The sequence below is a fragment of the Cajanus cajan genome, chromosome 2 (genome assembly GCF_000230855.2).
Source record: "Cajanus cajan strain Asha chromosome 2, NIPB_CcT2T_4, whole genome shotgun sequence".
Taxonomy (NCBI): Eukaryota; Viridiplantae; Streptophyta; class Magnoliopsida; order Fabales; family Fabaceae; genus Cajanus; species Cajanus cajan.
The window spans coordinates 78244298-78388476 of NC_138518.1; the positions used below are offsets into that span (position 1 = coordinate 78244298).

At 32.6% G+C, this 144179-nt stretch overlaps 13 protein-coding genes across 22 annotated transcripts in view; 3 read left to right on the top strand and 10 right to left on the bottom strand.

The window, feature by feature from the left end:
* LOC109789418 (uncharacterized) overlaps positions 1-3560 on the bottom strand; it is a 5601-nt gene extending 2041 nt beyond the window's left edge. The window contains exons 1-6 of one of the 2 annotated variants that reach the window (XM_020348364.3): positions 3157-3560; positions 2850-2947; positions 2709-2754; positions 1893-1975; positions 1741-1805; positions 738-799 (exon numbers count right to left, since the gene is read on the bottom strand). In XM_020348364.3, the coding sequence (XP_020203953.1) occupies positions 738-799; positions 1741-1805; positions 1893-1975; positions 2709-2754; positions 2850-2947; positions 3157-3501 (699 nt within the window). In that variant the 5' untranslated portion in view covers positions 3502-3560. The remainder of the gene's footprint in view (positions 1-737; positions 800-1740; positions 1806-1892; positions 1976-2708; positions 2755-2849; positions 2948-3156) is intronic. The other variant, XM_020348363.3, reaches the window with a different exon arrangement.
* A 9912-nt stretch (positions 3561-13472) lies between these two features.
* LOC109789432 (amino acid permease 4) lies at positions 13473-17377 on the top strand. Its single transcript, XM_020348388.3, has 6 exons — positions 13473-13709; positions 14941-15174; positions 15496-15589; positions 15910-16124; positions 16231-16370; positions 16641-17377. The coding sequence occupies exons 1-6, from the start codon at positions 13577-13579 to the stop codon at positions 17283-17285; spliced, it is 1461 nt and encodes a 486-aa protein (XP_020203977.1). The 5' UTR covers positions 13473-13576; the 3' UTR covers positions 17286-17377.
* A 1577-nt stretch (positions 17378-18954) lies between these two features.
* Positions 18955-27711, bottom strand: LOC109789419 (auxilin-related protein 2). 2 transcript variants are annotated; one of them, XM_020348366.3, is made up of 9 exons: positions 26938-27711; positions 23530-25177; positions 23072-23195; positions 22873-22970; positions 22602-22667; positions 22307-22396; positions 21528-21704; positions 19604-19673; positions 18955-19529 (listed from the first exon to the last, which is right to left on the bottom strand). In XM_020348366.3, the coding sequence occupies exons 1-8, from the start codon at positions 27468-27470 to the stop codon at positions 19635-19637; spliced, it is 2775 nt and encodes a 924-aa protein (XP_020203955.2). In that variant the 5' UTR covers positions 27471-27711; the 3' UTR covers positions 18955-19529; positions 19604-19634. The 2 variants fall into 2 exon arrangements, with proteins under 2 accessions (XP_020203955.2, XP_020203954.2); XM_020348365.3 differs by having other exon boundaries at positions 18955-19673; positions 26938-27710.
* A 13827-nt stretch (positions 27712-41538) lies between these two features.
* LOC109806929 (transposon Tf1-107 polyprotein) lies at positions 41539-46193 on the bottom strand. The gene is made up of 3 exons (XM_083069919.1): positions 44735-46193; positions 43571-44686; positions 41539-42725 (listed from the first exon to the last, which is right to left on the bottom strand). Exons 1-3 carry the CDS (start codon positions 46191-46193, stop codon positions 41539-41541), a joined length of 3762 nt encoding a protein of 1253 aa, XP_082926045.1.
* Positions 46194-48334: 2141 nt separating this feature from the next.
* LOC109790027 (ultraviolet-B receptor UVR8) lies at positions 48335-58922 on the bottom strand. Of its 2 annotated transcripts, XM_020349113.3 has the most exons (12): positions 58714-58915; positions 57962-58148; positions 57394-57540; positions 51482-51563; positions 50923-51075; positions 50500-50673; positions 50150-50221; positions 49779-49850; positions 49553-49671; positions 49196-49281; positions 48997-49049; positions 48335-48611 (listed from the first exon to the last, which is right to left on the bottom strand). In XM_020349113.3, exons 1-12 carry the CDS (start codon positions 58805-58807, stop codon positions 48522-48524), a joined length of 1329 nt encoding a protein of 442 aa, XP_020204702.1. In that variant the 5' UTR covers positions 58808-58915; the 3' UTR covers positions 48335-48521. The 2 variants fall into 2 exon arrangements, with proteins under 2 accessions (XP_020204702.1, XP_020204703.1); XM_020349114.3 differs by lacking the exon at positions 48997-49049 and having other exon boundaries at positions 58714-58922.
* An 8415-nt stretch (positions 58923-67337) lies between these two features.
* Positions 67338-72921, top strand: LOC109790021 (lipase-like PAD4). The gene is made up of 4 exons (XM_020349106.3): positions 67338-67494; positions 67570-67894; positions 70549-71271; positions 72005-72921. The coding sequence occupies exons 1-4, from the start codon at positions 67472-67474 to the stop codon at positions 72806-72808; spliced, it is 1875 nt and encodes a 624-aa protein (XP_020204695.1). The 5' UTR covers positions 67338-67471; the 3' UTR covers positions 72809-72921.
* Positions 72922-76136: 3215 nt separating this feature from the next.
* On the bottom strand, positions 76137-79730 carry LOC109790029 (F-box protein At5g39450). Of its 3 annotated transcripts, none has more exons than XM_020349118.3 (3): positions 79437-79730; positions 77444-79315; positions 76137-76485 (listed from the first exon to the last, which is right to left on the bottom strand). In XM_020349118.3, exons 2-3 carry the CDS (start codon positions 79294-79296, stop codon positions 76482-76484), a joined length of 1857 nt encoding a protein of 618 aa, XP_020204707.2. In that variant the 5' UTR covers positions 79297-79315; positions 79437-79730; the 3' UTR covers positions 76137-76481. The 3 variants fall into 3 exon arrangements, with proteins under 3 accessions (XP_020204707.2, XP_020204706.2, XP_082925319.1); XM_020349117.3 differs by having other exon boundaries at positions 79433-79730; XM_083069193.1 differs by having other exon boundaries at positions 77444-79730.
* Positions 79731-82130: 2400 nt separating this feature from the next.
* On the bottom strand, positions 82131-90328 carry CHR24 (chromatin remodeling 24). 3 transcript variants are annotated; one of them, XM_020349107.3, is made up of 24 exons: positions 90152-90328; positions 89996-90073; positions 89834-89923; positions 89673-89756; positions 88986-89596; positions 88773-88903; positions 88617-88671; positions 88200-88328; positions 87498-87605; positions 87297-87352; positions 87131-87221; positions 86737-86874; positions 86566-86643; positions 86245-86451; positions 86096-86167; positions 85855-85935; positions 85650-85768; positions 84801-84912; positions 84496-84564; positions 84304-84398; positions 83719-83847; positions 82873-82935; positions 82645-82777; positions 82131-82430 (listed from the first exon to the last, which is right to left on the bottom strand). In XM_020349107.3, exons 1-24 carry the CDS (start codon positions 90240-90242, stop codon positions 82278-82280), a joined length of 2973 nt encoding a protein of 990 aa, XP_020204696.2. In that variant the 5' UTR covers positions 90243-90328; the 3' UTR covers positions 82131-82277. The 3 variants fall into 3 exon arrangements, with proteins under 3 accessions (XP_020204696.2, XP_020204697.2, XP_082925320.1); XM_020349108.3 differs by lacking the exon at positions 89996-90073; XM_083069194.1 differs by lacking the exons at positions 89673-89756; positions 89834-89923; positions 89996-90073.
* A 5746-nt stretch (positions 90329-96074) lies between these two features.
* LOC109799465 (glucose-inhibited division family A protein) lies at positions 96075-105366 on the bottom strand. Its single transcript, XM_020360036.3, has 13 exons — positions 105016-105366; positions 104781-104932; positions 102806-102897; positions 101869-101982; positions 101117-101447; positions 100200-100379; positions 99922-100002; positions 98947-99165; positions 98648-98790; positions 98394-98560; positions 97484-97701; positions 97256-97348; positions 96075-96542 (listed from the first exon to the last, which is right to left on the bottom strand). The coding sequence occupies exons 1-13, from the start codon at positions 105197-105199 to the stop codon at positions 96342-96344; spliced, it is 2175 nt and encodes a 724-aa protein (XP_020215625.1). The 5' UTR covers positions 105200-105366; the 3' UTR covers positions 96075-96341.
* A 12383-nt stretch (positions 105367-117749) lies between these two features.
* Positions 117750-126705, bottom strand: LOC109799703 (E3 ubiquitin-protein ligase RGLG3). The gene is made up of 12 exons (XM_020360314.3): positions 126550-126705; positions 125637-125854; positions 124296-124380; positions 124074-124214; positions 123878-123991; positions 120418-120512; positions 120240-120319; positions 120057-120162; positions 118893-119020; positions 118667-118808; positions 118511-118567; positions 117750-118042 (listed from the first exon to the last, which is right to left on the bottom strand). The coding sequence occupies exons 2-12, from the start codon at positions 125829-125831 to the stop codon at positions 117959-117961; spliced, it is 1227 nt and encodes a 408-aa protein (XP_020215903.1). The 5' UTR covers positions 125832-125854; positions 126550-126705; the 3' UTR covers positions 117750-117958.
* Positions 126706-127725: 1020 nt separating this feature from the next.
* Positions 127726-130921, bottom strand: LOC109799692 (gibberellin 20 oxidase 2). The gene is made up of 3 exons (XM_020360302.3): positions 130076-130921; positions 128733-129063; positions 127726-128595 (listed from the first exon to the last, which is right to left on the bottom strand). The coding sequence occupies exons 1-3, from the start codon at positions 130585-130587 to the stop codon at positions 128320-128322; spliced, it is 1119 nt and encodes a 372-aa protein (XP_020215891.2). The 5' UTR covers positions 130588-130921; the 3' UTR covers positions 127726-128319.
* Positions 130922-136553: 5632 nt separating this feature from the next.
* Positions 136554-143100, top strand: LOC109799547 (callose synthase 5). 3 transcript variants are annotated; one of them, XM_083069196.1, is made up of 14 exons: positions 136554-136811; positions 136913-137109; positions 137209-137309; positions 138237-138358; positions 138462-138558; positions 138638-138748; positions 138835-138963; positions 139061-139153; positions 139364-139455; positions 139535-139661; positions 139802-139939; positions 140040-140116; positions 140206-140284; positions 142686-143100. In XM_083069196.1, the coding sequence occupies exons 2-14, from the start codon at positions 136929-136931 to the stop codon at positions 142800-142802; spliced, it is 1464 nt and encodes a 487-aa protein (XP_082925322.1). In that variant the 5' UTR covers positions 136554-136811; positions 136913-136928; the 3' UTR covers positions 142803-143100. The 3 variants fall into 3 exon arrangements, with proteins under 3 accessions (XP_082925322.1, XP_082925323.1, XP_082925321.1); XM_083069197.1 differs by having other exon boundaries at positions 136555-136811; positions 142670-143100; XM_083069195.1 differs by having other exon boundaries at positions 136555-136811; positions 142677-143100.
* A 4-nt stretch (positions 143101-143104) lies between these two features.
* LOC109799656 (gibberellin 20 oxidase 3) lies at positions 143105-143620 on the bottom strand. The gene has a single exon (XM_020360258.3). It carries the CDS (start codon positions 143618-143620, stop codon positions 143105-143107), a length of 516 nt encoding a protein of 171 aa, XP_020215847.2.
* Between the last annotated feature and the right edge of the window lie 559 nt (positions 143621-144179).

A 144179-nucleotide genomic window follows, 5' to 3' on the forward strand; every position in this document is an offset into this window, starting at 1 on the left:
ATCTCAGAAAATTGATCATTACCACATAAAGACAATCACAAAGCGTTATCCAATATACCCATTACACACAACAATTATAATACATCCAGATTCTAGAGAGGAGAATGATTGCAAGATAATTTTGATTCTTTGCTAACATAGAAATCGCTTAGTTAAAAATTTTCATGTTGAAAATAAATCCTGTTAGGACATGCTAGAGTAAAGGAAAATATCTTATCATATTTTAGATTATCCTTAGGGATTAGTCTCTATTTCTCATTATCTCTTGGCATTGGTTACATATTTCCCTATCCCATGATTTGTTTACCTTATTAATTAGGACTTTGATAAATATGAATAACGATTAGTACTCTAGGTTTTATAATTTATACACAAATCCATACATTTCATCACATAATAGAAAATTATACAAAGTCTCTTGATTCTCTCCTTCAATGCCAAACTCCTGGTCATAAAATTTCAATGGGACAATAGCAGAGTTGCTGATGAAGATAAATTAATAGGAGGGAGTAAGAGTAGAGGGATCATTAAAGAAATCGTTTTCCGAGACAATTAAGTGAATGAGTTGTGAAATGGGAAACCCTTTGTGAAGAGGAAACTATTGGAGGAGAGATCTTTCTCCTTGTTCGGATCATTTTCAGTCAAACAATAAAATCATTATTTACTGTTTTCAATTTACATTTTGGGAAACAAAAAATAAGACAACAAATTTGCATAATTGAAGGAAAAAAAATTACCAGGTTGAAAGATGTAATTTCTACACCTTCAGTTGGCAAGCCATCTACTCCTTTGCCGTCATCTACAAAATGGTAAAAGCATCCTATGTTATTTTCAGGGTGTAAAATTTCAAATAGTTGTGCAGTAGATTACCATTTAAGCAGTGAGTGCCTAATTAGAATGAGTTTATCACCAATCCCAATACTACAGTGTAGAGACACAATTGGGTAATAATTCCTTAATTGAACCTTACAAATTACCCTGTTCTTTTTGTTGGGATACAAACAAAGATAGGACAAGAAGAGAAACAAGAGTTTATAAAACACTCATACTTCATTGATTAAGAGGTTTTTTGAGTGATGACCAAATGCAAAATTGTGAATTTAATCTTAAAGCAGATAATATCTTATCATTGTGGTTGAATGAATATATAATTATATATGACGAGATTAATTCTTTATGACGAAAAGACATGGAAGACATCTTTCTTACAAAGCATGGTAATTGCACATGAAAATAGAATAGGAAAGAAAAATAAGTTCATATCATAATTATCCACTTGGATAGTGGTGCAGAGAGGCCAGCCCCAAAACCATTATAGCGGATAGTGAGGTGGCTACTACACTGAAGACCATAGATACAAAATAAATAATTTATACCACATATTATAGAGGGGATAAGGGGAATACAACAAAGAACAGAGAGAAAGTTATATCTTCACCAAAAAGTTGGCTTTCAAAGAAGAAAATATTAAGTAGCAGTAGTTCACATTTAGCAAATTCAGGCCCTAGCCAGCTAGTATCAAAAACATGACAAGCTTTTAGCAAATATAAATAATGTCCAAACAGCATGATGCAACAAACCACTCCTGGACTATAGAATCTAAAAATGCATAACAGCCACATTTTGAACTAGAAATTATTCTGTAATAAATTGAATACAAACTCTATTTTGTCTATATTCTGATGACAGAAACATTAAACAAAAATACTTTAGCGAAAAGGCAAGCAAAAAAATCCTTGCCTGTGTGAAAGTCAAATATGTCTTCTTCTGTGTAGCAAAAGCCACCACGTGCTGTATAACAATACCTGATTAGGAGATACAGAAATATTGTGATGATCAAACACAAAAGTTAATTTCAGATTTTTTTGGGTAACTAGAAACTGTTAACATACCCACTATAAACAAGATGCATGTGTATCTTTGCAAGTGCATAAGCTGCAGCAGGCAGAATAGATTCAACTTCCTCATCACTGATCTAAAACACAACAAAAATATGAAATTGAGTAATAAGATTCACCAAAGGGTAAAAAGAGAAAAGGAAATATGCACGGTCCATTTGGTTGGAGAAAATGTTCCTATTATATATTTTTTTTTTTCCATTTGCACTAATAATTACGAAAACATCACATCATTTTCACTTTATTTCCTCTTGCCAATGTCTTGTATTGTACTGGAATCTGTACAAATCTTTCAAAAAAGGAAATAGGTGATATATAGTGTTCAATACATTGAAGCATGGTTATCAAATCAAGATTAAATTTGAGAATCATCAAACTATTTTTTGAATCATGATCCTAATTTGCATCGTGAGATTCAAAGGCAATGAAAAACAACTTCAAATATATCATATAGGTGATATATAGTGTTCAATAGAATAATTTATAACTAGAAACAAATAAAAACAACTTAACCGTGAAACAAAATTATGTTATTTTTGAGTTTGTGAAGCCTCAACTTTTGAAAGATGTTATCAGCGTAAATGGTTGGATACCTGAAAATTCATTTAGGGATACAAATAGAGTTGCCTTATATAAAATGTTGTCTTCATCAAAACAAACTGTGAATCCTAATTTTTAAATCATTAATTACTGAATGCATAGATAAATATTACTCCTGCGTCGGGATTCGATGTAGCAACTAGCAATAGCATCATGACTAATGATTATACACACACAAATGAAGGATTAGAATGTGAGACAGAAACTTACAGCAGACCATCCATCAACTTTCGTGCTCTTCAATATTTGGACAGGCCTGCAGTAAAAATAAATAAACCCTAATATATCAGGCTTACAGAGAGAGAGAGAGAGAGAGACACCATTGCAGATTGTGCTTTTCCCTTTACTTACGTGTCAACAGGGCAAAGCAACATACATTCATCTCTCTCGGAACTTTTGAATTCTCTCCTTATCACACACTCCAACGGAAGGTCATTCGTAGTATCAACCTGTTAAAATCTAATTCAAAACTCGCCACAGAATACAAATCACACACACGCAAAACAACACAGGTGACACAGAACATTATTCACCATTACTAAAACTATAAACATCGAATCGAATCCTAAATCGTAATTAATCATCATCCTTCAGCTAATATATTCGTGAAAGTTGAAAAATAAAATTAGGAGAAAAAAAAAAAAAAAAAAACACTGACGACAGTGACGAGTCGATTAGTGGAAGCGTGGATAACGTTTCCGCCGTCGTCCAAAACGAATCCGGCGGGAGGTTCGGGCAACGGCACGGAAGGATAACGGAGGGAAGAATCGGAAGAATCGGAGGTTGGGAGGGGAAATTCGTCGGCGTTGTTTTTGCGCTTCTTCTTCTTGGTCTTGCTTTTGACGGGGCCGGTGCGGGAATTGGCGGCACGGCAGAAAATGGCGGAATTAGGGATTGGAAATGAAGCTGAGATTGATGATGAAGAGAATCTGAGTAAGGCGTGAGAGTTGAAGTTGAAGCTGTGCGGTGATGAGGACTGAAACACTGCTGCTACTACCGCCATTTCTCTCTTCGCTTCTATAATACTATCTCTTCACTGTGTTCCCGTAATCATTTTATTATTATTATTTTCGGCTGCTATCTTTTAAATAAACTTAACACGCTAAATTTCTAATTTAATTCTGGATTGTTACATATAATAAAATTGTTGATTTTTCACATAATTATTTTTAATCTTATGATATATGCGATTGAAAATTTAAAAAATTATTTCAGGATAAAAAAATCTTATAAATTTTAATGTATATTCATGGTCACTTTTAATATATAAACGGTGTAAGAAAATTCACATTAAAAACGCATGAGATAAAACTCCAACTAGATGGGCCAAATCCTATTGGCACTTAAGATTCATGATATATACACCTCCTTTTTTCTATAAGTACACCTCCTTTTAAAAAAAATTAATTTTTTTAAATATTTTTAATTTTTTTAAATTTTTTTTTAATTTTACATTCATAATATTTAATTTTAGTACTTTTTTTTCACACATCATTCTTCTCTTTTTTAATTTTTGCATGCACCCCCTTTACCTTTTTTTCACCCTCCTATTTTGATAGCATGTGAAAACTAAAAAAGAAAAAAAAAAGTGTGTGAATAAAAGAAGAAAGTAGAAAATTAAAAGTTGAAGGTGTAAAATTTAAAAAATTAAAAAATATATATATAATATTTTATAAATTTTTTTTTTAAATAAAAGAGATGTGCTTATAAAAAAAAGGAGGTGTATATATCATGAGCATAGAGTTAATGGTTAGTAAAAATGAAGTTCACTTCATTTCTTAACCTACATTTGCTCCATATTAAAGTTTCAATTACTTGTAGCCCAAGCCCAATATACAACTGGGCATCTACAAATTTTTATGTACGAATTGGATGTGTTTAAGAGTTATGGGACAATTCTTTAGGTCCAGAGAATTTCATTGCCCAACTGATTTCTTTTTCTCAGTTTCACACATTTCTAACGATCCAATAAGGGAGGTACTATTCACACTCTCAAAAGTGCTATTTAAACCTTCAATCTTTTTCATATGTATATTTCTTTTAATAAAAAAAAAAATGCCCTTGATGTTGGACACCACTCACAAACAAAAATATTTTTTTCATAGTGTGAAGAGATACACAATGGAAACCTATCACCATTATGCATCAAAACACTACATAGAAACGTATTTTTGTAGAATTGCAAAATTAGACCAAATAAAAAATCTCATTTGAAATCTCCCAACCCAAGTTGCAAGAATTTGCGAGGAACCAAAAAATAGAATTAAAAACAAAACACGTAAACAAAGATTTTTAATATAAAAAATTTCTTTATATAAAAGTAAAAATTGTGACTCAGAAATAATTTTACTATTATTTCTATGGGGTACAATGAGTCTTCTACAAGTGTATCAATAGTGCTAACAATTAGTTAAGTAAATCAAAATATTAATATTTTATTGATGAGAAATAAGAAGATGAAAAATTCTCAAAATATAATTACTAGTCTAAACAATTTTTTTTTTTGTACTTTATATTTCATTTCACCAATCTAATAGTTAAAATCCAAGAAATCAAGTCTAATAATTAATTTGATCTAATAATGAATAATACATGTTTAATCATGACTGAAAGGGATAAAAATGAGAGATGATTTATTTCTTCTTCTTCTTCTTCTTCTTCTTCTCTCTCTCTCTCTCTCTCTCTCTCTCTCTCTATATATATATATATATATATATATATATATATATATATATATATATATATTTCTTACTCTAAATAAAAGAGTTTATTTTAACTCAACTATTTGACCCCTTTCTACTTAGTTAAGTAAAAGATAACGAACTCACACATTTGAATCCAATATCTACATAACAAGATGGATTGTTAAATTTACCTGTTATCACTTAAGTAGCATATCATTTAAAAATGAAAAAATATATAATTTTTCTCATTTATATTTATTTTAATAGATAATTAATATTTATTTAAATATTAAACTTAATTTTATGTCTTTTTTCTTTAACTTTTCTTATTTCTAATACCATGTCTCGAAATGTCACTAAAGTAGTAAGGGATCATATAAATAACATTAAAATTTATAGTCAATAAATATCAAATCAATAATAAAATTAAATTTTATATTTTTAAATTATATATATTTACTTAAAAATAGATATAAAAAATAAAATTCAGTCAATAAAATATTTAATTTCAAAACATTAATAAATGAAATTGTAACTAGAAAAGCTAAAAATTAATATAAATATTGATAACTAGTTTTATATTAAATATCTTTAAAAAAAAATCCTTGCCTGAATTCTTAGACACGACCTAACTAGAGAGGATGCATTGATCTCTTAAATGAGAATATTGTTGATAATGCTAACTTTGTGTGACACTCCAGTCTAGGAGATGAATTGACATGATGAGGTCGGTGGTTAGATATGAACTAGAATCTTGAAGTGATGGCCACAACTGAAAGACATGCAAATATAAGTGCCACCATTGTGGTGTACTTAGATAATATATATGATGACCACTTTCTTTCATGCTACTTGTAGTTGAAAGATCTCGAAGAAGAGGGTGTGGGGAAAACAATCATTTCACATCCATGTGGTTTAGGAAATTATCTTTGTGATAATGGGAAAGAACAATTAATTAATTGAATATATCCCATTCACTCATTATATGGCTATATTAATTAAATGCCTTTTGTAATCATCTAGAGGCTTCTAACTTGGAATTTAGTTAAAAGTTAATAATGATAAGTTGATTGTTGAGAACATATAGTTATCCGAAAAGACAGTGGGGGAAAAATAATCAATTGAACCAATAATACTATTTGATTACGAAATCAATGAAAACCAATGCCTATGGGACTTTTCTTAATTACAAGCACGACCTTTACAACTTGTTACCTCAACTATTATCATATTAATCTTATGTTAATAAAAAATTCATATTAATCTTATTAATGCTCTACTTGAAGGAGAAAAACAACTAAGAATCACTTAAAAAGCGATACACGCCGAAAAGAAACTAAAGATAAGCATTGCATGGATGACCATATATGAATATGATGTGCATATCTTGTAAAGTTGTTCTTTGCAAACATCTTAGGCTGCTTAGCATTATAATTTGAAATCTCAATTGAGCAATACATAGTATCGAATACAATCTATAGCATTAGAAAATCTTTCATAATCTTGATGTATTCTATTAATTAAATAGCCAGTTAATATCCAGCATGATCTGTATTAATTAATTTTTATATACGTCCATTTGTATAGGTTGAATTCTTTTATATTTGTGTACATACAACATATATTCTCCAACGTATAACAGTCTCATAATAATTGAACATACTTTAGTGCTTGGAGGAACTTAATTATAACATGTATGTGACCAACAAGAGAGATGAAAAATGATTGAAAACCCTACATGTGACCTTTTGAGTTGTGTGGCTGGCTATTTATAGTGCTCATATATGATAGTTTATAAAGTAGAACATGATAAACTTCCATGTCCATACCCTAGTGTTATGTATACGTTTTATCTTCTAATACGAGACGTATATTTATTGATTATTGATAAAATGATATAGAGAAGTATATGAGTAAGAGTATTGTAATATTTTTTGCAGTTAATTATTAGTATGAATTATTTAAATATTTTATTGATGACTAGTTTTTTTTTTCTTTTTTATTGACTACTTTAGTAGGAGTTTTATACTTCTACAATAGAATTTAATACAATAAATTTATAATATTTTTATATGAAATTTTGATTGAATACATCGATTAGTTTGTGATAAGTCTTCAAATCTTACAAGGGATAATTTTAATACATTTAAAATTTTGAGAAAGATTAGTTTTCAATAAAGTCAGTATATATTCATATAAGTACTATAGTACCAAAAAAATAATAAGAAAAAATTAATTGACTAATATAATAATTATATTATATGTATTTTTATATTTTGTTTCACTGACTCTTTCAATATTAATTATTTTATTGTGTTGAACTTGAATTGATTTGAGTCTAATTTGTTATATTTTATAATTAATGTTTGAAATAACTTTATCTTTAAATTGGTTAAAATATATATTAAAAATCATTTAAGGAAATAATGTTTTTTTTAATTTAGTAGTAAAGTTTACTAAAAATTGTAATTTTTAACAAATAATTAAAAATCTATTAAGAAGAAAAAGTTAAGAGAAAATTTCAGTAAGATTACTTATAGTTATATATAGTATGGTCCAAAAGCTTACTACACTTAGTTTTGAGAGTTGAGAGTTGAATGATGCAATGCAATAGACAGAGTGGACGTTGTACGTGTTAATATGGCCCACCACTGTCAAATCGTCCTCTCCACTTTCACTGGTTCTTCCTTCCTATCACATATTTCATTTTCATCAACATCTTCACCATTGCACTCTCCAACAAATCAAGTGCTACTTCTGCCTCCATCTTAGTTTAAGATTCTCCAACAAATCGCTTTTTCTTCGAGGAGTTTTGTTCACCCGAAACCAATTAACACGATAATCAATTACTATAACTTTTTCACCTTAATTAATAATTTTAAATTTAAATTCTAAATATTTAGAAAATCAACTTACTGTTTATAATAATTTTCCATCACTCGAACATAGAACATAATTACGTCCGATGGAAAATTCATGCGTTGTAAAGCGTAAACTAAAGGGAATAAAAAAAAAACACTGTATATATATATACACGATTAGAAAGAGAGTGATAAATAATAAGAGAAGACGAAACCAAGTTATCTACAGATGTATCTTAGATAGAGCAGAAGATATAATTAATGTAGTTTCTTTATCTTTGATGATCTTGTTCTTGTCATGATTAAGGAGTGGAATATATCCTTAGGTACTGCTAGTGCTAACCTTGTTTTTGCTTTTGCCTTTAAGTAACACTTATATATTATTAATGTAAAAACTTTTTTACATTGTCAATTAATTATATTTTTTAATAATATTCTTTTATTTTAATTTAATTAAATAAACAAATAACATGACACTAATAAAATATATGATTGGTTGGCAATATAAAAAAACTTTACATTGACAATGTAAAGATAATTAACTCTTAAATAATTATATCATGTTAACTTCTTATTTTGATAAATCTTTTATAATTATTTATAAAATAAAATAGTTTTTATACATTAAAATTAATTTATTTATAAATTTAAATTATTTTTTAATTTTATTTAAATTTACTTATAAAATAAACACATTTTAGTCTTTTCCAAAAAAAAAGTTGATTTAACTTAGATTAATTTTAATTTTAATATATAAAACACTATAAAAAAATATTACATATAGTTATGTATAAAAAATATTGCTATAAATATAATAGATGTAAGTATAAATTTATTTATTATATAATTACACATAATTATTATATTAATTTTAAATAAAATTTAATAATATATTTTATATATATTATATAGTTTATATCTATACTTTTTAATAATATATTAATATATATTATATCTATAATGTAAATAAAATTAATTATTAATGTATGATAATTTTTCTTAATGTAAGTTCCTCTCTTATAAAGATTTATATATCATAAAAAATTATTATTTGATGTCATTTATTGATTGGAGGGACAATTTTAATGAAAGCCAAAAAAATGGACAATGTGGAGAATAATAATAATAATAATAATAATAATAATAATAATAATGATAATAATAATAATAATAATAATAATTATTATTATTATTGTTATTATTATTATTATTATTATTTTTATTATTATTATTATTATTATTATTATTATAAGAAATACAAAGTATATAAAAACTCAGTTGCAAAACTAAATAAATTATAAATAAAAAAAGTCACTATATTTATGTATTTACGTTTGTTACATAAAATTTTTTAAGTTTTTAAAATTTTCAAAAAAATCTTTCTTATTCTAGGTACAGATACAATGAAGTTAATTAAGTTTAATTTTAATTTATTTAATTAACAGCCTACAGCTATCTGTTACACATGTTTATGTATAGTTGATAATAATTGGAAGATTTAATTCGTAGCATAAATTAAATTTCTTCTACATTTTAAGCCTTACACGAATTTTCATATTTGTAAATGTTTTTTAATTAAATTTTCCGCGCATATTAAAATTTAAAATTATTAAAAACCAATCTCCATATATATATATATATATATATATATATATATATATATATAAAGATGCAATTCTCTATTTTTATTTTATTTTATACGCAATGGTTGCACTATACTTGAATTTAAAAAGTATACATTTTCAATCCTTCATCACTAGGGTGCAATTATTAAATTTTGTTTCATTTTTTCAAGGTTAAATATTATATTTAAAATTATTAAAGAAGTAAACCCTACTATTTTGCATAACATATATTTTATAATCCTTACAATATTTTTATCTGAATTCATCATATCCTTAGAAATTTAAACTTTCTTTATTCTTTTTACAATTAATTCCTGAGAAATTGATCTTCTTGAATTAATTTTTATTTATCGTATTAGTACGTGACTATAGTTATACGATTATGAATTCTTATTGAATTTTTATTGCCGCAATTTAATTGTTTGTCTTTATTTTCGAGACACGAAGAATATGCAACCATGCAAGCATTACATGACTACATCCAATTATTGAACACATAAAATTTAAGTTAAATATAAATGTATGTCAATTGTTTTAATTTTTTTTTAGAAAAATATAATTATAACTCAGAAATAATTTTTAACTTTTTATTTAATTCAAATTTTTATCATATTTATTTATAAATTAATTTATAATAATTTTAAAATGTTATTAATGATTTAAAATAAATTTGTACTACAATATAAAATATTAATTATAAATCTAAAATGTATTTTACGTGTCTAAAAGTATTTATTTACATATAAAGTAAGGTAAAAACTGTTAAAATAAAGTAGCAGAATTAAATATTTCAATTAAATAAACTTATAAAGTGGTGTATGATACTTTGAAATGTGGGCATAATATTGAAACGAGGGCAATGTTGGGAGAAGAGAATTGAAAGGAAAGAAAATGAGCAATTAATTACTTTTCTGAGTTGAAAAGCAGGAAAAGAAAAGGAATAGGATGTGGTGTTTTATTCCTGCCATTTATGATATGTTTAACATGGAAGATACAGATGTCCCAACTGGAACAGATTCCTATGTAGTATATAAATTGGTGGCAGACGAATACAGATCTCCACTTTTTCTTTCTTATAAAAATTACAACCTTATATACAACAAATAAATAGTTGATTCGTCAAATCCAATAAAAATAATTAAATTAATTATCTTTAATTAATAATATTATAATTTAAAATTCTGGAGTTAACTTTTATTCTTTTTGTATATGGCAGTATAACCCGTATTCATTCAATCATGTTGAATATGAATACCAACAACGAGAAAGAGAGGAATAGGCCTTCAACGCGCCAAAAAAAAATGAAAAACATGTAAAACAAACATGCCTTTAGACTGTCATTGAGTTTCTTTATAATGGGTATTGTACTAATACAGTTGATAATGTAAATTTTTGGTTGATTAGGTTATATATGTTATCGATATTAACCAAGTCAATAACATAAACCCAGAGATAATGCTAGTCTATCGAGTTGAATATACTAATTTTCAATTCGGACAGTTGTCTCATATCATAATTATAACGGTTGTGAAATCAAAGAAAGTGGATAGACACAGTAAAATCAATGACAAAGAGGTATATATAAGTGTTTGGAATATAAATAAAATCTCGTATCAATAAATTTGTGAAATGATATATAAAAATAGATTTCACTGAATAAGAGTTTAAGTTTCTTATTTGAAATAAGTTTCTTATTTGAAGTACACATATTATAATGATGATACCAATGAATTATAACAAAAAGTGATAAATTATGAAATGATATATAAAGATAAATTTTGTTGAATAAGAGATTATATCCTTTATTTGAGGTACACATATTACATTAGTTTAAAAAAACCTTTTGGATGATAATCATGAGAACTTAGGTTCAAAATCTTATTAGTGTGAAGTTGTATTAAATAATTCAATTAAAAAGAATAACAATAAAGTTATAATTTTTTTCCTGATATAAATATTTACTCAAATAAATAATAAAATAATTCTAACAATAAGATAATATATAAGAAATATGACAATTATATTAATTTGATTATCGAAGTCTTTTTTGTAAGTACTTTCAACATGGTCTGGACAAAGATTAAAGGACAATCTGATCCAACATCCAAAGATGAGTAAAGAATGAAATCTTACATAATAACCATTTCATCCAAGTTTATTTCGGTAAATAAGTACTTGTCTAAATTTTTTCTTTAAAATAAGTATTTTTATATTTTATAATAAGCAACTCTTATTCTTTAAAAATATTATTTTTCTAAACACTTGTTTAGAGGCAATTTTTTTAAAAAATTTAAAAAAATAATTTCAATATTATGTGTTTGTTTGACCTATTTCTTTTTTAACAGAAAAAAAAAGCTTAAATATAATTTTTTTATGAAATTTAAAATAACTTTACTTTTTGTCTTATAAATTTAAAATTGATCTATTTTAGTCTCCATAATTTCATAAATAAAAAATTTTATAGTCTTTGAGAATCACATCAGTAATATAGTTAATAGTTAACTGTGAGAAATTGAGACGGAGATATGCACAATTAGATTTAATATGGTATTTAAAGATTAGAATTTAGAATTTTATTTAATTAATTTACTAAAGGCAGTTGAGTAAGTGAATAAAAAAAAAAACAAGAATAAAACAGAAACATTTTATTTTTTCTAAATCTTGGTCCACCCTAAAAAGTTAAGCACTTTTCCATTTTACTGCAACTGGGGCTGTGATTGATATTCTCACTCCCTCTCATTTTCATATTTAATACTTTGTATGTATGGTACACATTACCCATTAAAATATAATAAAAAATAAAAATAAAAAAAAGCACGTGCTTACAGATATGTATGCATTTGCGTAATGTTCTTGGTTTTTGAAATTGATTATTTATATAAGCCAATTCTGAGTGTCTCCAATTCGTTCGTTTATATGCTTTCATGAGATATGATTGACAAACAGAATATGTGCCCTGTGGACCACATTAATTTCTTTGATTCGCACATATATAGCATTCAAACGCCAAAAGAAAAAAATTAAAATAATCGCATTTAAAAAATAAATATGATAATTAAAGATATCTTATCTTAATATATATAATTTATCTTTTCTTGTACTAACAGGATATAAAGTGTTTTATCTTGATGTAATTATCTGTTTATTGCGCTAACTTAATATCATACTGTTAATATATACATCTCTTTATATATATAATTTTAAGAAATGTAATTATATATAATTTTATATAATTTAGCTAAAATTATGTATAGTTTAATATCATAATCCTATCTCCTTTTAACTATAAAACGAGTCTTAAGCTTTTTATAAAATTATAATCAACATATAAACTCAATTTCAGATATAAAATTATTGACTGGCAGAAGAATGTGACTAGTGACTACCATTGACGACTTGTATGCATGCTTGAAACATGTTTGAGTTGTCTTCTCCAAGTAAGCATGCATGTGTCTGAAAGCTTGAATATATTGGTGAAGTTTTGAACATGAGAATGGAGAGATTTTTGAATGTTGAAAGGGAAGTTCACTCGTAAATAATAAGTAGAATGGATACCTGAATGCACAAATATTGACAACACCTAAATACAAAGGTATATATCATTACTATTAGTGACGATTTCTTCATTCATTTTGTCATCTAGCAAAAACGTCTCAGGTGTTTGTAGTATCTCTTTCAGCCATGCCATAATGTTTAAAATAATTTATTTTGATAAATAATTTTAAAAAAATTATTTAATTTTAAAAATTATTATTATTTTATTTAATCCAGCGAAAAAGCCTATAAATAGCCACACTTCTTCTCCCAATAACACAACAACGGGTATCTGATATTTCTTCTTCAAACAAAGGGCATTATTATTATCAACAACGTTAACACTACTTTTTCATTCTCTTTGTTTCATTAAGATGGCTGAAAAGGCAGGCACAAGTAGGAATGTTCAGCTTCAAGCTTTTGACATGGAATGTGATATCGATGTGCCTTCGAACTCACGCAGTAACTCCGAATGCTACGACGAAGATGGCCGTCTCAAAAGAACTGGTACGCATCTCATTATTCATTTAAACCTGCTTTCACTTTTACTAACAACTGTTTCATGTCAACACATAATATCCAATTTAACTAAAATGTTCTTGCACGCTTTCATTAATCATTCTAAATATATTGAATGAGAGTGGTTTTTAGAAAGTTTTCTTTAATCAGAACGTCACTTTTCTTAATTTTTTTTTTCAATTCATTATTATTAGTTTTAAATTAAATTTTAATATATGTTTTTTAAATATACATTTTTAGTCCATACATTTATTCAAAAAATACACAATTTTTAGTCCTTAATGGAAAACCAAAACCACATCACTTTTGATAAATATAGGAACTAAAAACCTATTTTATTTTTATAAAGACTAAAATCAACATTTAAAAATATTTTGAGAGAAAAAAAAACATATTTTACCAAAACAAAAAAGTTGACAGTTAGTTATGATGGTGATGAGAATAGTTACTTAAAAAGTGATTGATTTCAAGAACAAATTTTATGGTGAAAAAAGAAAAGAGAATGATTAAAAGGTGGTTTATAAGGATAAAATAATATTAAAATATGTATACAAGAAGGGATATCCTTTTTATTAATAATATATAAATTTAAAATGTAATTTATATGTTAAAAAAATATTTATTATAAATTTTAATTACAATATAATCTTTATATTAAAAAATATTTATTTATTATAAATTTTAGTTATATAAAATAAATATTTATCCTGTACATTATACAGTTGGTAGGTATGCTAAGATCATTAACTTATATAATAATTATTTTAAAAATAACGTTGTATCAATATATATAATAAATTAATTATATTGAATGAATGTGTTTTTAAGAAGTTTTTTTTTAATTAAAGTGTTTTTAGGGAGATTTATTTGAGGATAGCATTTTTAAGAATTTTCTTAACCTCTTACCTCTTAATTTATCATTCAATTATATTTTTAAATTTAAATTTAATATATATATATATATATATATATATTTAAAAATCAATAATGTTTTTTATTGCAATATAAATTATTTGTTATGAATCAAAAATATAATTTATATATATTATTACAAAATTTAAATATAACATAATTTATATATTAAAAATATTAATTTATTATAAATTTTAATTACATAAAATAAATATTTACGTAGTGGATGAGTAGTTGTAACTTGTTGACAGTGTGGAAGTATTTTTATTTATGAAAATGGAAAATATGTAATATGTATTTGATGCAGGAAACGTTTGGACTGCAAGCTCGCACATAATAACTGCTGTGATAGGATCTGGGGTGCTGTCATTAGCTTGGGCCATAGCTCAGCTAGGTTGGATTGCTGGTCCTGCTGTTATGTTCTTATTCTCTTTGGTCACTTTCTACACTTCTTCCTTGTTGGCTCAATGTTATCGTACTGGTGAAACCAATTCTGGCAAGAGAAACTACACTTACATGGATGCAGTTCGCTCCATTCTTGGTATGTAACAATTAATTAGTTAATATGCTTTCACACACAACTAGTACGTGCATGATGTTCACCTTAAATGGTATCACATATATGTGTGTGTTACTGAGATACTAATGATAAGGTTATTATTGTAATCTCAGAATACAAGATGACTGCTAAATTAAAAAGGGTTCATCTCATGCACATGCTCTTGTCATTCAGAATACATGTACTTTTATATTCATGTTTTACAGAGAGGGAATTTTTCCTGGAAAATACGGTTTCATTTTTATTTTATTCGCCAACTTTGTATTCTGTATCTGTACTATAATTATATAATATATTTTGCAGGTGGAGCCAATGTTACATTTTGTGGGATATTTCAGTACCTGAATCTATTGGGAATTGTAATAGGATACACAATTGCGGCTTCTATTAGCATGATGTGAGTTCAGATTTACATTTATAATTCAATGCTGATACTTATAGTATACACACACCATTTTATGTCAATATTATTGTTAATCATTTAATAATAATTGAGCTTGTCTGTTGTCTCATTTTCTGCACGCTTATATATATTTTGATTTTGAGCAATACTTGTTACATAATCACTTAAAAAAGCCATGTTCCATTATCAACTGTTCGTACGTATATATACCATCTAATTGTTATGATTGTATTATACACTAAGAAAAATTGAAATGTAACATGCATGATGATCATTGATGGGTTTGATACAATTTCATTGAATTTGATTGACAGGGCAATCAAAAGATCTAACTGTTTCCATCAATCTGGGGGCAAAAACCCATGTCACATGTCAAGCAACAAATACATGATCATTTTCGGTATATGCGAAATTTTCCTTTCTCAAATTCCCGATTTTGATCAAATATGGTGGCTCTCAACGGTTGCTGCAATCATGTCTTTCACTTATTCCACGATTGGTCTCTCTCTTGGAATTGCCAAAGTTGCAGGTGATATTCAAAATGCTCCCCTATACTTGCACCATTGTTTAATATATATGACACTTTTCTTAAGTTTACATCACATAGGCTGAAATTTTGGTTGGATCATGAACAGAAACGGGTACATTCAAAGGTAGCCTCACTGGAATCAGAATTGGGCCTGTGTCACAGACCCAAAAGATTTGGAGGACTTCCCAAGCTCTTGGTGACATAGCCTTTGCCTATTCATATGCTGTGGTTCTCATAGAAATTCAGGTACACCCTTCAAAAACTAAGAATTAACTAGGGTCATGTTTCCATAAACTTATTCATAAACACTTATAAGAAAGAAACAAGAAAATGAATTGAACTTCTCTGATGGAAAAACTTCTATAGAAATTAAATTGCTCTAGTTGTATTTACTTTACATTATTATTTTCTTTTCCTATAAGTGAAGTTCATTCAAAGAGAGTATAATTAAAAATATAGTATGTATGATTTATCATATAATAAGCAAGCCAAAATATAATATTTTGGTGAGTACAGGACACAATAAAATCTCCACCATCTGAAGCAAGAACAATGAGGAAGGCGACACTGATAAGCATTGCAGTGACGACAACATTTTACATGCTTTGTGGGTGCATGGGGTATGCTGCTTTTGGAGATGCTGCACCTGGGAATTTGCTCACTGGCTTTGGCTTCTACAACCCATATTGGCTCATAGACATTGCAAATGCTGCCATAGTGATTCACCTTGTGGGAGCATACCAAGTGTTTTCCCAACCCATCTTTGCCTTTGTGGAGAAAGGGGTGACAGAAAGATGGCCCCACACTGTGAAGGAGTTGAAGATTCAAATTCCTGGCCTCCCCCCTTACAAGCTAAACATGTTTAGGTTGGTTTGGAGGACAGTGTTTGTTGTCCTAACAAGTGTCATATCAATGCTGCTTCCATTCTTCAATGACATTGTGGGAGTCATTGGGGCATTGGGATTTTGGCCCCTAACAGTTCACTTTCCTGTGGAGATGTATATTGCACAGAAGAAGATTCCAAAATGGAGTAGCAGATGGATTTGCCTCAAAATATTTACCATGGCCTGCCTCATAGTATCAGTTGTTGCTGCTGTTGGCTCAGTGGCAGGTGTCTTACTTGACCTTAAGAAATATAAGCCATTCCACTCAAACTATTGAGCTTCAGCCACTTGGTTTTAGTTTCTGTGTACCACTGTATGTCACATTCTCCTTAGTTATACTTGTTTATTGAGCTTATTTTCATGTTTCAACTTTCAACTGCAACTTATTTCTAATAGGAATTTACCTCACTTCACACTCCAAAAATGGATGCCCTACGTCTAGAATCCGCAGTCTCTTCATTGTTTCTCTTTAATTTTGAAGTTACATTTTTTATTAAAAACTATTTATTTACAAATGTCTAAATTATGTTAAATTTATATACATAATTGATGGATCATTAAATAATATTGAATACGGGATTCAAATTTCAATTAATAAAATTTATTATATATAAAATATTGTTCGATATACAAATTTGTTAAACTTGTAAGTTGTAACTGTAAAGTACCTTATTATTTTTTTTTTAAAAGAACTGTAAAGTAACTACTAAAATACAAAAGTAATATGTTATCATACTATGAAGAAGAGGGGAAGGCCAATAAAGCCAATAGAGGAAGTAATAAAGAGAAATCTCATCTTAAATAAAATTACTGACACTTTGTTCTTTAATCAAGCAAAATGGCGTCATGTGCTTAGTAAAATAAAACTTAAATTGCCGTAGTAAACAATAAAGAGTTTGGATGTCTCCATTTCTTTTTCTTTATTTCTTATCCATTTTTATAATTTTGGATGTATAAATGATATTAAATCTTAATCACAAAAAAGTAATTAACATTTAACATCATTTATACACTCAAAATTATAGAAATAAATAAAAAATGAAAAGGATGTCAATTCAACAATAAAGGGTCAAAACAACTCCAAAATCAAATAAGAAACTCACAACTAAAGGTTATAAATGTGCAAGTTATTCATAAATTATCTAAATATGCTTTATTTAATATTTAATAAATTTCATTTATTTAACTAAATAAAATTGAAAAACTGAGTTTAAATTCAATTATTTAATCGAGTGAAGATTAGCTTCTTTTTTTTAACCAAGCGAAGAACAAAATTTAAAAATAATAATTGTAGCTTATAAAAGTTAAAATCTATTTTTTTTATCAACTTATAAAACCTATTTCTTATTAACTTATATATAAGTTAATATATAAAAACTATTTTTTTTTTACTTTTCTAAAATCTTATTTTTATTTTAGACAAGTTAATTTTAGCTCATGTAAATGTTACTTTATTTTTTTATAATGTTTTTTCTACAGTTACTTCTGAAAAAATTTATCTAAACAAATTCATGTTTACATCTGTGCATACAATGAATATATTTTATTATCGATTCAGCCGATATACATTAAATGAAAATAAATTTTTAGAAAGGAAAGGATATACATAACAATATTTACACACTATAAATATTTAATAAAGTATATTCCTACTTGTTATAGTCTGCCGTTTATGTAATTATAATGTTTAAGGATTTTTAACATTCTATTTTCACTCCCTTTTTTGTTATCCAGCTATTCATTAAATACCAAATAAATTCAAAAAATACTTCCAAGATGAATTTGAAAAGAGGAAGACGCTATTCAAATTTCAATTGTTTTTAAATTAAATCCGACTCAAGTTTTATATTTGACTTGTTTAACGAAATAAATCAAACTCTAATAACACTAAACAAATCACGTAGAAGCTTTAGTGCCCTTAATTTGACTCATTTAACTAAGCCACCTTCATACAAACTAAATCGAAACTTTAATAGCTTAATTTGACAGCCTTATTTACACCACTCGCAATATGTACATAGAAATAAAGTTGAATATACAGAGTTTATCCAGAACAAATGAAAAACGTACAGAAATTTTTCATGAGTTGACTAAAGACTTTGTTGTCACAGCATCAAACAAAATAGTTGAACAAGCTCAACCGAACTCCGCTGATGACAAACAATTTAAAATGTATAAAATGCAGAAGCTTGTGCGAAGATCCATGTATAAATTGCAGCTTTTGGTGTCAATCCATGGTATATGTATTCAAGACATCATCGTACTATAGCACAAGTATAAAAAGGAGGGCTTCCCGGGACCCACTTTGGGGTGGATCCTCTCTTGAACCCTAAAAAAAAGGATCACTCATGGGCCCTCACTAGGCAGGGATAATGAATAATGAAATTGATAGCTCAAAAAGATATTTTACATGAACAAAACATGCTACATTAATAAAACATTTGTAGAAACCCAACGACCGGACCCAAGACTTGAGAGACGCCAAACAAGGAAGTGGTATTTCACCATCGATGCATTATAACTTCAATCAAAACAAATATGCAATTAGGGAGGTTGAGCGTGGTCCCCTCTGAACAGAATCGTTGAACAAATTACCTTGAAGTGGGTCAATTATCAAAAGACTAGACTAGAAAAGCTCCTCCGAATTGAATTTATTCCAGGCTTCCTGTAATAAAAATGATTAAACTTTCAGGCAAAATAAAGGCTATTCCGGAATCAGCAATAATAATATATACGAGTCTTGTTCAAAAGAAAAGGGCGAAAATTTATTAAAGTAATGATGAAACTGCAAATAACTGACCACTAACTGCAGCTACCAATTTTTGGGGTAACGAAATAATGTATACATTGGGAACACCACCAAACAATAAAAAACAACACTTATTCTTTTTAACTAAAATTAACATATTAGAGACATCATGAGATCAAACCCTGCTTGATAAATTCAAGCTGTCACAGACCATAATAAATATCAACTAGTCGTCTAGCTTCTTCAAAGCTATCTACGTAGGGGTAAAATAATCTGAGAGCACATGATGAAACACTTTGTACATTGAACCAACAAGAATATGCAGTAGCTCGATAAATTCTGCAAGGTGGCACTCAAGTTCTTTTATAAATCACAATTGTAAGTTTTGTTGGTTTAGTGCACAAACAGAACGGCATTCGGTTTACACAATTTCACCAAAATCCTAAATTCTTGTTAAACTGATTTAATGCAGCAAACCATATAAAGCTTCTAAGGTGACATTATACGTTGTGGACTAGAACACAAAGCTCAATGAGTTGATAGTAGCTCAGGTAAATAAATATTTATATCATTTTGTCTGTTAGTAGTTGTACTATGCGTCACAAAACTCAAGCAAAAGAAAATGAAAGGGAAATGTGGGAAAGCTTGTAAACATTTCCAAGAAAATGATAACACATAATAACTCAAGATACAATATCAAGTGACTCAGTTTATCTTAATAACAAATACTTTGGGAAAAACTCACCATCTTATTAACATATGTTACCTTATTCAACAATATCGTACAAAATAAGATCCTAAGCTGGAACAAAGGATGGATGATAAAATTAATGAAATGATAGATATCGACCTCCTATTAAGAGGGTGTACAGTGTACAGTAGGAGAAATGGGCAGGGAAAAGGGGATTAGACTAACAGAATAATTGAATTCATTAGTTAGTTAGAGAGTTACGTGATGTATAAAAGGGGAAATAATGGTCTGTAGAGGGGATCTTTGATCATTCATTGGAGGACAGTTCAAATTTCTCAAAAACTTGAACATTTAGCTGCAATAAAATTATTTTTCGTTTTTTTCTCAATATCTGAACCAGTTCTATCAGCTGGTATTAGAGCCTTCCACCATATCTCCCAGCTACAAATGAGCGATGTGGGAGGTGATGCCAGCATTGTGGTGTTCACCCAGGACTAATCAAAGGGGCTAGAGTGCACAGCCAGCCTGCATGAGCACCAGCATTGTGGGATCACTGGGATGTGGTGGGATGTTAGGATCCAATTGCAAGGTATGGGACTTGAGTCCCACATTGGAAGTATGTGGCTCTAATGTGGGGTTTATAAGGCCTTGGGCTCTCCAACTACAATAGCTAGGTTTTGTGGTGTGGTAGGTTCTCCCAAGCTTCTTGTTATGAACCCTAGCTAACAGTGTGAACACTCATTTCAAGAATTTAAGGTGAGGGACCAGGAAAAAAGAAACTGATGCTCTACAAAGGCACAGCAGAGAGCAGATCATTGAAGACCCCACACAGCTCTTACTAGTTTGTGATACAACTGGAAAATAAACAACATTGCTATCGGAAATCCTGTCTTGGCATGGACAGAATTTGACTGAAAAATGCTACATAGGAATCACTTCTAAAATCTTCTCAGAATAAAAAGGGTAGCTTAATCTACATCAAGATACCCAATGATTGCCATCGGCTACTATAAATAAATTCTCTATAAAGCATTTTGATCAAAAAGCATATACAAGTTACATTAAATGACCAGAAATACCTTGAGTAGATCAAACACCTTCTCTGCAACATATTTCTGCTGTAGATTGGCACCCTTCTGCTGCACTTTATCAGGATGGATACACAGCGTAGCTTTCCTGTAGGCTTTTTTAACAGACGCAGCTGTGATCAAATCAGTCAAAGAAACTGGCTGCCAACCACATTCAGGCCACAACACCTGATCATCATTCATGAAGGAAGCAAGTTAACAAAATTGATACAAATTCTGTAACAAAAGAAAATAACGCCATAAATTAAGGGACTGCTTTCACTGCTTCAGAATTCAAATGCCCGGACTTTTCAGAGTGTATAAATAATTACAGAAACAAGTTCTTCTGACTCTCCTTTCATTTGGATTCACTGCAATTGAACTATGGTATATTCTAACATTCTTTCCAAAATCAAACTAGTTTCCCAAGGAGGTGTTTTTTCTAGCAAAAATCTGATCAGAAATTGCTACTCTGGACAATGTCAATTGCATGAAATAGAAATAGTGGTTGCACCCAATGAGGAGCACTTCAAACCCATACAAGTGGTTTTACAGTGTCAGAATCAGAAAACCTATTTACATCTAGCCCTAGGGTAAAAGACTGATGATCTGAGAATATATATGCAAAAACATAAATATCACATCATGCAATATATTAAAATTTGAACCTAAGAATTCAAAAAGAAGACAAAAAGATATAATTTATGCCTACTATTTCCAGGCACCATTGGGATATGGACAGAAAAATTCAGAGAGATTTATCAAAAGTCGTGTACACACTAAGTACATACATATTGCAAGGTGGAAAGCAAAGCTCGTAAATTCCCCTCTTTTCCTGCAGCCCAGCGCTTAATTTCAAAATCCAGTGTTTCACCAATCCTCTGTAATCAGCGCACAGAAAATAAATTAGATAATAAAGATAAAGGATATTAAAAAAATTCACGCTTATATTAATGGCTTTTACAAAACAGGTTTTTTGGCCAGAACAAGGATGAAGGGGAATTAATGGTGTAGATGCAGATTTAACAAGTATATGAACAGAAACCCACTCACCTACAAATTAAAAAGAATAAAAAAACTACTTACATTTCTCTCAGCTTGTTCTCTTTGAGTTTGCAAGTCCCGTTGATTCTTCTCAGCCAATGCTTTTTGCTAGAATAAAATGGCAATGGTCATTAACATAGACAAACAAGTTGAAACAATTTTGTATGAAAAGATACATTTGAGACCTCCACATAAATCTAATGTCAAGGTGGTTCAAAAAGAAAGTATTCTTCGTATATTCTTTTAACAACTACCAATAAACAATGAAGAAATCAAATTAAGGAGACAAATACAGTAATGCAATAACACATACAGCACGCTCCTGAGCCCTCTGGTGGCGCTCCAATCTAGCTCGTCGCCTTTCTTCACTTTCCCCTTCAACTTCCTGAAACTCTCCAGATGATGGAGCAGCTTCAAACCATAAAAGAAAAAGGAGAAAAAGAACCAAGTAAGCATTGAAACAAACACGCAAATCACTACCAAATAAATATATTGAAAATACAAAAACCTACCTCCAAAAATTGAGGAAAGATCATCAACAATATTAGTGGATGATGATGCTTTCTTCATATTTGTAGATGCACTTGTAGATTTCCTTGTTACATCTGACTGAAATTGGGACTCAAATACAGAGTCCTGAAAACATCCAGGTTCAGAAAATTAGCAACAAATTTTCAAACAGAATTGTTCTAGTGTTAATATGCATGTCAATCTTACCTTTTCAATTTAATTTAATAATAAATAGTTTTAAAATTTTAAAAAACTGCATAAATATCCACTCATCATTTTAAAAAAAACACATTTGTTGTTTAGAATAAAAAAGGAAAGAATAAAATAACTACCCTCTATCTATAACTTCCTACTTTACAAGGTTTAAATTTTGCAATGCGTTAATATATCAACACACGGAATCCAAGTTTTCGGCATTATATGTTGGTATAGAACTATAGATTAAAAAAAAGTTCCTCACAGTAGAGTTAGCCCTAGGAGGCCTTGGAACACTGTTAGCTCGTGGGCCCATGCCAAAGAAGGATTCCAGATCATTTTCATTCTTTTGTTGGTTCATCCTTGAAGCAGCTGCAGCCCGTTCTCGGGCCTCAGCTGCAGCCCTTTCTCGGGCCTCAGCTGCAGCCCTTTCTACAGCAGCACGTTCAGCTTTAACTCGTGCTTCTGCTTCTGCCCTTGCAGATGTAGCTCTTTCCCTTGCTTCCCTTTCCTTTGCCTCAGCAGCAGCCTTTTCAGCTCTTTCTTTCGCCTCTGCAGCAGCCCTTTCTCGGGCTTCAGCTTGTGCCCTTTGCACTGCAGCCCTTTCAGCACGTCCTCGAGCTTCAGCATTAGCTTTATCGACAGCAGCCCTCTCAGCTCTTTGGCGTGCATCAGCAGCTGCTCTTTCGCGTGCTTCTCTAGTAGCTCTTTCAACAGCCTGCCTTGCCTTTTCCCTCTCCATTCTCTGTTGTTCTCTTTCTTTCTCCTCTCTTTCTTTCATAAGTCTTCTTTGCTCCTTTTCATCCCTCTCCTTTTGCTGCCGTTCACGGTCTAACCTTTCCTGTTTTTCTCTCTCCTCTAGCACAGTTCTCTCATCTTTTTCCATATGCACAGCTTCTTTGCTTCTAGCAGCCTTTGAATACTCTCTCTCCCTAACTTCTTTTGCATGTCTGAACTTAGCTTCAGCTCTATCCATTGCCTCTTTCATAGCTGCAGCAGCAGAGTTCATCTCTAATTCTTCATCGGGAAGACCATCTCCGCTTTCATTATCATTATCACGACTTCTGCCCATGGCAAAATCATCTAGTTCATCAAACTGAGATGAAGGGGATACCCTTCCAGCAGCTGGAGCAGACTTGGGAGCATGAGAGAATCGGGTGGAACCAGGAAATGGAGAAAAATCATTAGCCTTCTTTCTAGCATTGGTAGAAGCTGATGAACTTGTTTCTGACTTGGGAATATGCACAGGCCGTGGAGGAGGGGGTCGAGAGGGTGGTGGAGCAGTAGTTGGTTGTGTAAAAAGAGGAATCTCTGATACTGTCAGCCATATATCCTCGCTTGATTCCAAGTTATCTTCATATTTTGGAGACATATCTGCTTGAATATTAGCTTGTCTAAAATCATTGTTATATGGAGGGGACATAGACCTTTGATTAACTGGTTTATCAGAATCGGATGAATAGGTAGGCATGTGAAATGGAGCCTGTGGAAATTCCTGATCATTGTCAACAGGAATCTTGTTTTGAGTGTGCCTCTCAGGACTCCTCCCAGATACTTTATCAACTGGTTCTTTATCTCCAGTCGAACTTGGGCCTCTATTCAACCTTGGGGAACTGCTACCCTTCCTGCTATTTCCCTCTGATGAGAAAGCTGGTACAGATTTTCCAAGACCATCAAAAGGATCGATATCTTCATATACTTTGCCATTTGAAGTTGAAGAACTATCATTTTTTGTGCTTCTAGAACTACCAAATTTACTAATTTCATCCAACGGGTCCATAAAGTGGCCTGCAGGTGAATCCACTGGAGCTGAAGCTGATTCAAATACTTTGAAAGGGTCTTCTGCCACAGTGGAGGTTGTTTTAGATGCACTGGCAGTTGGTTCTGAGGACAACCCAATATCAGGAGTGTGCCTGATAGTAACAATATATAAAGAGATTATGATACATCAACCATTAACAAAAAAAACCAATATCTATGAATCAGTCATCAAAGATAACTAGATAAGTATAGACAAGTATCAAGCTGTTCATTCCACTTATCAAATAAAAACAAATCTATAGACATTGACTGAAGATTCACAGAAAATATAAGAGAAAATGTTCATAGAAAACATTTTGAATTTGATATAGGTTTATTTCACAAATGGAACAAATAACTTTTTAATATGTTCCCCTCTAAAAAGATTACAAATGTATCTTTGACATTTGATTACTTCTTATTCTCATTTTTACCACTCTTAGAGCATTGTTTGCCGGGCTATCGATGTTACTTGCATTCATATTCACTGCAGCTTTTAAAAACATATTTATCATTCATAAAATAAAATAGAAAAGAGAGAAAGACATGATAAGTTTTTGTCCCAAGTTGCACACACCATTTAATTTAAGATTTTAACTATCACATATGTTCATTGAATGATGTATGGTAAGTATGTAAACTACAAATCAGAAATTAAAACAGATAGAAATTTATCTTCAACACAAACAAAAAGATGCATATGTACTAGCATACAAAGCAATAGAGTTTGTCTAGACAATTATAAGGAAAGGGAACAACAATGATCAAGTAGTGACCACGAAATAATAGAAAAGAATGAAAAGAACAAAAGAAATCATTTAGTTGATATGCCTTTCTATTCCATAAATAAATAAAATAAATGGATAAAAATGTTGGTTATAAATGGATTTTTCCTTTTATTATGATTAATTTTATGGACATACTTGCATGTTCGCAGATTCAAACTATAACTAATCCCTTTCCCCCTCATTCTGTTAAATTATTACGTAAAACTGGTTCCCTGGAAAGGACAATCTCCTCTACTTTCCTTCTACCACATCAAATCTAAATCTAAATAATAATAATAATAGTGGGAAAAGGCTTTTAGTTGTAGTAGAAAGAAACAGTAATGTAATAGTAAACATGAGCATTAGATTTGGATTCCTCCTGCCGCTAATCAAATTCTCTTCAGTTCTGTCTAGCCAAATGAGATGCTTAGCAACAACAAAATTTCAAGATTTTCAACTCCTAGCTCCTACTAGACAAAGCATCCAAAAATAACTTAACTTTCTTTCGTCAAGGTAGACCTGCTGCACATCAGCAACCAGATAAAACGAAGAATTAAATTCATAGAAACACACTAGATTAATAGCTTAATCTTTACAGGGTGCATGACATTCTCAAACTATCAAAACACACTAGATGAGCTTGTATAGACACGTAGACAATTCAAATGTAAATCGTTGCCAACGACTTGCTTTCTCCATGCAAATTTAACCCAATTATTAGGCCATTGACTCCTCTAAAATCACTCGATTCTTTAATGAAGCTCATTCCTAATTAATATATTAGAATCTAGACAGTAGAGAGTTTCTCCGCATTAGATGTAGAATGTGCAACTCGCCGCAGCCTTTCCGCTAATTTTCAATTCGACGTAGTCAATTTTGACATTTCTCACTGATGTTTCCAGATTTCAAACCAGAACAGGTTTTCCCACAGAACACAAAATTGCAGCTCTCTCTGACACTAAATTCCAGATTTAAATCACTAAATTGCGAATTAAGTAGAACTTCAAAACCATGAACACCACTACTGAACAATGTCAATTCCAAAAGAACATTATTTACCAAACACAAACACACACACACACACACACAAGCACATATATATATACCTGCCACTACTGTTTCCGAATCCAGCAAGCAAATCATCAAAGTCAGAAACACCCTTCCCATCCTTCTCCGATCTCTTCCCACCCGAACTCTTCGGTTCGTTCCCAAACCCGCCGAGAAGATCGTCAAACGCGGCGGCACCGCCTCCACCTTCGGACGTGGCAGCGAAAACATCGTCGAATTTAACCTTGGACGACGTGGTCTTCAGCCCCGGCACGCCGTCAAAAATGTCGTCGTCGTACACCGGCTTGTCGTAGACTGGCGGCGGCGGCGAATTGGCGGACCTGGCGGGCGGTCCGCCGTACATGGAGTCCAAATCGAAGGCGGAACCAACGCGGCGGTTGTCGGATCCGGCACCGGCGAGGAGATCGTCGAAGGGCTTGGCGTCGCGGCGAGAAGCGGAGGATCGCGATCCGAAATCGAAGTTGAGAGGCACCGAGGCGGCGTTGGAGGATTGCTTGGGAGCCATTGGCGCGGACTTGCCCTGTGGCTTGAGGCCGAAATCGGAGGTGAAGAGGCCATCGAAGTCGTTCATGGTTGGGAGGAGGGATGATCCGGTGCGGGAGGGTGCAGGGGGATGGTGTTAAAGAGCATGCGGTGACCTACCTGCCTCTGCTTTCTGCTTCGGTTGCGGGGTTACGCCTTTGATTCCTCTTCCTCCCTCCTTTTGCCTTCTTCCATCATTTCCCAAGCAAGATCCATCCACCTTGTTTAAATTCCTTTTTTTACCCTCTTCAATCATGTAACTTGTTAATAAAAATAATTCTGTATTCAAGACATCAATTCCCCCTTTCACCCACCTTATTCTTTTTCTTACTTTTGCTTTTTCTTCCCTTTAATTTATTCTTAATTTTCCCATATATAAATTTCTTTTTTAATGCATCACATGTATTTTTCTGTTAGACATGAAGACAATGTTGTTCCAATGGACTAGTATCGCTATAAAGACAATTTTTTTATGTTTTATTTATTCATTATGTTGTCACGTTTAAGATTTAGTAGGGTTAAGTTCAAAATATAAATACTCGGCTTGTTCTATGGTTCCTAAATTTTAGGTTTTGTATATAGTAATTGATAATTGATTATTATATATATAATTTAAAAAATGAAAGCAACAATCATTCCTTTACTTTTAATTGAATTGAGATTATTAATTTTTGTTTTTAATATAGATGAGGACAAATTTTGCATAATTTAAATATGTAAATGATGAGACTTGCTTAATTATTATATTTATTTATCATATAATTTAATTTATATGTTAGATGCGACAAAATGAGTCTTAACTCTTAACTAAATTATTTATAGATTATTTAGAGATAAGTTTTCTAGAAATTATGATATCTTCTAGAATTTTAGTGTCTAATAAAGAATAGCCTCTTAAACTTTTAAGTAGGGGGACAATCTTCTTAATAGAAATACAAGGAAAGTTAAAACTATAATGAATTTTTGAACTAGTGAATGATACTATAGAGAAAACGATTTGTTTTTATGAAGACATGATGTTCCCTTGTTAATGCTGTGTTGAAGAGGATTTTGACAAAATCATGATAGAAGATGAGGCAAATATGTTAGAAAATAAATGATATGGAATAGTTTAAGAGCAAGTGTTTTTTTATTAATAGCTAATAGCAAAAAAACCATTCATAACTTTGTGTATACTTTTTAGGAGATTTTGGTAGAAAATAGTTGTAATAAAAAAATATTAAGATTTGAAAATAGATGGTTTTTTAATTATGAAAAGTAAAGAGTTTTAAGAATTATAATGTGTGTAGGGATAAAAGTGTCTAATAAAGAAATAAAAAATAACTAGGTAGTTACTAAATCATATATCCTTTATAATATGCACTAGCAAGGTTAAGACATCTTATACCTTTGAATTTTATTTAAAAAATTAAAATTAAATAAAAATTAAGATTAAATAAATAAAAAAATAGTACACACATATTTATTAGTTTAATTAGTGTTGTGATTGATCTTCTAGTTTGAAGGTCTCAAGTTCAAGTTTTAATTTGAATAAAAATATTTTTGTAGTTATTAAAAGGGATATCTCCTTTATATATTAATATAAATATATATAGATGTATAATATAAATATAAATATATATAGATGTATAATATAAATATAAATAATATGTATAAATATATAGATTAATGGGATAAATGGTGTTGAGCATGGAAAAAATCTTTCTGTGAAATTGTCTGAGGAAATGGCTAGTTTCAAAACCTTGGAACAAAGACTACAATGATAAGAACTAGGGCTACCAGAACAAAACTAAGAAAGATTTAATTCAGAATTTCATCCTCCCTTCAATTCCAGATATTCAGGTATTAAATACCTCTTACAATGGTCTAAAGAGACCTTGGAGGAAAAGATAAACATTATGGGCTTATAAACTGAAAGAGCAAAACTATTCCAATTTATAATCCTTGGCCCAATACGAAGGAAACTTGGGCCTACGAGAACTGGCCCTATCAATGCCGCTGGGTTGAGTCAGCACCTTGTCCTCAAGGGTGCTACGTGGCGCTGCGGAACAGGAGTTGCTTGGAAAGGCACGGATTGAAGGACTCACGGACGGTGGAGATGGGTTTGTGTTTTCTAGTGAAAAATCCAACGGTTTCAAGGTGATAGGCGTAAAAGAGGAAGAGTCAATAGCTGGTGTTGTTTCCAAGTGACTCGTGGCAGGCAAAGGAACAGCTGTTGCTGTTTTCATGTGTTGCGTGGCATGCAAAGGAACTTCCCGAGAGTTAATGTGCACACGAGTACCTCCCTTCGAATTAAGTGGGTCACGCTCTTCAATCGTTTCGGAGTCCATGGTGCCGCCCACGGAGAGTGACGAGAGCGGTTCATCTTCCTCGAGAAGGTATGGCGGAGGTGTACGAAACAACGTCAGCGGGTCGTCTCCAGCGAAAGGCCGCAGTTTCGACACATGAAACACGGGGTGGATCCGCGAGCCAGCCGGTAACTCCAACTCGTAAGCAACTATACCAATGCGTCGACGAATCTGGAAGGGGCCATAGAAGCGTTTGGCAAGCTTTTTGACTCCTGCGATGATGGACAGAGGTTTGGCGGTATGGTTGAAGACGCACCCAAACCCAATCACCCACAACAAAACAGGCGTCTCGGCGGTGTTTATCGGCTTCAAGCTTCATTCTCTGGCGTGTGCGATGGAGGTGATGTTTAACTATTGATACAATCATTTTGTGTTCTTGTAGGATGGCAGATACCGTGGGAAGCAGCGAGGCTTTGCCGGAAAGGAGATCAAGGGTGGTTGGCGGTGGGCGACCGTAGAGAACGTGAAAAGGAGATGTGTCCAAACTGGAGTGTTTGCTCGTGTTGTACCAAAACTCAGCAAGGTGAAGGATGCGAAACCACGAGCGAGGGGTATCACTCACTAAACAACGCAAAAAACATTCCAGTGTGCGATTGAGGACCTCCGTCTGACCGTCCGTTTGCGGGTGGTAGGATGAACTATACTTGAGCTTAGTTCCTTATGCTTTAAAAATTTCACGCCAAAACTGACTCAAAAAAATGGGATCTCTGTCAGAAATGATAGCTTTGGGAGCCCCATGAAGCCGAAAAATCTCCTGCATGAATCTTTGAGCGAGATGTTGAGCAGTGAAGTGAGTGGGAAGAGCCACGAAATGACTGTATTTACTGAGACGGTCACACACCACCCAAATTACCGTGTATCCATGAGAACTAGGTAAGGATGTAATGAAATCCATGGTCACCTCCTCCCAAACCTTACTTGGAGAATTTAAAGGTTGCAAAAGACCTCTTGGTTTCTGAGTTTCATACTTATTTTGCTGGCAGATTGGGCACCCTTTTATGAAACGACGAAGATCTGCGGCCATAGAAGGCCAGTGATAGGAAGCAACCAAGCGACTAAGACTGGTCTTAACCCCGGAATGACCTGCAATGGGAATGGCATGGTATTCGGTCATCAATTTCCTCCGAAAATCACATACCTCAGGCACGAAGAGGCGGTTCTGAAAATAGAGCAAGCCGTCACGAACAGTATATTTATCTCCTAACTGCGTATCCATGGTGAGTTTGTGAATTAATGCTTTCCCATCTGGATCTGATTGAAAAAAATTCCGCCATTGTTGCAGAAATGCTGGTATTGGGGAGGACACAGCTAATAGCACTGAATCTGGAGAGTCTGTGGGTTGTGATAAAGCATCCGCAACTAGATTATGGCGTCCTGCACGGTAGATGATTTGAAAATCAAACCCCAACAATTTCGTCAGCCATTTCTGTTGAGCAGGGGTTTGAATCGATTGGGACATCAAGTGTTGAAGACTCTGTTGATCCGTAAGTATCACAAATTTTTGCCCAAGTAAATATTGTCTCCATTTTTTAACTGCTTCTGTAATGGCAAACATTTTGCGGACATATACTGATTCACTTTGCATTTTGCTACATAATTTCTTGCTGAAAAACGCCAGCGGATGATGATCTTGTGAGAGCACAGCCCCCACTGCCACGCCTGATGCATCTGTCTCAAGCACAAATGGTTTTGAAAAATCAGGCAACTGAAGAATAGGGGCAGTAGTGATGTATTGTTTTAACTCTGTAAAGGCCTGTTGAGCCGTAGGGGTCCATGTGAATTTGGGATCTTTTAATAACTCGGTGAGAGGAATGGCTATTTGAGCATAGTGGCATACAAATCGCCGGTAAAAACAGGTGATACCAAGAAAGCCACGTAGGCCAGTAAACGAGAGTGAAACGGGCCAATCGATAATGGCCTTCACTTTTTCTGGATCAGGTTGCACACCAAATTCTGTAATTCTATGCCCAAGGTAGGTCACACACTCCACGCCAAAGACGCACTTAGAACGCTTTGCAAAAAACTGGTTAACAAGTAACAAATCTAAAATTGAACGTAAATGCAACAAGTGGGCAGTAAATGACGTACTATAGACCAGAATGTCATCAAAAAAAACCAAAACAAATTTTCTTAAAAATGGTCTAAGTAGGTCATTCATTGCAGATTGGAATGATGATGGAGCATTAGAAAGACCAAAAGGCATGACCAAAAATTCATAATGTCCATCAAAAGTTCGAAAAGCTGTTTTTTCTATATCAGAAGGGTGGAGAAGAATTTGATGATACCCTGAACGTAGATCAATCTTAGAGAATATCTTAGCTGACCCTAGTTCATCCAGTAGCTCATCAATGGTGGGGATGGGAAATTTGTCTTTGATGGTAATGGCGTTCAATGCTCTATAGTCCACACAAAATCTCCATGACCCATCTTTTTTTTAACTAATAAAACGGGGGACGAAAAAGGGCTAGTACTGGGTTTGATGATGCCCTCAGTTAACATCTCTTTGATCATTTGTGTCATGGCTTCTTTTTGGTGGTGGGGATACCTGTAGGGTTTAACATTGATAGGATTTGAGTGGGGCTGTAATCTAATATGGTGATCATGGGGACGGGAGGGTGGAAGGCCAGTAGGTGTCTGAAAAACCCGAGCATATTCATGCAGTAATCGATTCAATTCGGATTGAATAGGATGGGTGGTTTGGTTTATTGTGGTAGGTTGTGTGGGTGGGGCAATGTGAGTAAAGGATAAAAGGTGACAAGTAGCAATTGAATCTTGTTGAAAGAGTTGGCAAAATTGGGGAAAGGTGGTCTGTGTAGGTAATTGGGAGTCCCCTTCAATTGTTACCTGTCGGCCCTGGTTGTAACGACCCGCCACGGTCTCTACACTTAGTGGAATCGCACTACAACTAGTTAACTAAGAGAATATTAAACTGGATAACACATACATACAGGCATAAATATAAAGATCGAAATAATTAAGTTTCTGTATATAAAATATAGCACCATATATGTACAGTCATCCCAAAATATTCCTTAGTGCCGGTCAAGCACTGACAAAAAAAAATGTTACCCAGAATAGTAACTCAAAACACGAGACTCAGCTCCTCGTCTCACAACGATCATCTCTACTCCCAAGCTATCCCTGACCTGCTCCCATACCAAGTATGATCATCGCAGTTCCACCACATGGAAAACAGAAGGGTAAGCTAGAATTCAAAGATCAATAATACAAGTACAGAATAAAAATTCTATACTACACATGCATCCCAAATCCTGTCCCTAAGGAACCTTTCATCTCAATCAATCATTCATTCACCAAACATGAAGTCAAACACCACACTTCATCATATTAATAATCATGCAATGAATGCAACTCATGACAGATATGCATACATATCAATCATCTAATGCGTCGTCACGCATACACCTAGGAGATCTCCATAACAATAGAGCTGTATAAGTGACATTCCATCCTACCGAAACCACCCCAACCGTTTTCACGCCCAAAGCGCCCGCTCGGTCACAGCTAAACAGGATATAATCCTCCCTCGGGTTTACTCGGATGATGTCACTTACACACTTGGAAGTCCAGATCCACCGTCAGGTATAGCACAGCTGGGTACGGGCTTACCACGACCTTGGCATGCATTAACCAAGTCAATTGTGGAGTTCGCCCACCGACTATCCGCAAGGATCCACGCACCTTCCCGAGTACTTGGTTAAGGGAAAAACCCTCGACCTCATACCCCGCTCCAACACTAGCTAAGGACTTAGAGGAGACTCACCCAACCCAGTGGTCTATCTGAGCACCACTCTCCCAAATCCAGTGGCCTCCCAGAGCACCACTCTCATATATTAGTGGCCTATCCAAGCACCACTCTCAAGAGACTCTATGTGAGCTCTTCTAGTTCGAAATATTTTTCCTCTCCTCAAGTCCTAGGCTAGACTCATGCCATAGGCATCACATGCAATCATGCATCATACATCATAATGGTCTGCCCACCATCATGATCAACAACCATACACATGTCATAAGACATCACATGCAATAATGCATCATACATCATAAATGGTCTACCTACCATTATGATCAATACATACCATATGAACGTATCATATTCAAACATTCATATATATCATCACAAAGCATACATATGAATCACACCTCACCATACATCATATATCATACATACATGATCTAAAACTTCAACTTTAAACATGCATAAGCATCAATTCATTCATAAATATATTCAAGCACAGTGCCGTCAACTCGCGCCTGGCCTAACACCAACCCAAGAGCTCTAAGCTCTTCCACGCCTGATACGCTCAACCTGCGCCCGGCCTAAAACTATTCAGAGAGTTCAAAATTCTCATCCAAACTAACAAATTCAGCCACATGCAAACAATCTAGCTTCCCTTACCTGAAGATTGGCTCAGATAGCCAAAGACTGAATCAAAAGTATAATTTCCCCTCGAGGCTCAACTCGAAACTTCAGTCCTCCCAAAACAAGCTTTCTAATCTGAAATTCAAGAAAAGACAGAAGGAGTTATTGATCTAGAGGAGAAAAGGAGTTAAACAGAGAAATTTGGGAGAGAAAGGAGCTCACTGACCCAGAGACCTTCTCTCTAAAACTTCTCTCTAGAACCAGAACTCCTCACGGCCCCCCCTTCACCCCTATTTATAGGCAATCCGGAGTGGCCAGAACGGCCCGTACCGATACCGGAACGGCCCGTTCTGAACTCCCAGATCACGCACAAAATCCACGCCCAGAACGGCCCGTTCTGAAAACAGAACGGCCCATTCCGGGACTCATCCAGAACGGCCCGTTCTCCCTCAGGAACAGCCCGTTCTCCCTCCGGAACGGCCCATTCTCCCTCCGGAACGGCCCGTTCTCCTTCCTAGAACGGCCCGTTCTCCTTGCCGAAACGGCCCGTTCTCAACTACAATATGTAGTTCAATTCAGTAGTGTGGAACGGCCCGTTCCAGTTTGGGAACGGCCCGTTCTGGGCTACTGAATCAGCCTCTCTCTTTTTTTTTTTTTTTTTTTTTTTTTTTTTTTTTTACAATGTTACACTGGTGATAGAAGGTAAAACTGGGAATCGAAAAATCAGCTTGCACAGGCCCAAGTGTTTGTAACCAAGCTAACCCGAGAACTACATCAGCCCCCTCTATAGGTAAAACAAATAGTGGAACCTCAAATGAATGTGTTTGAAACTGAATAGGGACCCCTTGGCAAACTGTAGTACAAGAAATATACTCACCATTGCCCACCATGACTTTGAAAGGCATTGTAGGAACCGGGGAGAGATTGAGGAATTGGACCATACGGGGCTGGATAATATTGTGCGAGCTGCCAGTGTCCACCAAAATACTAATGGTTTGTCCAAAAATTGAACCCTGAAATTTTAGTGTTTGAGTTGAGGGTTGGCCGGTTAAGGCAAAAGTGGATAAATGAAAATGGGAGCCCATCTCATAATTTGCGGTCACAGTAGAATCAGAATTGTCCACAGTAGGCCCGTCAGATTCAGTTTCATCATTGTATAATAGCAATAAAAATTTGGGTGTGGAACATTTGTGTCCAGGTAAAAATTTCTCATCACAATTATAGCAAAGCCCTAAGGCCCGCCGTTCTTGCATTTGTTGTGTGGTCAACTTTTTAATGGGTAATGTTGGGTGAGATAGGAGGGAAGGTGGGGTGGAATTGTGGGATGTGGTTGAACGAGAAGAGTTCAAGAAAGGGGAGATAGTGTGGGTAGTGGTCATGGGAGGACGTGGAAACTTAGGTTTAACATCCATTAATTTCTCCTCCACCAACTTAGCCATGCCAATAGCTTGTGTGAGGGTCTGAGGCTTTAAAATCTTGAGCTCGCGTTCAATAGGTGGGCTTAAACCAGACAAAAAACAATTCAACAAATTATCATGGGACAACCCTACCGTTTTGTTGCACAATTTTTCAAAATTAGCTTGGTAATCCGCCACTGATCCAGCTTGTTTGAGTTTAAACAAGGAACCTTGATGGTTTTCATAGGTGGAGGGGCCGAAACGCAGTTCCAAAGCTCAACTAAAAAAAGTCCAGTCGCCTAGTTGATTCAAAGAATACATCCATTTGAACCAACTCAGGGCGTCACCTTTCATATAGAATGCCACCATGGGCACCCGTTGCTCCCAGGGCACTTGATAAAATAAGAAGAATTGCTCAGCCTGAAAAATCCAATCTAGAGGCTCGGAGCCATCAAACACAGCAAGTTGTAATTTGGGTGGTCTAACAGGGGCAGGATATTGTAGGGGGTTAGGCATGTGATGGGGGTAAGGAATGGAATTGGGGAAAATGTGAGGGTTAGGGGGTGGTGGATTGTATGAGGTATGAAGGTGGGAATTTATGGAACTCGTTGTAAGGATAGGTGGGGCCGTACAAAATGGTGGACAATTGGGAATGGGTTGAGTAATCATAGCTGGTGCCGTGAGTGGAATAGATTCGGGTATATTTAGGGTGGGTAAAGTAGACGAAGGGGAAGAAGAAGAGGTACCTGGTGATTTGATATTGTGAATTTGTTGAGTGAAGGTATCCATCATATTGGACATCAAAAGAGTCAGGGCATCGTGGCGATCATCATGTATTTGATTCTGTTGGATCAATTGCAATTGTAATTCTGCAATCTGGGAGGTGAGGGTGGCGATGGCTTCATCCGAGGGTCGGTTGGAGTCTGAATCCCGATTAGGTTTAGGAGGCATGGTCAATGAAAGCACCAAATTGATAAGAACTACTGTAAGAACTAGGGCTACCAGAACAAAACTAAGAAAGATTTAATTCAGAATTTCATCCTCCCTTCAATTCCAGATATTCAGGTATTAAATACCTCTTACAATGGTCTAAAGAGACCTTGGAGGAAAAGATAAACATTATGGGCTTATAAACTGAAAGAGCAAAACTATTCCAATTTATAATCCTTGGCCCAATACGGAGGAAACTTGGGCCTACGAGAACTGGCCCTATCATACAACGTATTTGAACAAAGAAAAAACTATTAAAATAACTTATAAAAAATTTAAGGGAAAACGTATTTAAGTTAAAAAATCAGTAGAAAAACATTTTTGAATAATTTTTTGTTGAAAGATGCAAATATTAGACCGTTCTCACTTCTTGTGTTAAAATATTCACTCTTCTTTCTTAAGAAATGCATAATTATATATGCATGTATGTTAAGGGTGGAGTCTGGAATGCTTTGGTTCTCGGGTGGTGGCGAACAATGCAGCTTGCGTTGCGAGAGAACCGCTGACTAGCTGCTAGCTGCTAGCTGCTAGCTAGCCGGACTAGTGGTGGGCCCTATCTGGAGACATACTCAAAAGCATGCCTCGTCTTCCAAATCCAAAACTATAAAGATGGAGTGCGGCCTGTAGAGCACAGTGGTTGCTCACGCACTCGATCTCTCTCTAATCTCTACATGTGAAAGTAATAACCTTTTTCATCGAGTGCTAAATTTTATTATATGTTTCAAATCTTACTTTTTAATTATATTTTCACAAAATAATATTTTAAAATAAAATACAAATATTAAGATAATATTTAATGTGAATATTTAAATAAACACATATTTTATATTAATTATTATGTTTATTAAATATAACATATTTTATTAATTTAATAGATATAATGTTAATGTGTGTATATATATTGTTCTTACCGGAAATCTGCTGTAGAGCTGATCCGTCGGGTAAGATTGGTGAGCCTCCTTCGCTGGGTGTATTGGTGCTCCGAGATGGGGGAGGTACCTGCAAAAGAGACTCCGATGCTAAAGTTAGGGTTTGTATGAGTATGAGTCTCGTATATATGTAATGCACATACCTTTGTGTGAGTTAGGGTTGTCCTGGGCCTTTGGGCTTGAGATAAGATATATCATGATATGATATGATATAATTGAAGGGCGGATCTGGTCTGGGACGAGATCCTCGGAATCAGGTATGATTCGCTCAAATGTCAGGCTGACGTCATGCACCGCGTGCCCGGGGTTACTTGTTTGCAACACTAATCCGGGCTAGGAGCCCGGGTGCGAAGTACGGTTAGTACACTAGCCCCCCGAGCTCCGAAAGCCGTAGGTTGAGGAGTTAAGACCGGGTTTGCTGGAGGGGGAGCGACTTGGTGCGTACGCTATCTGGAGCTTCGAAACGTGGCGCGGCTGTTCATTTCTGAAACGTGCGGTCGGCGCACTAAAGGAAATGGCGGTTAAGCGATGATGGCTTGCATTTAATGTTTTGTCAAGCGTGCCCCTTGGTCGACACGTAGCCTGGCGGTTTTGAATTTCGGGGAGAGGCTTTTCCCTTTCTCGCGCCTTTGCCCTTTTCGCTTTACTATTTTTCTGTCTATCGGCTTCTTGCGCACGTCTCGTCTTTGCTTGCTCCTCGTTTCCGTTTTCTTTGTGTTTTCTTGATGGCTGGCGGTTATGGCGGCAAGTCTTCTGCCTCCACTAGGGGTAAGGTACGTGGCAAGGCGGTGGTCGCCGCCGAGGCAAAAGGGGCGCCTCCGCCCGAAGACTCAGAGCTGGGCATTCCTGGTTATGAGTGGGTCAAACACGAAATGGCCAGGTTTGCGAGTGTCTTTGATTCGCAACCGGAGGTCGATGCGCTGTGGGAGACGCACAGGATTTGTGACCCCTCCGTCTCTCGGATGGTCCGACTGGAGCCTTGTTCGGCTGGCGAGGGTGTGTACGTGAAAAGGTCTGCTGATCCCCCCTCATTTTATGTATATGAGAGCTTTTTCAGAGATTTGGGTGTTTGCCTTCCCTTTACGCAGTTCGAAAGTGATTTTTTGAACTATATTAATGCGGCCCCCAGTCAGTTGCATCCCAACAGCTGGGGCTTTTTGAGGGCATTCGAGATCTTGAGTGGAGTTCTAGGGATGGAGGTATCCTGCCGGTCTTCCTTTCTTTTTACCAGTTGAAGGCGGGTGGTCCTATGTACGGGACCTTGTCTTTAAATTGAGGTAAGGAGGGGGGTCTGTTTACCCCCTACTCCCCTTCATATAAAAATTACAGGCAGGAGTTTTTTCGGGTTACTCTTGCTGGTGTCAACCCTTTGGAGGACGGGGGATTCTACTTTGGCGGGCTGCCAAGGTTTCCTTTCTATTGGTGCCACGACCTGTTGGGTTTCATGGGGTGGATCCGTCGAAGTTAACGCTGTCGGAGACGGCTGCTGTTGAAGCTTTGAAGGCACTTCCTCGTCCGCTGGACTGCAAGCTCATCCTGTCGCTCGAGCGTTCGGCGCACAGGGAGAGAGACTTTGAGGGTGGGTATCTTGTTGTTTTCGTTTAGCTGTTGGGGTTTAATGCCTGCTGATGTGCTCTGATTTCTGTACTTAGGTATTGTGGGAAGGGACTTGTGGTGTGGCTGGAAGCAGCGCTATGGCTACAATGTGGTCGAGCTTGAGGGTCCTGAGGTCCAGGGGGAGGAGGAGGTCTCCCCCCTGAAGATAAACCGGAAGAGGAAGAGGGTCCCGGCGAAGACCGGGGGAGTCGCTGCCCCTCACGAGGCGGAGGGGGTCGTTCCAGGGGACTTCGGTGTCGAGGCGGCGGGCTCAACTGGGACCTCTCTATTGGAGGGGGGGGCTCGGGTGGCGGAGCCGGATATCGAGCCCCTCCGCCCTTCTGCTGGAGTGCCTGTGCAGGCTGCTGGTCGAGGGGTAGGGACTATTTGTCACCTTGTTAGCTTTTCCTTTGCATGCTTTTGCTTAGTGTTTCTGAGTTGGGATCGTTCCTCGTAGGTGGAGGCTGTCGTTGGGTCGACTTCCCGGGCCGTTGGCCAGGCTGGTGTGCCTTCTGAAGCGGAGATTTCGACCGTTGGGCGGCTCGCTCCTATTGTTGAGGTGGGCAGCGTGTGGCTGTGATCTGCTACATTGTTGCGTCTCTTGTTTAGTTGGTGAAATTTTTATATTTTTTTGCTCTATATTTTTTGTAGGCGGGGAGCACCGCAGAGGTTTCTGATGGTCGAAGGTCACCGGTGGTGGGGGGTAAAGTCCCGGCGACTGGACCAGCGGTTGGGCCGGTGGCCTCCTCCTCCTCAACCGATCGTCGTGGTGAGGGCTCTGGTTCTGGGGCTCCGGCTCCTACGCCTGCGACGAGGGGGCTGCCCAAGCGTCCCTACCTTGCATATCGTTATGCGCAGGAGGGTGCGCCAACACGGTTGGAGCACCTGAGTGCGTCGGAGGGGATCGACTCTTGGTGGAGCGCCTCGCTGACGCCTGAGAAGTTTTTTCCGCAGGGCTCCTTGAGTGCGGCCGATCAGGCGATGTTTGAATCCGCCGGGCCCGTGGCAAGTTTTGACGCTGCCCAGATCTTTTTGCAGAGGGGCACGACCATTGTGGATTATTGGAAGCGCAAATGGTCCCGGCAGCAGGAGGAGTTATCAAGGTTGAAGGGCCAGGTGCAGCCCTTGATGGAGGAGAATAAAGTTCTGGCCGCCACTCTGCTCGAGGCAAAGCTGCAGGGGGTCGAGCTTCAGGCGGCGCAGAGGGATCTTGCCGAGGCCCGGGGATCGTTAGAGGCGACCCTCCGTTCTAACGAGGCTTATGCTAGCCAGGTTCGCTCTCTGGAGGAGGAGATATCCTTTTGGAAGGGTGAAATGGCGTCTGTATCTGAGGAACGTCTTTGCGACGAGGTGGTCCTCAGTACTAAGGAGGCGGAGGTGGTCCATCAGAGGGAGAGTCTTTCAGCTCTAGAGGCCGAGAATGCCGCTTTGAGGAAGAGACTCGAGGAAGTCGAGCGCTCAATCGTGGTGGAACATAAGAGAGGCTTTCTTAAGGCGGCCCGGCAGGCTAGGCTCCTTGCGCCGGGGTTCGACCTTTCCGGGATGCACTTAGAGAAGGTTGTCCGCTTCGGGCGGTTAGTCCGAGAGGACGACGTCGAGGAGAGTTCTAGTGACAATGCCTCTGTATAGGATAATTTTTGTATTTCCTGTTTCTGACTGTCTTATGGATTATACTTCTCAGTTATGCAAGTTTTGTTTAGGTGTTGCTATTTCCACCCTGATTTTTGTTATGACGAAGTTCAGACTGGCTTTTTGCCCTGTGTTTTTGGTGGTGAGGTTTATTTGCAACCGTTAATAATGAGGTTTCTTTTTGTCTTGTGACGGGGTAAGATGGGGTTCGTTTACGACCTCTATTTGAGTGAAGTGAGGTTCGTGTTCAACCTCCATTTGGGTGACGTGAGGTTCGTGCTCGACCTCTATTTGAGTAAAGTGAGGTTCGTTTTCGACCTTTATTTGAGTGAAATGAGGTTCGTTCTCGACCTCTATTTGAATGAAGTGAGGTTCGTGTTTGACCTCCATTTGGGTGACGTGAGGTTCGTGCTCGACCTCTATTTGAGTAAAGTGAGGTTCATTTTCGACCTTTATTTGAGTGAAATGAGGTTCGTTCTCGACCTCTATTTGAATGAAGTGAGGTTCATTTTCGACCTCTATTTGAATGAAATGAGGTTCGTTCTCGACCTCTATTTGAATGAAATGAGGTTCGTTCTCGACCTCTATTTGAATGAAGTGAGGTTCGTTTTCGACCTCTATTTGGATGAAATGAGGTTCGTTCTCGACCTCTATTCGAATGAAGTGAGGTTCGTTTTCGACCTCTATTTGAATGACCGGGTAACGGCACCATAAGGGATTTCGAATATATAAAAGAAACGAGTCATTTTATTGACGAAAGCCGTGTGCCTCGTTAAAAAACCCCTCTCAATTAGTGTGTTTTTCCTGAGGTGGGAAAAGAGTGCATCGTGTATTTGTACAAAGTTTAACTGAAGTAAAATTTGAGGTGGGTAGCGTTCCAAGTTCGTGGAACGGGCTTCCCGCTGAGCTCCTCTAGCCGGTAGGCTCCGCTTTCCAGGTTTTCTGCGACTCGGAATGGGCCGCCCCAAGTGGGTGCGAGCTTCCCGTCCGACGTGTCCTTTCGTGCTTCTCCGAGTAGCCGCCATACCAGGTCGCCTTCCTGGAAAGACCGGGGTTTCACCCGGGAGTTGTATCTCCGGGCAGCCCAGAGTTTGCAAGCTTCTGCGTGGATTTGGGCTTCGTCTCGGAGCTCGTCTAGCAGGTCGAGGTCTGTTGCTAGCTCGTGGTTATTTTGTTCATTGTTGAAGACTTGGCGTCGGTGAGATGTTTGTCCGACCTCTACCGGGATCATTGCGTCGGCTCCATAAGTTAGTCGGTAAGGTGTTTCTTGCGTGGTTGACTGTGGGGTGCAGTGGTATGCCCAGAGGATGCCGGGAAGCCTGTCGGGCCACTCCCCTTTTGCGTTCCCTAGCCGTTTCTTGAGTTCCCGGAGGATGACCTTATTGGCTGCTTCGGCCTGGCCGTTAGTTTGAGGGTGCTCCACCGAGGTCGGCAAGTGCTTAATTCCGAGTTCTTGGAGGAAGACTTCGAATTCTTCTGCGATGAACTGCCGCCTGTTGTCAGTGACAATAGTGTGAGGAATTCCGAATCTGCAAACGATGTTTTTCCATGTGAATTTTCGCACGTTTTCCGTGGTGATCTTGGCAAGTGGGCGCGCCTCGATCCACTTGGTGAAGTAGTCGATTGCCACCAGGAGGAACTTTAACTGACCCTTCGCGGGGGGGAAAGGCCCAAGGATGTCCATTCCCCACTGGGAGAAAGGCCATGCTGCCATCATGTGGTGAAGAGCCTCGGGGGGCTGTCGATGCGCGTTGTCAAACTGCTTGAACTTTTTGCATTTCTGGATGTAGTTTTGGCAATCTGACTTCAAGGTGGGCCAGTAGTACCCAGCCCAGAGTACCCTGGCTGCCATCGAGCGAGCTCCGGAGTGCATTCCGCATACTCCGTGATGAATTTCCTTGACAACATAGTCTGCTTGAGATATGGTCAAACATTTGAGCAGTGGGATGAAAATTCCGCGTTTGAATAATTCACCGTCGATGATGGTGAACTTTGCTGATCGCATTCTCACCTTCCTTGCCTCATCCTTATCTGTAGGCAGGGCTCCATCTTTTAGGTAGTTTCATATGTCTGTCATCCATCCTAGCTCTTCGCTGTCGTTGACATTGACAGTTTTATCATCCAGGCTGGGTGAGTGCAAGGTTTCCTGGATAATGGTTCGGTGTTGCCCGGGCTTTTTGGTACTGGCGAGTTTTGACAATAGGTCTGCTCTGGTGTTCTGCTCTCGCGGTACGTGTTTTATGGAGAACTCATCGAAAGACGAGATCTGTTGGGTTGCGGTATGAAAGTATCTCTGTAGGAGGGCGTCCTTTGCTTGGTACTAGGGATGGCAAATATACCCGTACCCGCGGGTAATACCCGAACCCGTCCCGACTTTGACGGGGAATACCCGGTTTGACCGGGTACGGGTACGGGTACGGGTAAAACCCGATATATTAAATCGGGTACGGGTACGGGTACGGGTATGTACTTACCCGCCCCGTACCCGTACCCATACCCGTCCCCGTTCTCATTTTTAATTAAATACTCACTTTTAATTTAATTATATTAAAGAATTTTAGTATTTTTTATGTGTAATTATTTATTATAATATGAGATAGAGAAATAATCTAATTATAATTATAATATAATTAAAAAAATAATTTAAAAATATTATATTTTAAAAAAAAATAATAATAAAATAAAAAATTTGACGGGTACGGGTACGGGTACGGTATACCCGATACCCGACGGGGACGGGGATGGGGATGAAAATCACATACCCGACGGGTACGGGTACGGGGACGGGTATGGATTTGGCTCGCGGGGACGGGGACGGGTATCATGAAACCCGTACCCGCCCCGCCCCGTTGCCATCCCTACTTGGTACGTTCCACCAAGCTGTTCTACCATGAGTTTGGAATCGCTGTTGCAGCTTACTCTTCGAGCTCCGAGGTCCCAGGCTAATCTTAGTCCGGCGAGGAGAGCTTCATACTCTGCCTGGTTATTAGTTGCTTTAAATCCGAACTTGAGGGATTGTTCCACTGTGATTCGGTTTGGTCCTTCCAGGATGATGCCTACACCTCCTCCTTTGGAGTTGGAGGATCCGTCTACATGGAGGGTCCATGCTTGGGGTTCTTCTGTGGTGGCCGGCGTGAGCTCGGCTACGAAGTCGGCCAAACATTGGGCTTTTAGAGGTCCGCGGCTTTCGTACCGGATTCCGAACTCTAACAGTTCTATTGACCAGGCAATCATGCGCCCGGCAAGCTCAGGCTTTCGTAGGATTTGTTTGATGGGGTAGTCGGTTTTGACTACCACCTGGTGGCTTTGGAAGTAAGGTCGGAGTCGCCGGGCTGCGGTGACCAGTGCCAACGCCAGCTTTTCGACCATTTGGTACCTTCTTTCGGTGTCTTGGAGGACCCGACTGATGAAGTAGATTGGGGTTTGAGCCTTCTGATGCTCTTGTACAATGACGGCGCTGATGGCGCCTTCTGCCACTGCCAGGTAAAGAAGGAGGTCGGTGTTGTGATCCAGCCTTTGCAAGATTGGCGGGGTTGTGAGGAAATTTTTGAAGCTTTGGAACGCTGCTTCACACTGGTCGGTCCACGAGAAGTCTTTTGGTTTCTTTAACAAGGTGAAAATTGGTCCCGCCTTCTCCGCGAGTTTAGGGATAAACCGGGACAGTGAGACCAGCCGTCCGGCCAGGCGTTGCACCTTTTTTACCGATTGTGGGCTTTGCATGTGTATGATGGCCTCGCACTTCTCGGGGTTTGCTTCGATTCCTCTACTGGTGATCATGAAGCCAAGAAATCTTCCTCCCCGGACACCGAAGACGCATTTCTCCGGGTTGAGACGCATGTTGTGTTTTCTGATCTGGGCGAACACCTCGGCAAGGTCGGAGGCATGGTCCGTTGCCGAGATGGTTTTTACCACCATGTCGTCCATGTAGACCTCCATGTTTCGCCTGATTTGGTGGTGGAAGACTTTGTCCATCAGCCGCTGGTAGGTTGCCCCTGCGTTTTTGAGGCCGAAGGGCATCACCCGGTAACAGTAGTTGGCACGATCAGTGATGAAGGACATGTGTACTTCATCCGGTGGATACATCATTATCTGGTTATACCCGGAATAGGCGTCGAGGAAGCTGAGAAGGGCATGCCCGGATGCTCCGTCGACTAACCTATCGATGCTCGGCAAGGGGTACGAGTCCTTGGGGCATGCTCTGTTGAGGTCGGTGTAATCGACGCACATGCGCCACTTTCCCGAGTTTTTCTTTACTAGGACTACGTTTGCCAGCCAGGTAGTGTACCTGACTTCCCGGATGAAACCGGCGTTGAGCAGTTTCTGCGTTTCAATGATGACGGCATCCCGCCTTTCACCGCCGACCTTCCTCTTTCTTTGGGCGACCGGCTTGGCCTCTTTGTGTATCGCTAACCTGTGGCAGATGAAGTTGGCGTCTATGCCGGGCATGTCAGCGCTGGACCAAGCGAAGAGATCGGCGTTCCTGAGGATTTCTTCCTGGAGTTGTTGTCGTAGTTTGGGGTCTAATTGTTTGCTGATCTTTGTTGTTTGGCTGGGGAGCTTTCCAATTTGGAGATCGTCGAGCTCATCGACGGGACTGGGCCGCTCATCGTGAGCGTCGGATCTCGGATCGAGGTCGGTGGTTCCCTCGTGGTCAGCACGGGTTAGAACAGTGAAGTCGCTTTTGTGTTGTCTGATTGGAAGGGCAGTTTCTAGGCTGTCTACGTAGCATTGTCGCGCTTCCTGCTGGTTTGCTCTGATGGAGATGATTTTTCCGTCGTGCCCCGGGAATTTCATGGTAAGATGCGGGGTGGACACTACCGCCCCGAGTTGGTTTAGGGTTGACCTGCCGATGATGGTGTTATAGGTGGAGTCGGCCTCCACCAGTAGGTACCGAACCAGGATTTGCCGGGAGGCCGGCGGTGTTCCGAAGGTCGTCAATAGGTCCACTCGTCCTCTGGGGTAGATGGTTGCTCTTGCAAAATCGACCAAATGTTCGGTGTGAGGTTGTACGAGAGAGTGGGGAATGTCTAACCTGAGGAATGTTGGCCAGTATAGGACATCGACCGAGCTTCCCTGGTCGACCAGGGTCCTGCGAACTTCCCAATTGGCTAAAGTTACTGTCACGACCATGGGGTCGTCCTGGTTTGGACTGATTCCGACGTAGTCGTCGTTGGTGAAAGATATGGTGGGCGAGTCTCGGCGCACAGTATGCGTGGCGGGGTGTACGCGGTTGACTTTGCGTAGGTGTTCTTTCCGGGACGAGCTGCTAGCGCCGTCCCCTGCGAAGCCGCCCACAATTGTGCTTACTAATTGGTTTGGGGGGCTAGGCCCTGCTTCCCGGTCTTCCAGGTCCCGGACTGCCTCGCCGGGGCCGAGGGGTGAGTCGGAGGGACGATCGGGGTACCGCCATTGGGTTTGAGCGTGGACAGTTGTGCTCTTTAGGATTGTCAGGTTGGTGACGCGGGTTGAGTCTCCTGAAGCTGTATGTTCGTTGCTCATTTTGCTTGGGTGCTTGTCTGATACGGTTCTTCGTACGGACCGTGCGGGTAGCCGATAAGAGCTTGGTCTGATCGGCCCCACGGTGGGCGCCAAATGTTCTTACTGGAAATCTGCTGTAGAGCTGATCCGCCGGGTTAGATTGGTGAGCCTCCTTCGCTAGGTGTATTGGTGCTCCGAGATGGGGGAGGTACCTGCAAAAGAGACTCCGATGCTAAAGTTAGGGTTTGTATGAGTATGAGTCTCGTATATATGTAATGCACATACCTTTGTGTGAGTTATGGTTGTCCTGGGCCTTTGGGCTTGAGATAAGATATATCATGATATGATATGATATAATTGAAGGGCGGATCTGGTCTGGGACGAGATCCTCGGAATCAGGTATGATTCGCTCAAATGTCGGGCTGACTTCATGCACCGCGTGCCCGGGGTTACTTGTTTGCAACACTAATCCGGGCTAGGAGCCCGGGTGCGAAGTACGGTTAGTACATATATATTAAACGTACAAATTTTTAAATGAATATATTTACAAAATTTAATACTTATATATTAGAATTTATTATTGTGTTATATTAAATATATGTTAAATATAAATAAATATTTTATTATTTTGTTTTGCACACACACTTTTAATTTTTAAACATATTTTAAATTAAAGTATGAAGTGAATAAATAATAAGATAGTAAATAATTTAATCATTAAGATTAACTTAGTGATTGAATAAAAAGATATTAAAATAATTAGAAATATGAGGATCACGATTCAATTTTTATTGAGATCATCTTTATAAATTTTTTTTATCTTTACAAAAGAAAAAAATAATAAATATTTTTTAAAAAATATCTTCTTTTTTTTTATAAGCAAAAAACGTAATATTAAAAAAGAGAGCACAAATGGTACTCCAACTTATATACAAAGTTAAGGCAACTGTTAAATACATATCAATGACTCATTTAACCAATTTATGTATACTAGTTGTCCTTCATTCAAACCCGCTGGCAACCATTTCCATGACCTATATTTGATAGCATCTATAATCTCTCCAACATTTACTAACACATTGTTAAAGACAATGTTATTTCTATGTAACCAAATACCCCATATCACACCTACTCAGATAGTTACTACATACCTCCACTTCTTTTTCCCACCCACAAAACCACACATATCCAATAAGAGATCCTCTAAACACTTTGACATACATGAAGAGAGACCCAACCAATACCAAATCGAATACCATATACCGCTCGAAATAGAACAATGCAAGAATAAGTGTTTCACCTCTTAGTCTTCATGATTACATAGGGCACAAGATTCATTTAAGAATAACATACCACGTTTCACAAACCCCTTACGTACCGACAAAACTTGTAATAATAATTGTCAAGAGAACACACTGACCTTTTTGAGAACCAGTACCTTCCACATGACGCAATGCCAAAACCACACCATTATTAACAGCAAAGCTTTTTTAAAAAATATCTTATAATTAACATAAACAATTTTTAATTAAACTTTCCTTATCTTTCCACTATTTAAACCCATTACCCAAACCGGAACCGTTACCATAACCAAACAAAACAAAACAAAACGGTATCCATCATCAGATATTACTTCGCAGCAAATCAAGAAACCCAACCCTTAGACGTGTCAACCACCTCCACGACCATTTCTTATCGTTAACATATACTTCCATTTCTTTTTTCTTCTATCAAAGTGAGATAATTATTGATTTTGTGTCGTATCTTTTGTAGGAACAAGAAAAAAAGCATGGCCAAACAAGGCCTTAAGAAGGTATATGTTAACGATGAGTAATGTATTCTTACATGCTTCAAATAATCAGGTCACCTTTTAATTAGTGATTTAATTATCTTAATTGCTTGCTAGTTGCCACAGTATCAGAATTTCTTCAGCTTTGGTGCAGTGCTTTTATTTTCTATCAGATTGTGAAGTTATAGGAATTGAACTATAGCAAACATATGAATATGATTACAAGATCCTGCATTAATTCACCATCCAATGATCCAATATTTATTAAGCTTATACTTTATTTAATTTGTTAATTAATGTATGAAAATAGAATTAACTGTAGGAACTTTCTTTGCATCCTCTCTCAAAATTTCTCTAGTACTAATATATATCATGCGGAGAATTAATGTTCCATGCCATATTATCAAAAGATCATACAGTAGCCAATACACAACCAACATAACGATTCATCATAACAAAAGTGATAGATGCACCAAATCTAATTCATAATTAACACTCTCACACAACAGCTCCTTCTTTGTGCATGTTGCTCTACACCATTCATTCCCTTGAACTCATAATCAACTATTGCGCTTGACATCACTTTCAGGGACACTGGTATCATGCTTATTATATCCCTCTTCTGAAGTAGTAGGTTGTGACCCCGAGGGCTGCCACAGCATATCAAGTTGTGTTATCAACTTCTCTTGTGTTTGAAAGAGTTTATATTCAACCAGAGACCAAACATGAGCCAAGTCACCAAACACATGCTTTTCTAAGTTTCTCATCAATATTTATCTATCTCTCTGACAGTGTCAAATGACATTGTAAAAAATCTTCTACTTGTCAACTGATTAAAATTTAGTTTGATATGGTTTCTCATGCAGTTATTCAAAAATTCAACAACTTTTAATTATATGGTAATTTATAATGAAATTAATGCGGGAAATATTTAATTAAATTCTATGCTATCTCTCACTTATCATATAAAAAAATCTAACTATCCCTCAACTCTGCTAATTATGAGTAATAAATATCAAAACAAGACAAACTTACAGTTTCATCCGGAACAATTGCATATCTCTCTGATATAGAGGACGAAGATTTCCCTTTTTAAGGCAAAAAAACAGAACATCCAGAACCAGGCATGTTGAATTAATTTAAGGGGAAAAAAACTGATTCTAAATTACAAATCAAATGGTATACACCAGTAAGAAAAGGAAAACATAAAAAATGAACCAATTAATAAGAGCACCTGATAATGGATAAGGTTTTGAGGATTCTATGTGCTGCCTCGAAGATCCATCAACACTGAAGGCTTCAATAATCGTTGGAACATTCCTATAAATCCCAAAAGGATCACATTATTATTGAAGCCTTGAAATGCATCCATTACATAAGACTAATTTTAATTAGGGTAGCAATTCTAGAAATTCATAAGTTAATTTATAGAATTTTTTTTATAGAAAAAATATTTTTAACTTATTTATAAGTTAATTTTAATTCATGTAAAAATTTCTTTTATTTTTTTTTTAAATTTTTTTTCCCAAAAGTATTTTATGGAAAAATTTATCCCAAAACACGCCTAAATATAATTTGCGAATGCAATTACCGGTCTATGGTTATTCCATTCCCAAGTTGTCCATTTGCTCCTCTTCCCCATGAATATACATTATCACGTTCAGTAATAGCAATGGTGTGTCTCCACCCGCATGAGATCTGACGTACTTTCTACAAAGCCAAATAAATGTTTGGAGAAATAAAAAAATTAAAATAAGGGGTCATTTTTATATATAGAAGAAAAGGAAAGAAAGGGTGTTAATTACAGTTTCAAATACCTGATCACGGGGAAAGTTCACTTGCACGGGAGAGCAATAATCTAAATTGTTACCTACTCCAATCTGTCCGAACTACATACAATTGAAGGATAAACACGTTAAAATTCATCAAACAGATGCAAGTATCAAAGCAACGTAATCATTGAGCTGATTAATATCCACTGGAAACCATAAACATACATAAAGTATAAAGTGAGTATTTTCTTCTCGATCTAATCTATACTCAGCTCCATGATTCTAGGATTTCATTCTTGAACAACTTAAAAAAACATAAACGGCTAGTTGCTGCTCATAAGCATTTGATGTTATATTATGATTATGATACAAAAAAAATTGATGACAATAGAAGAATAATAAAAAGTACTACCAACCTTATTCCAACCCCAGCCCAAAAGTTGTCCACTAGATGTGAGTACCATACTATGCCTCCACCCACCTGATACCTGAAACAAGTCCAGACAAAAGTAAGAGATAAATATGACAACTATAACCACTATACTTTGTACCCAAGCACATCACATCCTGTTTTCATGTCTTAGAGCGTAGGACAAGATTCTGTGACACCAAGTTTTGTTATCTTAATTAATTAGGATAAAACTTAAATTTAAGTGTTTTTGGTACTGTTTTTTTAAGTGAATTTGTTTCTAAAAGTAAAAAGTGAATCATACAGACCCTAGTTGTCAATGTCATCAACTAATTAAGCATGAATTTTAAAGAGCACCTGCGAAATGAACTTATCACTCAAGGCTTGAACCTTGCGTGGCACAAGATGATCCTCAAAATCTCCATGCCCTAGCTGGCCATATTTGCCCCATCCATTTGTGTATAATCCACCAGAAGATGAAACACATATCGTATGCCTCCAGCCACAAGCAACCATGGTTATCTTGTCACCCTACAAAATTTACAGTTATGATGACATATATTGATAACATGGTATATGTGCATTTAGATTTTAGACATGCCCTCTCAAAATAGTCACTGTCAAACTTGATACCAAAGGAGTTTACAACACACACCCTATTTAATCAACTGAGTTAGATTCCATGATAGTATGGTTATATGTCTAAAAATGCATGACATCAAAAAATAATATGAAATGAAACCCATTTAAGTATAAATAAATAAATTTATGAGGACATACATCAACAGTCACTTTCTCTGGGAGCAAGCGATCGTTTCTGTCACCCAATCCCAAGTTTCCATATCGGCCCCAGCCCCATCCATACAAATTCCCGTCTTCAGTGATTGCTACACTATGTTCAGCACCAGCAGCAACCATTTTGATAGGTATTCCCTACAACAATGCAAAAGTTCATGTGTCCAAGTATAGTTAAGGGAATATAATTTGTTTGATGCATCATGCATGTACTTTTTTGCTGTCCTATTAAAATATATAATGTCATGACATGATACTTCTCCTTCTAGTTTTGCACATTTTGATATAAAAGATATAGAGTATGTAAACAATTTGCCTCACTATATATAACTAATAGCACCAATCAGATAGAATGGTTTTGTCAGAACCTGTGAGAACTGCTCAATACTTTCTAGTTTCATAGAAGAAAGTAAATGACAAATTAAAAACAAATAAACTTAATTACTAAAAGTAATCTTCTGAATCCATCTCATTGAGTGCTGGTAACCGGGCCATTGAGTATCATTTATTATAGATAACTTAGATTTAGTTTTGAAAAGAGTACCTCAAATTTTTGAATTTTTTGTGGCAGAAGAGAGTCCTCTATAGTGCCAAGTCCAAGTTGGCCATTTTGATTACGCCCCCAACTTCAATCGTAACAGAAAATATATTACAACAATAGTTTAAGTTTAAAAAGTACAAATAATATGTAAAAAGCAAACATTGAGAAATTATTTGATATTCTCTGACTAATGCAGGACATGAGGAAAAATGGAAAGGAACAGAAGTTCTCTGCCATGTAAAGAAGACACATATCACGCAATAGATCACACAGGAAATGAGAATAAAACAACATTTTTCTTTCTTCTGAAACAGAAGACCTTTAGATAGCACTTACATCTGGGGTTATGTTACAAAGAAAAAATATGTAACTTCCGTTTAGCCTTGCAGAATAACTAAAGCAATTTCTATATTGACATATATCTCTAAAATGGAATGGTAAATTAGAAGGTGTATTCAGGATATACAAGAGTTCAAACTGAACTACAAGCATACATGTACCCTGGACAAGGTAGCGAAGCTAATTCATAAAAGGAGAACTTGGGTATGAAATGCTTTAACTTTATCAGTTACTTGTGTAGGAAGTATACAACTCAACAAGAGTGTGTCCCCAAAAATCAAAAGAACATTATAAGGCAACCTCTTAATGCTTCAATTAATGTCAACGATCCTCTTCAAATTGAGTTACAAAGTGAATCTTTGGGAATAGCTATTAGCATTAGATTTCATCTTAAAATCAACCCAATATCATTTTAGATTGTTAGGTACAGCTGCGTACAGCTGCCACCACCTTTCGGTGGTTTTCTAATTTTATATTAGAAGCGGGTCCCACATAATAATAAAATAATATTAAAAGTTTAGGAGAAATTACGAAAATGCCATTGGGACTTTCCTATAAATAGGGAAGCTGAAAACCATAATTTTCATCCCAAATCTTCTTCTCTTCTCTCTTCCTCTCTTATACACCTTGAGATCTGTTCTCGGTAGTAGTAGTCTCCTAATAGAAAGGAGTAAGTTATAGAGAGAGAAGTGTTGTAATTTCCTCCCTTTCAGTAAATAATATTTTTACTGTGGTTATTTTCTCCCTTGTCTCTTTTTACTCATCTCTTGTTTTAGCTGTGAGTAACTATTAAGCCTACTCTGGACCTAACAGTGGTATCAGAGCCACTAGGTTGTTTATTATTCCGCTGTGGTGTACATTGGTATAGTATCGGAGAAAATTCTTAGTATGCTCTGTGGCTGCAGTATTGTCTGATCAGTCACATCAGAAAAGAATTATTCTTGTTACTGGATTTTATCACTGTTCCAGTAGGCGGTACTATTCTAGTGGAAGTTACTTAAGTCGGTTTAATAGAAGAAATTATGGCAGCAAAGTTTGAGATAGAGAAGTTCAACGGGAACAATTTTTCCCTGTGGAAATTGAAGATAAGAGCAATTTTGAGAAAAGACAACTGTCTTAAAGCAATTGAAGGCAGGCCATCAGATATTACTGATGAAAAGTGGAGAGAAATGGATGACAATGCTGTTGCCAATTTGCACTTAGCAATGGCTGATTCAGTTTTGTCGAGCATAGCAGAGAAGACAACTGCAAAGGAGATTTGGGACACGCTCGTAAAATTATACGAGGTCAAGACACTTCACACCAGAATATTCTTAAAGAGGAAACTCTACACTCTTCGAATGAGTGAGTCCACAGCAGTGACGGACCACATCAACAATCTGAATACGCTATTTGCTCAGCTTTCAACAGCTGATTTCAACATAGTGGAAAATGAACGTGCGGAGCTTCTACTTCAGAGTTTACCAGATTCATATGATCAACTCATCATCAACATAACAAACAATAATGTTGTTGGTCGTCTATCCTTTGAGGATGTTGCCGGAGCTATTCTTGAAGAAGAGTCCAGGCGAAAGAATAAGGAAGACAGACTGGAAAGTTCAAAGCAAGCAGAAGCTTTGACGATGATGAGAGGAAGATCAATGGAACGTGGCTCCAGTGGGAGTCAAAATCATGGTAGATCAAAATCTCGAGGAAGGAAGAACCTCAAATGCTATAATTGTGGCATGAGAGGGCACATGAAGAAAGATTGTTGGCACAAGAAGAGTGGAGGAGGGAAGAATTCTGAAGCGTCAACCTCTCAAGGTTGTGTTGCTAGTACCCAAGAAGATGGAGAAATCTTGTACAGTGAAGCAATAAGTTCCAGAGGCGAAAAACAACTCCATGAATGTTGGATATTGGATTCAGGTGCAACCTGGCACATGACTCCAAATAGAGATTGGTTTTGTACTTATGAACCAATTTCAGGAGGATCCGTATTTATGGGAAATGATCATGCTTTGGAAATTGCTGGAGTTGGTACTATCAAATTAAAAATGTATGATGGTACTATTCGTACAATTCAAGGGGTACGACATGTGAAGGGCTTGAAAAAGAATCTATTGTCCATTGGGCAACTAGATGATCTCAAGTGCAAGATCCACGTTGAAGGTGGAATCTTAAAGGTAGTTAAAGGCAATTTGGTGGTGATGAAAGCTGAGAAGATCACATCAAATCTATACTTGCTTTTGGGAGAAACGTTGCAAGAAGCAGATGCATCAGTTGCAGCAATAAGTCAAGAAGAGGCAACGATGATGTGGCATCGTAGACTAGGACATATGTCAGAGCGAGGCCTGAAAATTCTTGCGGAACGTAATCTCTTGTCAGGGCTTAAAATGGTAACCTTACCATTTTGTGAGCACTGTGTGACAAGCAAGCAACATAGATTACAATTTGCCAAAGTAACTACAAGGAGCAAACACATACTTGACTTGATCCATTCTGATGTTTGGGAATCACCAGAAATTTCCATGGGAGGAGCAAAATATTTTGTATCATTTATTGATGATTATTCCCGGAGATTGTGGGTGTACCCAATCAAGAAGAAGTCAGATGTGTTCCCAGTATTCAAGGAATTTAAAGCACAAGTAGAACTTGATACTGGAAAAAGGATTAAGTGCTTAAGGACAGACAATGGAGGAGAATATATAGATGGTGATTTTCTGGCATTCTGCAAGCAAGAGGGTATCAAGAGGCAATTTACAGTTGCTCATACACCTCAGCAGAATGGGGTAGCAGAGCGGATGAATCGAACTCTTCTAGAAAGGACAAGAGCTATGTTGAGAATTGCAGGATTAGCCAAGTCTTTCTGGGCAGAAGCAGTCAAAACTGCTTGTTATTTGATCAATCGCTCACCATCAACAGCAATTGGTTTGAAGACACCAATGGAGATGTGGAATGGAAAACCATCAAATTATTCTTCATTACATGTATTTGGTTGTCCTGTGTACGTGATGTACAACTCCCAAGAAAGAACAAAGCTGGACCCAAAATCCAGGAAATGTATATTCTTGGGTTATGCTGACAATGTTAAGGGGTATCGCTTGTGGGATCCCACTGCCCGCAAGGTTGTTGTTAGCAGGGATGTAGTCTTTGCAGAAACTGAACTGCAAAAAGAGCAGGAGAATGACAGCACTATCAAAGACACCAGTATAGTGGAGATAGGAGGAAAGTCTAAAAAGGATGACACCTCTGAAGCAGAACAAGAGCATGAGGAACAAGAACCAGATGAAGCCAATGATGAAGAAGTTCAACAAATAAGACGTGAGAGAAGGAGACCATCTTGGCATTCAGACTATGTTATGGCAAGTCATGATGCGTACTGTCTCTTAACTGAAGAAGGAGAACCATCAACCTTTCAAGAGGCGTTGAGGAGTTCTGATGTTTCTCAGTGGATGGCAGCAATGCATGAAGAAATAGAGGCCTTACATAGAAATAAAACATGGGAACTTGTTGATCTTCCAAAAGGTCGAAAAGCCATTGGTTGCAAATGGGTCTATAAGATCAAACGTGATGGCAATGATCAAGTGGAGAGATATCGTGCAAGATTGGTGGTTAAGGGATATGCTCAGAAAGAGGGCATTGATTTTAACGAGATATTCTCGCCAGTTGTTCGATTAACCACAATCAGAGTTGTTCTGGCTATGTGTGCTGCATTTAATTTACATCTTGAGCAACTTGATGTAAAGACTGCTTTTCTTCATGGGGAACTCCAAGAAGAAATATATATGCTCCAACCAGAAGGCTTTAAAGAACAAGGAAAAGAAAACTTGGTTTGTAGGTTGACCAAATCTCTGTACGGTTTAAAGCAGGCGCCAAGGTGTTGGTATAAGAGATTTGATTCCTTCATTATTAGCCTTGGTTACAACAGACTGAGTTCAGACCATTGTACGTACTACAATAGGTTTGATGACAATGATTTCATCATCTTGTTGTTGTATGTGGATGACATGTTGGTGGTAGGCCCCAACAAAGATCAGATCCAAGAATTAAAGGCACAATTGGCTAGGGAGTTTGATATGAAGGACTTGGGACCAGCAAACAAGATTTTAGGGATGCAAATTCACCGAGACAGAAAAAACAGGAGGATTTGGCTTTCTCAGAAGAATTATTTATTGAAAGTCTTGCGGCGCTTCAACATGCAAGACTGTAAGCCAATTTCGACCCCACTTCCTGTCAATTACAAATTATCCTCAAGTATGAGTCCTAGCAATGAAGCAGAGAGGATGGAAATGTCTCGAGTGCCGTATGCATCAGCGGTGGGAAGCCTTATGTATGCCATGATTTGTACGAGACCAGACATTGCACAAGCAGTGGGAGCGGTCAGTAGGTTTATGGCAGATCCTGGTAGAGAGCACTGGAGTATTGTAAAGAGGATCCTTAGATACATCAAAGGAAACTCAGATGTTGCATTATGTTTTGAAGGATCGGAGTTTGTTGTCAGAGGCTATGTTGATTCAGATTTTGCAGGAGATCTGGATAAACGAAAATCTACTACTGGTTATGTGTTTACACTTGCTGGAGGAGCAGTGAGCTGGTTGTCTAAGTTACAGACTGTTGTAGCTCTATCTACTACAGAAGCTGAATACATGGCAGCTACGCAAGCATGCAAGGAAGCAATTTGGATTCAAAGGTTATTGGAAGAACTCGGGCACAAGCAGGAGAAAATTACTGTGTATTGTGACAGTCAGAGTGCCTTGCACATTGCAAGGAATCCAGCCTTTCATTCCAGGACAAAGCACATAGGAATTCAATATCACTTTGTTCGTGAAGTAGTAGAAGAAGGAAAAGTGGATATGCAGAAGATCCATACAAAAGACAACATAGCAGACGTAATGACAAAGCCTGTCAACACTGACAAGTTTACATGGTGTCGATCCTTATTTGGCCTATTGGAAACATAAGCAACATGAAGTATCAATAAAGAAGAAATGGTGTGAAGATATGATTAACTTAATCATAATCTTCAAGTGGGAGAAATGTTAGGTACAGCTGCGTACAGCTGCCACCACCTTTCGGTGGTTTTCTAATTTTATATTAGAAGCGGGTCCCACATAATAATAAAATAATATTAAAAGTTTAGGAGAAATTACGAAAATGCCATTGGGACTTTCCTATAAATAGGGAAGCTGAAAACCATAATTTTCATCCCAAATCTTCTTCTCTTCTCTCTTCCTCTCTTATACACCTTGAGATCTGTTCTCGGTAGTAGTAGTCTCCTAATAGAAAGGAGTAAGTTATAGAGAGAGAAGTGTTGTAATTTCCTCCCTTTCAGTAAATAATATTTTTACTGTGGTTATTTTCTCCCTTGTCTCTTTTTACTCATACTCATCTCTTGTTTTAGCTGTGAGTAACTATTAAGCCTACTCTGGACCTAACATAGATTTCATCTAAAAATCAGTTGAAATTTAGTGAAGTTGTGGAATAGTTATATAAGTTGCACTTCAAGAATTGAGACACAGACAATGTGAGACCTTCTAAGAATTGGTACATCGGAAAAAGAAAGGTTAGAATGGAAAAAAGACAGAATAACTACAAACCTCAGCATGTGTCTGTCCATAGTAACTGCCAAACAATGACTGTCCCCACAAGCAATTTGTTGTATCTTCAGACCCTGCAATGCTTTAATGGGATGAGGAATGAGCATGTCACTGTGATCACCATGACCCAACCTTCCAAAGTCACCCCTGGAGAGCCATAATATGATCTGCTTGAGAACTTAAGATATCACAGTCACTAATATGACAGGTAAATCACATTTCAAAAAACTCCTTTCGATATCACTCAAATCAAATTAGTGGTTCAATTTTCATATTAAAATATCGTTGATTCGTACGTCAAACTTACTCTTCGAGGTAACAAGGTCAACCACACCACCTTCATGATGTAATGAACTAAACATTTTTATACATGTCATTGATTAATGCATACTAACTAATTAGCCAACTAACCAAGCCATTACTTACTTGAAGCTTAATCCAACACAAAATCAGAACACACATATACTTGTGTCTTCCCATTCTAAATCAAGAGCCAAAGTAATAAGATTTCAATCATGGAAAAACGCACTAGCCAAAAGATAGTTAAGATGGAGAGCATATATAGTACCATCCCCAACTATATACATCCTTGCCAAACTCAGAACATGCCATAGTATGATCAGCCCCACAAGTAACACATATTATGTCTTGACCATCCAGTGCACTCAGTTTTGTGGGTAATAGTCGATCATCAGTGTCACCATGGCCTAACTGTCCATCCTCACCTCTTCCCCATGAGCAAACAACATTTCCACCTGTTAAAAGGATCAAAGTAAAGAAGAAGAAAAATGAAAGAAACTAAACTATGAAAGCCACTAAAGTTCAACAAGACAGATGAATAAAGTTAATAAGAGTAGCTAGCTATGGACATGGATATGAAGATGAAAAAGAAGAGTTGAAGTATGAACTAGAAAATTTTGCATTTATTTAATAGAGACCCAGATTAAAATATCATACGGTGAACTTCTCATTTAGCCACACTCCAGGAGTTAAGACCATGCCAATATCAAACGTTGGATCATGCAAATGCAGACATGAAGCATACATAAACCAAATAAAAATAAATAAATAATTTTTTGCGGATTGGGACCACAGGGAACAAAGTCCTGACGCCAGAAACAAAAATGGTGGGTTACGTGGGGAACTTCAGCTTGAGGCAGAGAAAGCATATAAAACATAACAAAACATCAAAAACTTGCAACATAAATCCATCACCCATCTCAGAAAACTCCAATATAAAAACTTCATTCAGCACAGTAATAACAACAATCAATCATAAACAAAAAAGAGAAGTGAGCCAGCACTGATATTGATGCTTACTCAAAAGTGCCACACTGTGGCTAGCACCAGCCGATACAAGAATCACACGACGAGGTGGAGCATCCACTTCACTCATCTCCTCTTCCATCACCATCTCTATAGCCTATAAAAGTTGCTCTACTCAGTTTCAGTGGAAGAAGTTGACAAGCGTGCTTCTTTTATACCACCAGCAAAATAGAAAGAAGCATCTACAGAAGCATTGAATAAATAAAAGAGCCAACTTCATACCAAACAAAAGGGTAGGTGAAGGATTAACGTGTTCAGGTAGATCATTTAAGAATCTTTCTGTTGCTAAATTTTAATTCCTCACCAAATTATCTGTCAATACGTAACTATCTGTTACTAATATCTATTAATCACTTTGAAAAATTAATGTATTATATTATATTACAATCTGTCGATGTCTTATAACACAAATAAATAAAAGTTAATCACTTATATATTATTGGTATAAAAAAAATTTATACGGTAAATTAATCATATTTTTTAATAATATCATGTTAGTTGCTCATTTAATAAAATAAAATTATTTAAAAGATATGATTAATTGTTAATATAAAAAATTTTACTGACATATATAAATAATTAACTCAATAAATACAAAAATAATAAACGTTCTTCACGTTGGTCTGATTGATAGTCACATGTGAAGTGTATCAGAAAAAAAAAAAAAAAAAAAAAAAAGAGAGATGTGACATGTGTGTAGCAAAGGGATCAATGGATTGTTGACACTTACACAAGGGCACAGTAAGAGTGAAAGTGGCTGGTTTGAGTTGGTCATATGGAATTCAATGAAGAGGACCCCACGTGTTCTATATGGCACCACTCCATCTTTGTCTTGATTGGCTTTGGTGTTGCTCTATGCCATGCAACCAACCACCATGAATATTGCATGTACTGTCGTTCAGGACTAGGACTAGGCTTGTGGACTTTAGAGTCATATCTAAGTTGGCATGTACTTATCACGTGATATTATTGTTTCTAGTTTTGAATTTAGAACGACATGGATAAGTATGGTTTTACAAAATTCAAATATAGAGGCTCACATAGGTGTTAATGTGGATTTTTGTGTATCACAGTCATAATATTCAAATGGTTAGATGTGACATCTTTCTCCACGATTCAGTTTTCCAAATTTCTAAGAGTCGAGTCCCTTAATTAAGTAATGTGAATTATTCGCCATTATATTTAATAATTATATTCACAATTTTAATATATCTCTCAAAATTATACTTTTATTAAAACTTTTGAATCAATAAAAAATGATGGAATGAAGAGAAATGAAGTGTAATAGAATTAATGAAACTTATTTATTATATTTTTTATTTTTATTTTTCTTCTCCTTAATTTGGAATAAATTAAATGGAAATGAGATTTTCTTCTATTTTATCACAATTCACAACATATCCATTTTTTTTTTGTAAATCCTGGATTATTTTTATACCAAAAATCAAGGATTAAGTTCTCATGATATTGAAATTTGTTTAAGGGAACAAATATTTTTCTTAAACACTTTATAGGATAATAAGTGCATATTATATTTTATAGTTTAAGAGAAAATTGCAGTAGATTTCTTCAACATTTTATAGGATAGCAATGAGTACTCACGGTTGCACGGTTCGTTTAATTAAATATAAAAAAGATAATATTTTTTTTTCTTGAAAGTAAAGCTCTAAGAGAAATAAAAATAAAAATAAAAAACTCTTATGATAATATGCAAGCGCACCTATCTTTCTTCCCTTTTATTAATTAATAAATTTAGCACAAATTTTCCTTAAACAATTTAGAATTATGACATACATATCTTATATATATTATAACTATTCAATTCTTCCTTACTCAACTACTAAGTTAACCCTAGTATTTATATATGTATAGATTTGAAACATTATTTGTTTTAGTTAAAATAAACAACTAATCAAACTTATATACTATTTATATTTCATTTTACGTTTTAAATTAAATGAGTAAAATACTTTATTTACATAATAACTATGTTCCTTCCTCCATCAAATATATACACTCAATTTTAATTAAATATAGAGTGCTTGTATTTAAAGTAGTCACTTTTTTTATGTAATTATTTTATTGGTGTAAAATATTCATTAATTTTATTGATGATTAGTTTATTGAGTAACTTAGTAGATTATCTTTAGTAAAAAAAAATTTTTTAACTATTTTTTTATTCATGAAACTCGAATCCGAATCTATATTTAAGTAACACGTAAAATCTTGAGGATAAAAAAATTACATCCTAGCCAGAAAAAACGCCATATAGTTTACGTCCAACCAACTTCCTTAATGACATTACAATTGAGATGAAAACAATTACATTTGCAGTGTTATGGTAATAGTTTAATATTATGTGTCTCGCAAATGAGTATATGTATTAGTTAAGGATATTGATTATAAGTAAATATTTTAATTATGTAAAAAAAATGTTAAATAATTTTAAAGTTCTTAGTATATTTTTTTATATAATTTCTAATAAATTATTTTTAAAGAAAAATTATTAAAATTTTAGGCTAGTTAACTTTTGGAGACTCGTCAGAATGAGGGTATGCTTTAAAAGTTTAAAAAACACTTATAAAATTATTTAAAAATTATCCATTAACAAATTTTTTACATTGATAACAAAATTCAAAGTCACTTTTTTTTATTTTTTAAATATGAGTTGCATTCTATAGAATCAATCTTTGTTGAAATTTGACAAATTTTGCTCCACTTCTTCATGCCTTAAATTATATTACTAGGATTCTATACTACTCCAACTATTAGTGTGCAATTGAAAGAAAATCCGAAATTTAAAATGAAACATTCTAATTTAAGGCATGTTATTGCTGGTAATTAATTGTTAAAGTGTATAATTAATTGTTCGTCTTTGCTAATTGAAGGCATGTTAAATTAATAAATAGAGAGGAATAAAATTAGTTGGGCCGTAACCCGTAAGTGAATGGGTTATTCCTTTACTAGGCCACAAAACCCAGGATCCAGTAAGCAAGCTAAAATAGTAGCTGGACCTTGTGAGAGCTGAACTACTCAAGTGAAATTACAACACCAAGGCTATGAAATTTTTTGGACAAAAAAAAATGCTTTGAATATTTGAGAAAACATAAGAATAAATATTCACCTTTATTTTATAAACGTTTATTTATATTTTTAATTGTATGTGATTAATATCTCAAGTTTAATTTTAGTTAATTAATTATCTTAATTTTTAAAATTATACAAATTTGATTCCTCATTAATCTTCTTCTACCTAAACTTTTAAAATAGCATTATACGCAAAAAATTTATGAATTGAATCAATTAAATTATATTTTTACTTAAACTCACCTGCCAAAACATCCTATTCCATTCAAAAATAAAATAAAATTCCCCCTTTTAAAACCATGCACAATCTTGTATCTTGTAAAATATTTCAAATTTTAAGAAGTTTTTAGTAAAAAAAATTTCTTGTAAACTTTTAAAATTGTTTTATATTGCAAATTCATCATAAACATAAAATATTTGGATAAAAAAATAATATTTTGAAGATTTTAAGAATAAGAATAGACGGGATCGAAGACAAAATTTGTTTAACAAAGTTAAAAAAATTGAAGATTTTAAGTATCAAATATTTGATAAGAAGACATAAAAATAGGCAATTAAGTTTATTATATGTCGTAAATTCAATTACTCACTCTTAAACCATTTTTTAAAAGAAAAATTTATCTTTCTTTTTTAATTATGTCAATTATTCCATTTTAATATTTTTTTTTTTATACTTTTTTAATATGTTAAACTTCTAGTTTACGTTTTGTGTATGCAACTTTATTAAATATTTAGTAAAAAAATTTTATTGCCTATAATAATCCTATTTGACTTAAAATTGATTGCCTCTAATAAAGGAGACTTGTGGTCTAAACAAAATTTTGTCTCAAATTTAACATGTGTTTGGTATCCATTTTCTAATACAATTTTTTCATTTCTCTCCACGTTTAAATATAGATTTACATAGAAACTAATATTTATCACTTTAAGTTAAATCTGAAAATTCACGAACTCGAATGTAAATATAGGCTCACTCTTGAACCAAATTTAAATTTAAAAACTTTTTTATGATGAATTGTATTTTAAAATTATAATAATTTCAAGTTCAATGAATCTCAACTTAAATTTAACTTGAAATTTTTTAACTTTAACTTGTAATATTTAATTATTAAACACTTTTTTTTTATGTTGTATTCTTTCTTAAAATATGTGATGTTATTATATTAATTAAAATGAACATTCTTTATTTATTTTTCATTTTAAATTTAATTTCATTTAAACTTAAAATGTCTATATACAACCAACGTGTTGCTGGTTCAAGAAAAAATGGACTTAGATCTTTAAGTAAAAAACATGATTAAAAAGAAAAAAAAATCATTAAAAGTGATTTAAAAGTTATCCAACAACAAAATCAATAGATAGTTTGGATGTGCTTGATATACACTCATGTATAATACAATGTCAAAATGAATGTTTAAATTAAGGTTGTAGGTTTTGAAATCTTCTCAGTTATAGATGTACACGTCCTCGATATATACATGGAGAAGTTTCTATTGTATTTTTAAAATTTGTAGACAAGTCACTTAAGATAGTATGTAATACATGAATGAGGAGATCCTTTGATAATGTTATCAGCAACAACAATTGTATTTTTTGTGTTAACATTGACGTACATATACGTGTGATTTCTATTTTATACATGCAACTTGGTACTTTGATACTTAAGAATTGCTTTCATGCATATTGAAACATTACGAATCATATGATAATTCGTCATTTGAAAGCAAATAAAATGGTGGGCAGAAAAAAAAAAAAAAAAAAAAGAGGCATTTTTTTTTACATATATATTTTTTCAACTGTCCTGACTCCACAATGATCCTAAATCAAGATAAGAAGTCAATCAAATTAAAGTGAAATGATGTGAGAAAACGTGTCATTTTGGGATTGGGTCATGTCTAGACTTTTATTTATTTATATTTATTTCCTTTCTTTCTCTTGCAGCCCGGGTCAAACGGACCTAAGAATGTGATTGTTTTTGTCTTCTAAAATGAGTGATCATCTATGATTCTTCATTTAATGAATATGATATATGCAATCACTTTATTTATTAGATAAATAGTTTAATATTTAGTAAAATTTCGTTAAATAAGGGTTTATTTATAAACTTGATTGTAAAAATTATTAAAAGAAACTTATGAGATGATCACAATTCATTTTTGTAAGCCAAGTTTTCCAAACATTTTTCCTAATACCTATTCAAGTTAATAATGAAATTGAGCGAGTAATTAATTTAGATTGAATGGTTACTTCTTTATGTAATTGAATTTTTAGTTAGATTTAAATTTTTTTATTTTATGCTAATTAGTTTTTGTCCTGCTAAAATGTATCGTGAATACACTTTTTAAAAATATAAATAATAATATGAAAATTTGCAACATTTAATGTATTGGAACCTGAAATTTTTGCTTTTATTGATATAATATTTTAAAATAAAAAATATTTTTTTACTACACTTGTAAAAGAAAATAAAAAATATTTTAATACAATACTACTTGTCAATATTTATCTTATTTTATTAGATCATTAAAAATTATTAATTGCTTAAAATCTATTTGTTTGAAAAAGTAACAATGGGACTTGTAGATGCTGCTTATGATTCTCAAGATCAGATTATTCTTTTGTTTTTAACTTCCCCCAACACTGTGTTTTATTTTGTGTTGAAAATTTATTAACCTACCAAATAAATATTAAGTGTCGATTTATGGGTTGGCAACCAATAAACATGCCACAAACGAATTCATTAAGCAAAAATGGGTTGACCACGGATTGGTCATCAAGCAACCATAGTTGATAATTACCGATTGATACATGTATTCGTTCTTGAGATTAAGTAAACTTTCATTTTAGTTATTTAAATTGTAAGTATTAGTTACTTTAATTTTATAAAATTAAAAGAAGGACAAAATGATTAAAAAAATTATAAAATAAAAAATTTAACGTCATCCACACTATCATCTCACGATTTACTCCTATAAATTGTAAGAACTGAATATGATATACATATACTAACATATGTAAAAATGGATCATGCATATTTATTTTTATTTCATTGACTTTGTCGTAACTCGTAATTGTTTAAGTTTCATTTTCAGATTCCCCTTATAAATAAGCATATAATTTTGATGTCCCCCAAGTGAAACGCAAACGCGTTTTGAATTGAAATGAGTGACCGAAGTTCGGTCAACACAACAAACCCAGTCAAACTCTCCCCCTTTCTTGTTAACGCCTCTCAATTTCACGCGGCATTTGGAGTACACTTTGATAGGGAATATAGTAATTATTTTTGAAAAAAAATATATTTTTTTAATTAAATATAAACAATATATTTAATACTTAAATATTTATTTGTGTTTATAAATATGTTTATCTTTTTTTAGTCCATGATTTTTCCCATTTTTTATTCATGTAAATCTATTTTTTTTATTTTCATTTTTCGTTTTAGTATTTTTTTTAATTTTTAGGTCATTTATTTTACTATAAACATGGCACTATTGTTGATTGTAGTTATGTGATACAAAAGGACATAATGTTTTATTCACATAAAACATTATCTCAATAAGTCAATGTTTTTGTATTTTAGTGTTAAATGACAGAAATTAAAAAGCAAACGTTTGACATTTATGTCAATGATTTAAAAAAAAAAATCATAGAGGCAAAAAATTATAAAAAAGTTGAATTTTATGAAACTATATTTGAAAAACATTTTTGCAATTTTAATAACATACTTAAAACTTAAACTAATATCTTAATGGTCATTAAATGAATATTTACCTTAATAAAAATAATAAGAAAAAGTTAGTTAATTTGTGTGATTATAATAATTCCAAGTCTAATGTAAAATTTGAATCGACTTATTTAATTAAAAGAGTGACTTATTTCAAAAAAACTTATTTAGAGTTTACTTTATAATAGATAAATCTTTTAAAATAAATAATAAAACTTATATTTAGATTATATAACAAAATCAAACATTTTTTTTGTACATAAAAGTTTAGGAGTTAAATCCTAGAGCTCACTAAAGTCAATACCGGGGAATTAAACTCATATCAATACAAGATGAATGATCTTTTAAATTAACTAAAATGTATGATCGCATTTTTTTTTAATTTCATTAAAATTTGTTAGTATTTTTTTGTTATCCTAAAAGTTAAGAAAATAAAATGATATCATAGTCAAATATATGAAAAGTTTATGGACCCAAAAAATCACATAAGAAAATTTTGCATTTATTGCCTAGTTTCAAAGAGGTGAGCGAGAGTTCAAACTTGAACCATATCACATACAAGATTTTGTCTCCCCTCACTTGACAAATCCCTTTTGAGTTCATTAAATATTTAATATAATAGTGATGTATTATTATAAGCTTATATAATAATAATTTTAACAAGCTAATTTATTAAATTTAAATATTATTTTTGTATTCTTCCCAAATATATTTGGACTCAGTATTATCAATATCACTTATATGGAGATCATTTAAAACTAGTTCTTACACCTTTTTTAGGTTTAAGGTTGGTGAACTAGTGTACTTACACAAATACATTATGACTTGATACTATTAACATTGTCTATATGAAGATTGTTTAAAACAAACTCTTACGCACTTAGAACCAATGAATAAGTGTACCATCTCGAATATAATTCGACACGGATACACCAAGATGATATAGGTGAAGACACATAACCTATTATTTAATTTATTACAAAGATCTAATTAAAATCGACAGCATCACTTAATGGATTGATTATAGTAAAAATAGGGATTAAACGTAATAAATCGACTTCTTATACTTAACATGTTATCTATCAATCACATCTAAGAGCATCTCCAATGGAGGTTGCTTATAAGCAATCCCTTGTGCCACATCACTGCCAAATCAGCTCTAACTCACTTTATGAGTTGCTTAAATTTTAGTAGAGTTGCTTCTACAAGCAACTCTGCTAAAATTTAAACAACTCATAAAATAGGTCAGAGCTGATTTAGCAGTGATGTAGCACAGCGAGTTGCTTATAAACAACCCCCCATTACATATGCTATAAGAAAAGTTAGAATTAGTTTAACCCTATAAAATCTAGACCAAATATTATTTTTAATGATTAAGATAATATGTTAAGATATGATACCTAAATTACTTTATCAAGTCTCAAAATTTTTGGGGCTTATAAACCTATAATCAATCAATAGTCTTAGGATAAGAAAATAGAGATTACACTTTTGAGTTATAAGTTTTCAACGATCCATTCAACCTATATTCATCTGTACGTGTAAGCTTTTAAAGCAGTTATTGTCCTTTTATTTAAGGTAATTTAATATTGTATTTTCCAAAACGATTGAAATGGTAAAGGTAACGATTTTTGGCTGCCAATATATTTGATGTCCACTTTTTTTATTTATTAAATTTATATAATTTAAAAAGTAGCCCATATCCTTGCGACCTGAAGCATAGCGCGTTAATAGTTAATATATAGATTTGTCATATTGTAGCAAACAGTGAACAGAGTCCTTTAGCATTAATGAATAAATTTAAAAAATAGAAAAATGAAGGTTATATATGCAAAATATTGAAGAAGGCCTTGGTTGAAAGTTGAAAGTTCTCCCATTCGAGAGCAGAGTCGAGACTAGTCTCTGGAAGGAAGAAAAAAAACATTATTCCATTGGATCGACATGTTTTCCAACGAAGTTTCACCGTAAGTCCTCACACTCTCTCTTATTATTCCAATCAAACCACTTGTTAGTTCAGACCAATCATTCATCCCTCACAGGTTTGAGTCACGCGAGATGCTCGCCACCTTCGTCTCCTCCACGCCGCTGCTGCCGGACTCATGGCGCCTCTGCACGCAGGCCAACGCCACTCCTTTCCGCTCCTTCCTCGTCCACCGTGTCGCCTCCGCCGTCTACGTCGCTTTCTCCGGCGTCCACACCGCCGCCGGCTCCGACTCCAGCTGGAGAAGCCTCGCGCCGCTCCACACCATCGGCGGCCTCCCTCTCTTCGCCTCGCGCCCGACCAGGGAAGGGGAGGACCCCGTCATGGTTCACGCCGGGATGCTCAATCTCTTCTTCTCGCTTTTCGATTCATTCCAAAACCAGGTTCCTTTTCGCTTTCCAATTCTCACTATTTTTTATGCTATTCTGTTGAGTAAGCCATTGATTATATTCAAATTACTTGTTAATTTTTATTAAAATAGCTAATATATCTGAACCTCAGCTGAATTAAATGAAACAAGAAACTCAATTACGCAAGGTTGAACAAGATAGAGGGAATTGTAATTAAAACATGCATGACGCTGCTGTATGATTTTCAGATTTTGTCATTAGTTCTGATTTTGAGATAAGTGATGATTTGTGCTAACATTTTTTTTTTTTTTTTTTTTGTGTGTTCTTCTCTCATTGGTATGCGTTAGTGCGAATCGCAACTTTTGGCTCATTCATTGATATAACAAGCAAAAATGAAAAGAACAAAAGAGATTAAGTGAATCTCAATAAAATCCAGAAAAAGAAAAAAGTTGAAAGGGGCCCTAGTTAGATAAACTCCGTCGTCTATCCCATCGCATTTTCACTCTTCTTTCTCAGCTATGAAGCTATGAATGTGGCCGAGAGAAAAGAGAAAACAAGGGGAAATTTATGTTCAACACGTATATATTATATATTTTATTAACAAATCCTAATAATTAGTTTAATTTATTATAACTATAACTGAAAAGAGACAAAATAGCATATCAATTTAATGATATTGAATTTTTTTAAATTGTAAGTATTATGTTTAGGAATAAAAAAAATTAAATTATTACATCATGTTTGATATATTATTATTTTTTGTTTATCGGCAGCACAACAAAGTTGAAATATAATATCTAATCGGTAGGACAACAAAGTTGAAATATTATACATACGATCCTAGTGGTTTTATTATTATTTCTTTTAGTGACCAAAAAGTAACATAAAGTTTTTTTATGATAAAAATGTAATCATTATATTAGAAATACAAAAATTATTCAAAATTAAATTTTTTCTTACAAAATCTATGGGAGGTATAAAAACACGAACATGACAAAAAATACACAACCTTATCAGCTCAACTAAATTCCATCGAGTTCAGTTGTCCCTTTGTTCTATTTTACAGCCATTTTTGTCAAGAAAATAGGAGCCGAGTGAGCTTTCCCGAAAAGTTGCATTCCGTGTCGGTTCGTATCGTGGTTGGGGGATGATGGCTTTGGTATTTACTATTTAGCATTAAATAATAAATATCATAATCGTAATAATGTATAAAAAGCAAAGAACATTTTTGCAATGTGAACGACCTCATATTCTCAGACATGGGCCCCTAAGGGTAAGGCCCATCGTTTCCTACAAGAACGGCTAACAACCAAGCCACTTAGCCATCTTCATCAAAGGGGTCCAAGATTCCAATTTGTAATGGTTGACTTTTACTTTTAAGTAACAGTTGCTTCCATCACGCCATAAACAAAGACGAGAGTGGGATCAATTTTTGGAGTAAATAATTCAAAGTAAAACTTCCATTATCCTCCTTCAATGCCGTCATCATTATTATACCAGAGCGTTTGTTAATGGACAAATATCTATGACACAGCAATTTGTCTTCATCACTACTAGTTAACCAGTGAAATCAACCCTGACAAGTTATTTTTAAATTCTCAGGTAGCATTTTATTCGTTATTTTCTATTTCTTTCGGGAGGTAAAAGAAAGATTTTTTTTAAAAATTTTTTTTTACCATGATTTAGAAATAAATTATATAAAACTGCAAATAAAATAAGATGAGTTTAATTTCTATTCACTGACCTATTAATTAATTACAAATCATGGAAGATATAAATTTTAAGGTGACTAGTGTAAAAGTCAACCAATTTAGCAATAGGAAGACAGTATAAAAACTGTGTATATGCTATTTTTTCAAATCAGATATAGATAACACATCAAACAATATCTGATTGACAAAATATGTCTTTGTGATTTGGGTTGGTTAAATACTTAAATCCAACTTTTCTTACTATAGTTGTTTTAGACTTGATAATTATCACACCAGAATAAGATATCTCCTTCATATCAACTTCATATAATCATGCCAAAGTTGGGGTTGGGGACAATGGCCTTTCTGGTGTACAAGACTATAACTTGCACTTCTCATTTTTCAATGATTCGGGAGCAAGAAAACAAGGCTCGAGCCGTGCCGTAGTGGACTCTCTTGACTCTACCATGCTCCCATGTCACCAACCTTAGCAAATTCAACAAAAAGAATTGACTGGGTCAATTTTGGGAGTGACCTTTTCACATAGAGAAAATATTCAACAGACTATATATGCGTTTGAATTATGGTTAAAAAGTTATAAAGTTTGTTTATAATTTTAACTCAACAGAATGAGGAAAAAAAACTACCAAATATATAAGCACGATGTTCAATACCAACTAACGAGTTACAAATTTCGAACTCCAAATCAAACATACCCAAAAAAAAGTATCATATTTATATTTCACGCCAAAGGACCGTAACTTTATGTCGTACCAAGTCTTTTAAATTTGAGATGATTGCCACTTTATGACTTTTTCCTTTTCTTCTTTTATAAGCACGTCATACTAACTGAAATTAAATCCCAAGTTTTTATTCATCAGTAGTTTTTCAAATTAAAATCTTTAAAAATGACATTTGTTTTTGTTCTTCAAAATTCGTTCACTGGAATCGTACTCATATTCTTAACTAACTGTTGAAAATAACGTGGTAATGCAGTTGTTGGAAATAGTGGGAAACAAAGACACTAAATCAGTTGTGATCACTGGACATTCCATTGGAGGAGCCACTGCCTCTCTGTGCACTCTTTGGCTTCTATCTTACCTCCAATCCATCTCTTCCTCCGTGTCAATCTTGTGTATCACTTATGGGGCACCATTGCTTGGGAACGAGTCCTTTTACAAAACCATTTCCAAAGAAAGATGGGGCGGCAACTTCTGCCACGTGGTGTCAAAGCATGACATAATGCCGAGGTTGCTCTTTGCCCCCATAACCTCACTCACTACTCAGCTAAATTACCTGCTACAGTTTTGGCACTTGTCCATGACTTCACCGGATTTTGGGAAGCTTGCAAACCAGATATCTGACAAAGAGAAAGCCAAGTTGTTCACTGCTGTAATGGATTACTTGGAGGCAGCAACACAAGAAGGAGAAACATCAGTGCCAATTTTGTTTCACCCTTTTGGGAACTACTTTTTTGTCTCGGAAGAAGGAGCGGTGTGTGTTGATAGTCCAGCCGCAATTATAAAGTTGATGCACTTGATGCTTGCAACTAGTTCTCCGGCTAGTAGTATTGAGGATCATCTGAAGTATGGAGATTATGTTAACAAAATGTCTTCACAAGCATTGTATCAGAGAAACTCCATGCAGAGGAACATTCCTGACTCGAGCTATGAAGCGGGGCTTCAATTGGCTATCCAGTCTTCTGGCATAGCAAACCAGGTAATTGCAATATTTTTGACTATTAGAGATGCAATATAAAATGATTCATATCAGTACCCAACCCTTAAATCTTTTTGGGTCTGTAGATTAAGATTCTAAAAGATTTAGTGGTACTTAAATGGGCCTAAACATTATCACCAAAACAACTTAAGCTTTTTGAATAGGTGGATGATGTCAATAACCTGTCTCTTCTTTAAACCTTCAAATACCAATTTCCAATCTATTTTTTCATTTCATTCAAAGTAGGAAGAATAAATCTCCACTTTTTTCTTAGATTATCCGCGTGTCAATAGCATGTTTCCTAACAATGGATCCATGTCCACAGAAGCAATTTATAGCTTCTACATTTTTTCATATCTGACATGAAAAAAAGATTGCGAGTCTTTAGTTGGGGATGTGTATCCAAACACACAATATAACCACCATCTTGTACAAATCACTTTTTTTATTTATTTATTATTATTTGCAAAGGTATCATTTCTTCACTTTAGTTAGTCCTTTCTTCCAACATTTTTCATTAACAATAAAGATCAAGTCTAACTGAGTTAGTCTTTGTAAAGTTAAAGACTAAAGTGATTATGACTTGCAATTTCAAGAACTATAGTGGGGTTTACTCTATTGGGAAAGCAGCGTCTATGACTTTTGCAGTGCCTTCTAATTTATACAGTTATATACCTATATTTGCCACGCATGATTATTTTCACTGAACAATTTACTGCAATGTAACCAACAGGAGTCAGCTATTATATCCGCCAAGGAATGTCTGAAGACAACAAGGAGAATGGGTCCTTCACCAACTTTGAATGCTGCAAGCCTAGCAGTTAGCTTATCCAAGGTCGTACCTTACAGAGCTCAAATAGAATGGTACAAGACTTGGTGCGATGAGCAAGACGACCAAATGGGTTATTACGACTCATTCAAAAGTAGGGGCTCTTCCAGTTCCAAAAGGGACATGAAAGTCAACATAAATCGTTGCAAGCTTGCCAGGTTTTGGAACAACATTATTGACATGTTGGAAAGAGGTGAGCTGCCTCATGATTTTGACAAGAGAGCCAAGTGGGTCAATACTTCACACTTCTATAAACTATTGGTTGAGCCACTAGACATTGCTGAATATTATGGGAAGGGGATGCATATAACCAAGGGCCATTACATGCAGCATGGTAGAGAGAGAAGATATGAGATTTTTGATAGGTGGTGGAAGGATAAAACGGTTAGTACTGGTAGAGAAGAAAACAAGGAAAGGAGCAAGTTTGCGAGTTTGACACAAGATTCATGCTTTTGGGCTAGGGTGGAAGAAGCAAGGGACTGGTTGAATTGTGTTAGAAGCGAGAGAGACACCAACAAGTTGGCTCTATTGTGGGATAAAATAGAAAACTTTGAGAAGTATGCCATAAATTTAATTGAAAATAAGGAAGTGTCTAGTGATGTTCTCTTTAAGAATTCAAGTTACAGTATATGGGTGGGGGATTTAAGAGAATTGAGACAACCAAAAGCAAAGGTGCAAAGGCTTCCTCATCAGTTTCCGGTTTTCTAGATGGGGAGTAGTTCCTTAGTACGTTATTTGGGATCAGTAAGCTTAACTCATTGCAAGTGTACTATGTATAAGAACTGCTTCCTTCTGCAAAATAACTCGTTTTGCTTGAGTTATGACTTTGTCGCATTAGGATCTCACTTGAATACATATGAGAGCAGGGCAAAGGTGAATCATTAAGATGTTAAGAACTAATGCAATAATATATCATATCTATTACCGGTAACACGAAACGTACAAAACTGAAATTAAGAGTTTTTCAGTGACTAACATTAGCAGTAGATAAAATTTAAATTAAATAAGAATATCCGATTTCCAGTGGTTTTTGTCTTGTACAAATGTTGAGGGTCATTAACATTCAAAGGAAGATTCAAATCCATGAATTTGTGGGTTCCTCAATGATCAAGGAGAGCTGGACCCTCAATTCAATTCCAAACTCGCGATCAAAATTTGAGGGGAATTTATTGTTGAAAAGGCTGAAGGTAAGCAACATAAATTGTACTATTCTCACTCGAGTCCCAGCAATCAGATCTCATTATCTGAGAGATCAAGTGAAAAAAGGAAAATTGAGTTGGTCTACATCAGGCAAGGTAGAAGAACTAGTGGCTCATAACCAAATCATTGAAAGGTGATAGGTTTATGTTGCTTAGACAGAAATTGGGTGGTCATCTAAAAATCTAACTAAGGTGGTGTATTGAGTTTAGATTTTAATAGCAGTTGTAATTGTTAGTCGGTTAGCAACTTAGCACGAGGAGTGATCTTTAATTAGTACTATAGTTGTAATTGTAAGTCAAGTGCTGATATGAAGTGCAGTGAAAATATATTTCTCTTCTCTTATGTGGGATATTTTGTTAGTGAGTGAGTTTCAATAGATTAGAGTTTCAACAGAGTTGGTATCCAGAGCTGCCATTGATTCATGAACAATTCAAATGGGAATATTCCAACAACGTTTCGTTTCTTGGATAGAAAGAATATTATGACAGGCGTTGCATTCACACGAAGGTAGTGTTTGACTATCAAGAAGTGCTTGAAATAGTCTAGTATGTGATTAGAAAATTGGGACAGAACCCAACTGTGTTGTGTGACTTCAGACATTGTTGGAGCGAATGCATTTAGAGGTGAAGCAACCTATGGTGTTGGCTGTGGACAATGTTTTAGTAATAAACTTGGCAATGAATTCAATTGCATATTGAAGGTGAAAACATATAGAGACCAAATTTAAATATTTGAGAGATCAAGTGAATAAAGGGAAGATTGAACCGACGTACTTCAAGATAGTATAACAAGTGGTTGATATCATAACCAAATCACTGAAGGGTGATAGGTTTATGTTGCTTACAGTGATTAAGTATTGTATCGTGAAAATCTGAATTAAGAAAGTGTGTCGAGTATGATTCAGATTTTAATGTTAGTTATTTATGACTGCCATAACTATGAATCAGTTAACACGATAAGTACTTTTAATATTTGAATTCACTACAATTACTATTTCGAATGACAAAACTCTCCTTTTGAATACACATCTATTTTGATAAGGAGGCGTGTTGCGTGTCTAAGCTGAAAGAGAACTTGAGAGTTGATTGTGCTCAAGTACAAGGGATGTCATGTGCTTGCACAAGATAAAAACATTTCTTATCAACTTTGACCTCATTTTTATAGTAATGGGCAGAAGAGTAATTTACAAGTGATGTTGTGATGAATGAACTGAAGGAATTAATGCATGATACGCGTTTAGGAGAGACCCACTAATAATTAAGGGACATCTTTAAAGATGTAAAGGATCAAGGTGGGACAGAAAAACGATGAAAGTTAGCAACACTTGAGAAAGGAATAATTTACTACAGCTGTTAAATTCAAATGGAATGAAATGTTTGTAGGGAAGCGGGTATAAGTGCTCTATGGACAAGCCATTTTATTTTTGGGCAGGGATCATGTTTCATATTTCCAAAAAAAAAATTCACCTAATTTTTAAATTGGCATATCAAATTTTTAAAACATTACACATTTTATCATTTTATTAGTTGATCGCTTAACACATAAAATATTGACCACATAACACACTAATTACTAATATAATAAATTAACTAACATAAACTAATGTGACATACAAATGATAATATGACACATTATATTATGTTAACAAATCATGTTAACAATTAAGTTATCAAATCAATAGTCAATGTGTTATATCAACAATTAATTAATTGATTACATCTAACAATTAACTAAAGGTAACAAAATATGTAAATTTTGAAAGTTAAAAGGCAAAAAGTGCATATTCAAAAGTTTAAGTAGCAAAATTGTGAAACATGAGTAATAAAAAGTGAAATTAAGTTTCTTTTATATATATATATATATATATATTTTTTATTAGGTAAAAAAGAAATTATATATATATATATATATATATATATAAATCAAGTCTTAATAAACTTATTTCCTTCAATAATATATATTTTTTGTCAAATTTTAATGATCTAATTATTAAATTAAAAGTTCTTAATGTATAGATCAAGTTTTTAAATTTTAATTTCTTTTAAAATTATTTGATATTCATTTCATTAGTTCAAATTGATAGATAGTCATAAAAATATTTTATACGTTAATTTAAATATATATAAAGAAGTATCAAATGACTTTCAATTTTTTTTAAAAAAAAATTGTAGGCATGATTTATACAAAATATAAGTTATTGAGTGAAATAAATCTACCAAAATTTACTTTTTTTGAGTAAATGGGTCTCTCATCTCTCTTTATATATATATATATATATATATATATATATATATATATGTGTGTGTGTGTGTGTGTATGTATATATGTAATAAAGTGTGAGATTCACTTACTCTAAGAATAAGTAATGGTCTATATTAAATTTTAATAATTTAACTGTTAAATTAAAAATTCTTAATTAAATTTTCAATTTTTTTACCAAACTTTAAAATTATTTACTATTTTGTTATATTAATTTAGATTAATGGTTATTTATAAAAATATATTATACGTTAATTTGAATTTAATTTATATAAAAAAGTATTAAATCATTTTAAAATTTCGCAAAAATTTGTAGACTTAATTTATGATAAGTAACTTTTAATTAGACGGTTAAATTGTTAAGATTTGATGTATATAATAAATTATTGAGTCGAGTAACTCTATCAACACTTATTCTTGAAGTTAGTAGATCCTTTTTTTTTCTCTCTCTCCATATATATATATATATATATGCTAAAGTTTTAGACGAGTTTGTGAATGTGACTATGTGCTATTATGTTCATGATACGTATTCTGTCTGGTGCACAAGGGCAAGTATCATGCAATTTATATCAAATGTAGAACAAAACTTCATTAGGATATTCGATATATATAGTATATAGTTTTTACTATTTGTGTAATAAGCAACAGCGTATACAACTACAGAATACTTTACTACAAAAGATAATACATAATAATAATACTTTATAAGACAGAATATGTCCACCTTTGATCTTAAAAAGGCACTAGTATTAACATGAAACCAACAGCAAGAAGTGTATTCTCTGTGTGACAACCAAAAGCAATGCAACTCCAGCAACAGACGTCAAGAAGTTTATGATCCTCTAGTTAAAATGTTATAATATTTGAAATAGGGCTAAAACCATGTAGTCCCAAAACCATAAATATGCTAGTGTTGTCTTTACCTGTCAAGACAAACATTCAAGTAACTAGCAATTAATATCAATCTTCCATAGATATTAGCTGCATACATTTCAAAATTGATATCTTGATATATTTCAAGATGAAGAAAAGCAACGTAAGTGCAAGTTTGTTTGCATATTCAAGATTGTGATGTAAAAGTTATCTCAGATAGCTTCACTTTGGACGTGGAAAACCACATACCAACAGAATAGTCCATTTGTTGCAGAGCATGCTAGAAGATATAGGATATAATTCTTTCATATCCAGATATTAAGCATATTTCTATCTCTAGTCATTTTCAGCATTTTGTTTATATCTGCACTAAATGGGAATCCACCTAGTTTGTGAAGATTGTTGTCAATCCTATGCAATAACATGGTGTCAATTAATGTAACATCTAACATCTGCAATAGCCAAAATAAATGTCATCTTAAAATGCCCATAGGCAGGACATTTTTATCTGTCTGCCTACAGAGAACTAAGGGGGTGTCTAAGAAAGTACATAAGTGTTTTCTACACAGAATCATTTGTTTCTAGATCACTAGAATTTCCATTTCTTTACCACTATCTTATTATAGACAAAGAGAGGCTTACAGTTATTTGGGGACCACATTCCTTGTTTTCCCAGAATCACCAATAAACTTTGTTTTTCTCTCAAGTTTAATAATCATACTAATGTCCCAGGTCCAACAAATAGGAATTGTTTATCACCAGTCCATACATCATTATAACTAAAACTTATGTGCAAAATACTTCTCACAGTCTGATACATTACTGCTATACCAAATTGTTGAGAGTAATCATTAAATACAGGTGCGATATTACTATTAGGCTACGTAAAACAATGAATATCTCCATCATTATTGTATTATAGCAAATCATGAATCAAGGAGGACATGCCATGATTGGGGGAAAATTTTGAAATGTAAAAGAAGATGACATGTCAGGGTTTAGTCAAACCTTGGTGAAAGCAAGCTAGTGGAAGAGCCAGGAAAGCCTGTAAACACATTTGAGTAAGACTTGGTTAAATATGAAAAATTGTTGATGGGAGGAAGAGATGGTACTCTTTCTCCTTTCTTCAAAAGTTCTTGCAAGTCAAGTCTTTGCAAACTCAAGACATTCCTACTGTCCTTCCAAACAAAGGCAAGGACACCATTTTGAAATACAAAGAGTGAGCCAGGCTTTGATCCAGGGTATCTGAACCCATAACCGTTTGAAATACCCTCTCCTGTAAAAGCATGTTTGATATCCACTGACAAGGAGTCTTCATTGATGTCCCAGGGAAAGGGTTCAGATGAAGGCTCATTGATATACACAGTAAACATTGCTGAACCATTAGGATGCAAGACATAGTTAGTGCCTTCCAATATTTTTGTTGCAATAAGAAGCTTCTGATCCTGGGACTCCTCATACGAGAGCAGAAGAAGAAATAGGGCCTTTCCAGGCTTGTCTTCAGAAGGTTTTCCAGGAGGCCAACCAAACGTTCCCCCCCACAAACCGGCATAAACTTGATCTGCTGTTGGAGCTCGCAATGGCATCTTGTAAAGTGCAAACAAATTATCAGGCATATTCGGCCATGCTCGATAAGAGGATAATATTACAGTTGAGGCCTTTAATGTTAGTCCTATTGCATCGCCTGATCTAAGAAAGTCTTCAAGCTTTGCGTGCTTTATCTCACGCCTTGAAGTAAGCTTCTTGAAAATTGCATGACTTTCATTAACTGAACTAGATTTTCCAAGGATCTGTTTGAAGCTACCCCAGAAATATTCACCAAGACTTTTTTTCTTGGTGCATGGGGTGTGAACATCCCCCTTGTTCATAAGATCAGAGAAGTCCTTTGACCAGATACAACTCTTTCTCATGTCATCCAGCTCTAATTGCATTGGACCAACTACCCCGTGAGCAATTTCCTCATTGTCAATCTGACCACCATGGTTGCACATTTGACAAAGGTGTGCTCTTCTTTCCTTCAACAGCACCAAATCTTTCTTTAAGTTGTCACCATCATCTCTCAACCTAGGAAACAATGGTCCCGCTGCCATACTAGGAACATCTTGTCGAACTAGGCCAACAGTGGCTTCAAGCAACTTTCTTCTATCACTAAAAGCCAACTTGCTGAAGGGAACCATTGCCTCATTATTTCCATTCACCCTTTGTAATCTAGAAACCTCACGGTCTGACCTACAAACCTTTCCTGATGTTGATTCATGCAAGCACCTACTCTGCAACAAAGTACTACGATAATAATCATGTTCCCTAGGTTCAACCTCAAGCAATAACATATTGCAAGATTCATCTATATACTTGACTGAGCCGCCATAAACATAGTCTATTCCCTCTTCCCTTCCATGGAGAAAAAAGGTAGTTGAACCATCAAAATCACCAATAACCTCAAACACAGATGACCAAAGGATAGGACCATCATGAATCCCCAATGGACCAAGCTCCTGAGGAATTATCCTACACCCAACAACTGAAACAAAACCAGGCATAACATAGACAAGGTTACCAAGCTCAGGATTCTGATAAACCCATATTCCAAGCATTGGTTTAACACTCAAAAGGAAACGGCAAAGTGCCTTGTAAGATGACACACCCTCTCTCCACTCAACAAGGTCTTTGTGGGGCACTACCCGAAGCATGTCACATTGAGTGAACCACACTTTTTCAGATGATGCAAGAGCATAGAGACTCTTGCAGCAGAGACTGAGATTGCACACATCTCTGGGCAAAAGGAACCCTGACACCATGCCAAAAACATCATCTGGTAGACACAGAAGCAAGCTTGGATCACAGGGATCAGGTGACAACATCACGGACCCTTTTCAACAACTGAAATTTGATGGTGAAGAATTGAACTAAATTGGACACATAAATTGTGAATCTTCCAAAGTAATCTTCAATTATGGAGTCTCAGTCTAACAAACGTTAAATGACAGAGACACTTACCTACCTGAAGTGAGTTGGGTTGTTACGAAGTGCAAAATTCTCTTGATTGTGAAACGCGTTTGTGGTGGAAAAGGCAAGAATTCCAATTCATCGGAAAGGTAAGTCAACTCAAACGACCCACTTAACTCAAACTGTGATTAACACTACATCCATCTGTCACCTTCTGGTGTCATCAACATAGGAACAAAGGAGTTGCGTCAACAACTTAACTTTGGAATTTTTTCCTATGTTCTCTTTTTATTTTTTTAAACTTCATCCATTTCACGCTCTTTCACAAACTGCAAGAGAATCAATGTAGAAAAGATTTTCATGTTGCTGATTCCTTGCCTAGCATCTTCCGTGTCAGTTACTTATAAATTTACAAAACTAAAAATATTTGATGATATTGAAAAACCATAATTAATTCAAGTAAAATCAGATAAAAATGAGTTTAAAGTATTTGAATAAAATAAAATATTGTGTATGTAATTAATTTTAAGAAATCAAAATTAAATTATTTAGTGTTCGTAATTTATTAAACACACAAGACTCCCATGTGTTTGTAATCTAGTGCTCGGTGCTTCTCGATTCTAATCTTTGTTCAATTTTTATTATTTAAAATAATATTTCATCAGTAAAAATCATGTTTCATAAAGATAAATTCTTAGTTTCGATACTTAAAAGAAAAAAAATTGCATAAAGAGCACTTGTAAGAGTTTGCGAGACTTGAATTTTTTTAAAGAAATAGCTTGAGTTATGGCTAAAACTTCTTAAAATTTTTTTTTTGGCTAAAATCCTATTTTGATCCTTATAATCTTTTTTTGTTTCAATGCAGTCTCACTTTTATTTTTGGTCTCAATTTGGTCCCAAATTAATTAATTAGTTTCAATTTAGTCCCAAATTAATTAATTGATTTCAATGTAGGACTTCCGTCCAAATTATTTAAACGGAGTTAACTTTTGGGCACGTGGATGCCACGTAGATGCATACGTGGATGACAATTTTTTTGAAAACACCTGGACCCAGAACGGCCCGTTCCAAAACTGAGAATAGAATATTCTTTGTTTAATTGTGTTTTTGATCTCTCAAGTATTATAATTATGCAATTTTGATCCCTAAGATTTTAATTGAGTAATTTCAGTCCTTAAAAGATTTTAGTTGTGTAATTTTAGTTTCACAATTTTTAATTAAACAATTTTAATCTCTCAAATATCATAATTGTACAATTTTAGTCTTTCTCATTAAAAATTTAATAATTTCAAAATTTTAATATATATATATAATGTTTTAAAACTATATAATTGTTTGCTTATTTAAATTACTGTATATTATAATTTTTTTTAATGTATCGAGTGATATATATTTATTATTAATTTTTAATGGGAGAAACTAAAATCGTACTATTATGATATTCGAGGGACTAAAATTGTTTAATTAAAAATTGAAGAACCAAAATCGCGAATTGCAATTCTTTAAGGACTAAAATTACCCAATTAAAATCTTGTGGATCAAAACTGCACAATTGTAATACTTGAGGGATAAAAAATGCAATTAAACCAATATTCTTTATCAATTTTATTAAAAAATATAATAATTTTGAAAAATATTTTTTTATAGTAAAAATTTTAAAATTACTTATTTTTATAAAATACAATTGTCTTATAAATAGAGTAATAATATTTTCTTTTTCTCTTTCTGTTTGAAGAAATATTTAAGTATCACTTTATAATTTTTTGCAACTTATTTAAAATTAGAGGAATAAAATGATAAAAATTAGTAAGATAAACATAATAAAATAAAATATATAAAAATATTAATATATTTATTTTATTAGATATAACAACATAATTAAAATATAATTAATAATATATATTTTATAAAATTATTAATATTTTATATATAAAAAAAATGAAACTGGAACGGCCCGTTCTGAAACCGGAACGGGCCAGTCTGGTTGCACTTTTGGTATGTTAATTTTGCACCTGGAACGGGCCGTTCCGGATGCAAAATTAACACACCAAAAGTGCAACCAGAACGGCTCGTTCTGGTTTCAGAACGGGCCGTTCTGGATCCAGGTGTTTTCAAAAAAATTGTCATCCACGTGGCATCCACATATGCATCTACGTGGCATCCACATATGCATCTACGTGGCATCCACGTGCCCAAAAGTTAACTCCGTTTAAATAATTTGGACGGAAGTCTCACATTGAAATCAATTAATTAATTTGAGACTAAATTGAAACCAATTAATTAGTTTGGGACCAAATTGAGACCAAAAATAAATTAGAAACTACATTGAAACAAAAAAAGATTATAAGGGACCAAAATAGGTATTTAACCTATTTTTTTCTAAAAAATAACTACATAACAAAATTTACTGTATAAACCTCCATATCATAAAACTTATTGAATAAACTCATCGATAATCGTTTAATTATTTTCTTTTATCATTCAGCATATCTCTGGTCTCACCCTTTTCAATAAACCTAAAACTGAAAACAAAACAAAAGAGAAAGGAAAATGCTTGTCACGAATTCATAAATACAAAAGGAGAATATCAATTCTGACCCGCATCTTTGTGCCAATTTCTATAATCCAGTTTTATTTTAAAAAATTAATAGATTTGTTCCGTAAGCAAATTCGTGTAGAAACCTTTCATATAATATAGCGCATTGCTGAAACAGAACCATTTAAATCTACAAATAGATTCATAGTCACCTTTCGAAATACGTTTCGTAGTATCGATTCCTTAAGAAACGATCATTTCTATTTTTCTTTTCTTTCAACAAGTAGATTCCAACAAAATCATTTTGTATTTGAGCAAACGACCCAAGGAAATACCAGTTGTAACAATTTTATGGATAAGCTATACATTTAACACCCGTTGAAATTCAGTGGTAAAATCATCCAAATCAACTACATTTGTTTCTCCCCTCTCGAGTTCAGCGAGCTCTAAATTCAGCTCCACAAGCCGTTTCTGTAGTTTCTCTCCCTTGTCAGGTAATCTAGAAATCAGCGCCTGAAAAGGTTAAAAAGATATACTAAAATCAGTCCACAGTATCCTATAAAGTATAAACTACAAAAGAAGTCATCTCCCACATTGGACGGCATGAAACGTTTTGGTCACCGATAGTAAAAAGTGGAATTAAATTACTATACGTGACGTGACAAAGATATAACGAATAATATTCAGATATGAAAGTGAAATGCGCCTGCCTAAGAAAAAAACATACCGTATTTGACAGTGTTTGAGAGAAGCGATTAATTTTATCCTTGATTTCTGACTCAGTCAATTTACCAGCACTGCTAGGAGAATAACTCTTTTTGTTGGTCCTAACATCCTTAGGATTAAATGCAAACTCGGTCCTAGTTTAAAGCAAAAATGAAAAGAAAAGAAAAAATCAAATCAAAACCAAAAGCATCATTTAATTTCTAAAAAAGTGTAATGATAGGCATCATACCCATCAGCAATATGCTCATTTGAAGATGACCTTGAAGTTCCAATATATTTAGTTCCATGATTCCTGCAACCATTGTAATTGATGGAACTTTTGGTTTCGATAAAGCAATTGGTAAACATATAAATAGTAATTACAAACATCCAAACAATAAGCACATTTCAAATTTCGGCATATTTCTCATAAACTAGTTAAAAGCATACTGTAAACAATAAACGGTATGGAGCTTCATATTTCAAATTCAGTAGTTCAGCTTTCAGTTAGTGGCATAAAACGCTCTAGGAAAATTCAGCAATACATTTGGTATAAAACAACAATAACACATGAAACAAAAATCACATTTGTAGCCCTCTGACGGAACAACATTATTTCACTACAAATCATTAAATTCCAATATAGTAAACAATTATGAGCAATGAGCATACACCTAAACAGAGCTGGGAGTACGGCTTTTGTATTACGAGATTGGGCTGTAACAGTAAAGCCCATAAAATTACGGACCTGAGCCTAAAAACGTAAGTGCATTTTTAATTTTTGGCTTATGCGAGTTGATCCACATACCCAATAAGTTCACAGATCAACCCATTAATCTACAAAAAGCTAAATATCATTCGTAATAATTTTAATTATTTGAGTGGAAAAATAACATGTTAAAAAGTATTAACAAGCAAAAAATTTATAAAAATAAAAATAAAAATGCAGGCCAGCCTGGAATCGACCTGTCTAAGTTTAACCCGTTGGATTATGCAGGCCCACATGGACTGACCCATTTTTAACAGTATGGTGCAAGCCGGTTGACCCACAAGCTCGCCTATCACCTAAAGAAGGACAATGTTCACGAAGCATTACCTTATAACTTCGTCATCCTCAGGGTCAGCTCGAACTGGCGCTGTCTTGGAAAAGAGTAAACTGTGGTGACTAACTCCAGCTATGCCTTTACTTTTCAAAAACTCTATATGTGCTTTGAAAGAGTCATCACTGCACAAAATACAAATACATACTCCTTATGATAAAAATCAGAAGATTTAGCTCAATTTATGAGTACTGTTTGTTTGACAACTTATTTTAAAGGATAGTAACTTTCTTTACCAGCTTCCAGAATGCTTTATTTTATATATATATATATATATATATATATATATATATATATATATATACACATATATATATAATTTTTCTGGATAAAAAAGCCTCTAAATACACTATATCATGTCATTCATAAAATTTCAAAATGAACAGCAAAAGATCAAAAGGTCTATCGTGGGATAAATATGCACAACATATCAGTTATATTAATTGAGTAAATAGAACAAGATAGTATAAAGCACCAATGAATATCACGGATCACCGAAAGTGAGATAAGCTAAAGCACGTGTTAATGTTAAAAAAGTTAAATTATACCAAAAACACATTTCAAAATTGTAGATTCATTACACTGTGTATTGACGATCGTGCTCCTCATTCAATTGCCTTTGAGTAACAGATACATCAAATCCTTCTTTTGGAAGGCTGAAAAGCTCCCTAAGATCCTGCAAGGGATGAATGGAAGATTACACCCATTAACAACTTTATTGAAGATGCAAATGTATTTTTGTCAACTAAAAAAATATCCCACTAAACTTGTACCTGCTGGCTAAAGTACCGAATTTGTTCTTTATGTTCAGTAGCAGTTTTGAATAATCCTCCCTTATATACCTATAAAACATGCAATTTCAGTGTGAAAAAAGTCAATGTCTAAAGTACATATTTTTTGCCCATGTAGTTCAATCAAAACTGTGACATACATACCCACACCATACATACATAAAATTATACATACGCACATAATCACTTTTTTCAGCATGCATGTATGCATACTTATATACCGGTATATGTATCCATGTTCATTGCATTAATACTTCACAAAAACAATGAAAAGGGAAAAAATTTACCTGCTTCCTGTAGATCTTTTCTTCAACAGTTCCACATGTCATCAATCTATATACAATAACATCTTTCATTTGACCAATTCGATATGCACGGTCAACGCTTTGATTATCCGTACTGTTAGAAACAATGAAATTATAGCGTTTTACAAGAAACATAAGCAAAAATACCTCCCTCAAGGAAGGACTCAAATTAATAGATCTATGCAATCAACACTAGCTTAATCTAGGGCCGAATGCAAAATAGCTTAATCTCAATCGGATATAAGGCTAATATACCAAAACGATCAAATGCAAAATAAGAAACAAAATAACTAATATTCACAGGAGGAATTTTTATCTAGCTGCATGTACGGTGAAATTTTAGGACATTAAAGCCACTAGGAGCAAATTTTGCAAGAGATAACAGAAAAGCTAGAGAGAGGAGGCATCAGGCATGTATTTAGCTTTGCAGCCATTTTCACTCTCCCGAGAAACAAAATGACATAATATTTTAATTACCATTCAAAGACCAAAAAATAACCTTCGAAATCCTCACTTGAAAAAAGATTAAATAAAATATCAACTTTTTTTCATCACTTTTACACTTGAGTTTTAAAACAATCTTCTCAAACATAATAGGAAAACTGGGGCGGGGGAAAGGGGGAAATGTTTTAGCATCAATTCAACACCCTGGTGACAGTTAACGATGTTCAAAGAACAGTCAATGAATCATTCATTTACTGACTTGGCAAACCACTTAACTAAATAATATTTCCTAAATTAGAAAATACCAATAATTCCACCTTTTTGTAAATTTTCCACAAAAATTAGATTAAATTTAAAGTCATGGTAAAGGACTACTTTAAAACTTACCTTGGGTTCCAAGCAGGATCAACTACAATCACACGATCTGCTCTTGTAAGTGTTAATCCTAAACCACCAACCTGAGATGTCAAGAGAAATATAGGAGCTCCAACACCTTCTTGGAAATCCTGAAATTAAAACAACAGGTGGCATAACACAGAAGAACATTTAGGAAATTGAGAAGGTTACTAAGTTAACCGTGCAAAGCACTTACATTAACAATTTGTAGTCTGTCACTGGCTTTTGTTGTGCCATCAATTCGTAAAAAGTCATAACCTTTATATAGTAGACATTCCTATAATAAAGCAATAGAAAACACTTAAAAATCAAGTCTCGAAGAAAAGCATACAACAATAAAATGATGAAGCAAGGACACTGACATACATGAAACAGTTAAGCAAATGTTTGACTCTTCCAATAATTGAAAAACATTAGGAAATAATTTCTGAACCAACCTGAATAAGATTAAGCATCTTGCGAGTCTGAGAAAATATAAGCACACTATGCCCTTCTGGGATCAACTTATCCTACAGCATAAAATATGAAATATAACATTATGCAAAGTAGTAAAAACTAGTATATAAACTGCGAGATCAGGACTTACCAATAATGACATAATGAAGGAAATTTTGCATGACACATCTTGCTCATCTTTAAACTTATCTGTGTCTGCAACATCTGCTATGTGCATTGCCAATTTTTCTGCAACATTAGCCTCTTCTGGCTTTAGCATTGACTCCATGCCTTCCAACACATCCTCAGCTGCTCGCTTTGTCAACAGAAGCGGATGATCACATATTTTCTTCAAAATCTGATCATTTAAAAGATTTTTCAAAAGATGAAGGCATAGCCAGATAAGAGGGGGGGAAACATTATATGAACACAGCAAGAAAGACAGTAGCATAAATAACATGACAAAAATTACAGTAAGGGCAGCCAGCGGTGAGCCATCAAATGCTGAGAGAACAATCTCACTCTTTAAAAATGCTTCATAAAGATGCCGCTAGAGGAAATACAAATAAAATAAAGTCGTCAAAATATGTAAGTGTAACCTTGTAAAATAAAATGAAAAACAACAAAGAATTGCATATTAAACCTGAACACTGGTCAGTCGAAGCCACACAATGATCTCTTGTTTCTGAGAAAGCTTTGCAGATGTTTGCTCGTCATCTTGACTGAAAACCTCACTCTTCAAACGTCTCAAAAAGTAAGGCTGAATACGATCTCTTAGTTCCTAGTGAGAAAGGAGCAGTGATAACACTTAAGCCAAAGTGAAATTTGTTATCAATTGATGATCAGAATATGACAGATCACTGCATAAGTACATATTATTACAATGAAATCCATTATATTCTAATATTTTATCAAGGAACAGATTAAAGTGGAATAGTAGAAAGCATAACTAAACAAATTCATATTATAAGCTCAAGATCAAAACTAATGTAAAGGCCAAGACTCAAACTAGATTTTGGAACACTAATAATCCTTACCTTTGCTACAGATGAACCAATACGCTTCTCCCTGTCAGAAGCATTTTTGTCATTTCCACGAAGTATGGGTGTCTCAAATTTTTCTTTGAACCTGAGAGATTATATATTTTTTTAAGTTACAAGAACCTTAACTAAATTAAGAATGTAGCCTGAAAATTATTATTACCATTTGTTGTCACCAAGTAACTCTGGGCAACAGAAATTGAACAATGCCCACAACTCCTGTTAGGAAGTTTTAAGAATGAAAACCATTAAATAAGGTAGAATAATCTAAATTTCAATCATTATTACAAAAAGCAAAGCAGAAACACCATGTTAAAAAAAATTGATTGGTGATTATAAAATGAGACAGTTTATACCAAAATACCTTCAAATTATTTTGCAAAGGCGTGCCACTAATGATAATGCGATGAGCACTTGGTATTTCAAGCAAACTTTTAGCCCTTTGTGTGCTTGGGTTCTTTATAAGGTGCCCCTAAAGTTAAGAACATTTGGAAAACAAGAAAAAATTAAAACATTTTCATATTATTGAAATTTCAGTACACTACTGAATGAACAACATGAATAGATACTCATAAGCAGCCACATAACAGTCCCTACTACTTAAATATGTGACAAGAAACTTACAAGGTGAGCTTATTACATGAGCATACCAGAATACTACACAAGTCAAATTTCACACTGAATCTTTGGACCCCATTAATAATGACATAGTTATTTGTATGTCTAGTTAATAAGCAATACTGCACAGCATGCAGCCATGTACAACATATGTATACATTTGTTGTTTCTGCCATAACTAATTTAACAAACACTTCACCGTTCCAACTTCAAATTTACTTTACCCCCTTTCCTGCTATTTGGAAGCTTTATCTTCCTTTCTAATAAAAGTTGATTAAGCTGGGTTGAAATGCTAACTGACTACCTTAATTATTTACAAAATTAAAAGAAGTCCATAAAAGGAAACAAAGCAGTAAGGCAAAATATGCATGACAAAAATGGACTGCAAGTAAAACAATCCAAGCACCCACCATTCAATAGGTTTTAAATAAAACAAACTCATCCTTACTTCATCAAGTATCATGTAGTCCCATGTAGTGCCATCTTCACTTTCATCGTCATCAAAATAATTATCCCCCCGTAAGGACTTAGAATTGTTGCGGACAATATCATATGTTGTGAGAAGAACTCCTTTGTCCTAGAAAGAGGCATGAGAGTATAGTTGAAGATTGGCAGAAACAAATAACTCAGAAACATCCAAATAGCAAGAAATCTCAAGCAATCAATTAAACATCCACAAGTGAACCAAATTTAACTGAGTATTTTCCAAAATAAATTGAGGCAGTCACCCCCCCTCCCATAAAATAGTTCCCCTTCCAAATCCCCTTCCTTATTCTGTATTCCTGACAGCCATTAGGCACAGGTATGAATTTAACGTTGAAGGTATTTCTCAGTTTAATTAAGAAAAACAAGAAAGATCTATAACCTGAAGTATGTACTGAAGTTCATATTCTCTGAGTTTCGTAGAAGTTCCAAAATATCTGCAGAAAAGCACAAATTGTTGGTTCTTGTTCTTAATAGAAATGTTTCAACTTTGCATTTCAGATAAACTACTCAGATGAATAAATTAAGGCAGCCTCACTCTCTTGTCTTCTCGGATAGACCAACAGCTGCCAATTCTTTAATCCAATGTGGCAATAAGGTTTTCGGTGCTACAACCAATACCCTTCTAATTAAACGAGAATGAAAGAGTCCAGCTAGAAAGCCACACATCTGCAAACCATCCAGCATTGACAATCATGAACCAGCTATTGCAAAATACAATTTCTCAAGGTTCTGCTATTCATTTCCTTACCTGCATTGTTTTCCCCAAACCCATGTCATCCCCCAAGATTCCACCTTTTCCCAGACAATGCAAAGACCAGAGCCACTTCAATCCCTCCCGCTGATGCGGATACAACATTTTCGCAATTTTAGCCTGCAACTTGTAAGTCGATCTGGGGCCAGTCAAAGTTATAGACCCATCATTCTCAGGCTCAAAATGATCCACCTCTTGAACAGAGTCATCTGAATCATACTCAATACCGCCACTCCCATCATTCTTAGCACCCTCTGACAAGCTCTCCTGTGGTTGAGAGAACGAAGACCCTGCACTCCCATACTCTAAACCCACGTCATCACAACTTTCTTTCCCTCCAACCAAACCCTCAACACGCTTCGGAGCCGGCTTCCTCTCAACCGATAACAACTCAAACTTGGAGTTCAATTCATTCAAAATATCCCTAATTTCGTTCTTGCCCCCACTCTCCTCAATCTGGATTGTGTTCCTCGGGGCCGGCGAATCAAGGTCGATGAGTTCATCAAACTTGGACTCATCAACTGCCACACTTTTGCTGGCATCTTCATGCACAACCTTGCAGAGGCGGCGTCGCCCCTGCACTTTCACCTTCGTCTTCTTTTCTTCCTCTGAAAAAAAAAAAAAAAAGACTTTAGCGACGCTGCTAATTACATAATCAAGCATGGCGGAGAAGACAGCACTCACTAGGGTAAGAAATAGCCACGTGAGGTGGAGCTTCTTGTTGTTCTTGAAGCTTGATCGGTTCGTGTTTCTCATCCGAATTTTGCCCTAATAACGGAGTAAGGCAGATTTTAACGAGGGTGGTGATTGCAGATTGAGGTGAAACAGAAAAGGATGAGACTTACTAGGAGTAGCGGAAGATTGAACATAAAGATGGGGAACATCGTTGGATGAAGCTTGTTGTTGTTCCTTGTTTGGTTCGTCCGTGTTGAACCCTAATAATAGTAGTAGCAATTGTTATACTTGTGGGAAATGAGGAGTGAGGATTAAATAGAGAGTGAAGGTACCGATTGGAGAATCGAAATCGGTGATTATGGAAAAGTGAGGGATGTTTTGGTGTTGTTGGTTTGTGGTGGAGGATTCATCTGTGGAAAAGTAGAGTGTGAGTGTGAGTGTGATTGAGGAGAGACGTAGAAATGAAAAGAAGGAAGTGAGAAACATACCGAAAGAGGGTTTGGGAGGAGCAGAGTGATCTTGGAGGAAGCGATAGTGACTATCGTTGAGGCTCATTGCTTTCTTCGTCTTGTTCGCCATTTTCTTCTCTTCTCAAGCCAATGCCAAATCACGCTTTTATTCCCTCACTCCTGCGCTTCCCGCTTGCTTTCCTATTTTTGAATTTCATCCACTTTAACCTTCTTATCAATACTAATATATAGAGGGAATACCTTTTTCAAAAATTACCTTGATCTCTATTTTTTCTGACCATTATATCCTTTTATTTTAAAAAATTAAAAAAAAAATATTTTTAATCAAATTTAAAAACTTCAAACTAATAAATCTATACTAATATATAAAGGAAATTTTATTGTCAATAATTATTTTTTGTTTTCATTTTTATATGGATCATTTTTTCCTTTATTTATTTTTTAATAATTATCTTTTTATGAGTAATTTTTCATTTTTTTCATTTTTTTATTTTTTATTTTAATATAATGCAGGAAGGTAGTGCCTTTTTCCTACTAGATAAATAATATAATTGTATAAATAATTTTACAAGAAAACATATCTAATAGAAAAGAATGGAGGAACAAATATGCACGAACAATTTTTGTTCCTTTCGATTCGTATAAACATATCTCCTTTGCATGAATTATCCAATACGAAGTGTCTCGGCCCCACTAGATAAATAATACAATCGTATAAATAATTTTACATTATTTATTACTATTATACCTTGAATGTAAAAAAAAATCTTATATTTTCTAAAATTTCTAATATTTGTCTATGTATAATTATTAGAAGCACGAAGTGCCTCGACCCCTCTAGTAAATAAAGGGGATATCATTATCAATAACTATTTTTTGGTTTTCATTTTTATATGGACCATTTTATCTGTTGTTTATTTTTTAATAACTATCTTTTTATGAGTAACTTTTTATTTTTTTTCTTTTTTATTTATTTTTTTCTTTTATCTATACTAATATATAAAGGGATACCCTTTTCGGTAACTACCTTGGTCTCTACTTTTTTTGACCATTATACCCTTTTATTTTAAAAAATTAGAAAAAAATATTTTTAATCAAATTTAAAAACTTCAAACTAATAAATCTATACTAATATATAAAGGGAATATCATTGTCAATAACTATTTTTTGTTTTCATTTGTATATGGACCATTTTATCCTTTGTTTATTTTTTAATAATTATCTTTTTATGAGTAACTTTTCATTTTTTTATTTTTTCTTTTAATACAATGAAGGCACGTAGTGCCTTTTTCCTACTAGATAAATAATACAATCGTATAAATAATTTTACAAGAAAACATATATGATAGAAAAGAATGGAGGAACAAATATGCACGAACTATTTTTGTTCCTTTCAATTCGTATAAACATATCCCCTTTAAATGAATTATCCAATACGAAGTGTCTCGGCCCCCATTAGATAAATAATACAATCGTATAAAAATTTTACATTACTTATTACTATTATACCTTGAATGTAAAAAAAAAAAAATCTTATATCTTCTAAAATCTCTAATATTTGTCTATACATGTATAATTATTAGAAACACGAAAATGCCTCGACCTCTCTAGTTATAAATAAATGGGAATAACACACACATTTTAACAAATAAATAAATATTCTTCACATATCTTTACTAGAAATTATAAATTTTGATTGCACCCTGCCATCATTTTCTCAATTTATCAAATTTCGTCGTGTTATTTAGTAGTGTTTATGATTAATTTTAATGGAATCTAAAGTGATTTTTGATGAGTTCAAATTTAATTATTTAGACTTGATGTATTATAAAAATGAATTGGAGTTATCTTTCAAATCATCTTAACATAATATAATGTAATGTGTTTAATAATTGTTTAAAAAATATTTATGTATTAATAATGTATCTTATTGATTTAATAAATAAAGGTTTGTTTAGTGTAATATTACATTTATGATGATATTATTTATCTTAAAATATATGTTGTAAAATATACTTTAAATATAATTATAATTTTTATAACTTAATTAAATATAATATGAAAATAATATATTATATTAACAAATCAAGTTGAGTCAATTTCGAATCCATTTAATTTCACAAAATTAGTCTAAAAACTTTCTAAGTCAAATAGAAAAGCAAGTAAACTTATTTTATGGACATTCTTAATATTATCATAAGATTGGAGTAGGTTTTTTTTTTTTTTTTTTTTTTTTTTTTTTTTTTTGTCTTCCCATGGCTATCTCACAAGTCATCAGGGTAGCTCGTAATGTAATTAGAGTGAGAATCAATTTTTTTGGTCTTCATATTTATTTTAAAGAGACAAACAATTAAAAATAAATTAGAACCTATAAGCTAACAATTTTTCTAAGAAAATGGGAGTGAATACATTTCACACTTTTAATAAGCATCCATCAAAAGAACATGCAACTTTATTTTTTACATAACTTTTAATTAATTTACAACTAATATATATTTATTGTGAAAAAACTAATATACATTTATTATGAAGTAAAAATGAAAAAATAGAAAATAGAAAAGTTCAAAATTATTTTATGAAAAATAGGAAAAAAAATTTGTTGCATTTCTTGATTTTTAAAGAGAAGGATTCATTTAATTTAATTTTTAAAATATGCTTACATTAAGCTTGTTTTTCTTAATTGTTTTTAGTTTTTTAATCACGTTTTTTTTTTTTTAATTTTAACACATTTTTTTTAAAAACGAGATTGAATCTAATGTTACTTGAATCACTTAAGATATGTTTATTTTGTGGCCATAAAGGTTGAATAAAATCTATTTAATATTCATATTCTTGTCAAAAGAAACACGCTATTATTTATTGGTTAGATAAAATCTATTTAATATTAATGAAGAGAGATAATGTATACATACAAAATTCAAGTCATGGATATGGAAATACGTGCTGAACTCTTACTTTGGAATCCATTTCAACAGTAAACATCATACTTTAATAGCTTGTTTTAGGTCTTAGGAGAATGTTTGAAATAATCCTCTGCACCACATTCCTCTTCATCCTTTCTATTTATTTATTTCTACCTCTATCATTAACCTTCTTTTCTCTCTCTCTCCTTTCTAATTTGCATACAAGAAGTTGAATCTTCTACAACACATCCCTCTCCGACTCCTATATTTCTCTAATTCTTTTTTCTCTTTTCACCATTTATCTATAAAAAAAAATATATCTTTTATGCTCTTGTCTCTTGTGTTAAAAATCCTATATTTCTCTAATTCTTTTTTCTCTTTTCACCATTTATCTATAAAAAAAATATCTTTTATGCTCTTGCCTCTTGTGTTAAAAAGGTTGGATTATACGAGTCACTCTAACACAAGAAGATTAAAAAAAAAGTACGAAAAAAATATGATAAAATAAGAAGGAAAAAAATAGCAACCTATATGGAGAAGATGGAGAACAACCGAAAAGGAATGCACTAGAGATAAGCAAAAATATAAAAGTAAATAAATAAATCCTCCTCTATAACACATTCTACTCAAATCTCTCTTCATCTCATTCATCTCTCTAATTCTCTATTCTCTCTCTCTCTTTCGAAGTTCAGCTTTTAACAAACAAGTTTTTGTTTCTTCTTTGTTGTTCATTAATTCAGGGTACAACAACACATGCATCTCTCTATTCACAAAGTTAAAACACATGTGACACAAAACCATTAATTTGTTCGCTTATATGGAGTTTGTAAAATGTTGTCTACAAACTTACGATCGTTTTCGTCCCTTGCAATCGATATTAAATTTACTTGAATGAAGAAATATAACTAAAAGGGATATTAACAGATTATCGTGACAACAAAACCGAAGAAAGGAAACAATCATAAACTTGTGCTAAAAGGGATATCATTGTATCAATTAAAAACTAAATATTTCAAAGAAAGAACTACAAGATCGTTGAATCATCAAATTTTCATTTCTTTGTACAAACCCATGTCAAAACTCTCCCAAAAGCTACAAAAAAGAAAAACAATTTGTATTCTACCATCGAATGTGTATAGGGCATGCATGCATCAAATCCCTCACGTATTCCAACATTGGCTATACATAAATATTCTCATCAGTAGGTGAGGATATTAGAGATTGTTTCAAATCAAATCAAGGATTTGTGACAGATGTACGATTTTTTTTTTTTTTCTATGAATATAGTCTATACAATGCCTCAAAATCGAAAACTAAAGATTAATTGATGTTGATATACGTAATTTCTGTTAGACAAATATAGAATGAAGATGAAGGATGAAAAGGATAAAGGGCATGATAATGTTCATGAGACCGCAGATTTTGACAATGCTATTTCACTCTCGTGTGAAGCAACAGATGATACCCTACGTAAATTGTTATCACCTTTTGCATCAGGTGCAACCTCCACATCTGAATTTGCAGCAACCCAATTTCCTCCACTTCCACCTCCGCCAATACTAACTCTACATCCGAAAATCCTTGAGAAGATTCTGTATAAGAAGGTGAGCAACCAAAACATCCATGGCAGGCAAACCAACGAGACCCCAATTTGGGGTATCCAAGATGATGCTGTTTCTGATTCAGGAAGGAGCAAGTAGGCCACAAGGCATGCGCCTCCTGCCACTATAGACATGAACAAAAGACCACTTATGATCCATATGAACGTGCGTCCAGAACTAGGATCAGACACAGGCATTTGTGTGTACAAATGATGATGATCAAATCAAGATTTCGTCTTTATCTTCACCCATTTTAAGCAAAATGAGCTAGGAATGTTGGTTTGGCATGGGGGTGAGAAGCAGGTTGCATTTGGAGGTGCCCAGTTCAAGGGAAGGCTGAAAATGGGATTAATTTCTCAAATGGAAAAGTTTGTTAACCTAAAATGGGGATAATGATAGATATAACAAACACGCCCACAAAGGCAGAAAGGGAGAGGGAAGCGGCTTCCAATTATGGTTATCCAAGTTGAGGTTAGAGATGGTTTGGTTTGGTTTAATACATATGCTACTCATTCACATTGAAAGCCCGTTGTTTATAGAGAACTCATCCTCATAGCATGTAAAATACCCAAAATTTTAGTTATTATAGAGGTTGTTATTATTATTATTATAACAATTATTGTTTATTAATATTATATAAGATCAAAAATATTATTATTATCATAATATAAGATAATAAGATACTATTAAATTTTATGTAAAAAAAATAAACAATTAAATTTGATATATTATAATAATAATATAGTTATGTACTTCTTTTAATTCTAATTATAAAACACTTGTAATAAAATTACACATACTAATATAAATAATTATTTTAGTTAATTTTATAAAATAAAAATTATGTTTACCATTTTTATCCTTCTTAATTATTATTAAATTGTCATGAGAGAAATGATATTATTACATATCAAAATTTATTCACCAATATCAATAAAAATGATAAATCACAATCAAAAAGTTCAAGAATTGAGGGACATAAATTTATTTCTCAATTTTTCATCTCATTAGTTAACATATAAAAAAAATAAAAAAACACATACTCACAATTTTTAATAAGTGTAAAAGATGAAAAATAAATTTAATGTTTTATAAAAATTGTAAAATGTCTTTTAAAAATGACCATCATTTCGTTCTAAATTTTACTTTATAATAATAATTTCATCCAACTTACGTTATAATAATAATTTCATCCAATTTACGTTTTGGTTCTAGTTTGATGTTTTTAAATAAGGCAACACTATTTCACTCGTGCAAACTTTGAACGACCAATATTTGAATAATTGAAAAATAATGAAAAATACTTTAATAAATAATGAGAAAAATTATAACGATCAAAATCTAAATGGATGAAAACATAACGAGATCAATACGTTCAATAATTGAAAAAGGACCAAAATTCAAATCAAGTAGAATTACATAAACAAAGTATATATCTACTATAGCAAAAAATAACATGATATTGATTATATCAACAAATAATTCTATTTAAATCTTATAATTTGCTTACTTTTCTCAGTTGGATAAAATTATCACATGAAGGGGGAAAAGAAACCAGTTTCTGTTCCTTTCCCTCCAATCCTTTCTGCTAATCTATTCATCTATGCCACTGATTTTCTAGCCTTTACACCACATATACATAATGTGGCACACTACATACCAAAATTGATAGAATGGTCAAAGATATAAAAGTAACATGGAAACTTATCCAGAGTTGACTTTTTCAGTCAAAGAAACTTCAGGCACCTCATCTTGGGTAGTTGCTCGAATGGCATTCATTATTTTGTACCTCCTCTGTTCTTGAGCTTTCCTTCGTTTGGCTTCGAGCACAATGAGTAGAGCAGTGATATCAGCGGGGCTCACCCCACCTACTCTGCTTGCCTGACCAATGGTTTGAGGCCTAACCTGAAATTATTCAAACATATTGTTGTCAACTCCAAGGAATTATAGAGCATCTATACATCTATTGCATATAATAAGGGCATACACCTTTTTTGTGTGTGCAGTTTTTTTAACTGTTTTACCCTTATAGCTCTCAAATCACTCACCCTTCAATTACAAACCCACCAACCATTACATGATTTCTATTATCTCTATTTTTTAAAAATAAATATATAGAAATACAAAATGTCTCTCTCCTCCTAGTATTTCATATCACCTATTGCATTATACACGATGAAAAGTATATTTTATATATAAGAAAATCATTTAGTACTTAATTTTTTAAGTATCAAAAGTATTTAATAAAGTGCAATAAATTTTCCTTAACAAAAAAATTGCTCTTGATCCTTAGAGCTCGTGCTAGCAAGAAAGTGTTAGAGTGAGTGTTATCAACATTTTTTTTTCATTTTTAAATTCAATCGGTTTCTCTGCCAATGCCATAGATGCTTTCTCGGGGGAAGAGGGGTCATTTAATGAATTCAATATCAGTAGTGATATTGATTGACTAGTACTTGAAGAGTTTTTTGACAGCAATATTTTATTCTCATGATATCTCATTTTTTGCCGTTGTTACTAAATTTTTACAGTGAACTTGTGGATCCACCGATGAGTTTCGGTTTGTACTAGCCCTACTTGTAATGACCCAAATCTATTTTGATAAACTTTAACTTACAAACCTTGGAAAGTTTTTCGCGAGCTTCAAGGGACAAAGTTGTCATTGCGTAATAATCCAAGTCTTCGGGAAGTAGTCTATGTTGTTGAGTAACCACCTATATGTAAATCCACCGAAGCAATTTAACATTAAATATACAACTGAAATTCTAAAATGTGTAGAAAATGGTTCCGGAGTGATGACAGCAAAAAAAAAGCACCGACTTTTTCTCATTGAAAAGCGTAACAGATACCTGTTGAAGATGGCTTTGCTGACGCAAGATGAAACCTTCGTATTTTATATCAATCTCAACACATTCTTTCTCCATTCTTGACAAGCTTTTGTCACCGAAACCATGCTTGTCAAGAATTTCATATTGAATGTGTGGTTTCTTAAGAAGGCTTTCTAATGTTGAAAAGTCCTTCACTGGCTGATTAGACAGATGAGTGACTTCAGCAGCCAAATCCCCTCCTGACGAGAAAATTAAACAGTAGCAATAATTGATAATAATTCAAATAAATTTTCTATGTAATCTATAGCAGAATATGTATTAGAAGGGAATAGTACAACGTTGGAATAACAGTATAATAACGTACTCCTACAGTCCTACTATATACATATATATAAAAAAAAACACATTTTTGCCAAGAGAATAATCACAAATAATTTAGACTTTCATTTAATACTAGCGTGGATTATCTGAGACTATATTAAACATAGTTTACATTGTAATCCATATGTATCGTGTTTTGTGACCGTGTAAGGTGTAATGCGCAGAAGACTGAAAATTTATAGGGTTCCAATTTTACGACACCCACTATCTGCTATTAATACAACATTATTCTATCATGGGTATTACTTTTTGTTAGCTATAGATTATAGGGAAAATGAAGTGGGTGGAGGTGAGGGAGGATAAGTTTAAATTACAGGCAATCATCCTCTTGTGTCAGTTGTTTAAAAATATTTTTTAAAACAAATGAATTTAACAACAAAAGCAAGGCCAACAATTTATTTGACTTGAGAAGCATCAGCATTTAAATGACTTTGTTACTACGTGCAGATATTGCCATCTTGTCTTCCCCCCAAAAAAATAAACTTTCTTTCAGTCCTTAAGAAACAGCTCCCAAGAATGAGTTGCCACACGAGCATATAGACAAACAAACCTGAAATCCTGACACTTTTCAATCGCTTCTTTTCTTCAGAAATTCGAGCCTGCTTATCCTGGTACAGTTTCCAACGTCTATCATCTATCAACCCAATTTCACGACCCAAAGGGGTGAGACGACTGTCAGCATTGTCGGATCTCAAGAGTAACCGATGCTCCGAGCGGCTAACATGAGGAAGACAAATTTCAAGGCAGAATGAAGCAGCATATGTACATCTATGAGCAGAAATATTGTTAGTTTGGTCAGCTTACCTGGTTAACATGCGGTAAGGCTCTCGCAGGTCCTTGGTAACTAGATCATCAATTAATGTTCCCATATAACTGCTCTCCCTCTCAAGAACAATGAGTGGCTTACTGTCTGCATGTCTAGCAGCATTGATACCAGATATCATGCCCTAAAGGAATAGTAACGAGGAAGAAGACGAAGAAGAAGAAAGCTTGCTAGATTAGCAGGATGTCCAAATAGCGAACAGTCAACTCCACATGATACCGTCGCAACACCAGAAAAACAGCATTAGATTCAGAAGTACAAATGAACTTTAAAATAATACCTGTGCCGCAGCTTCTTCATAGCCTGTAGTTCCATTTATCTGACCAGAGAAGAACAATCCTTGTATTTTCTTCGTCATAAGAGACCTGGCGCATTGATGAGCAGGTAAATAATCATATTCCACAGCATATGCCGGCCTCAACATTGAACAGTTCTCAAGTCCAGGCAAAGTTCTCAGCAGAGGTAACTGTAGTCTCTCTGGCAAACCTGTCGAGAACCCCTACAAGATAGAAAGTGTTGACCATAGGCATTTCAATCTTTTTTAAACTGAATTATATGGTTCAGCTCACTACTAATTTCATAAAGAACAAAAAAAGAGTACAAAGCTAGAGGGTAAGACATTCTCTCAAGATAAAAAGGAGGTGAGACAACACATTTAGCACCAGCCCCCACTCCCCACACAAAAAAAATCTTTTTTTCCTGGCTGGAAAATAGCAATAAAAGAGATAGAGGATTCTTTATTTTTTTTTTATAAATCCTGTGACCCTAAATTCACCAATCATTGAGCTTCAGATATATATACACACACACACATATTGGCTTTTTCAATGCTATATCTTTCAACCTGCCTCAACTCAACTCATTAATTTTTTGGTTTTAATTTATTTAGCTTGGGAGTATTTCTTATCCTCTTGCATTTGTACCTTTCTCTCCTATCTTAATGAATCCTCTGTTTACCAAAAATGAAAGGACATGACAAAAATTTGGATCTTGCTCATACTTCAGGTGCAGGTATTCTTCTACAGTTCTAAACTCCATGCATCACTCTCTTTTAATAGGTACATATATTTATTATGACAACTTTCGTGACTGGTTATTATATTTTCCAAAACTGTATCAGTTTGTTAATTTATTTTACGAACTTTCATCATATGGTTGTATTCAAAAACCGATGCACTACCCCCCGCAAAAGAAATACCAAGTTTCATTTAGATTACAGACAAAGGGAAAAATAATATTCAAGTATATAACTTACCTGTACATAGAGCTCAGGCACATTTCGACCCTCAGGTTCAAGAAATATTTGATGAGACTCTTTATCTTGGAATCTTACAATCTAAAAGTGAACAATATATATGACATCAGAAAATAATACAAATGATTCCAATACAGTTGATCTGATGCTTCAGACCCCTTTTTCTAAAAGGTTCAGGTTTGATCTGAGTATGGAATGAATTGGTAACTATAATTAATTCTGTACATATTAAACTGGTATGAACAAACTCAAGTTAACCTTTTTTCTTTCAAACACACCTTATCTTCTATTGAAGGACAGTATCTAGGTCCTTTGGCTTCAACCCATCCTCCATAAGTGGGAGTCTCGTGTAAGTTCTCTCGTATTATCTGATGAGTTGTACTTGTAGTCCGAGTTAGGTAGCAACACATTTGTTCTCTTTCAATATGGACCTCAGGATCAAAACTAAACCAGCCAACCTGCCAATTATGAAGGTACACTGGGGAAACACTATCTTTTTGTTAGAGTAAATGCTTTTAATTACAGATTACAAGTAGTTAGCAACTCAGCATTATCAATAATTCAGCACTGGAGGAAAAGTAAAATTCTATTTTTATTTTTCATGTCACAATTTGTTTGAATTAACAGTACTAAAATTATTACATGACTATCTATGCTAAATAATATTATTAACCAAGGGAATTGGAGAATTAACTTAAGAAACATCTTGGATCTTGCCTAACTGATGGCTGGTAGACATAATTCTCCAAGTAGCAAACTACCAGGGCCTTTAAGGCACCCTTTGAAAGAATTTACGTACAACTTACTTAAACTTATAACATAAATACTTGTGTACATTTTGAGAGAGCTAATGAAAATAGATTATGATATGTTCATTGGCTGTTTTCAGCTTATTTCAGTAAGCTCTCTAGGATAGCTTATGAAAACAACTTATAGCTTACATGAAAACAGTTTAACCCTGTTTCCTTTTTGTTTGTAAAAAAAAAACATTATATATAAGTACTTATTCAATAAGAACTTTAAGTTATTTATCCGAAGGGGCCAAAGTTGTATCAAGATTACTAATAGACTAACATAAACAGAAGTGACAATTGGAACAAGTCCAGACAAAACCATTTGCAAACTACAAACCGTAAGCCTGATTTGAACCAAAATTGAATCTAATGAACCTACTTATAGGTTTAAATGGACAAACCTCTTCATCTCCGTGCTGTGGTTCTAATCCTGAGAAATTTACAGTGCGAATGTCCACTCGGGCAGGGGTTCCAGTTTTCAATCGATCAGTTTCAAAACCAAGACGTTGCAAGTTTTCTGTTAGTCCATGTGAAGCAGACTCGCCAGCTCTTCCAGCAGGCATAGAAGTTCTACCAACCCAAATTTTGCCACTCATAAAAGTTCCCGTTGTGAGAATAACAGATGGAGCATAGAAATTCATTCCAAAATATGTACAAACACCTTCCACATTATCATTCTTCCCTAGTAAAATATCTGTGACCATAGCCTCTCGAATAGAAAGGTTTGGAGTGCTGCAAAAAATAAGGTCAAAACAAAACATGATGGGAAGTAACAAACAAGACAAATGCATATAACATGTGAAAAATATCATATTGAACCAAAATAAATTTGGAAATATCAGGGACCCAGAGTTCAAATCGCTATCCTCCCCCACCAGCCTTGTTACTTGTTAGAAACTTCTAACATAGAAGGTGATGTCTCTTACATGTTAAGGTATTAGGATTTAGGACTGTTAGTTATTAGTCCTTTTGTTAGGGGCTTGGGCTTGTACCAGTAGTACTAGACTGGCCATCTATGGGCAAGGAAAATATCATATAAGGAAATATGACTCCATTGGCAGAACTTTTCAAGGGTTGAGGGAACCCCGCCTGGCCTTTTTTGGAATAATATTATTACAAAAGAAAAGGAATAATATTATGGATATGAACTTGCCTTTCTACAACATTTTTCATTCGCAAGGCATACTCCCTTTTATCAGTCTGAGCACGTAATGCACGAACTGCAGGACCTCTTGAGACATTGAGTACACGCTTTTGTAAGTAACACCTGAACACAAATATAAATATGTATCTGAGACACAAGAAACCCAAAAAAATTGCTCTTCATACTAGATTATTTTCCAAGAGTAGCTCACAACAAACACATCAATCAAGAATCTCAAGATGATAGCATACAGCAAAAGCAAAAGTAAATATCTAATACGATGATATTTTAAAGGTGATTTATTTGGCGATGGAAAATATTAAAAAAGAATGACAATTACTAAATTTTATATAGTGAACACTGAGACAATTTTGTGAGTTGTGAAGCATCAACTAGTAAATCTTAACGAGTTCTCTGGTTTTAGTTGGAAGTAAACCTTAGTTAAATCAAACTTAATTTGACTGGTTTGGGCAGGAGGATAACTGTCTGCCAACTTATCCCCTATTCTCCATCTTTGTTTTGCTATCCTTGAAATAGTGACCAGTGCCACAATAGAAGATAATATCAAATTCAAAGTCAGTAACTCACTTCTCTCTTTATGGACCCACATTATCTCTTTCCAATAAAACAATTAAGACTCAAGACTCTTAATTCACCCTCATATTTGAATCCATAAATGTAACAACATTTTGCAACTGTCCAGAAGACTCATTATTGCCACTTTTCCCTTAGCTTTAAGTCTTCCTATCAACTTTATAATAGCCTACAATGGAAAAAAGAAATATCTTTAACAATCTTGAAAGAAATTTTTTGAATTTTCACTTGCAATTTAATGATTATACAAAACTGAATCCACAAAATCTAGGGGAATCAAGTTGCAAAAAAACTATAAGTGAAGACATTTTTTTATTGGTTACAGTGAAAACATATGATTCCTTCAAATTACCTATCAGCAATCTTTCCTATTTCACCACCTAGTGCATCCACTTCATGAACAAGTTGGGACTTTGCAGGCCCACCAACAGCTGGATTGCAAGGCTGCACCAAAGTCCAAACCCATTAGAAACTATTGGGATTGAGCCATGCATTAACATCATGTGCTTAACCAAATCAAAGGTAAGGGAGGCCCATATGCACCTCAAAAGCAAAGGCAGGAGAAATTGCAAACACATATAGCTTTCTTTCAAGCACCAAAAATATAAATAAATAAAATAGAAGCTCATTCCTCAGTATTTTTTGTACAAGGACACTGCATTTTCAAACTGCGAAGTTTATGGCATGCAACACAAGACAACATACGCTGCAACATTGCTACAGAGAGCAATATACTAGGAATGTCAATTAAGCTCTAATCCCATGGGACAACCCAGCAAGCACTATATTTTTACCCTAAATTTTATAGCTCACTTATCAGTAAGGGCTTTTAAACCTCAACCCACACAATGCACCTATTAGTGAGGGTAGTACCAGGTAAGCCATCAGGTCAACCCACACATCAAAGTGTTATGATTAAAATACCCATTTGGTCCCCATAGCTTGATAAACTTAATTTTTTAGTCTTTAACTCTTTATTGTTAAAAGCATTCCATTTTAGTATCTATACATACCATATTTATTTCCTTTTAGTCTCTGCCATCTATTTGCTATAGGGACTAAAAGGTATGTTATCAAAGATTTTTCCACATTTTACTACCCACATTATGTGTTGTTTCTTTGAAGACCAAAATGTATTTCTTTAGGCTGTGTAAGGGTTGTTTCTGTATCCTGAAGTCAAATACATGTGCATGACATTCTTTCATTTGATTAGCTATAAAGGCCCTTTTAGCTTGATTGTTAGGGGCCGGTATACACCTAAGCCATTAGATGTTAACAATTAGATCTCTTTTAAAATATGTAAATTTAGACACTGCACCCTTCTTATCAAGAGATTTTAATAAAAGTACTATCAATGCAATGAGAGTACAAAATTGATATGAAGATTGCTGTTCTCTATATAAGACTTGCTTCAGTTGCAAACTTGGTGCTGCGCATGAAAGTTTCAAGTTTCAACCCAACTTCAAATTGGAATTTTAATTATGATTCCAAGTATGAACATGGTTCAAGTCCAATTGGATACATACATGTGCTGCTCCTCTATTCAAAACATTTATCCTTTGTTTTTATGGAACACAACAAATTGCAGATCCTATCTGTTGCTCCATATGAACCCGTCATATACATTCAAACCGGAATAACTAATGTTTAATCAGGGGTCCTAACGTGATGCAAGTTAAGTACACACCATGCAGCATTTACACTTATGCATAAACTTCCTTTCTCTAGTATTTAGTAGGTGACTAAAAGGGAGGTTTACAGGCTGAACACAAGCCGGTGCAATGGTGACTCATTTTATTGGACTTGGATCTTAAACCACTAACCATGGCAAGTTGGAAACTGAATTTCCTATGCCATAACTATCCAATGGTATGACAGTTTAGTCTGAATCTACTAGTCCCGTTCACTTTGGTCCAGGCAAAGCATGACCATGTCTGGTCTGAGTTCATAAAATTTGACCGACCTCATATATATTGGCTTTTAGAATAAACTAGAAAGCAAGACAAATACATTGTTTCTAGTTGTCACTTGTCAGCTTGGAGACACTACGTGAACCATATTCAAGGATAAAAAAGAACACATTGTCCCTGTTTTTACCCTCTCATGATCTCATCCAATCACCAACTTCATGTAATTGAAAATTATTGACTCTTGTAACAATTACTTAGAAAAATCACGTCTAGAATAATTCCCCAATAGTTAAGAGAGTAAAAACCTTTAGGCCGACTCTCTAAACAATATAGACGGATTCGCTAACATTAACATTGATTGATGATTCTGGCAACGGACAAAAGTAACCATGCAATAAGCGTAGAATGGTAACGAACCTGCCACGCAATTCGGTCAATGTTCAGAGTAAGCAGAAGAGTTCTTGCCCCCAAACGCGCAGAGGCGAGAGCGGCTTCGCACCCTGCGTGGCCTCCTCCAACTACAATCACGTCATACTTCTCATCCACTTCTCCCAATTCACAATTCAATTCTGCAAAACCCAAACAAGCAAACAACAACTTCAGTTTCCAACATACTCCGACGCCAAACAAGCGTGAGCCGAAATTCGCGTACCTCGGGAGGCGGAGAAGCGCCGTGAGAAGGAGGAGGAGGAGGAGAAGCAGATTCGGCGGCGGAACCTGCGGCGGAAAGAGACGCCACAAGGGTTTCGAGGAACGGGGGAGGAAGTAAGAAATAGCGTTTTGCATAAGTTTCGGCCAAGGCGACAGAGATGGAGAGTTAACGGCGCCGTTGCCATTGTGGCATTTGATTCTGGAGAAACGGAAACGGGAATTTATGATAAACGGTTCTCAGTCGTTGGTGGAAGTGAAGGGTTTGTTTCAGTGGCGTTTCTTTGTCATCCACACCCGCTGCTATTGCTGCCTCATCCGCAGTGTTTGCACTTTGCACCTTCTTTCTTCTCTCTCCCATTCTAGTACTTAACCAACAAAAAATTAAAACACTCCAATATTATTTTGGGCCAAGTGAGCTGGCCCAATAAACTGAACCTAGGTCTTAGGTAGCTTTACCACTTACATAGGAATGCTTGAGAAACTCTAATAAGTAATAACTTCTTATATATTGATTATGTAAATTTATTACAAATCATATACTTTTTAAAGTCTTGTGTCACACTTACCGAATCTATCTCTTCATTTAGTGTTGGGACTCATTAAAAAATTTTAATTTTCAATATTTTTTAGTTAATAAATAATAACTAATACTATAAAGTGTTAATAAGAATGAACAAATCAAGTTATAAGTCCAAGTAGAACTAGATTTGATCTCTTTTAGTAGAAAAATATATATATTTATGAGAAGAGTTTCATTACTTAGAATTCGTAATAAATATAGTTGACTTGTACAATATTAGATTCTTTGAAAGAAATTTGTTGGAAAATTTTGTTTTTTTTTTTCTTTTAGAAATATGTTAAGCATGAAATTTAAAATCTTGCCGGTGCATTTGTAGGTATTGAGGTTGATATCAATTTTAATCTAAATTTTACATCTCAAACTTTTTGTGTTCTCCATCATTAATCATTATTTTTTTTTGACAATTTTTCTCTAACCTATTGTAGAACATTGAAAATAAAGGACTAAAATAAATTATCAACTTTAATTTGTTTGTACTAATTATCTTTATCACATAAATCAATATTGTTAATTTACTCCTAAATCTCCCTATTTTGAGATTATTTGTGTGGATGTATTAAATAATATGTTTTATTATTACTAAAATTGTTAATATGTTTAACTTAAATAAGTAAAAATCTATATAATTATGATATTTTTTAGACAAAAATTATATAATTATAACTAGACTTGTGTCCGTGCGTTGCACGGAAAATAAATTATTATAATTAATAATTTTTATTTTAATAATAATATATAAAATTGTGAAAATTAATTGAACTTAATGTAACATAAAAAAAATATTTTAATATACAAATAAAATGATAATGATAAACGATTCGTTTAATGAAATGTCATCACTGTATCCATCCTCTTCATGTGGGAACAAAAGTAGATAGTGTAGTGGTAAATAAGCAAAACTCACTACGGAAATTCATTGCAGGCATCCTTGTTGAGTCTCTAAAATGATGTCTCTCTCACCATTACCTGCATCAAAATCACCCACAACTAAAGCCGCAACCTCAAACACAGTTGGAAGATTATACCTCCTACCATCTTTTTCTCTTTTTCCCTATTATTCTGAATTTCAGGCTGCATTGCATTACTTTTAGGGGTGGGTATATGGACTTGAGTCCGCAGACCGGTTCATAAGTCCGCGGACTTCACGGATAACGGACCTATTTTTTTAATCCGTATAATCATACAGACTTTTTAGGCCCGCCCTGTTTAGTCTGCGGATTTTGCGGATTTAATCCGCGAGCCCGCGGATTACCCGTTTAAATGTGGACTCAAATTTTACTATTGAAGATGCTTGATTATATTTGATAGATGTAATTGGACTTACAAATATTTTATGTTTGTTTTTAAGATATTAATTAAGACTTTGATGTTTTAAGGTATTTCGACTTTGATGTACTTGGACTTACAAATGTTTTATATTTGTTTGGTTGTGTATTAAGAATTTTAAAGTTTTAAGGTAGTAAGGCTTTAATATTTGGTTAATAGTTGGTATGCTTGGACTTTAAATTTTAAAGGCATTGAGACTTAAATATTTCTATTAGAAATTTAGAATGTGTAAACTTTGTTATTTAAGACTTTGATTTATTATTTACAATGTTTGATGTTATTATTAGAAGTATATTTATATCATTTTATATGTTTTTTTTCCTCATGTTTTCATAGGTTAAATAAAGGAAAAGAAATTCAAAATCTGAGTCAATATTCATTTAACAATTTAGATTTAATTGGGTCCGCGGACTTATCCGTTTATCTGCGAGCTTCACGGGCCGGATACAGACTTCAAAATTTAAGTCCATTTATTTCGCGGACCGAATTTATCCGGCCCGTTAAAAATGCGAACTTCGCGGACCGGGCCTTAAACGGGCCGGACCGGTCCGCATACCCACCCCTAATTACTTTCCTTTAGACGATCTTGAACCATCCTGTATGTTTGAACATAAGGATTATGAGAGTCAAGCATTTCTTTAATGCCAGACACTATTTCTGTATGTAATGGATTAGAATTTTTATCCATCCTACAATATAATAGAATGAAAAACCATTTAAGATAAGGACTCAACACATAAATTAAGTATGAAAATTTCAGGGGGAAAAAATAGTATATCTAAATGTATCAATAATTACCTAACAACAGAAATCTGTTAACAACTTCATTTTCCGTGTCATATATGTACAATTGAGAAAATTTGGGTTGCTCTCCTATATTAGGAAGCAAACTACCAATTCTATGGTAATTCTCACCACTCATGACAAAAATTTGAGGACATGATCCATTTTTTAACGATCCATCTATCTTACCCCCCATAGAGGTGAATGAAAACATCATGTTAAATGATCTAATATTCTCCAAAAATAGCTTACTCTTTGTGTCATTCTTGAAGTAAATATCCATCAAAGATTGAGGTGCAGGCAACAAATCATAAAACTTTCATGTAATAGATTAATGGTTAAAATATCGCAATAAACTGTTTATTATTATTATAAGAAAATAATAAGCCTTCATGTAATAGATTAATGGTTAAAATATGAAACTTAAAATAAAATACAATATTGAAGACATACAATTGGTAGTGGATGCATCTTCATGTATACCATCAATGAGTACATTTTGCTATGAAGTTCTGATTAATCTACCATTGTTCCATATTAATTTTTGTGGTCCTTTCCCTTGTGCATGGTTATTATGATTTGATTCACATTCTTCGAACAACATGTCATCAAATTCATTGTTTTGATTTGATGTGCGGTTTGCTCTTTGACTAGATAATATCTTAACTATAAAATAACAAAATAAAAAGGATAATCAAATAATAAAGGGTAAATATAAATATTATAAAGTTAAATAATATAGTTATATTAAAAGAAATGAGACTCCATAAATTATCATTTGTGACATTCGCTAATGGAGATTGAGTAAATTGTTCTGTCATGCATACACCTCTTCTGACAACTCTATTTAAGACAATGTTAGATTGATGTACGTACATTATGTGTGCTATCATTAATTGAAAAAAAACAAACTAACCTTGTCAATAAGTTTCTTCATAAATATTTTTGAAAAATAAATAATAGATAATTTTTTTTTGTTTAGTACTAACCTGTTAACTTGACAGTTGTTACATCAGAAGATTGAGACATATTACATCGACGTTGCATAGGTGCAACTTTACCAAATAATAGTTTATTTCCAGCAAAAAAGGGGAAAACATTTTGACTGTTGGCACCCAGTAATAATGATAACAAAATATGAATAATCATTAATTTTCAAACATATAAATAGAATGAGACATCTTTTACAAAATTTAATTTTATCATTAGTAATATCCGACAATGGAATACTACATAATTCTTTATTAGATGCACTTCCTTCAATAAAATCATTTAGATAATGCTCACGGGAATGATTACTTGGAATATTATTTCCTGCAATTATAAAATACACACTCATATATTAATTACATTTTAAAGTGCTTTATATAATTAAATACTTTGATAGAAAAACATTTTTTTATTGTTAATATGAATCATTGGGACATATTATCACTCACCGTTGATGACATTTGGATGACACACTCTAATACATTTACTACGATTACAATATTGAAAATCTTCACCAGATGATTTTGAGTTATTTTGTTTTTTTCCAACATTATCATCTAATGACGGATCCAGAAATTTTAGATAGTGGGGGCAATACTTATTCCTATATTTGTAATATTAAAAATTTTATATATAACTTTTAAAAGTATAAATATATATTATAATTATTTTTACAAGTTTTTATATCTACAATTATGATTAAGGATGAAAATAAACTAGGCTAGACTATGTTATATTATAATTTAATAGGTTTGAATCTAACTTTTTTTAAAAATACATGTACCAAATATGACATATTTATTTTTCATAGACATTTTTTAAATGTTTAGTTAGAACTACAATCTTAAAGATCACTTTATAATAATTTAACATTAATAGAAACATAAAAATAAATATGTTAAATTTTATAAAATCAAGTTTAATTTATTTATGATATAAACATGTTTTTAATATGTGATATAAATTTTTAGATGATAATTTATTTTAAAACATATTTTATAATAAAAATTATAAATAGAACATAAATCTTTCAATCTTTCCTATTGTCATTTTTTAAAATCAACATATACAATCTTACAATTTTTTCAATTTTTATTTTTTTTATTAACATATACAATAAACAGAAAACACAAAAGGTAAACATGCATGCTACAAATTTTATTTTATCATAAATGAGAACTAATCTCATTTGAAAGTTTGACAAATACTAATAAATAAACCGTTTCTCCGAATTTATATTTTATACATATGATAATTTAAATATATATTATTAGAATATAACTTTCATTTTTAAAATATATTATTTTTTTGAATAAAAAAATTGTGTATGTTTAAAATGGTAGTGGGGGCAAGTGCCCCCACTTAATTGAATGTAGATTCGTCCCTGTTATCATCCATAACACTATTTGTTTCTGAATACTCAAAATTCAAAGAAACTAATGAAAATGTTAAATATCTATTATAAACAATTTATAATATTTAGCATTGAATGAAAATTTAAGAAGTTCAACCTGTCAATAAAAAAATTATTTATTTATTTTCTTAAATGACTCTCGCTTGCGAGTCAAATCTAAAAGGAGAATATTACCGGAAGGGTATGTAGTGTACTAACAGAAGTTAAATGCTCACCTATTAAGTTCCCTTTTTTTCCTTTTTAAATTAACCATTAAAACCTTCCAAACAACCATAAAGAGTTATACAACAACCCTTTGTCTTTTTAATATGAATCAAAACCATTAACATTTAGAAAACAATAGTTTGACAAGCAAATAAAATGTTAGATAATTTAAAAATCACCTGCACGGTATATGTTTGGCAGTAAATAAATGAGACAATGAAATCTTTAACATTCAAGTAGAAAAAAAAGGTCATATTGAGAGAAGAAGAAATATATATTAGTAGAATTTAAAAAAAAAATAGTATATGTATGAGACATAACATGTTCAGCTTGGATGGTGATTAAATTTTAGAAACCAATAATCACTCACGGTATATACGATGCAATAGATAAATCCATCAATTGAATCATTTATGTTCAAAGAGAGTAAAAAAAAAAAGAATAACATTGAGAGAAGAATATTCAGAAAAAAATAAAAGAAATAAAAAAATAAAGAGAGGTTTTTGATAGTATTGAAAATAAGCAAATCATTCAATGTTTTCAAACTATGAAAATTCGTAGAGAACAATTGTGATATGTATTTGTCTTTATAGAAATTTTATTTTATATTTAGATAAATTTATGTATTTAAATATTGCCCCCACTATTTAGAATTCCTGGATCCGTCACTGTGTAAACACATAAATATAATTAATATTACAATATATCTTTATAGAATATTTTTGAATAATTATAAAATAGTTTTATATTTAAAAATTTTATAATAAATTTTAAAAGATAAAATTAATAAAATATGAAACAATATTTTGTTGTTATCTTCATGGTTCAATTAGAAAACTGAAAAAAGTGAAACATGAGGAAACTGTTACATGAATCCTTCCATCCTGATTATTAAATATTATGAAATCACATTAAATTAAAATTGAATAAGAAGTTGATGCATCACATATAATTGAAAACCAAATAATAGAGATTATTTGGCCTTCGAAATGAAATTGAAAACATAAAACAGAAATTTAAAATAAATGTAACATTTAATAATAAAATAATAAAAAAAGAAAACTACTCCCTAAATCAATACAACATGATAATTTATGAAATATCACCTATATTCTCATTTATTCTAAAGGAAATGCATAAATCAATACAACTATTGTCTCAAATGCAACGAAATATGATAAAGTTATGAAACTACAAAAAGTTTAAGACTAAAAATGTAGAATAGGTAGAAAGTCAACAACAAATTGATTATAAACATTATTTCACATCTTAATTGAATCGAATAAGAAAAAATTGAAGTGAAGGACATGTAATGAGTTGACAACAAAATAGAAAGGTCAAATTGGAAAATTCCAGCAACACTATATAGAAATTCATCAATTAAAAATGCAAGAATACAACATGACTACTGTAGTAATTAGCCTTAAACAAAATGATTTGTACATACAAAAGTGACTGTAAGTTTTTTTTTAAAAGATATTGAGTTGTAGGATTTGGTTAAAAAAAAAAAATTGAAAGATTTGAATCAGACTAATTTCATTTGTTTTAAAATAAGGTTTTTATTTGAATTATAATAGGTAAAAATAATTAAAAGAATAAAGGGGAAAAATACATTAGCTTCTAAAAAATAACATACGTGCAAAAAAATTTATCAATGTCTTTACTAAGATCATTGACTCATTGTAATTGATTTTGAAAATAATATTTTTACTAATCATTTTTTTTTGTGAAGATGAAAATTTCAAACAGAAGCAAAAACAAAAACTACACTATCCAACAATGAAATTTTTAACTGTTATAGTTTATGAAGAAAAAAAACGTCTTTATCCACCAAAATCATCTCCAAGAAATTTGTTTACAATGGATTCTTAAACTTTGGCAGCCTTCACAATCTTATTATACGAACTCTTATCTTTCAGTCAATTCTCCCCGCTGCAATGTCATTTAGTAATATAAACCTCCGAGCCATGTCCTTTAAAAAGAAGATGAAAGTAAAAAGGATAAAACTTTTAATAATACGTTCACTACACATCAACATTTGAAACAACCAACCTTTGAAATTAAAACTTCATACAAGCTTACCTAAAAATGGTTTTCCTATGATTGATAGATAAAGTGTGAATCCTCATATTAGAAGTACAAAAATACCCAAATCAGAAAGTAGACAATGTATATATGGAGAGAGTATTTTTAGAAATAGAGAGTATGATAGAACTGAACAATCAGAATAAAGTTTTGAAAAGAAAAATATTTTATAAATTAGAGGATAATTGAGATCAATTGACATTGAAAAACTGTAACCAATACATAGGAAATAGATATTCATAATTGCTTCTTTGAGTGAAAGATAAAATGCAAGCAATTTGATGGGAAAGGTGTAAAGTAGAAAGGAAAAAAAATGATTTTTCTTTTATATAAGGCAAAGAGAAAAAGGAGAAAAAGAAAAGATTTTTCTTATGTTCAAAATTCATTAAAATAAAAAAATAAAATTCAAAATAATTATAATAAGATAAAATTATATAAGTACCTATATTTTGAGATGGAAAAAAAATCACAGACTTAATGAGAGAAACTTACTATTTTTCTCGCATGATATATACTTCACAATATAAGAAAACATTTTATAAATCTTTTGGAATTCGTTATACCTATTATTTCTCTATTTTTTAAACATCGAAAATAATTGTTGAAATTTTTGAAATATAAGCAAATAAAGGAGTTATGATCTAAAGTTTGTCATTTGCTTACGTCCTATATCTACGTTGTGTTACAAAAATTTAGGATAAAAAAGAAAAAACCTTGATGAATGTAACGTCACTTCATGCACAGCTGTGTCCAGCAGATAAAGTAGTAATGGTTCAAACTTCAAAGAACAACTTTTGTAAAATAAATAAAAGATATAAAAAGAAAGTTGTGCGCATTACCATTTTCAATTTAATTTAACAGAATATTCCAAAATATTCTTTGTCTATATGCGTCATAATCTTGTCATCCATCTTCGTCAGCAAACATTGTTGTAAACCAATGATACCAAAAGGTGACGTTGGACGTTCAATCTAGAGAACTGCTATACAGTCCCAAAAAAGCTGCTGAAACATCGTACGAATTCTCATATTTAAAATATTCATATTTTTAAATAAATTTATTACAGTATAAAATAATTATTTAATTTAATATTATATAATTTAAATTATTATTTTAAAAATTCGGAATAAGATTCAGAGAATTGTTTCGGAGTTTTTAGAATTTTTCTTCAATCTATGACTATATAAAAATATACGAATTCATGTACTTTTTTTTATAAAAAAAATAGACAGACAAAATATATATATTTTTAGTATATAATAATAAACAAAAGTATTATGTGTTATTTAAAACGTTACCTAATTAGATATAATAACAAAGGAGTGATAGATTTAGATAATATTTATTTATTTAATTTAAGATAAAGTTTCAAAGTTAAATTTCACGTATATAAAAACAAATCTCCAATAAAAGTATTAATCTCTGTATTATAAGTATTCTAAGATTAAAAAACAAAAAAAAAATCTAATGTGTTTTTCCATCATTTTATTAATATGAAGAGTTATTAACTTCATTAATAATAAATTTTTTTAAGAAAAAAATTTACCGATCATTTTTAGTCATATTTATCTTCTTAAGTATTTAAAAATAAAGTAAAAATAAAAAGTAACATTTTTATAAGATTTATCTTTTTACAATACTTTGTCTTAACAATTTTTTTCATTCGTTCTCAAAGAAAAGAAACAAATTTTTATTATTTATAATTTGTTGGTCAATTTAATATATAAATTAAAATATAAATCCAATAAAGATGTTATTTTTTTAGAATCTGTTCAAATGTGAATTTTGGCCCCGTTATGGTGAGTCTTCTGTTTGCCTAGTGCGTCCGTTGTCGTATTCGTAGGTAAAAACGGAATCGTTTGAACCCACCAAAACGACATATTATTGACAAATACAGAGAACCAACACAAGCCTCGTTATTATCGAAAATATTTAATTTTTTCATTTCCTTTTTATTATTATTTGTTATATTGATTTTTTTTATATCTCTCTTTTACTTAAATCTTAAATAACCAAAAGACTAAACCATCATTTTGGTTTTTAAAGTGTAACACATTGTTCGTCAATCTTTAAAATTAAAAAATTCAAATAAGATTTTGAAAGTGTAACTAGTTAATTATATAATTTGAAATTTTAATATATATCTATAATTATTTTGAAGGGATAAATACCTATAATATATATATATATATATATATATATATATATATATATATATAAGGACTAAAATAATATTGAGCAGTTAAATTTAAACACTTAGATAAAATAATTGAAAACTTAAAATATTTATTTAAATTTTTCATAATTTAAAGAACTAATATATGATTATGATAACAATATACACTATCGGGAAATAAAATGGTGATTTACATTATTAAAATAAAGAGTGTATATTTATAAGGTTATTCTTAAAGAGCTCAAGTCATCCGTTATTTTATTTTATAACAAAATAAAGTACTACAAATCTCATAATACTAATAAATTGTTGTTCATAATAAAATTAAATTAAATTACTTCAAGTAAAGTTATGCATGAGAATTTTGTATATATAAAGATGAAATATATCAAATGAGTGGTTAAATTTAATAATCATGCATTAATAATGTAAAATAATTGATAAAATATTATCATTGATAAAAAGTTTTATATTTATTTATATATTATAGAAGTTGACATTTTATTATAAGTATTAGTATGTATATCAACAAACTCGTGAATCAACTGACAGAGAATTTTTTCACTTTTAATAGATTTACTACACTTGACCCATATTAGGGTGATTATAATTTTCGTATAAGATTAATGATGAACAAAGATGAATAGGTATGAATAAAAACATATTTAAGAAATGAAAAAATTATACAAAGTAGAGTTTTAAAAATCAAATTGAATTGGATTGGCGGTTGGACTAGTTAAACCGGTGATCTAGTCGGTCCGAACTTTGAGTTAGATTGATTATGTATTCGACTCATTTTAAACTGATCCAAATATTGAGTAATGAGCCTTATTAAACATAACAATGATAATTTGTTCTAATATATTTATTTGTAATATATGCAACTTAAATATCTTTTACAATATATTATTAATTTTAAATTATATATTTAATAATACAATATTTATGTAGATATTACATATGTTATTTTGTGATATCAATTGCATGTATATTATATATATATGTATGTATTATTTATATTTTTAATTTTTATTAGTATATAGTTTAATATACAATTTTTTTTGTATTTTTTTTATACAAATTAAAATGAATATAATTTAAATAAGATGGAAATTAAAATTTAAGATAGGATATAAATTTATGAAAATTTATAAGTATAAAAATATATTTAACATGAATATTTTTTAAAAAAATTAATAAAAATCATATCATACAATTTAATTAGTGATCCACTAATTCAAAATTTGATCCACTGACCCTATACCTTAACCGATTTGATAAGTTATATAATTTTTAAAACTATGATCTGAATGTAAATTTACTTTAACCACCAAAGATTTCGTCATTGACAAAATTTGGATAAAAAATTTATGGATGTCAAACTATTTTTTTTATATATAAATTAATTTTTTTATTAACTAAAAATAATAGAATGTTTCATTTTTTACTCAATTTTTTAAGTTTTATTATAATTAATAATATGGTAATATATAAATATAATATGAGTTTATATAAAAATAAATTTAGAAAAGTTTGATAGCAAGGCCGGCCAGTGGATTTCGCACGTGGTTATCCTTTAAATGGGCCCCACTTGACTTCATTAATCAAACACGTATGCAGGTAAAATCTATATATATATATATATAAGCATGATTGTGAGTGTGGAGATCTGAAAAGAAAGAAAGAGTGAAGATATGAATGGTAACAACGGCGGCGGCGGCGGCGGAAATGGGGCGGGTCAAGAACCACCGGTGAGGGCCCCACATCCTGCGGCTTCATTTACCAACTTACCGACTGGTCGAGCAAAAAAGAAGAACACTATCTTAAAGGGTATTTTCAAGGGCGATCCTTCATCCACCTGACCCTCTCTTTGCTTTCTATGCTTTCATTTCAGATCCCTTTGTATATTCCTATATTTATGCCTTTTAAGCTCCTTCCACTGCTCATGTAAAATACTCAAATAAACACTTTCTCCTCTCTTATTGCCTCTTTCTTCCTTATAATATATTACTACCTATCTCTTCTTCATTTTCCAATTTCTTCCATCACTTCCTGCTTCTATCAAACTTATACGTTTTAGCCTTAATTTTACTCTAATTTTAGACTCAATGTGATTCTCTAATCTCTTTCAGGCGTATAGACACTCACGGTTCCAGAAATTTTATATAGTGTAGATAATATTTATTATAAATTTGTAGCGTTAAAAATATTATAATCACTTTAATATATATATATATATATATATATATATATATATATATCATAATTATCTTTTACAATTTTTATATCTATCGTTACAAATTAGATTAGGTTAAACTAAGTTTTATTAGATCTGACCTGATCATCATTAAAAATTTATGACTTAAGTTTATTTGTCATATTTTTTATAAGTTTGGTTTGATTTACATAAGAATTTATTTTGACCTATAAATTTCTTTAAAAGTTTATTTTGCAATAATTTAGGAATGAGAAAGATGTAAAACAAATGTTTAATTTTATAAACATTAAATCTAATTTATTTATAATATAAACATACTTTTAATATTTAATATGATATTAACAATAATAACTTATATAAAGACATATTTTGAAATAAGAAGTCTAAATAGGATATAAATTTGACATTCTTTCAACAATATATAGAAAGTGAAAAAGAAAAATGTGTACACTGAAAATTTTAATTTATTACTATTTGATTATTTTTTAAGTATATTACATTATATATGTTTTTAATGTTGTAGAGTATATATGAAGTAAAAATGTAAACTGATAGCCCCACTCTATCCTAGATCCGTCGTTACATATAGCTTTGTCTCAGGTAAGACAGATAATAATAACAATTTTAAAATAAGAGAAAATTTTAACCACTGATATTTAAAACTTAACATGAGTGCCTGAGTACAAAAATAAAAAATATTATGTCAGGTTAAATATTACAGATTATAAACCAACATCTAATTGTAGGAACTAAATTATAAAAAGATAAAAGATTAAATTATAATTTATTTTATATTAAGACCTAATTAAAATTTCTAAAAAAATATTTATAAACCAAAATGATATATATTAAGCCTTAATTAAATCATGTATATATTTTTATTAAACTTTAAATTTCTTATATATAAGAGTCCTTACATATTATTTCAATAATCAGATATTAGTCTATGATGCAATAAATCGAAAACAAAAAAAAAATGTTGATGTCTTTATATCTAAATATTTGAAACATAATAACAAACTCTTAAAAAAAAAACTATTTATAAACTAAAAATATTCAAACATATTTTAAACGAATTTTACTGATGGTCATTACATTCCTTATCAACATACAACAGAGAAGCTATATAAACTATAAAGCATAAACCAACAGCTAAGCAATCTCCAAATCACGTGTATAGTCTCAATCGAGTTGTAATTTGCTGCCGGCACAGAGGGCATGAAGATAATGTCACGCCACACTCCTTGCAAGTCTGTATCAAAAACAAAATGAAAATAAATAAATAAGACAGTTTTTTACACGTTCTTTAATTATTCAATAGTTCCTCTCAGCAATTATATTTAAAGGAGTGAAAATAGATTGTCAATTCATGCCATTTTTCTTGTGCTAAATTTTAGATGCTGATGTGATTTTCTGAAAAATCAAACGACGAGTCAATTTAAAATCACCGCATAGTTTTGATTCTGAGCAAGAAAAGCATCTTTTTCATTTTTCCTTTAAGCTTGCATCACTAGCACAAAAGTATAATTTGCTCAAACGTGGAAATTATAACTTAAAAATTTCATTTGACATAAGCATTAAAATTGACATCAGCATGAAGTAAAAGATTTATGATTATCATTCACATAAATAGCTATGTAACCAAAAATAAATTCACATATGAATAGTTAAAACGCCTACATAAGCATTAAATAAGAGCAAGTTCATTAAACAAACTTACTGTATGACCACATCCAAAAGCCATGTCCTTCGGATTGGTTAAGCAAATAGGGCATGCCTAAAGCAAGAGTAAGACATTTATCTCGTAAGCATAATTTTATTAAATGAGCCTAATGCAGTAAATAGAAACCTCATTTGGGGTAGAGGAGTAACGTACTGAATCTACTGCAGCTGGAGCTGTTGGCTCGACTGATTCAAAATTTGTCACATGTGGAACTGCTACGACTGCATTGTCACGATCTATTACTTCCTTAGGCGGAGGAAGAGGCCTTCTGCGTTGATAACTTACTGATTTTTCACTGCATCAGAATAATTTGAGATTCTGTTATCCTTGATTCCTTGAATATAATTTAGAATTAGCATACCTGTATTTCACGACTTACTTGGCAACTTGTAGATTTTGGGTTATACGGTACTGAATTGGAATTTCCATAAGGGCAGCAAGTGCAAATGCTGTTTCCTTCTTTGATGCATCTTTGTTCTCAGACATGATCTTTGTGAAATTCACAAACTAAAGGGGCAAGAAGGAACACAAAGTAGCTAACATATCGTTATTCTATTATTAATAATAAGAAAACTCATAATACCATAAATGATTCAGAATTAAAGGTGGTATTTCAAAATATGGAACACTGAAGCCTTTTTCTAAGATTAAGCAGTCATTTTTTAAACTGATAACCACCAATTCACATACCAATCCTATGTTTAATTCTCACAGAACAATTTCTGCAGAAAGTCTGGATTTTTAAATACTGATACTGAAAAAAGTTTGAGCTCTACCAAGTCATGTACCAATGCTTGGTTGTGGGGTTGTGGAGTTTTGTTAGCATAGACTCAGGTTTGTGTTGAATCGTATATTGTATATATGGTAAATATCCACTGTTTACAAGAATTTCAAATCATAAATGTGTATATATTAAAATTCTGTGGTAGATGGATAGATTCATTGTCACATATAGGGTTCACTATGAACCCACATTCGGTAACACAAGTCTTTGTTGTTTCTTTCCTGTGGTGCATATTTCATTTATTCCCTATGTGTTTCTGGCTGTGTATCCTTCCAGTAATCCAGCGTCTATCTCACTGTTACTCTATCAAGCAGTACTGCTTTTTTTAGGTCATTGTTGTTTTGTCTCTTTAGCAGTGGCTGACCGCCAGTTCTTTTCAATTGTATTGTGGTTCAAATATGGTTTCTGAAGCCCATTACAAGCTCTCATGCAATCAAGTAGGTTTTTACGATTTTCTTTGATAGACAATTTTGTTTGTTTCAGCTTCATCTTGAGGGGAAGTGTCAGAATATTTATGTATCCTATGTAAAAGATTATTATTGTTTCTATTTTGTGTCAGTACATAGTCAGCGTAGTTGGGCAGGGCATTTATTAGTTTTATAATTTGTAATAGACCTAGATTATTGGCACAGATAGGGGTATAAGATCAGGTTATATACAACAATATTCGAGATTTCTGAGTCTAATTATAAGTACCTCTTTTCCCTGTGCTGTCTAATCCCTAAAACTTAAACAACAATACATCCATCAGTCAAGTACCTGAAAGTTGTCAAATAAGCGCTGAGTAATGTTATCGTCAAAGTGCTGCATTTCATTCCATGGTCCATCTCCAACTCCAACCAAAATAATTGAGAGGGGATGGTGACTGATGATCAGAATAGCTCCATATTAAAGACAGATACCAATGACAGTTGCAAAAGACTACAAAAGAAATTGCTTTACCTCGCTGCACTGATAGAATCAATAGTGGCTTGTTCTTGTGGACTATACTTTCCATGTGGTGTATCTGAATTTCTAGTAACCTATAAAAAAGGAAGATATTCCATAAACACATGAAAATTAATGAAAGATAATTAAATCATGTCATGGAAAGATAATGGAATAACATAAATAGTAAAACCTGTCCATCAGCAATAATGACAAGAACATGATATTGACCACTTCTTTCCACAATGTCAACTGCTGCGTCAATTACAGGGGCAAACGATGTTGGACCTACGGATAAGCAGATAACTGTCATAACATAATTATATCTTCATATCATTGCTTGCGTACCCAAGTCATTTCTCACCTTGGATTTTTTTTTCTATTTTGGATTAAAAGAAGAATTCATTAAGGGAAAAATGGGAATATAGTTTCAGGATTATCCTTAAAAATGAGATTAAACAGCAAAAAAATGAAACAGGAAAACAAAGTAGATACATTGACTTAAGGGTGATTTAGTACACACTTATTTACAATTTATTTGTGAGAAATAATCACTTTGTTTTCAAAGCACTTAGGAAGATGCAAAACAGAGCTTTCATGACCCTAAAAGAAGCTAATCCAAACACCATCCTAGTCCCTGCAGGATGACAAGGAAAATAAAAAAAAACCTGTGAACTAAACCCTAAAATAAGGCTAAAAGACAAGTCCGTGCCACAAAAGATGATTCAGATGAGATCTTTGGCTAAAAGTTTTACAATATATCTCCAGCCAAATACATCACAATGGAGCATCTTTTCTACTCCCTATACCTCCATAACAAATGAGGTGTGCAGATTCAAATTTTTCTAAACAGCACAAACAACTTACTTCCTAACTGGCAAGTTACTTCAAAATTCAAGATTTTAATGATTCTAGGGGGGGAAATAACCAACAGAAAGAGAAAGTATCAAGAAACAGAACAAGAAGCAAGTGAATGAGAGAATGGATTAAGAAATGTATCGTTGTTAATGGAAAAATAGAAGAACAAGGAGAAAACTCCTTCAGAGGGGTTTCCCATTCACAACTGAATCCAAGGCTTGTTTTTCTCTCAGATATTCTTTTCTGTACAACTTATACTTCTGTTAATGCCATCTACTAAGGTCTGGCTGTAATTTATTTTGTCACATGTTAATTATTATTATTATTATTGTTTATTACCTGTATATAGCAGATGGTAGCTGTAATATTCTTCTACCATAAATAGCTTGTAGCAGACAGAATATTCTAGGTTAGACTTTAGGACAAAATCTCCGGTAGTCTCTTTTGTATTTGTAAAGCATTTTACTTGTCTATTTAAGGAGAAATATGATGCACAGAGCCGTACTATTTTTTCCTAAAAGCTTTCTTAAGTTTTATCATGGTATCTCTTGATCTTTGACATGGTATCAGACCTTCAACTCATAACCAAGGTCAATTCTAGTGCACCTGCAGACATTGTTGGGATTCTGCAGGTTCTTGCTTACCTTCGTAAGCAACATCATTCTGACCTTGGTGATCTTGTCTTTGTGTTTATCAGTAATTTTTCTCAGTGTTGCTGTCTTGTTTTTGATCCTTATTATTATATCATGCCTCATGATAACTCAATAATTTCTTGTTTGCATTATTGAGAAAAAAATATTCCTACTGGGAATTTCAGTTCAAAATATTTGTCAAAGTGAAATAATTACGGGGTCACATTGATGGGAGTAATCACGCACATGAAGATGCTGAGAAATTAACTAAGTGGGAAATCAAGGATGCATGGGTTACGAGTTGGATAATTAGCTCACTTGAATAGCATCTGAGTCTCAATCTAAGCCATACAAGACTGCTAAAGAAATTTGGAATTTTCTTAAAAAGGTATATACTCAAGACAATACAGCTAAAAGATTTCCGCTAGAGAATGAGTTGGGTAATCTGACTAATTTCACTCATAGTGTGTTTTGATGGAGAATTTAAATGGAATAATTCTTTTATTTGAAGAATTTCAAATTCTTTGAGGTGAAATATCTTGTTTGGATGGAGAATTTATAAGGAATTTAAAATTCAAGCATTTGTGAAATTCCTTGAAATAGTAGAATTTTAAATTCTTCCAAAAAAGTAAGAATTTAAAATTTCTCATATTTTTTTTCTTCTTATTTTACTTATATTTTTTATCTTATCTCTTATCTCTTCATATTTTTAATTATTGAATATTCAAAAATATTTTTAAAATTACTAAATATTATCTAATATTAATTTTTAAAATTATTAAATATTTAAAAATTAGTTAATATTTATTTTTATAAAATTTAATTTAAGAATCTCAACATATAAATATATTTTTAAAATCAAATTTACCATGGTAGAATCAAATTATCATATTTAACCCAATAATTTAAAATTTAAAAAATTTGAATTGACTTATCCAAACAAATTATTTTAAGAATGATGGAAATTGAAATCAAAGTAATTCAAATATCAAGAATTTAAAATTCATTGAATTTGTAAAATTTCTTATCCAAACACACCATCAAAGAAGTCTGACAATCAAGGAAGACCTATTTTTTAATTAAAAACAATATGATTTATTACATTAAACAAATAACATAATGCTAACAAATCTCAAAAATATGTATTATATTTTTCATTCAATTTACTTCTATATTATCATTTATCGTCAAAAAATATTATTGTCTTAAATTATATCTTACATGTATTTTTTGTTATTTATTAATATACTAACTTTTAGTTTAACTAATATTTTAGCTTGTATATTGCACAAGTTAAATCTTGATTTTTAGATAATTAAATTAATCATAAATATATATTATTATGAATATAAATTATATTTTAGATTTACAATAAATAATTTAAATTGTGATATATTCTTTTAAAACTAAAACAAATATGTGGTTAAGAAAATCACACACACGTGTAAAGATAAAGATAAATGAAGAGTAATTTGAGATGATTGAGAAATATATTTTTGTCTAACTGTGGAGATGGAGAACGTGTGTGAAATGTAGGTTGTGTTTCTTATATTGTGAAAAAAACAAAACTTTCAATTCTATGCATTATCATATATCCAATACACGTTTATATGTCCAAAAAAGATAGAAATTCATTTGACACGAATTTACAAAGGGTAAAATGTTTTTAGTCCCTCTAAAGTTCTCTAAATTTGGCTTTAATCCCTCAAAACCTTTTCATTCTTTTTGACCACTCTAATTTGAAAATGCACCAGTTTTTAACCTCAAAGGGGTTTAGATAGTGCTTAAAAGTGGTTATAAAAATTGTGACTCTCATTATGTCTCTTCTAATCGTACCACATGTAAACTTGCTCCATGGAGAGTTCTTACTAGGGAGTATGAACTGCATAAGAAGGCTTTCACAAGATTTGCAGGTGATTGGATCAGCACATTAATTCCTTGCATCAATCATCATGTCTTCAACAAGTATTTATCTGTGTTTTAATTTCATCTAAATATCATACAATTTGGCTCACAATTGAGGGTGGCAATCATCATCATCATACAAGTATTTCTAGACAATCATTATAGTGGGATTATTGTCCGAGGTCATAAAATAATATTAGAGATATAAGCTTGTAATAAAATTGTAAAATCTAGCCAGCAAGGATGATAATATTAAACCTGACAATTTTAAGTGTGGCACAATCTCTCGGTAGCGCGCCAGTACTTCCTCAAATCCATGACAATAGCGATCACCAGGATAAAAGCTGAACACATTCTGATCATGTGTGGATGCTGCAGAGGTATATGAATGAAATTAATAAAAGAGAAAGCAAATAACAGTTCCTAGAAAAGTAAATCAGAAGTAGCTTCTCACCATCACCAAATCCAAAACATGGTATCAGATTGTCTTCATCGAAAGAAGATAGAGTACGGCCAATTATAGAGATTGCTTGCTCATACGGATTAGGAGTGTTTCCAACAGAATGAAGGCTTTTGTGGTTGAAGGAGTGCTTGCCTACAATTATCAAGGTGTGACTTTTCTGTATTCTCCACAGTATAAGTATGTAATATATTAATTTTATATTAAAAAAATAACCTGTCCACTCATTGCTTTTGGTGAAGTCAATTCCAATTATTAGATTCGAAGATTCCAGACCAGCTTCTCTCAAAGCAGACACAACCTGAAATAAGTGCTAAAGCTAAGTATTTTTAACAGTGAATCCAATTCAGTAAGAGCAAGATAAGGTACATTGTTTCTGCTATGACTATGAGAAATGTTGTCCCTAATAAACATTTTTTCAGAACTAATAAATTCCATATTATTTTGTTGTGTTCTTAAACATCCCCCTCCCCTATATAATTGATTTCAACCTATCTAGCTCAACCACTGAGTTAACCAATAGTTAGTTAATTTATTTTCTTCTTTATAAGTGCTGGTAGAGGCCATGCCAAGTTGCCAACATTTACAAATGGAACTCGGTTCCTTCATATTGCTTCTGAAACTAAAGCAGGTATAAATGAATCTATATTTTTAAGTTGTAACATATTCAATGAATGTTAGTATGTTCATAAATAGACAATCTATTATTGGGCAACCAGGGTTCTTACTTTTAATTTTCTTTTGGTGATCTTGTTTGTACCTCAACAAACCTCCCCTCAAACAAGGATCATGGTTTAACATTCTTTTAGTGGAATTTTTTTTTTTATCTACGAGTATTTAATGAGGGTCCTTAGAGCTTTAGCCACACTTGCTCATAGTATCACCATATTTTTATTTACTTTTTTTGGTCATCTTGTTTGTACCCCAACAAATCTCCTCTCAAATAAAGAACTATAATTTAACCTCCCTTCATGGAAATTTTTTTTTTAGCCATACTTGCTCATTGTATTTATTTACTTTTAATTTGCTTTTGGTCATCTTGTTTGTATCCCAATAAACCTTTCTCTCAAACAAAAGATCATGGTTTAACCTTCCTTCAAAAGAAACCTTTTTTTTTTCATATCCGAGACCATTGGCTCTGATATCACTGTTGGTTATCCAGGGTTCACACACACAATGATATAATGTTGTTCACTTTATAAGCCTAAATCCTTATATTTTTGTTTTTGGTCATCTCTTAAAAAGTCTCATACCAATAGAGACTATATGTACTTTATTAACCTTTATTTCTTTTTATATCCAATGATGTGAGATTTTGTTTGTACCCCAACATCTATATATAATTAATTTAAAAAACCCTCAAAAAAATTCCTAATACACTGTGGAGTTCAACTGATCAACAAATAAATATTTTATACAAACTCATGAAGTCTTAAAAAAAAAATTCTACACAGCTGATCGAGGATTCCTCCTCTAGTGTACTAGAAAGAAATTTTAATGCGAAGATTGATAATGACTTATTTCCCTACATCAATAAGCATGTGTAGCAGCAAAAACCTGATCCAATGAACTGAAATTGTCAGCTATATATGTGGGTTGCTGCCTATGTTGATGCCTAGTATTCATTGAACTCCCAGCATATGAAGAGGATTGATGATATTGATGGCTAGTATTTTCGGAACGTCCATCATGGGAAGGGTGTTGCCACGAAACATCATCATGAACATCTTGTGTTGACTCTACATTTCCCATAATAATTATAGTCCCTCTTTCACCTACATAAAAATTAAAAGTAAATAAATAACAATGAAGAGTTGGAGATAAAAATAAAATAGGACTTAAGTTAAAACGAATTAAAATGAAAACCACATCAGAAGAAGTGTTAACGATTCACAGTAAATTGTAAATTATAACAGTTCAAGGGAAAATAAGAAGAAATAAATACTCGGTTAAAACCACTGGTTTTAGCATATCAATTTAGGCATCATTCACAGTAGCTTATGTAAAGTGTAAACATACTCCTCCTGATACGGATTAAGCATGCTGACAGGAGTTCGATTCTCTGACGTGTCTATGAAACTGACTTCGTCAAAAAAGAAATTAGTCTCCAACTTTCACTTGGAGATATTCTTGGGGCAAACTCAATAAAAACATATTTCACCAGTAACAAAAATTAGAAAGTTTTTTCAGCAAACAAAATCCTCCTAAATCTAGGTTCCACAAGCAACGGAGCATAGTGGAAAAGCAGAAAAACCATCATAATTCAGAGAAATCCAAAAGGCAAACAGCTATAACACATGCTGCTGTGTGCCAAACGTTACTTGCCAGAACAACTAAATCAGTCTAACATTAGATTTGAAGACCGTAAAAAATGAATCCAATTTATTGAAAAATCTTAACAGGATTGTGAATATTCTGCAATCGCATCGCAAATTCAAAATCTTTAGAGAGAGAGAGAGAGTTGAGTTACCTGAAAGAAATAGGAGAGAGAAAGAGATACACAACGAAGCTGAGTTCGAAATGATTGAAAAGCTTCAGTTGCTCTTGCATTCGGTCGCGCTATCTTTAGTATCTTGACCATATTTTCTCAGACATAAAACATCCTAACGTCGGTCATTATTTTATGTCTTTATTTTTTAATGCGTGAAATTCAGACACTTTTAATCTTTATTAAAAATAAGTAAAAATTAAAATTTAGCAATTAAAATATATTGGTTTAACTATGATTAGTTTTTGAGTCTCAAAATTTTAAGATTTGATAAAAATATTGTTTTTTTAACTTTTTAATAATAAAAAATATAATAATCTATTAAATATAGAGATCAAAATAATTTCTAAAAAACTATCTTCTTTATATAAATGCACTTAAATTTTTTTATAAGGTTAATAATTAATTAACTAAAAATATGTATCACTTTGATTTTAATCAAACACTATACGATTCGTGAATTGTTTTACTACAAAATTTTAAAATGTGTAATGTAAAATATTAAATGTCACCGGATTTATTTTAAAACTTTAGCATTTTTAAAATAACTATATTTAGAGAAACTAGTAAAAAAAAGCTCAAAAGATTTTAATTAGAAAAGGATAACCTTTCCAACAAGGCATAATTTAACATTGGTTGGACTTGGTGACTTTTTGATGTGTGCACTCGTACTTTTTGTTTGAAAATGATGGACTCTTGGCAAAAGGTGCATTATCTATTCATGTGAATGTGATTGTGAATCATTGAATCAAAGCTTTTACGCCTTTTGAATTTCTTTACCATTCTACTATTTTCAAACTCAATAATACTTACATTTTAAAACTCGTATTAATTTTCTTCTAAATATATAATTTACACAAAGGAGGAATATATTATCGTATGAGCCAAATATAAACATCACGAACAATTTGTGATAATTCTTATATAAACTATAAAAATGTTCAAATCTATAAATTATGAACCTTAAGGAAGATATATATAAGAGTTTATTAATAAAATATAAGAAGTGTTAATTACATGCTACAAAATATACCATCTTATTTTTATTTTATTTTCTATTTTTAGAAATTTATACAAGAAAAGTAAAAAAAAAATTGTAAATAAAATCAAAATATTTTCTCTTTTCAAGTTATGCTTACCCTTATTATTATGAGTTGAAACAAATAATTCAAGATTTAGTCCAAAATTATATTTTTCATTACATGAGTTTGATACTCTTACAACTATTAAAATTATATTTTAGTGGATATATTTATTCAATAAAATTTTTGGAATATTAGAAATTATTAAAAAAATAAAATTAAACATTACTAAATTTTGACTAATTATTATTAAGTAAATAAAATGTTTGATTTAAAGATTTTTAACATATTATTGATTCTTGTCTAATAATCGTGAGTAAAAATTAATATATGGATCGTAGACATCGTGATCCGTAAGCTGAAGCTGAACAAATTTTTTTAGAAGGCAAATTTAACAACAACAATAAATATACATACACTTTCATTAAGAAATCTGAAATTAAATCTTATATTATTCATAATATTTGTGTACACTAGGTTTTATTTATACTCATAATAATAATGCATACACTTGGATCAAGGAAACCAAAATACTTGTATCTAATTTTTTTTGTTCTCAATAAAGAACATGTAGAAATCAGGTTATATCTGGCACAACCTTAATTAATTAGTGTACTTAATCAGTGGGGCCCAAAAGAGTAGTAGCTAGTGTACATAGAAAACTATCCAATTAATTGGATGGTGGTGGTTCTTGAGTGCCAAGCCACAACACGAACGATGAAAGTGTGTCGGGATCAGCCCTGTGTCGCTTTTGCGTAAACTCATACAACTGAGTCCATGTGAAATCAAGATAATCCCTTTGCTCTTCATTCTCAAACAGATTCTTTGGTGGTATCACTGTTTTGTCTGCTCTTGGGTTTAGAAAGAAAGTAAGAGACTTCCTATTCACCTTCTCGTTAACCACCACCCTATGAAGGACACTCTTGTATACCCCATTTGTCAAAGCCTAATTAAGATACACACACAAAAAATGTTTTAAGCTCTCAACACCACAATAATATCATCAATCACAAATATTTTAAATTCAAGAGATAAAAAATATATTTAGATCATATTCAAGAGACTAAACATGTATGTGCATACCTTAAATGTGTCACCTATGTTTATGATTAAGGCATCAGGTATATCATGACGAGGAGGAACAGGCAGCCATTTTCCATCAACATAAACTTCAAGACCCGAAACTTGCTCTTGATGAAGAATAGTTAACGAAGTGGGGTCACAGTGAGGGCCAACGCCAAGGGTGAGGTTAGGATTTTTGCAAGATGGATAATGGTTGCACCTCATTATTGCTTCACCATCTTCAAAAAATCTTTGAAAATATGAATGATCTGCACCCAAGCTGATGCCCAATAGCTCCAAAATATTCATAGATACTTCCTTCATTGCTTCACAGTATCTTTGATTCACCAACCTATTTCATTTTTTTTTAAAAGTTAACAAAAAAAATATGTATTCAATAAAATCAATAAACTAATGCATGCTCTGAAATATGGATACTCCAAAAGTCAGGTTGTACACTTTAGGTACTCGTGAGTACATCAGGTATCCTAGAATATTTTTTTTAAAAAATTAAGTACATAATTTGTATACATATGAGTATTTTTTTTTGGGTATGTATCGAATCTATACCCAATTCTAAAAAATAAAAGTTATATATGTCAACAAAAAAAATTTAAAAATAAAACCAAATGATTAGTGGGTCATGTATAATGTAATAATTCCTAAATTCCAATATGTTGTACAAAAATTTCTCTCACAATAATTATTATCTTTTTGTTGTGAGAGAAATTGAAATATATATTATTTCGACCATTTTATGAAAAGAATAGATTTGATTCTAAGAGAGTTGAAAATTTAATTTTTATACATACAAATTTTCTTCTTCTCTCAAGAAAGAGCAAGTGTTATATAAAGGATGAGAGTAAAATGTGAAATATTGATAAAAATGAATAAGATCTACTTGAATGGATTGACATATTGAAATTACAACTCTTTCTCATGATAAATAAGAGTAAGAAGCAACTATTTTCATGGATGATAAATAAGGAAATGATGAGATTGAAACTTTTAAGATAAATATAATAGGATTAAAATATGTATCATATTTCAAATGTGATATTATTATAATCATGTTTTAGGTGTTATGATTTTTATTTTTGATATTATAGTTCAAGTAACAAATGTTCTATTTATTTGTGATTTTTTTTTTATCATTTATTCAATTTACTTAGATTTATATATAATTAAAAACATATTTTTAAAATTACATTAATGTACCTGTATCTTATATTTAAAAAAAATTAGGTGTCCTGTACCCATATGGTACCGTACGTATCTATGCAACACAGCTTGCATGCTTGTGGATTTGAAGGACATGAAAAAATGAGATAATAATGTATGGTGACATTATTCATAGATCTTACCCAGCTTGTTCGAATTCATCCCCTAAGAAAGACTTGAAAAGGTCAACGATTTCTGAGTCCGATTCATGGATGTAATGGTATAGGAAAGTAAATGTCTCTTTCCATGGCAAACTAGAAGAATATCTCTCTGCATGAGCGCTTGAGTAGCCCCACCTGTTATGCTTATTCTTAGCACTCAACTTCTTCTCTAAGGGAAGCTTGAAAATGGAGTCATATTCACGATGAGCAGCAATGATGAGATCATGATCTACACCATGGTTTGTGACTTCAAAGAAACCATGCTTCATGCATGCCTCCCTCACAAGCTTTGCGGCATTAGCCATAGCAATCTCATCACCCTTGATGGCCTTCAAGTCTATAAGGGGTGTATTCAGCTTTTCTGAACTGCCTTTGATCAAGTCCTTAGATGACCAAACAAATTGCTTTGGCACATTATTCAACGATTTGAAGTCAAAACTACTGACTTCAGTTGATGGAGTGGGGACTACAACGGTGCTAGTGTTTGATTCCATGGAAATGAGATACACTTTCACTAACCAAAGTATAACGATCTGGATAAAAAATCAATTCGCAACACATATATTTATACATATATAAAACTACACACGGTGCATTTATATTTAATTAACAAAATAAAAAAAAATATTTAAGGGGTGTATCAAATTAAAGTTTTGAAAGAATATTTTAGTATGAAAAAGTTTTGTAAATTTTAAAGGATTTTAAATTTTTTTAAAGAAGTTTCACGACTTAAAATTTTTTTAAAAAAGATTTTTAAAACATGAATTTTAAATAAAACTTTATAGTTCATATTTTAATAGTTAACAAAATTTAATGAATTTATATCATAACATTTTAAAAAAATTTCTAGGTGAACCTCTAAACCTAAGGTGGTGAAGGTTGATAGGAATCATAGGATGATTCATAGTTATCTAGTCAATAAATTGTACATCAATATCGATAAATAAAAATGTAATAAAAAAATATTAATAGATAAAAAAATATAGGAGAAAAAATAAAAAGAGAAATAAGAACAAATAAGTGAGATAGATGAACAAAAGGAGAAAGATAATATGAAATAGAGAAGACATGCGAGGAGAGGGAAGAAAAAGATTAAATAGGGAAGATAGGGAGGAGAAACAAAGAGAAAAAAGAAGATGAGGGAGGGCAAGAGAGGAAAAAGGGAGAAGAAAAAATATGAGAGAGCAAAAAATGAGAAGAAATAAACAAAAAAATAAAGAAGAAAGATTTTGGTAGAATTATTGATGACATAATTATATATAAATTTTATAGTTTTATAAAATCCATTATTTAAAAATGAAATCTTTATTTTTTTAAATACTAACACATTTTTTAAGTGAAAAAAAATCTTCATTGAATATTACTAAATTTTGACATATTCTTAAAAATATTTTGATTGTCTTAATTGAATACCACTAATTTTTATATATTCTTAAAAAAATCTTAATTATATTAATTGAATATTATATAACTTTTTATATTAAAATAAAGACTTAATTAAATATTACAAAAAAAAATTATAATAAAAAATATTTTAAAATTATTTAAATCTCAATTCAATACATCTATATAAGAAAATAAAAAATTTGAGTAAATACCTATTTTGAGGAAATAAAAATTTGGACCACGTGTTGCAGTATAAACTTCCTCAATTATTTTCCTAAAATATTACAGTCCCTTGCAGGAATATATTAAAAAAACCTATTTTAAGGAAATAAAAATTTGGAACACGTGTTGCATTATAAACATCTTCAATTATTTTCCTAAAATATTACAGTCCTTTTCAGAAATACATTAGAACTATTATTTAATTCAATATTTACTTTTACAAAGAAAATGCGCATTTAATAAATTGACGTTTTAATATTTCATTTTATACAATTTTAAAAAACTACTAATTATTAACTAATTGTTTTCCTTACAAATATATAGTAAAAGTAATTATTCCTATAAATTAATATTTTATGATATACAAAATAAAAATGTGAATCTTTTTCATAAATTAAAAATATTTTTAAATTCAATATTTAATTTTTATAAATTAAATTAAATTAAATATTTATATTTTAATATTTAATTTTATAAAATATTTAATAAAATTATTAATTATTAATTAATTTTTCATAAAAAATATTTAGTCAAAATAATTATTTCTAGAAATTAATATATTTTATTATATACAAAATAAAAAAATAAGAGTCTTTTTATGAATACATTAAAGTATTATTTAAATTCAATATTTTACTTTTATAAGACTCCTTTATCTTATGGATTTCATAAGACTTTTTTGAATTCAATACATAAACACCTATTTGAACTCAATATTTTATAAGCCTTGCATTAATTATTGAATTCATGGAAAAGAATTTTTAATTAACAAAATAAAAATGTATTTAAGGAAATAAAGATTTGAGTCTACACCTATTTTAAGGAGATAAAAATTTTGAATGCGTCTTGCAGTATAAAATTCTTTAACTATTTTCCTGAAATATCACAGGGTAAAATTTTAATTATTTCCATAAATTAATATTTTATAATATATAGAATAAAAAATAAGAGTCTTTTTCAGGAATACATTAAAAATATTATTTAGATCCAATATTTAATGTACAAAAAAAATGAAGACAAAATATTTTTCCTAACAGAATATTCTAAGTTAGACTTTAGGGCAAAATCCCCTGTAATCTCTTTTGTATTTGTAAATTATTTTGTCTATTTAAGGAGAAATATGCCGCTGAAAGCCGTACTGTTTTTTACCTAAAAGCTTTCTTAAGTTTTATGATGGCATCTCTTGATTTGATCTTTGACATGATATCATTGTAGACATTGTTGGGTGAATATCGAATTTTTTACTGAAATATAATTTCTAAAAAATAAATTTATCCAAATAAATTCATCCTCTTTATTTACCAAAGAGGAGTGCTACAGACAGCCTCCGAAAAGTATCCTTTAAAATATTAACTTTTTTTAATAATTTTATTATTAAATAATTATTTAAGATAATATTTTATAATTTAAATTAATTTTTTAAAGTTTCGGAACGTATTTTGGAATACGTTTTCGGAGGTTGTAAAATTTTTCTTTACCAAAATAATAAATTTCACCGGTTAAGATTTGGTTTTTGAGGAATCAAATTTTGACCTTCGTGACTTTCAAAAATGATAATTTCTTTTATCAGAATTCGATTTAATTTTGGCGAGTAGAATTCCAAATAGGATTTTTAATTTTTTTAAAACAATGTAATTTTTTTTATAAAATAATTTTTTTACAATTATATTATGTTTATATATTTATTTTCATATGTTAAATTTTGTTAATAATTTATAATATTAATATGATAAAATAATCATGAATAAATTTTTTATTTAAATAAAATAAGTTTATTGATATTAAATATTAATGTGTATTAATATTTATAGTTAATTATTTTTTTAAATGAAAGTTTTAATATTTTAATATAAAAAAATTGTTATTAATATTAATAAAATTATTAAAGAATATTATGTAGATATATATCTATATCTATATCTATATATATATATATATATATTAATATAAATCATAGTTCATAAAAATATATTATGTTATATTAAATATTAATTATTATTCATAAAAAATAATTATGAAATTATAAAAATAAAATCAAATAACATTATTATTGTTATTGATTTGAAATATTATTATTGATAATAACCAAAAAGAAAATTATTTAAACATTAAATAAAATTATTTAAAAATATTTAATAATAATTTAAAACATTTTTATTGATAATAACATTAAATTGATTTTAAAATATTATTAAAAATTAGATTACATAATTGTATCACCGATTGAAATAAAAACTAATAATTAAATTGTAATTGTAAGTTGCAAGAAAGTAGTTAAATAAAAGTTAATTATTAACATTCTTTTAGACATGATACATGGAAGAAAATAAGTTGTAAGTAACATAAATCAATGACGGGAAGTAGATACATGACCAATGTTTGAACATGTTTTTCTTATATGACCAGGGGTGTGATAACATGAATAATTTTTTGCACGACTTTGTTGTTCTCTAATGTCCATCTCTATTTTTATTCTGTTTGACTTGGGTTGACCTTTGGAAGTTCTTTTCAATTATGGATTTCGGTACAAAGTTGGACCAATGTAAATTGACCAATAGTCTTCATGTCTAAGTTATCTAAATTGTCTTTCGTATATCTTAGAAACTTGTTATAAGGTATAGACGAGAGATATGTAGATCTTAAAGTTGTGGTGTGCGTGTAGATGTGAACTTTTTGGAACTTGCCACAGTCACACCACAACTCATCTAACCTTATTGTAAATTTCCTTGATGGTTGAACTTCTCCTAGATGTTTTGTCTCTTTCATTAAAAATCTTGTGTTTATTCTGTCAAAGGTGATCACTTTATGAATATTTGTCTTTGATTGTGTATCTTGTATTATTTTTTATGATGTCCAACATTAATCATGACATCTACCTCCTTGTCTTTCTCGATGAAGAACTTGTTACAACGGGTGTATGTTACCATTACCATTGAGCAAATTGGGAGGTTTATTGTTTTCTTTATGACCAAATTAATTGACTATTATGCTATGTTTATTGTCATGTGTCCCCAATGTCATTCATTGTCCATGCAGGCATCCATTTGTCTCTTGGGATATGTTGTCCAACCATTATGTTGCTTCTGGATTATTATCTTTTACTATACTTTGATAGTAAATAAATCTTGGTTCAATCATTCCATATATATGCTGGAAAAAAGTTTATAAATTAAATTAATATAACTATCTAATCAAGTGTAGAAAGTAATAATAACCGTAGATAGTATTAATGATAATATAGAGTAAAGAAAAAATTAAAATTATCCATATTGACGACATCTTTCTTCAGTGCAATGTTTTTGAATCGTCGTATGAAATTTTAAACAATATGTCTAATGCAAAACATATGGACAGAAAATAATATTTTCTGTCCAACCACTTCTATTTTTGGATTATGCACTTCTGATAGTCTCGTGACAATCTGAAATGAGACACAACCCCTCTTGTGATGTTATATACTTCCATAGATTTTTTTAAAAGAATTATGCATCACTGACTTTACTTTCAACCACAACAAATGCAATGAGAATTATGTTGTTGCAATCATCTTGCGCAACAATTACTAATAACGTTTCTTTGTATTATAAAACGATAGTATAACCTTTTGATCAATATTTAGGTGAAAAAATTAATTAAGCAAATTTATCTCCTATAATCAAATAGAAAATGTGTTATAATCTTGTGAACTATAAAATGATTATTGGAACATATTAAACTCCAATGCAACAACACAAATAAGATCTTCCAAAGTGCTATATTATGAGTTACAGCATCACATATAAATCTTTAGAGAAAATATTACCTGGTTAAGTTGTTTGAGGCACTCTCTTGATGTTTGATCATCAAAGACAACCTTGACTTCTTTTATTGCACACATTTATCCATTTTCACCGTTAAACATAGGAAGCAAAACATAAATGGTATAAGTAATTTGTCCAGAATATGGACATTGGGACAAAAGTACATATTCAGAAAGAATAATAATGATGAAGTAACTATATGTGAATATAGTTGCACTTTAATGTCAGCATTTAGTTCTTAAGATTTAGCACCTCTAAAGCGAGAAGAAATACACTTCGGAGGGTAAAGTGTGGAACTTTAGCTGTTGATTTGAAATCAAAAGAATAGATTTTATTAAATTCATAATTTATTAAATAGTAAAGTTACCTATTGAATCACAGATATACATGCCCAAACGTTCCCCGTCCTAGAAGCTTTCCTTGTCTCAGAAAAGTATATGTCCAGAAAGGGATGAGAATCCACATTGGTGATTGTGCGCTGCCTTACGTTTCCACGCGTCGGAGTACAATCAACCCTTTCCGGAGTCATTTCTAATTTGTAAATGAAAATATAAAACTTATGAAAAAAAAGAGAGTGAGAAAATACACTATAAATATAACTATTTTATTTAAGAAAACAAATATATTTTTAACTAAAATAATCATTTTTTACTTAATTAATTATATGGTAAAAACAATTATTTTACATATAAAAAAATAATTAGTTAAGAGAAATAATAATAAATATTATTAAAAATCTTTCTATAATTTTTTTTGTAAAGATAAGAAAAATTACAAAAATGATCGTAATGAAGATTGAACTTAGATCCTCATGTTTCTAACTACTCCAACTCTTCCCCACCCAATTACTAGGCTAACTCTAGTGGTCAAATCTTTCTAAAATAAACTTGAATGATGAAATCCTTCTTATAAAAATTAGTCTAAAATCTCATTTGCATTAATTATATATATATTTTTTTTACAAAAAGATCTAGTATTGAGGCCAATCATAAGTGCGCGGAAGGAAGTTGGTTCCGAAATATATAGTTAATGGTGAGTTAGAAATAGAAAGGAAGAGGAAAACGGACTTCCATTGAATCGCATGCACTCTCTCTCACTATCTCACTTTCTTACCCTTTGCCTTCGGAATTGCTGTTCTTCCGCTCCTTCTCTCTACACATCTCAATTACCTAATTCCCTCTTCCAACCTTTATTAATTTCTTCTCGCACTCACAACTCACAACCATGATTAATGCTGCACCAGCGTTATGCACAACCATCAAACTCAATTCCAAGTTTTTGATACTTTAATTTCCCGGCTTACCGAACAGGTACATTTTCGCCAACAATGCAAAATCAATCTCAATCGCAACCCTTCTTTTCGTTTCGGTTGCCAAGAAAATTAATCACCATTTCTCAATTGCTTACACAGGCGGTGGAGAGGAACAATGTCGTCCAGTCAGGATCCGTCAACGCTGAATCGGCGGCCGTCGAGGACCTCCGCCATGACGACGTTCTCCATGGAGGTGTTCGATAACGAAGTCGTGCCCTCCTCCCTCACCACCATCTCGCCAATTCTCAGAGTCGCCAACGAGATCGAGACCGAGCGTCCCAGGGTTTCATATCTCTGTATGACTCAATCAATCAATCAATTACCATTGCTTGTGACTTGTGATTCTTAATTGATTTGTTGCAACATTGATGAACCGTATTGATGAACGTGTGCAGGTAGGTTCTATGCCTTCGAGAAAGTTCACAGGCTGGACCAGAGTTCCACCGGCTGTGGCGTCAGGCAGTTGAAGACGTTGTTGCTGCAGCGATTGGAGCGGGTAAGGGAGAGCAACGTTTTTTCAAGTTTATAATAATAATCGCAGCGCGCACTAACTCAGCGAGTAGGTGATGTTCTTCGCACATGTAATAATTATGACCTAAGGTTCAAACAAATTTTAACTAGAATTAATTATTACAATCATAATTGTTGTACAATTATATTATTTTTTCAAGAAAAAGTTAAAAATAAATAAATATACATATTGAAGTGCATAAAATGTCTTATTATAAAGAAATAAGGATTAATGAGACGACCAATATTAGGATTAGTATAATTTTTAAGAAAATTATTGTAAAGTAGTTAGTAAATTTATTGTAAATTATCTTTATAATTAGATCATAATGTATAATTATTTTACATAATTGGTGTGTAAATTTTTTTCAAAGTAAAATAATAATAATAATAAAAGAATAACGTACAATGCAATTAAAGTATTTTCACTCGAAAGTTAAGGCCTAATATTTTGAAGTACTAAAATTCATATAAATATAAATATTATAGATTAAATTTATAACTACATGTTTAAAGGAACTTATTGTTCATTTGTGAATGAGTATAAGTATTTTTTTGTTAGTCCATTGATTAAAGTATGATAAAAAAAACGTGTAAATTAAATGTATAAAGAGAAGTGTTTATATATCACTATTATGTTTTTAAGAAAAATTATACTGTGCAAATATTATTTATTCTTCTTATTTTTTTTAAAGTTGCGATGATAAATTGCTAACTAAAGGGAGTTGAGGTAGAAAGAGGATACTATGGACAAAAAAGAATTTGGAAGATATAACGAGGGATATGAAAAATCAAAAATAAGAAAATAAAAAAAAAATGGATTAAAGAGAATAGAACTTAGAAGTGTATTTTTTTTAATTTTTTTCTTATTATTATACCTTGGTCCCAAGATTTACCTTTTCCTGTGCAATAGGACAATCCAACTAGTCTGGCCTCTCGGCTTAAGAAGACAGATGCGAGGGAAATTCAGTCCTATTATCAGCAATATTATGAACATTATGTCAGAACTCTCGACCAAGCGGATCAGGCTGACAGGTACATACATGCTATTGCTAAGCGTGAACTTTCATGCTCGCTACGATGAATTCCGTTTCAATTCTCTAACCTTGAATATCGAAAATTCGAAATTAATTTGCAGAGCCCAGCTCAGCAAAGCTTACCAGACTGCTGGGGTACTATTCGAAGTGCTTTGTGCCGTTAACAAGACTGAGAAGGTCGAAGAAGTTGCTCCTGAGGTTCGTCTCGTTTCACATTACCCTTTCAGTTCTGTTCAGGGATTTTGTTCCATTTTTCAATATCAATTCGTGTGTGTAGATTATCGCGGCTGCCAGAGATGTCCAGGCGAAGTTGGAGATTTATACGCCTTACAATTTTCTTCCTCTGGATACTGCTGGTGCTTCCATGCCTATTATGCAATTTGAAGAGGTGTTGCTTTTTAAGCGGTTCACATGTGGAGTCTTTGTGCTTTAGTTTTCATTGCACTGATTTCCTTGGTTTTCTTTCGTTATTAGATTAAGGCTGCTGTTTCTGCGCTTTGGAATACTCATGGCTTGAACTGGCCTTCTTCGGTCGAGCAACACAGGCATAAAACCGGAGATCTAGATATGCTTGATTGGCTCAAAGCCATGTTTGGTTTCCAGGCATGTATTTTGCACGTGAACAGAATGATTTATGAATGACTAGATTTTTGTATGGCCTCCTTAAATTGTTAATATGTTTGGTTTGTTTTTGGCACAGAGGGACAACGTCAGGAATCAGAGAGAGCATCTGATTTTGCTTCTAGCTAACTCTCATATAAGGCTACACCCTAAACCCGAGCCTTTCAACCTGGCAAGTGTCTGTCTCTCATTTTTTACTGTTTTGGGCAAAAGCGTAATGGACTAAATAAAGATAAAACTACAATCAAGAGAATTCTTGTCAAAATTACATTATCAATTTTTTTATCTATCTGAGTAGCCTTAGCCTGCTTTGTTTTGGCCGGAAGTTAAATTCTGCGTTCTTTTTCCCCTCATTTCCTTTTTGGTTTTATCAAAATCACAGCTTGATGATCGTGCTGTGGATTCAGTGATGAAAAATCTCTTTAAGAATTACAAAACATGGTGCAAATTCTTGGGACGAAAACATAGTTTAAGGTGAGATATAATAATATATCAGTGTCAGTGAAAATCTAAATTTTTTTGTTTAAAGTTCTTATGGTGTTCTTTCACACAGACTTCCTCAAGGTCAGCAAGAGATACAGCAGAGGAACTTGCTTTATATGGGCTTGTATCTTCTTATCTGGGGTGAAGCGGCCAATGTTCGCTTCATGCCAGAGTGTATATGCTACATATTTCACAATGTGAGTACACTTTCCATGTGTTCCATAATATCTTGTGCTATAATGCTTTTGAAAATGCTATGTAGTTGTTTTCTCTTTTAATCTTGTTTAATTTATTTGTGATTTTTGTATATGCTAATAATGGCCAACTAAAACTTCAGATGGCATATCAACTGCATGGTTTATTGGCTGGAAATGTCAGCATTGCTACCGGTGAAAATATCAAGCCTTCTTATGGTGGTGGTGATGAGGCATTCCTGCGCAAGGTTATAACTCCCCTGTACCGAGTAATTGAAAAAGTAAGATTATGTCTCCAATGACATCATCATAATACTTTAGGTATCTATTCTCTATACAATAAATGATTTATAAAGTTATTAATCATGTTAATTATTCTAGGAAGCCAAGAAGAGCAGACATGGAAACGCTCCACACTCAGCATGGTGCAACTATGATGATCTAAATGAGTATTTCTGGTTGGTTTTTATTTAGGATTTTATTACTGAAATTGACTTTGTTGGTTTGCTTAATCATTTATTAATTTACAATGTATTTTTTGTTGCAGGTCATCTGAATGCTTTTCTCTTGGATGGCCCATGCGTGATGATGGTGAATTCTTTAAATCAACAAGTGATTTAACACAGGTATTTATTCTCATCTTGCACAACAAACAGGTCTACTTTGGTAATAAAGGAAAGGGTTTATTTTCGTAATTTTTAAAAAAAATTATATTTCAGTAAAAATTTCCACAATTGGGATGACAACGGAAACGACCTAAAGATATATTTTTTTTAATGAAACTGCTATTTATATTTTATTTAGGAAAAAATATTAGAAAACTTTTTTAAGAAAAAATAGTTTTAAAATTTGAATCGGGTTTTTGACACCTTATAATATCAGTTAAAAATAGCATTTTTAATTAATTATGTAAAATTATATAACTTTACAAATATTTACTGTATTTCTAAAAAATATTTTGATCCTATAATTTTTATTATTTTTTAATGAAAGGACTTTTTTTTTTGTATTTTTGTTTAAAAAAATACATAAGAATTTAAATTCGCAAATTACAAATCATTAACTTTTCACAATAACGATAAAGATAAAAATATTATCCAATTAACGTTATTGTTTATGATATATATATATATATATATATTTTTTTTTTTTGAATATCTTATAAAAAGATGACAACTTTCATTTTTATATTTTATTAAAAAATTATACTTATAAAAGAACTTATGTTAGCAAATAACAAAATATTAAATTCTTACAAAATAATATTAAAATTAAAACTATTATTTAATTAACGTTATTGACCATTACATATTGAAATAATTTTTAAAAAAACTTTCATTTAGTAAAAAACTTTAATTTATGTGCAAAGTTTTCGAAAGACCTAATATAGAATAATTTTAGTAAAATAAATTTGACATAAAGTATACAAAATTAAATTAATCCATCTATCACGTTAATACAAAATATACAATGTTATAAAAAAATTATTGTAATAAAAATTAAAATATTTTCTCAAATCAAACTATGCTTACGTATGTTATTGTGAGTTGACATAAATGATCTAAAATTCAGTCTGAACTTACGTTCTTCATGATGTGAATTTGACAATTTGATGACTATTAAAATCTTACATTGATGAGCTACATACTTAATGAGATTTTTTGGTACTAGAAGTTAATTTCTCTAATAAATCTTAGCCTTCAGTTTGATAAGTAAAATCATAGATCAAATCAAATACTACTAAACTTCAATTAATCACTAAATAAATAACTGTTTAGTCTAAGAATCTTCATATATTACTAGAGTTAATCATCCATACATTGCTAGTATAAAATTTTTTTATACTGACAACTGATCATATATTTTAAAGTTACTTATTTTATTATTATTTCATTAAATAAGCAACTGACATAACATTATTAAAATATATAATTGGTTGCCAGTATAAAAAAACTTTCCACTGACAGTGTATAAGTTATTAACTCATATTATTAACCTATCGACAAATAGTTTTGAATAAAAATGGATATATGGGTTAAGAGTCACAAGTTAGCCTATGAATCGCACAGCTAATGGTCCTTTTGTTTTACACCCACGTACATAGGTCCATTATTTTTTATATTAGGTGTCAAATTATATGTTCAGCAACTTCTTTTAAGAATGCAAATTTAACAACAATAACAATAAATGTACATACACTTTCACTATGAAAATGAAATGAAAATTCATATTATTTATAATATTTGTGTACACTAGGTTTTATTTAGACTCATAATAATAATGCATACACTTGGATTAAGGAAAATGAAATACTAGTATCTGATTTTCTTTGTTGTCCATAAAGAGTGTACTTAATTTCTGCGACCCAATTGAGTAGTAGCTAGTGTACATAGAAAATTATTAAATTAATTGGATGGTGGTGCTTCTTGACTGCGAAGCCACGACACGAACAATGGAAGTGTGTCGGAATCAGCCCTGTGTCGCTTTTGCGTAAACTCATACAATTGTGCCCATGTGAAATCAGGAAAATTTCTTTTCTCTCCATTCTCAAACAGGTTCTGTGGTGGTATCAGGGTTTTGTCTGCTCTGGGGTTTAGAAAGAAAGCAAGGGACTTCCTATCCACCTTGTCGTTAACCAACACCCTGTGAAGAACACTCTTGTATACCCCATTCGTTAAAGCCTATTTGAGTTATATAAATAAAAAAAAAGTTTTAGTGCCTCAAAACCACGATAAAATTAAGACAAATTGAGTAAATTATATAACATTAAATCATATTTTAATACTATATTTTCATTAATAAAAACATTATTAGATAAGTCTTGTATGATAAATTGAGTAAGAAATAAATTTTATTTAAAAAATTTACTAATGACATTTAAATAGAATGATAAAATAAATTTTTTCTTGCTTTCAAAAATGCATGACAAAAATTTAATTTTAAATTTAATATTTAAGAAACTAAACACATATTTACATACCTCTAATGTGTCACCTATGTTTATGATTAAGGCATCAGGTATTTCAGGTCGAGGGGGAACAGGTAGCCATTTGTCATCGACATAAACTTCAAGACCTGGAACTTGGTCTTGATGAAGAATGGTTAATGAGGTTGGGTCACAATGAGGGCCAACGCCAAGGGTGATACTAGGATTTTGGCAAGATGGGTAATGGTTCGACCTCATTATTGCTACACCATCTTCGAAAAATCTTTGAAAATATGAAGGATCTGCACCCAAGCTAATGGCCAACAACTCCATAATCTTCATAGATACTTCCTTCATTGCTTCACAGTACTTTTGATTTACCAACCTATTTCATTTTTTTTTAAGTTGACAAAAAAAAGACATGTTATACAAGGAAATCAATAAACTATTGCATGAATGTAGATTTGAAGGACATGAAAGCATGTGAGATAATAATGAATGATGACATTATACATAGATCTTACCCGGCTTGTTCAAATTCATCCCCCAACATAGACTTGAAAAAATCAACAATTTCTGAGTCTGATTCATGGACGTAATGGTATGGGTAAGTAAATGTCTCTTTCCATGGCAAACTAGAAGAAAATCGCTCTGCATGACCACTTGAGTAGCCCCACGTATTAAGCTTACTCTTACCACTCAGCTTCTTCTCTAAGGGAAGCTTGAAAATGGAGTCATATTCACGATGAGCAGCAATGATGAGATCATGGTCTACACCATGGTTTGTGACTTCAAAGAAACCATGCTTCATGCATGCCTCCCTCACAAGCTTTGCAGCATTAGCCATAGCAACCTCATCACCCTTGATGGCCTTCAAGTCTATGAGGGGTGCATTCAGCTTTTCTGAACTGCTTTTGAGCAAGTCCTTCGATGACCAAACGAATTGCTTTGGCACATTATTCAACAATTTGAAGTCAAAACTACTGACTTCAGTTGATGGAGGGGGGATTACAAGGGTGCTAGTGTTTGATTCCATGGAAATGAGATACACTTTCACAAACCAAAGTATAATGATTTGGATACAAAAGCAATTTGCAACACATACTTATACATAAACATACAAGCGATGCATTTATATTTAATTAACAAAATAAAATGTATTTAAGGAAATAAAAGATTTGAGTAATCAGGAAATAAAAATTTGGAACGCGTCTTGCAGTATAATTTTTTAAAAACTATTTTTCTAAAATAAACTGTTATTATATATAAGATGAAATTACTTAATTCAAATTTAGAAAATAAGTTAATTTAATTGATAACAATAAATATGTCATATATATATATATATATATATATATATATATATATATATATATATATATTTCTAAAACTACTCTTATACATTATTATTTTTTAATTAATACTCATGGGTCTTTTAACCGGTTAGAATGCATGTGTTATACTATTTATCTCCCCTAAATAATGTTTACACCTTTATCTTAATCAATTAGATTGTATACTCTTTAAAAAAAATTTATAATTAATGAAATTTTATCAAATTAAGAAAACACATTTTTATTAAGGATATTTTTATT

What these genes read in the sequence shown, in the direction of transcription:
- LOC109799656 (XM_020360258.3), bottom strand. Translation starts at nt 143,620, where the DNA reads ATGGAATCAAACACTAGCACCCTTGTAATCCCCCCTCCATCAACTGAA.
- LOC109799547 (XM_083069195.1), top strand. Translation starts at nt 136,929, where the DNA reads ATGTCGTCCAGTCAGGATCCGTCAACGCTGAATCGGCGGCCGTCGAGG. An exon ending in TCCCAGGGTTTCATATCTCT is followed by an intron (nt 137,110 to 137,208) that starts GTATGACTCAAT and finishes GAACGTGTGCAG; the next exon opens with GTAGGTTCTATGCCTTCGAG. An exon ending in TCGAAGAAGTTGCTCCTGAG is followed by an intron (nt 138,559 to 138,637) that starts GTTCGTCTCGTT and finishes TCGTGTGTGTAG; the next exon opens with ATTATCGCGGCTGCCAGAGA.
- LOC109790027 (XM_020349113.3), bottom strand. Translation starts at nt 58,807, where the DNA reads ATGGTGATGGAAGAGGAGATGAGTGAAGTGGATGCTCCACCTCGTCGT. An exon ending in TGGGCTGGGGTTGGAATAAG is followed by an intron (nt 49,851 to 50,149) that starts GTTGGTAGTACT and finishes AATTGTATGTAG; the next exon opens with TTCGGACAGATTGGAGTAGG. An exon ending in TGAACTTTCCCCGTGATCAG is followed by an intron (nt 49,672 to 49,778) that starts GTATTTGAAACT and finishes TTGGCTTTGTAG; the next exon opens with AAAGTACGTCAGATCTCATG.
- LOC109806929 (XM_083069919.1), bottom strand. Translation starts at nt 46,193, where the DNA reads ATGAGCAACGAACATACAGCTTCAGGAGACTCAACCCGCGTCACCAAC. An exon ending in CATGTCCTTCATCACTGATC is followed by an intron (nt 44,687 to 44,734) that starts GTGCCAACTACT and finishes TCAAAAACGCAG; the next exon opens with GGGCAACCTACCAGCGGCTG. An exon ending in ACTCATGGTAGAACAGCTTG is followed by an intron (nt 42,726 to 43,570) that starts GTGGAACGTACC and finishes CCCTGCCTACAG; the next exon opens with ATAAGGATGAGGCAAGGAAG.
- LOC109790021 (XM_020349106.3), top strand. Translation starts at nt 67,472, where the DNA reads ATGTTTTCCAACGAAGTTTCACC. An exon ending in TTTTCCAACGAAGTTTCACC is followed by an intron (nt 67,495 to 67,569) that starts GTAAGTCCTCAC and finishes CATCCCTCACAG; the next exon opens with GTTTGAGTCACGCGAGATGC. An exon ending in CTTCTGGCATAGCAAACCAG is followed by an intron (nt 71,272 to 72,004) that starts GTAATTGCAATA and finishes TGTAACCAACAG; the next exon opens with GAGTCAGCTATTATATCCGC.
- LOC109790029 (XM_020349118.3), bottom strand. Translation starts at nt 79,296, where the DNA reads ATGTTGTCACCTGATCCCTGTGATCCAAGCTTGCTTCTGTGTCTACCA.
- CHR24 (XM_020349107.3), bottom strand. Translation starts at nt 90,242, where the DNA reads ATGGCGAACAAGACGAAGAAAGCAATGAGCCTCAACGATAGTCACTAT. An exon ending in TTACTTGGTGACAACAAATG is followed by an intron (nt 87,222 to 87,296) that starts GTAATAATAATT and finishes ATAATCTCTCAG; the next exon opens with GTTCAAAGAAAAATTTGAGA. An exon ending in GAGGATGACGAAGTTATAAG is followed by an intron (nt 82,936 to 83,718) that starts GTAATGCTTCGT and finishes CAATGGTTGCAG; the next exon opens with GAATCATGGAACTAAATATA.
- LOC109789419 (XM_020348366.3), bottom strand. Translation starts at nt 27,470, where the DNA reads ATGAACGACTTCGATGGCCTCTTCACCTCCGATTTCGGCCTCAAGCCA. An exon ending in TGCTTTCCACCTTGCAATAT is followed by an intron (nt 21,705 to 22,306) that starts GTATGTACTTAG and finishes AATGATGATCAG; the next exon opens with GTGTTGTGGCCTGAATGTGG. An exon ending in AGGTGTTTGATCTACTCAAG is followed by an intron (nt 19,674 to 21,527) that starts GTATTTCTGGTC and finishes TTTTTATTACAG; the next exon opens with GAAGCCTGGAATAAATTCAA.
- LOC109799465 (XM_020360036.3), bottom strand. Translation starts at nt 105,199, where the DNA reads ATGGCAACGGCGCCGTTAACTCTCCATCTCTGTCGCCTTGGCCGAAAC. An exon ending in GAAAAGTGTCAGGATTTCAG is followed by an intron (nt 97,702 to 98,393) that starts GTTTGTTTGTCT and finishes TTTTCTCGTCAG; the next exon opens with GAGGGGATTTGGCTGCTGAA. An exon ending in CTCGCGAAAAACTTTCCAAG is followed by an intron (nt 96,543 to 97,255) that starts GTTTGTAAGTTA and finishes GAATAATTTCAG; the next exon opens with GTTAGGCCTCAAACCATTGG.
- LOC109799703 (XM_020360314.3), bottom strand. Translation starts at nt 125,831, where the DNA reads ATGGGAAATGTAGAGTCAACACAAGATGTTCATGATGATGTTTCGTGG. An exon ending in CAAAAGCAATGAGTGGACAG is followed by an intron (nt 124,215 to 124,295) that starts GTTATTTTTTTA and finishes TGATAATTGTAG; the next exon opens with GCAAGCACTCCTTCAACCAC. An exon ending in ATGTTTTGGATTTGGTGATG is followed by an intron (nt 123,992 to 124,073) that starts GTGAGAAGCTAC and finishes ATACCTCTGCAG; the next exon opens with CATCCACACATGATCAGAAT.
- LOC109799692 (XM_020360302.3), bottom strand. Translation starts at nt 130,587, where the DNA reads ATGGAATCAAACACTAGCACCGTTGTAGTCCCCACTCCATCAACTGAA. An exon ending in GATGAATTCGAACAAGCTGG is followed by an intron (nt 129,064 to 130,075) that starts GTAAGATCTATG and finishes AAAATGAAATAG; the next exon opens with GTTGGTGAATCAAAGATACT. An exon ending in ACATAGGTGACACATTTAAG is followed by an intron (nt 128,596 to 128,732) that starts GTATGCACATAC and finishes TATCTTAATTAG; the next exon opens with GCTTTGACAAATGGGGTATA.
- LOC109789432 (XM_020348388.3), top strand. Translation starts at nt 13,577, where the DNA reads ATGGCTGAAAAGGCAGGCACAAGTAGGAATGTTCAGCTTCAAGCTTTT. An exon ending in GCGGCTTCTATTAGCATGAT is followed by an intron (nt 15,590 to 15,909) that starts GTGAGTTCAGAT and finishes TTTGATTGACAG; the next exon opens with GGCAATCAAAAGATCTAACT. An exon ending in TGGAATTGCCAAAGTTGCAG is followed by an intron (nt 16,125 to 16,230) that starts GTGATATTCAAA and finishes GATCATGAACAG; the next exon opens with AAACGGGTACATTCAAAGGT.